General features: G+C 41.5%; 6 protein-coding genes across 18 annotated transcripts in view; 5 read left to right on the top strand and 1 right to left on the bottom strand.

Annotated features, from left to right (window-relative positions):
- The first annotated feature begins 20480 nt into the window (after positions 1-20480).
- Positions 20481-23635, top strand: selenow2a (selenoprotein W, 2a). The gene is made up of 4 exons (XM_064321986.1): positions 20481-20640; positions 21456-21553; positions 21887-21963; positions 22107-23635. Exons 1-4 carry the CDS (start codon positions 20612-20614, stop codon positions 22188-22190), a joined length of 288 nt encoding a protein of 95 aa, XP_064178056.1. The 5' UTR covers positions 20481-20611; the 3' UTR covers positions 22191-23635.
- Positions 23636-32076: 8441 nt separating this feature from the next.
- Positions 32077-44756, top strand: LOC135247957 (band 3 anion exchange protein-like). The gene is made up of 18 exons (XM_064321978.1): positions 32077-32138; positions 34512-34558; positions 35198-35378; positions 36577-36712; positions 37144-37216; positions 37370-37412; positions 37713-37897; positions 38094-38304; positions 38720-38920; positions 39395-39543; positions 39802-39996; positions 40496-40735; positions 41089-41178; positions 41655-41821; positions 43179-43420; positions 43669-43838; positions 44248-44421; positions 44634-44756. The coding sequence occupies exons 3-18, from the start codon at positions 35222-35224 to the stop codon at positions 44712-44714; spliced, it is 2514 nt and encodes an 837-aa protein (XP_064178048.1). The 5' UTR covers positions 32077-32138; positions 34512-34558; positions 35198-35221; the 3' UTR covers positions 44715-44756.
- Positions 44757-46203: 1447 nt separating this feature from the next.
- Positions 46204-59975, top strand: ubtf (upstream binding transcription factor). 6 transcript variants are annotated; one of them, XM_064321980.1, is made up of 23 exons: positions 46204-46772; positions 47255-47345; positions 47685-47772; positions 49868-49923; positions 50774-50949; positions 51238-51321; positions 51602-51757; positions 52213-52277; positions 54126-54255; positions 54445-54555; positions 54655-54788; positions 54976-55117; positions 55258-55299; positions 55404-55508; positions 56512-56667; positions 56817-56963; positions 57068-57178; positions 57268-57356; positions 57544-57733; positions 57936-57983; positions 58084-58152; positions 58237-58371; positions 58492-59975. In XM_064321980.1, exons 4-23 carry the CDS (start codon positions 49887-49889, stop codon positions 58588-58590), a joined length of 2226 nt encoding a protein of 741 aa, XP_064178050.1. In that variant the 5' UTR covers positions 46204-46772; positions 47255-47345; positions 47685-47772; positions 49868-49886; the 3' UTR covers positions 58591-59975. The 6 variants fall into 6 exon arrangements, with proteins under 6 accessions (XP_064178050.1, XP_064178052.1, XP_064178054.1 ...); XM_064321982.1 differs by lacking the exon at positions 47255-47345; XM_064321984.1 differs by lacking the exon at positions 46204-46772 and having other exon boundaries at positions 46813-47345; positions 50777-50949.
- Positions 59976-62894: 2919 nt separating this feature from the next.
- LOC135247955 (ataxin-7-like protein 3) lies at positions 62895-78774 on the top strand. Of its 4 annotated transcripts, XM_064321972.1 has the most exons (15): positions 62895-64092; positions 64197-64294; positions 64799-64871; positions 65150-65270; positions 65709-65841; positions 66025-66196; positions 66387-66484; positions 66913-66935; positions 67439-67484; positions 71871-71908; positions 72060-72128; positions 72987-73030; positions 73860-73931; positions 75550-75686; positions 76283-78774. In XM_064321972.1, the coding sequence occupies exons 4-15, from the start codon at positions 65220-65222 to the stop codon at positions 76480-76482; spliced, it is 1083 nt and encodes a 360-aa protein (XP_064178042.1). In that variant the 5' UTR covers positions 62895-64092; positions 64197-64294; positions 64799-64871; positions 65150-65219; the 3' UTR covers positions 76483-78774. The 4 variants fall into 4 exon arrangements, with proteins under 4 accessions (XP_064178042.1, XP_064178041.1, XP_064178044.1 ...); XM_064321971.1 differs by lacking the exon at positions 64197-64294; XM_064321974.1 differs by lacking the exons at positions 64197-64294; positions 64799-64871.
- Positions 78775-80352: 1578 nt separating this feature from the next.
- tmub2 (transmembrane and ubiquitin-like domain containing 2) lies at positions 80353-84818 on the bottom strand. Of its 5 annotated transcripts, none has more exons than XR_010328338.1 (4): positions 84624-84796; positions 82953-83546; positions 82170-82795; positions 80353-82101 (listed from the first exon to the last, which is right to left on the bottom strand). XR_010328338.1 is itself a non-coding variant. In XM_064321977.1 (3 exons), the coding sequence occupies exons 2-3, from the start codon at positions 83528-83530 to the stop codon at positions 82515-82517; spliced, it is 855 nt and encodes a 284-aa protein (XP_064178047.1). In that variant the 5' UTR covers positions 83531-83546; positions 84624-84818; the 3' UTR covers positions 80353-82514. The 5 variants fall into 5 exon arrangements, 2 of the variants coding, with proteins under 2 accessions (XP_064178047.1, XP_064178046.1); XR_010328340.1 differs by having other exon boundaries at positions 80353-81950; positions 82200-82795; XR_010328339.1 differs by having other exon boundaries at positions 80353-82108; positions 82268-82795.
- Positions 84819-100796: 15978 nt separating this feature from the next.
- Positions 100797-108421, top strand: part of LOC135247953 (acid-sensing ion channel 2-like) — a 363876-nt gene continuing 356251 nt past the window's right edge. Inside the window, exons 1-2 of the mRNA XM_064321970.1 lie at positions 100797-101089; positions 101556-102186. Coding sequence (XP_064178040.1) covers positions 101617-102186 — 570 coding nt within the window. The 5' untranslated portion in view covers positions 100797-101089; positions 101556-101616. The remainder of the gene's footprint in view (positions 101090-101555; positions 102187-108421) is intronic.

Raw genomic sequence — 108421 nt, 5'->3', positions numbered from 1 at the left:
CCTGCAGTGAGATACACACCACTGTGTAAACTAAAGAAATGAAATTATGAGTGTACATTGCTTTGGAAAATGTTATTCTATTTGGTGAACAATGTAGCTTTTCTGATAGTGTGATACACGCAGCACTGCTTAATTTGTGGCTAATTTCATGTAAACAAAAACGTAAACCTGTTCAGCAGATTTACACTAAATCAGGACAAAAGCATCCACTGAAACAATCATTCAGATTCATACCCAAGAATGCGTATTTCAGCATATTATAACCGACCAAAACATGTATAGTTTACAGATGTATATGATTTAATCACTGATCACTGTTTTACATGCCTGTCTAAACCAGGGATCTAAACTAGATTTAGATTTTGTGTTTCAGCACATAAGTGATTAATTTAAGTCATGGATTGGCAAAAGAGTGCACGTGCCTTGTTTCTAAGGCCAAAAGGAGCTGCTGATTAAGAGGAAACCGCAGGAAAATGCAGACACCGTGATCTCCCGTATGGGAGATTTTACCCGGACCAAATGAATGTTCCATGTGGGTGCACGCAGTCTCCTGGGTTCAGCATCAAACATAATGTAGTACATTTTTGTTGTCATGCTTTGGAATTGTACTTGGGATATGTCTCACCATTCTACGCAATGAATGAAAAGGACGGAAGCACTGAGAATGGACTCGAAGACAGACAGGTACCAGGTGAGGTTTGAAAAAGCAGAACATTGCAGTGAACACTATAATGTGTTTCAAAAAAGGAAAATGAGTTGGAGATGTTGATCTGTCAAACTGAACACCCTGGCTTACTGCATTACAAAATAAGGTACAGGGATAAGAGTCTGACTGAGCAGCCTTTTTTACATTGCTCTATTGTCAGGTGTAGCTTATTTTTTATCATTAATGATGCCGGTCCATCATTTTGTTCTGAATCCAGGTGTATGTCATCACCAAATTTGACAAGGAATCCCGGGCATCCTTTCGATTGTGTTGTTCAAGGTCATGTTGTAGTCAAGTTGTAGTTAAGTAGTAGTGGGGTTTACTTTTGAGCCTAAATTTTGATCTTATGCAAAAACAAACAAACAAATTGAGGTTTATAAGCCTCGTAAAACGTTTTACAAAATACAATACAATTATTATATTACTACTATAATGTGATAATATTAAATAGGCTGTTGATTTTAACTGCATTAACTAACCTATCTGAATGACCTAAAACCTTTCAATAGTATTTATTTTTATTTAGTTTTCAATCAGTTGTGTAACAATAAATATTCATACAGTAGGGCCTGCAAAGAACTGTGATGGGTGTGGTATGGTTGAACAAAGATATAGGCAAGTGTAACGCCTGGTACTGAATATGGGTTAAAAGCTGTGAGGCTGCATAACGAATAACTAATTACTACAATAACGGAAAAAAGTGAAGAAACTCCTCACGCAAGGTTTTGTCCAATCATTGCCATAATATGAGCTTGATTGACAGCAAGCTATTGAGCAATGATGTGAGTGATAACGCCCGATTAAACTGTTGCGGGGAGGAATGAGAGGAGAAGCGCGCAGACTGCTTTTGGGATGACAGAGGACACGCTGGCAATCGCTACACCAACAGAAGCTGCTAAAGCTAAATAAAACGATAAGTAGGTACTATTAGAGCCCGACCGATATATCGGTATGCCCGATATATCGGCCATTTTTTGACGACATCGGGATCGGCAGTTATGCCGCCGATGTGCCCCGGTTTTTTAATAAGTATAATAAACAACAAAACAATGATTATTTATCTGTACGTGTCTGTTCGAACGTTGTAATTGCTATTTACTTGAATTATCCAGTAGAGGGAGCTCTAATACAAGTGTGAACTGCAGCAGCTGACGTGCTACTTCTCTAATAAGACGTTTGTCACTCGTGCCTCATCCAATATTCTCCACTGCAAGACTTGTCTGCACAGATTCGATTGCCGCAATAAAGGTATGTATATTTAGTGAAAGTTTTTAATTAAATGCGTTTATACGACCACTATGTTTATCAATCCTCATTATCAAGCGAGCGAGCTAGCGAACATATTTGGTTCACTTTAGCAAGCTAGCTGGCTAGCAAGCCTTTATGAAGTGGCAGTGAGCACATAAGCAGCGTAGGATCTACATTTCCAGAGGACATCGCTGTATTCTCAAATAAATAACCAGCCAAAATAAAATGGTGATTGAATGTATCACACATTTGTTTTTTTATCTGAGATAATGATATTAGCTACTATATGATGCTGTGTAAATAGCCAACGCGTGATTGCAAGCGAGTGTGTCATCTAGTCACGCGTCATCGTAGCAAGCTAACCAGACAGTAAAAACGCAGATAAAACACTTCTAACATGGATCATTTTAAGCCATGTTATCTAGCTTTGTCGTGATAACATGAGAGAAGGATTGCTGTTGGAGAAGTGAATCAACCAACAGTTAGCGCGGGTAACCTGCATGAAAGCGCATTGTAGTTTTTTTCACGTAGCCTATTTCATCCAGTCAATTTAATTTCATCTAACGTTACACTTGATTCACTCTTTAGCTCCGCTAGATAATGTCTTACTCTTTGAGATCATGTAGTAGAAATAAAATAAGAAAATATAATTCATTTAACTTACTGAGAATATATAATAAGAAATAATGAGGCTGTGTCAATAGCTAATGCGTTATTGCGAGCGAGTGTGTCATCTAGTCACGCATCAGAGCGCATTGTAGTTATTTTCACCGCCTAATTCTTATGGACAGGGAAACTCGCTAGATAGTCTTATTCTTTGAGATCATGTAGTAGGAATAAAATAAGAAAATATAATTAATGTACTGAGAATAGATACTAAGAAATAATAATAACAAATTAATATCAGCAACAACAATAATAATATTCATAAAAATACATGTTTGAAACTGGAAAACCGATTTTTTTAAATTAATTTTTTATAGATGGCTGGAAAAGAAAGGAGTAAAAGCAAGGTGTGGAGTTATTTTGATTTCACACACTTAAAGATGGTGTTAATATATATATTTAATTTAATATCATCTTTTACTTTTTTATCTAGAAAGTTCTTTGTGTGTTTATTTTTATTTTTATTTGTTTGCTTAAGTTAAATGTTCTTAAATATAGAAACTTTGATAAAATATAAGTTTTTCAAATTGATTTGAAAATGTTTTGAAAATTTTTTGACAAAATATCGGTCAAAACATCGGTAATCGGTGGGCTAGGACTCTCCAAAATCGGGATCGGCATCGGACCCAAAAATCTGGCATCGGTCGGGCTCTAGTTACTATGAACTTAGAGAACGGATTTAGTTCGGCATCACCCGTAGCTGCCTTACGGGCGTTGGTTCGGTTTTAAAACTTCGGTGAGTTACAAACTCGTTGTTGCAAAAACAGAAAGTTCGCTACTAACTTTACCTTGTTATATGCTTAAAGCCCAGATTTGCTGGTAGCTTTTTAATAACTCAGTAAAGAGTCACTTTGCACTGAATAGTGAATGACCATTTGTATATTTTGTTCTTTTTGTGGTTAAACTAAAATATCCGTTTATGTTGCACTAAATGTAACGGGGAGAAATTGGTTAGCTAAGGGGCATTGCCGTGCATACCATAGCACATTCTTATGCTACGCTTTAATTGTAGCGCCTCGTGGTTCGTGCTGGGCGCCGCCATTTTAGAACCATACGGACACACCATCATCGGTGAGAATGGCAATTCGTATTTCGTTTGCTTTTATGTTTTATGTTGAAACATTATTGTAAAACCGAATTGCATTTACAATGTGAAAGATTGAATGTACTCATTACAAATGAGTACTTAATTACTTTAACATTGTTGATATTGTCAGATTATATTGTGTTAGATCTTAATGCACAACTACCTCTGACCTGATGTTATGCAGGTCAGGTTTTTTTTCTTTCTTGGTTTATTTGCTTGAATCAGCCCTGCTCTGGTTATCCAAGGATGGCGAGCCAACCGTTGTGAAACTTGGGACCCTGGATTTTGTTTTGATTTTCCTTGGATGGACTCTGAGCAGTAACCACTCTCTCCAGTGTGGTAGGACTGTGATGCACTTTGACTCTCTGACCTGCTACAAGCAGTGCAGTTCTGGACAATTGACACACACACTAAGACATTCTGTGTCTTTGGGACTGTTAATGTACAATTGTACGTGTTGAATTTTGTGTTTAATTGCACCAGTTTTATTGTGAATGCAAGCGATAATTTTGAACTCCTGGGTGAATAATTGATTGTTATTGATCTGTTGATAACTGAACTGGTTTACTACTGCAACTAGGGTTTTTCAGTCAGGAGATCGGGTGCACCCTCAGATCAGATAATTGATACCAGTCTTGTTGATATTCATGGGCCTATGCACATTTCTGGTGTAAATTAAATTGTAAAATAAAAATAATAAAATAAAAAGTGACAATACAAGGCGTTTAAATGGACTGCATTTATATAGCACTTTTATCCAAAGCGCTTTACAATTGATGCCTCTCATTTGCCAGAGCAGTTAGGGGTTCGGTGTCTTGCTCAAGGACATTTCGACACGCCCAGGGCGGGGTTTGAACCGGCAACCCTCCGACTGCCAGACAATCGGTCTTACCTCCTGAGCTATGTCGCCCCATGTCGTTTAAAAAGGTAATCTGTGTGGTGTCATCATTTATCCATCATCTGTTCCAGCAAGCGAACCTAACTGGTCCAAATCTAATTGTGGTTTTAATTAAGCTACTGTATTATACCACCATCACCACACAAGTGCTACACAAGCCAAGTACACCAGAGACTGGCTTGCGAGGCTAAGTACACCCTGACCCGCCCATCCATACATTGGTCCTTTTCAAAGTTCAGCTTTAAGAACAGGTTTGCTACTTTTCAGTTTTTTTTCTTTTTAAAAACTCACATTTTTAAAAATAAAATTTCTGTTTACAATGTTTTTTCAATTACAATTTTGTCTAAATAGAAACATGTTCGGGATATGTGCCCTTATGCATGTTTCCAAACGCACTTAGATTTTGATCATACCAAAGAATCAATTGAAATAAAAGATAATGAATGTTTGCAGAAATGTTCTTAAGCACAGTTAACGATCAAATCTGATAGTGTGCATGTTTCATGAATCAGGCCAATATGTCTTGGCGCCTGTTAGAACAAGTTATTGTACATGTATGCACTCTGTTGTCTCGCCTACCATTGAGCTGATTATTTTATTATAGTTCTTTTATGGGCAGGTTTCTATATGGATTACTTAATAGGGTTTCAACAGAAAGATGTTTATGTAAAATTATTTATTAAAATAGTTTATGTAAAATGTATTGATGTAAATATGCTGATAATGCAATACATTTAGGCTAAATGTATTACATTATCAGCATATTTTCATCAATACACACAGTTATTTTACATAAACATCTTTCTGTTGTAACCCTTTATATTCCCTTCCCCTTGTAAATAGTTGGTCCTTACCTGAGCTGATAACTATTTTCTATTACCAAGAGCTCAAACAAAAAGATACATCTCTTTTAGTTTAAATAAAAAAGCTTAAACACTTAAGTTTAAACGCATATCCATTGGTCAGAGGTAATGTGTGAGGGACATGTACAGTGAGCTCCATAATGTTTGGGACAAAGACATTCTTTTTTTTTTCTTGATTTGGCTCTGTGCTCCACAATTTTTGTAATCAATATTTGTAATCAACCATATTAAACCATATTAAATTCTTGAGTGGTTAAAGTGCAGCTTTTGTCGAAGGGTATTTTATACATTTTGGTTTCACTATATAGAAATTGCAGCCCTTTTTATTCATAGCTCCCCTATTTCAGGGCACCATAATGTTCTGGACAAATGGCTTTGCAGGTGTTTCTGACTAGTTCAAATGCTTTTTCCTCTTAGTGCAGGTCTAAGAGGGTTTCAGTATCTAGTCTTGTTTCTAAGATTTTGATTGTCTTTGGAGTCTCTCATCAGCATTTTTCAACATGACAACCAAAGTTGTGCCAATGAAAGTCAAGGAAGCCATTATGAGGCTGAAAAATAACAAAAGAACAGTCAGAGACATAGGCCAAACCTTAGGCTTACCGTAAAAATCTATTTGGAACATCATGCAAAAAGAAAGCTCTAGTGATCTTGGTAGTCTCAAAAGGCCTGGTAGGCTAAGAAAGACCACTACAGTTGATGACTAAAGAATTTTCACCATAATAAAGAAAGAAAAAAAGATGTCTAAATGATCAGAAACACTCTTCAGGAAGCAGGCGTGGACATGTCAGTGACTACTGTCTGCAGAAGACTTCATGAACGAAAGAGAAGCTACACCGCAAGATGCAATATTTAGTCACAAAAACAGGAAGGCCTAATTACAGTTTGTTAAGAAGAACCTAAAAGAGCCTGCAGGGTTCTGGAAAAAAGGTCTTGTGGGCATATGAGTCAAAGATTCACTTGTATCAGAGTGATGGCAAATCAAAGTGCGGTGGCAAAAAGCAAGTGCACAAGATCCAGAGTACCCCCTCATCTGTGCACCATGGTGGTGGGGGTGTCATGATTTTTGGCTGCCACAGGTACTGGCTCACTTTTCTTTACTGATGATGCAACTGCTGATAGCAGCAGCAGAATCAATTCTAATGTGTACAGACCAGATGGCCAAAACTGGTCTGTGTTTCTGAAGGTCACTTCCTTGTCTTGTTGAGAGACGTTGCTCACTAGTGCCAGTGCAGTAGGCTCCAGTATAGGTGTTTCAGCCACTTGTTTCAATGTAAGTAAATGATATGGTAAAAGTACAAAGTCAATCATTGTTTTCCACAAGAAAAGTAAACACAATTGTTGTTTTTATTTGTCTAATGTTTCCCCATATGCTGATTTGTTAAGTTATTGTGCTATTTGGACAAGACAGTAATATTTTGTATCTCAAATGCTTAGTGGATGACTGGACTTAATGTCCCTGCTGCACAGTCTCTGGCTCCTATTTGTAAAACATGGCAGCGCTCACAAACTACACTTCCGAGGCTTCAAATCGCTTTTCACCAAGCCTATGGAGGGTCAGTGGGTGACGTCACAGTGACTTTGTCCATATTTTTCCACAGGAGCATCTTATCTGCTCAAGTTCGGGCAAACGCCTCTAAGCTCATTGAATGGTGCTTCATCCTATAGCAAGACAATGGGCCTCATTAACAGCACATACATACAATCAAATTTGATCATTAACTGCTTTTTGACTTTCCCACAAGCATTTTGGCATTCATCATTTTTGTTCTTTCGTGAGATCAAAATGTGTTAGAAAGCACACGTACAGGCACACGTATAATGAATTTAAGACTGAATACTAGATAACTGCATCCTCTAGTGCCTGAAAAGCCACTCCAATATTTGCAGTTGGGTTGTGTTTCAGTCCATTTGAGGTAAATTCTGTCTGATCGGAATTGATTTTGTGACACCTATACAAGAAATATATTGCAACAATAACAGGTGCAAATGGAGCAAACCACAGAGGATTATGAAATGTACTGTAGCTGATAAAGTATTTATGGAGTTTTCCCCCTTCTCAGCAGTTATTGACTCTGTAATTAAGGAAAAGGAGTGAGACGATAGATCAGTGACAGCCTGGGAGTCAGGTGGAGAGCCAATCAGATCTTGCCATGCAGGACCACCCTCCAATTACATGATCATCTCCTACACATTTAGACTTCCATCCCCCTCCTATTCCCCACTCACAAAAAACATTTCTCAGAGAAAGGCCTATGAAGGAAGCTGGGCCCAGATCCTTTTTAACAGGGCGCTCAGGTTTCACCAAGCGTTGCTCATGTAAAATGTTCAGATGCTATCCAGTATTGATCGCTCGTGCAGTCAATGTGGCCACATCCTACATCCAGCAGCAGGACCCCCTCTAATTAATGAGCCCTTATTAGAGAACCAAATATTAATTTCAGATGTATTACCCAGTGCCACGCAATCCGGGAAACCTTATTACCTCTCTGTTATTTGTGTAGTAGCTGCACACTTTCAAGGCATCTGGTTTCCTCTCTGTCACAAGTTTAAACCCTTTTCTTGCAGCAGAGGGGAAACCAAACACCTTCTGTTCCAAACTTTCAATTCTCAGTTTCAATCCTGCAAACCTATATAGAATAAGCCAATCTGTGGAATGAAACAATTTGTTTTGGCATAGCGAGGCAGAACTTCATCAGGTACTAATACAACAGTAATACAGCTGTGGACAAGAATTATGATGGAGCTGGTTTGGTGCTGGCACAGACTATGGGTCTATGTGTACTTGAACCCGGCAGGCCTAGGGAATGATTTGGTTTGTCCTGAAAGCACCATATGTTTTTTATGCTTGCCGACTGGAGAATGGGACATTGGCTGTGAGTGGTTACCTTAAAGGCACATTTAGAGAAGAGATTTCCTAAAAAAAAGAAAAGGGCAAACTAGGTAATTGTCTTAGAAATCTCTTTGCTAAACGCTGTGGACAACTTTAAAGTACACAAAAGGCTCTCTGCCAAGGAAAGTGGCCAGAATTTGAAAGGAAAGTTTTTTTTCTCTAGGCAAATATTCTTTCCAGTATTTTGTGTTGAATCATCTGAATGACCATCTGAATCAAATGCAGTTCAAAGATGAATGTAAGATAAGTGCTGGATGCAGATCTGCTGAGAGAGTGCCCTTGTGTGTAGTCTTACAATGAAATGTGATGATTCCCAAGTCCTGCATGCCCTGTGCTCTGCCTTCAATTGCAACATGTCAACAGGACTGTAAAAACAGTGATTAGTTACACATTATATACACTATGTACATACTGCTTTAAAGACAGACCAGGAAATTCATCATATCTATGACCACTTCCTTATAATGAGGCCCAATACAGCTTCTCACGTTTCTCCGCATAGCACTTACTGTGCATCAGCAGCTGCTGTTTTATTTGCCAGAATGTTCTTTTTCATCCTTCTTTTCAGAGCACAGGAGTTTTCTGCCTGTAATGGTCTCTGATATGTAGGAAAGTGTGTTCAAGTATAGAACCTTTCTATAAATGCATACAAATTAAAATGATCATTGGCTAGGTTGTCATCTACTTAGTGAAAGCAGCATTGTGAGGTTGGACTCAATTTAAGTCAATGAAATGTCGAACCTAATCATTCTTGTGGAAAAATATCTTTTGATAATTTAGAAAATCTGATTATTTTGTAAAAATGCCTTTTATCAGTACATCTACAGTAAAGTATTGTTTTGTTCATATTATGTTTATGCAGCCATTATATTCACCAGTTATGGGAATGTTAAATAGCATCTTTGCAAATCCCATACTGCCCCCAAATGGTGCACCCTTTGAGTGCATTTGTTGTGCGTTAATTATCTCTCTCACTAATGGAATTAATGATTAATGCACTAGATTCTGTCTTTAGTGAGATTAGGAAGTGGCATGCCTAGAGTCTCCTCATCCATTCTTTGTTTTTCTCTGTCACGTCATGGGTTCAAGTTTCAGTTTACTAAAAAAAAGCAAAAATGGGAATAATTGCAGTTATATCAAAATATAATCCCCATTCTAGCAGCTCATTGCTGTCAGCTTTGATGATCTTTTTCCTGCCTGCTTATCCTGTAAATTATGTACACTTGTAACAGAAAGCTGTTGTTTTATCTGGATTTGGACAACATGGACAGTTTATTAGTGAAAAATAAATTCCCATTTTTCTCAAAACTATTACTTTTCTTTATATGCTCCCATCTATGTCAATGGATCTTGATGTCTGAAGATACTTGTTTTGTTGCCTCTCTTACTTACAGCCTTTAACCTGTGATCAAGTACTGCATGTACACCAGCCCAAACATAATGTTTCTCAAATAAATGGATTGAATTGAATTTGATCCTTCCAAATCAAACCCACCCAAACAGACTGAAACACGCAGGATGTGATGTTAAGAATCCCTTGTGCCCTTAGGTGAGCACTTACCTGAGATTGCCTAGGTGTTGAGGTTAGCAGTGAGTTGACATGATGAGGTTTTCAAGTGGGCAACCTCCTTCCTCAACATGTCATTCGTTAGCCCATTAGTCCATCTCTGGAGGGCTCAACAAGTCCAGAATCCCGGATCACCCCCCATCATGTCTTCCTGATTGCTTTATGTTAATTTGGAAGCCCAGGTGAGGTCTTTCCTTTTGAGCCAGAGAGCCATTTTCTGTGGCCTGTGAAGCAGCCTTAATGGATTGCCTGCAAAGTCATGGACCTTTTTTTTTTTACCAGCCTGATGCTTGTAACCACAAAACCCCTGCATCCCACTAACACCAGACAGACCTTGGTTTTCCAGCTGCGTTGTTGTGCTTCAACTGCCAGCTTCATAAATAGTGAAGTCTCTTTTGTTTGTATGCCTCATCCACTGCATCTTCCATCTTCCACTATGAGTTCCACAATATAGACAGTTGGCAAAGTGTTGGACCAGAGCACCGGGTTGCAATCTCTCGTGAGAATACTAGGCACCGTCTAATGCCTACTGGCATTTTCCAGTCATATGCTGCATTCAGCAGCCCTGGTTCTGGTTTTGAAGAGGGGTTCTTGTGTCTTTTTCTCCTTCAGGGATGAAGGATGTTGGCCTTAAGAGGTTTGCTGTTCTGGGAAGTAAGGCGTCAATGGTTATCATTGCTCTCAAGGCCTGAGTCCAGGCTATACAGGACCAGACTGGGCCTTCAGATGTACCTTCCTTGTGTGAGGCTTACAGTGCATGATGTGCCAGACAGTTGCATCTGTTGGGCATAGGGTGTATGTTCCTTGAGACCAAATTAATATTATTGTCTAAAGTGTGTTGTATAACAGGATGTAGTTTTGTGCCAACAAAATGCACAAGAAGCCATGATTCATACTGGTGTCCGCAGACTGTATTATCTACTGGAGGCGCACTCGCAGTTTTATTTCCAGCCCGGAGTGAATAGATCTGAAGAGACTGAAATACAGACTGGGGAATGATGAGCTGTTTTATGTTTGCCAGTCAGCCCTAGTCTTCGCATATCACCCCTTCTGGAGCATGCATGTAGTTAAACGCCTTGAACTGAGAAGTGATCAGATACTGTCCGTTTGGAAGAGGAACCACACGAACGCAAACAGCTCTGTGGTCAGGAGCCCGGCCAGGTACTTTCAGAACAGCTGCTGGAGCAATAAAGCAAATGGACAAGCGGTCAGTGTTTGTTTTTAATGCAAATGCAACATGCTATATATCCCCTTGTCCTGAGAGGTTTATTGATGGCAGGAGTGGTTTTAAGATGTGTTAAGGCGCCATTTAGTGATTACAATGAGAGGACCACAATGTTGGGATACTCTCAGGTGAGGCAATACCATTGCTTCATGCATACCTGAATTTCATCTAGAAGCATTCAGCTGTATAAATGGGTTTCTGAAGATGCATCTAATAGTTATCTCATTCTGATGAAAGGTTAGGGCATTAGACCGAAATCATTTAGTCACCGACTTCCTTACATAAAATGCACTTCAATAAATGCATTACAGAAATACAAAGTCCGCTTAATTGTTTTTGTGTTAGCTAACTTTGGTACATTACGGCTGTGGGTAGTCAGTCTTCACCACATCAATTAAGGATAACGATGCTGATGCAATGAGAGCTACAGTTTTCTTTTTGTTACATTACATTAAATTACATTTTTGTTCATATTTAACTCTGAGGAAGTAATTTGATCAATGCACAAATCAACACTGCTTTATCCTAATAATTTGATGGCACTTTTTTTGATTACTTTTTTACTTTCATTTATTTTACTGTCCTTTCAGTGTATTTTCCCTGGGTTTTTCCCCCTCAAAAAAAAAAAACAACATTTGGTACCACTTCCATCCGTCATTACTTTGATAGAGGGAACTTAATTTATGAATTTATGAAATTAATGAATCTGATGGATCAAGCCGTCATGGATTGACTGTTTACAGTATGGTAACAGTAATCCAGAGACATGCAGGTTAGGCTACTTGGGGGGAGGGGGGGGATTCACAGGGCATTGCTGCTAAAGAGCATATGTGCTCAGTCAACCGACCCTGTATAAAGACAGGTTAATGTTCAAAAAAAGACGTGGCTCTTCTGCAAAAGATGATGCTTATAATTCTGATGCATCCACCCTCTTGCTGGGGATGTATGAATGTAATGTAATGTGATGTAATGTAACGTAATGCATGCTTCCTGTGTGTCCTCTCGTTTAGGTGCCCCACAGAAATGGTGCTCTGGATCTAACAGTCCTGTTCTGTGCACTGTATGGAGGGTGTGCACCTGCCTCTTGAGTGGGAGTTAGGGCCCCAGGCCTGCAGGTTATCACCTCACTGACACGCCCGGATTAGTGGACAGAGGGGATTTGGGCTGTGATGGAGGGAGGGATAGGAGGGGAGATAAGGAGATGGGTATTGACAGAGACAGAGCGAGATAGGCAGAGAAAGAGGAGATAGGAGCAGATGTGACAGTATTGAGTAGCAGTCAGAAATAACCTGATCCTCTCATCCTGGAAATGACTCCTCCCACCTGTTGTACAGCGACAGTTTCACTGGGCCTGCTAAGTCCTCATCTTCCACCTCTTATTCTTAAATGGTAGGTTTGTCAAAAAATGTTCATTTTCAGATTTTAATTTTCATCAACTCATGATATATATGTGTGAAAATAGGGATTTGAATGAATGTTCTCATTTTATCTTCCCTGCAGCAAGTTCTTGTCCTGGATTTTTTTACAATGACAACAACATTGTCTTCAATTTGTACTGAGCAGAAACAGTTATATATTTTTTTCTTTTCCCTCACTGTCCTAAATGCATGAATTATGTTTTGCTGTGGGCAGCAGAGAAAGAAAATATAAAGGTTTTTATTTTGAGTTTTGTCCATTTTCACTTTAATAATTCTCATATAAGTGCAAAATATATCTGTCCATTACATTTTACATTACATTACAGGCATTCTGTCCACCATTGCTTTCTTACATAAAGGAACAAAACAAAATCCATTAAAAACTGATTAATCCTTTGTGAGGGGACTGATAAACAAACTAATGATAATGGTGATTAAGAGCTGATTAAGAGTGATTAAGAGCTATAGATCATGTGGACAACATGGTTTTTATGGGTATCAGAGTGGGCAAGTAGGTGTGTGTGAGTGTGTGTTTGTGTGTGTGCCTGTGTAGGTGTGTGTGTGTGTGTGTGTGTATGTGCGTGTGTTTCTGTGCATTTGTGTATCCCTGCACAGCTCTCAATGCGTCTCATTGCGTTTACCTTCTCGAGATGTACCATTATGAATTCCACTGTGCAGACACAGTACACTAGCCTTGAGTTCATAATCTCCATTTCAGCAAGCCTGGGCTCTTGATGCTGTTCACTTCAGAGCATATGCACGTACTGTACGCTCTGTGTGTGGTAAAAGGCTCTGCCGTCACAGTGCGCTTGATTACATAAAAGCAACTCCTGAATTGAAAACACAAACTCCATTTGTGAGGTAAGTGCTCTGATGTGGGCACTGAGCCACCAGGCTTTCAGAGCCCACCGGTGAGCAGGGCTGGCCCACAGAAACTAAGGACAGGCTTTAGTTCTCCCATCAAAGAATCAAGCAACTTTCCTTGAAGTGTGAAATTGTGGAGACGGCAATGGCCTTGAGGCGATAAGAAGGCTGCGGGTTCAAATTCAGAGAGGCGTGATGCTTTACCCTGAATGCAAGGGTCCAGTTATGGAAATGAGCTGCAGAAAACAAGCATTTGATCGTGACAAGACATAATTCTGCATGCTAACCAAAATAAATTCCCCTCTTTCAATACTCCACATTGCTTTATATCCTTATTATGTCATACGCTGTCCGTTTAATTGAGTTCTGCTAATAGCACAGACCGCCAAATAGCCATCATTTTCTGCGGTGAAGTGGTTTTTCTGTTTCTGAGAAACGGAGAGCCTACTGGTAATTGCCACGAAGAACTACATCGGTGCCAATTTCAGAATCAAAACCAAACCAAGTGAAAGCAGTTTCATAAAGTAAGCTTGGAGATGAAGCTAAGTTTTAAAATGATTGTCTGCTAGCACAATGTTGTGTCAGATGCTACCATAAGGGTTTGGAAAGCAAATTTCATGCAAATTACAGTGGATGTGGCAGAAGAATTGCACCGAAAAGGATCGACTCATATCTACTGAGGGAGAATAAATAATTATGGCAGTTTTCATTCAGGTATACATTATTAAAAGCAATCGACAGTGATATGAACATGCAGTGCACATGAGTACCGTGGGTCCACATGTGCGCCCAGATTACTTCTGCTCTGGCCCAATCAGATCTCATCTGAGTGGGTTGTCCTGAGTTTCTGGAGCTATGACAACCAGTGCAGGACAGATTGGACAATTGGTGTGGCGCTGATGCATTGATGATTTAACCTTGACCCCCATCCTCACTCTGAACAGTCAGCTTCGATCGGAGGAGCGGACAAGCAGGGCGGCCGTTGGACGTGTCAATAATGGGCAGATGCGTTGGGCTCATATCAGGGCTGTGCCATATGGCCAGTCTCGCAGCAAGAAAACAGCCCACCCCCCCTTCCCCTGCACACTCACTGCTCTCAGCCTCAAATTAACCACATGTACAGCCCCATCAGACACCACAAACAAGAAGTACACATTCACTTTTCTTTATCTCATCAGAAAGCTAGCACCCTAGCTAGCTAGTAATTGGATTTTGCCCTATTTTTGTACAAAAAAAAACAAAAAACAAACAGACACTAGGATGTCAAACTATCATTATGGCTAGGCTTGCAGTCACTCTAACTAATCAATTGCTGACTTGAACAAATAGCAATGCACACAGGGGGTCTTTGGGCTTTTATTGACTGGGGGGGCTGATACAACCACAGCTTTCTCACTAAAAGCTCTTGGAGTTAGAAATGTCCCTGGAGCCTGGGTAGACCACTCAAATTCTAAATTCCAACAATCTGTTCAACGGCTTCTGAGCTACGGAGAGTGATCTCCAGCTATTCCCATTAGGCTCTAGCATTAACTGAGGGAAATCTATACACTGGTATAAATAGAGCCACTTCCTGTGGGAGAGAAAGGAAGGTCAGGGGAGATGGGATCTGGAGATTCAAGCAAGATAGCAAGAACATGCTATTAGGTTATTGTTATCATATGAATGTGGAAGATCTTTATTCTCATTGGCCATTCTTTCAATCTCATTCATCATGAGACCATTGAATTGACTTTTATTAAAACAGTATTCTGATACATTCTGTTCCTTTACTTGTAGCTAACCCCCTTTGTGGAAGAGGGGCACAGGTAATTCAATTTCTCACTCTGGTTCACTGTGCATATATTTTCCTTGCTCCCTGATCCCCTCGACAGTGCTTAAGTTGTGTCATCTCAACTGACCCCAGACCAGCTTCCAGGATCAGGCAGACAGGATGTCAGCTGGAGGTGCCCCCATAATAAGTAATGGCCCGAAGACATCCTAGGTCCCAGATTGTCTGTCGGATGAGTGATCTTGCTAGTCTTTGCACCGGTCCTCTAGACATATAAATGCCCTTGCAATGTGATGTCATGCATGTAAGAGCACAGGTGTTCTGGGATAAGGCAGTTCTGCATTGGGCAGCTATTACACCTCATTTCTCAGTGGCAGCAGATTATAGCTGAAGCTAATTGCATGACAGCTGTAGTGATGCTTTCATCTTGCGAATCAAATCCAGAACCTAAGCCCGACCCCCCTATCGCTCGCCTACAAAGATAGTGTTTTGCATTTTATGAATAGCTCAAGTCATCGAGCTGCGTGTTGACAAGATTAGAAGACCACCAGCCTCGTAGAAAACAGTTCTGTTGGTTTTTGTCTCAAACAATATTTGGCACAAGTTTGTGCCTCTTTGTGAAAAAACAGGCACAGAAACATTTGTGTGCCAGCTTACACAGAATAAGCAGTGCCTAGAAAAAGAGGTTTCTCTATCACTTCCTCTCTAAGGGAAAGAAGGTGAAATGTTGATTCTGTTCTGATTGGAATGGCCAATCCCCCACCCTCCCCTTGTGAGCAGAACACCTGGAAAAACACTCGTGTGGGGAACACAAGCCCAATGCTGGGCAGCAGAGCAGCTTCCCCGCACCCCCCGTCCCCCCGTCCTGCCAGACGAGACAGATGTGGGGCTGTAATCGTTTCTTTAAAAGCCGTGATTAAAGATATCAATTTCTCGCTCCCCTCCCATGAATCCGCACATCAGTCAGGCACAAGGAGTCACACACACACACACACACACACACCGCAGCCCGGGGGCTGAGCTCATCACTCCGCATGCATGCAGTGCTGGCCAGCACCTCACTAATCAGCTATTCTGCACTCAGATACATTTCCTGTGCACTGGGAACATGGTATTCTGCCAAGCGTTGCAGGGGGAATTGTAATCAAATGCAAGTTAATATTTGAGCAAGGGTTTGCTTGATAGGATAGATACGATGCTGCGACCCTAGAGCTTTAAAATGTACATCTGTTGGGAAAATCATGTTCACAACAGCAAATGCCCAGACTTATGTAATGATGGGTGTCACAGAAACAATACGTTCATTTTCCTTGAGTCACCTCAATGCCAAATGCACAAAAAGGCACCTTGTACTTTTTAAGGTGTAGGAGACTGTTTTCCATCTGCCTATCCTCTTAGTCCATCCACCACAACATCCGACAGACTTTGCCCTTCAGATACCAGTCAATTAGAGACATTATAGAACACTGCAGCTGTCACTCCCAGTGCAGTTGCTCTGAAAGTACAGGGCTGGAAATAGACTGTTCAAGCACTGAAGTATCAGGTTCTAGAAAGCATCTTAATAAACTTATTTAGTAAAAGTTGAGAATGGCAAAGGATAGTCATAGTTTTTGTTCAGGGATTCCACATCTTCTGTAGTTAGACTTACATATTATGTTTATAAGTTCTTGAATACTAACAAAATTGGATGGGGAAAAGTGATGCAGACACAGAGAGGTTGGAAAAAGGGTGTTTTACTTGTACTTTTTTCCTTTTGATGTGAATCATCAGAAAATTTATTTGAAAACCACTAATGGTGTATTAATCACTCTTTTCTGCCTCATTATTTATAGTTTTCAAATTCTATATCATCTAACTTTTAGTGAAGCAGAAAAATTACAAGCCTGTTTAAGGATAGCTTTCTGCCCATTTTATTGGTGCTATGCCATCGATTAATCAAAGAGGACAGATCACTCTGTCTCTGCATTATACTGTTCATGCATGGCCAGCACAGATGTAGAAAACATTGTTCAGAAAGACAGAAATGAACAGGTTGTGGAAAAGGACTGCTCGAGAAGCTTTTGTATGACGGGTGGTCTGCATTGTTTTGACCACAAAGCTCTCATGACACATAGGCACGGTGCATAGGAGTCACTGCCCCCTGATGCTCGATTCATTTCATTCAGCTCCAATGGGGTGATTCACCAAAAAGGGAGAGCCCTCTGTCAGTTTTAACACCCACACAATGGTTGGGGGCTGCTCCCCGCAGTACTAGTGGATGTCCATTTATTACTTGTCATATTCCATTCTATCCGTCTTGCTTTTCTTTCTGTTTCTATCTCTCTGGCCACTGCGTGGGCTGTCCCAGGCAGACACACAAAAGACCAGAACCACTCCTTTCGAAATCATAATGACAGCATAGCCATGGCCTTCACTTCCTCCTCCTTTTGGAAAGGTCAGCTGCCACATTCATGCAGCAGTTGATACTGTAGGTCATTTCATTGAACAAGCCGAGTCACACGGATGCTGGGTAAAAGGGCAGCATCACCTACACGGACTATATTCTCCTCCTAGACTCGATTCTCCTCTTCCCCTAATGTCAGACCCTTGAACTGGGAATGTCTGGCTCTGTATGTGTTTTGTAATTCAAATCAACTGAGATTGTACAGTTGATGGCTCTTCCTCTTCCCATATGTACGTGTATGTGTGTGTGTGGGGGGGGGGGGGGAGGGGAGGAGGAGGGGTACGTGCGTTTGTGCGTGCATGGCAATCAACCTCTGACATGCAAGTAATGCCATTGCTTGAATCAGTAGAACTTATTTGAAGGAACTTTGCACAGTGCCTCATCAGACCTACTAATCAGAGGCTTTTTGTGTCATTTTCCTAATGTCACTATGTCCTGGAAATTTGTCCAGGCTGGCACAGCTATCAGGTTTTATTATTTTCTAGATCTTAACTTGAGACTCCACATCACTGATATTCCCAATTAACATGCACACGTTCCCTCTACTTACTCAGAGGCACATGGACAGATGATGATATGAGTCTTTATGTGTTCATTGTGTGTGGATGTGTGTGCAGAGATAGATATAGAAGAATGGCAGTAGCAGCAGAGTGATCACATACAGGGCAGGCCTCTCTTCCCTTCAGAATGAGCAGTCAGCATGTTAACCCCCCTGGTCTTTGATAAGAAACAATGCCCCTTTCATGCCCTTCTACCCAGACTGGGCTCAGGCTGGCAAAAGGGGACACTGGTCAGAGATTAGATCACAGATCCCATTGCTGAACCTTCAACTTTTTGTGGGTGACGTGGAGAAGTGTGCAGAAAGAAGCAGTGTTCAGAACAGCACATGCTTTTGTGTTAGTTTGTCAGAAGTAAGGCAAAAGAAGAGACCGGATTGCTGAGCCACATGCTTAAAAGTGTGCTGTTGTTACACGGTCCAATCAATTAAAATACTTTCAGTAAGACTGTTAATCATACATGTCATAAACTTCTGATGTTTACTTACTAATACGAGCCATGGTGGTGTGGCAGAAGTACTGTGGCATAAATCACAGATCTTACTGTGGCTATAAAATAATTATGGGAGGACCTACAAGTGAAACAATGCCCTATTGCAACTTTTGTTAAGTAAAATAAAATAATTCTGCACCATATCATTGTAGTGTTGATAACATGCATTTTCAAGTCAATGAGAGTGCATTATGTTAGAATTTCTAAGATATTGCGATGGAACTATCAGTAAACCATTGAAGAATTTAAGATATTACAAACAGAAACAAGTTAGTAAGGGATCTACAGATACAAGCTGCTGGCAGCTGCTGCCCCCCAGAGGCTACATTATATATATCTTTCTTTATTGTTCCTTTTATTGACCATGTGTTTGTTCAATAGGCATGGTCTAAAGTATATTTACTAAAGAAGGAATGTATTCAAACTAAGAATTAGAGCATATGCACACCAGAAATGGCACAATCTTAAAATGAACTAAAAATAATTAATTCAACATCTTGCCCAAAGAGCTATTGCTTTCAAAATAGGTAAATTAAATGTTTTCTTGGGGTACACCGATTTGCCACTTCTCTTGCAAGGAAATATAGGATGGGAGCCACTGGATATCAGGCAAAAGGGGGAGATGGTTTGGCTTTGGAATAGCCTTATTAATATGCCAGAGTAAGATAACAAAAATAAAAATATTTTCAACTGGGATTTAGCATACAAATGCCCCTGGACAAAAGAGCTGTGCTCTATTTTTGCAAAATTTTTGCAGAATTACTTCAAGCTGATGATGGTGAGAAATTACAATGGTTATTCAATAATTAAATATTTAAGATGACCAGCTTTATTGCAAAGGCCTGGAAAAAAGGCAAGCACAGTTCTGTGTATAAATAGTAAAGTAGATGCCTCTGCTTATGTCCCTGGTGGGTGTATGGCTCCCCAGGCTGAACAGAGTGTGTATGTGTGCGTATGTGTATGTGGGTGTGGGTGTGTGTGCGCTTGGGTGTCCATATGGTGACAGTACAGGATGAGTACGTGAATGAGGGAATGGGAGTAATTGCGCCTGTTGAATATGGAGCATTGAATTGTTGAGGCCTTTTAACAAGGTTGCTTAAATATGTGGAGGTTCGAGCTCTTCCGTTTACTCGTACTCAATCTGAAATGGGCGTGTGTCGATGTGTGGATGCACTGGGTGTGAAACTGGGCTTGCATGTGCATGCACAGATATGGCGTGGGCATGGATGCGTGCCCTGTTGGAGTGCTCGGTCATGCATGCACAGAGACACGCCCTAGAAGAACACTTTGTTATTTTCCTTCTGGTATTTTCTAATGAGAGAACTTTGTTTCCTGTATTACTGTTGTTATTAGTTATAATTTATGGCAGTGCTTCTTGGATTGTGTCTACATTTGATTTGCCTTTTTGACAATAATTGAATCTTTTAAGCCCATACGGTCTGGGTGTTTTTATGATGCATAACATCAAATTAAATATAAAAATCAATCCATCAATCAAAAATCTTTTTTTTTTTTCAAAGCAATGAAAGGGAAAAGTCTTTTATGTGTTACTCAGACTTTGATTACTTTCAAAAAAATTGATTTTTATCAGCAGGTTAATTGTTAATCATACAGGTACATGCACATCCACACTGTAAATTATAAAACATATCAGCACAAATAAGAAACGAACGCGGTTACAGGTAGAGTCCCCAATTAAATGTTATTCGAAATACAATAATGTTTTTTCGTCATTCGACACAAACACCAGTGACACAGCAGATTTGTGTAACCAAAATAGGTTAAATTCATCTGGGACCGGTAGGGGGCACACACAACGGAATTCGTTCTCTTAACAAAGCAACCTCAAGCAGTGTGACAGTCGGAAGGAAAATAATATAGCCATCGACAGCTAGCCAAGCGAGAACCTTTGAGAAAGATGGGTGTTAAAATCCAGGTCGAATACTGGTAAGTTTTGTTCAGTTTGTGGATAATTTAGTACAGGGCATATTCAGGAAGCAGTGATATTTTTAGTATAGCATTCATAAATGCACACTGACATGTCATTAGCTCGCTAACATTACCGTGTAGCTAACTAACCAACCGAGTTGGAACTGACTTAGCCCGCAGGTGTGGACTGTAATTATTAACGGCTAAGTTAATTGTATCATCCCAGTTGTATCACATGTGTATTTATTTGGCTGCAAATAATGCCAGGTCTGGTGTAACGTTAACTTCCTACAGTGAGTTGTTTGCTTACAAGAATATAGACTAACAATTAGCCAGCTGGTTTGCTAGCCGCTAGCATTCAGCCAAAGACGGTCACTACCAAACGTTGTCTTTGCTTCCTATCTTATTCATTCAGATGTTAGAATAGTTATTTCAACTTTCCTAGTTAGGGTTTAGGGATTTTCATGTAACTAATAGAAGTATCTCAATGTTTCGCGACGAGACAAGCCAGTAGACGGTAGCTAGTCCGGTGTGCATTTCAGTTTGAGCTGCCTTGTGCCTCAACCCTGACATTTCAGTATGGCGGCGAAGCATAGCTGCACCTGTTGGGATGTAATGCTGAATTCTTACCTGTGTAACCAGTTGGTTAAGTTTACGTTCCCTGTAATTTACAGTGTAAACTGATTTTTTAGTACTCTGTCGCTGTCTGCAGTTAACTCGTAAATATAATAGGAAAAAGTAAACCTGGCTTACAACATAAATTGTTCATTGGAGGTTTTTGCATAGTTTTTGATGGCTACCTGCACCACAAACTGTAACGTTTTCTGTTTCAGCGGAGGATGAGGCTACGAGCCCCGCTATCAGGAACTAGCGCACACCGTGAGCGCGGAGTTCACTGAAGCGGAGGTCTCTGGCTTTGTCGGGAGGCAAGGTAATGTAAAACATAAACTTCTGTTATGCAATATGGAAAACAGTCACGAATGATAGCTAAGTACGATCGGTAGCAATGGTTCCCATTAGCCGAAAGTGATCCTGTCGTGCTACTTTCATGCTGAGCTGCTAATTAATTTGTCTGGGTCATACCATTAGACGAAAAGTAGTAGGGGCCTAAAATATTGAAACCTAGAATTCATACCACGCAAAGTCAGATGTCCTGTTGTGGCCGTATAGCCTGCTAGTTCTTTGGTTAAAGGCAAAGCCAGGAACTTTGCACCGGGACAGTAACATTGTTATTGCTATATAACATTGCTATTCTTGATTACAGGCAGCTTTGAGATTGAAGTCAACGGACAGCTGATCTTCTCAAAGTTGGAAACCGGTGGCTTCCCTTACGAGGATGACGTAAGTATCTCAGGACTGATATTGAATCGTAACTGAAGAGAATGGTATAGCACATTGTTTTGTTTCCGTTTTACACTTACTATACATCTTTATCAGGACTGACAACCAAGGTTTTAACTGCACATTTTTGCATTTGTTCTCAGATCATGGATGCAGTTCAGAAAGCCCAGGATGGCAAGCCATTCGAAAAGATCACAAAGAGTCGTCCACCCTGCGTTATCCTATAACCTTGGGAGCTCAACTCACGGCACTCTCCACATCCCTGTGGAACTTTCCCAACTTTGCCCTCCCTTCTTTTGTCCTTCACTCCAAGAAAGTGCATGAATGTTCTCACAGCGTTCCCGTGACATTTTAGCAGTTGCTAGGTTACTGCAAGGGTAACTTGTAGCAACAGTGTCCCTGAAACACTGTGAAAATGTTCAGTGGTGTGATGCAGTCTTTCCTCCAGGCTGTACCATATGTTTCTGGCAGGGATGTCAAGTCAGGTGTTTCACCTCTGTAGGCTTAAAACTGTGTGCATTTTTATAAGTCTATTAACAAAAAGGCGCTGGTTCTGATGTATTTTCCATTGCTGAATATATTTTAGATGGCAGCCACAGTTTATAAGTCGCAGAACTACAGTTTTTTTATCATGGAACTGAAGTCTAAAGCTTGATATTTGGAGATGAAAAGTTTTCCAGGTCCTCTTCCACTCCTTTAGGGTGTCAGGTCGTCAATGATTATTTCAGCCAAAATTAAAAAAAGTTGAAATATGAAGCATAAAGCCCTGATGCCCTCACATCTTACCCCTTGCGGTACAGGTGTAAGGAGGGGGAGAAAACCTGGAAAGCACCTGGGAAATGATCTGACCTGCCATCGCTGCCCTGGTTTTTATTTTTTTCACACACTGATTCCATTTGTAACATTCTGAGAGAGAATAACTTTATTCATATCTGAGGTTCTGTATCTTGGTGCACAAAATCAAATTATGCCATTAATAGAGCACTAGAGGAGAAATGTGCGTTAGCAACATGGCAGTGCTGTACACAGCTGAGCAATGATACAGAATTTAATGTAGAATGAAGGACCACGCGGTGTAGATTTTGATCGAGTGAAATCCTCAAGGCAGTTTAAGTAAAAATCTGAGGTAATGCAGTAGAGTTTGGCCAGTACAGATAATTTGGAAACTGTTGCCTTGGTACAATATTAAATGTTTATTGTGCTTTCTTTGGAAAAAGGGACACAAGTTGGTTTGTTTATCTCTGGTGGTGAGACAGCATGCTTGTTTGGTTCTTCTTGTCGAAGTCAGTGCAAGTCAAACCAATAGATTTAATATTTTTATGTATTTGATTTTCATGTGTGTGCGTGCATAATGCTTGAATGAGATGAATTTGTTTGCATTTTTTAAGAAGAGGGGGGGGGGGGCGGGGCGGTGGGGCAATCCCAAAATGCAAGCAAATTGGATGATGTTCAGATGTTGGCTGCTGGTGACCACTGATCAATGGTTTATCTCCTGAACTCTCATTAATTCAGCTGGTGCAGCTTGCTGGAGACTGTATTGGTTTTTTCACAAGTTCTTCTGTGTTTTTCTCTTTTCCAAAGTGCTCAGTAATGAAACGAAAGTAGTGCTGCCTAATTTGTATGTGAAACCTCTTGAAAAATGCAAGGCTAATAAAGGATTAATACATTCAAAGTTGTCTCTGTGGAGTATAAATTCTTGATATTAATATTTGATTCATTTTTGTGTTTTGAAATGGCTGTTGACCAGAAAGTAGTTTGTAATGTGCAGGTAAAGTGATTTGTTCTTAATTAACTTGATTCAGTTTGGTTTTTAATAATAATACAAAAAAATGTTCTTAGGTTTTCATTTCTTGGATCAGGTTCAGATCTGGTGACTGTTATGGCATATGGTAAATACCATTGTCATATTCATCAAAGAAATTGGTGACCAAACATGCCTTGTGGATAGAGGAATTGCTATCCTGGAAGATGCAACTCCTGGCTAGAAAGAAATATTGCAACATGAGATGAAGGTAATGGTTAAATCATTAAAGTAGTGATTATTTCTGACCTTGCCTTGAGTACCCTCAAACCATGTCGGGGAAAAAATGCATTTCACAATTACGGAACCAACAGAACCTTGATCTGTGGCAACCAAGCACTCTATTATATGTCATGCATGTTGTCCACTTGCCACAAATGTGCTGAAGGATGGTTCATCTGCTCATATTACATTTCTCCTCTCCACGCTTGTATCACTAGTTCAGTGGTTTGTGGCTGCAACCTGACCAAAGTGTCCTACTCTGTAAAATTCTCAACAGTTTGTTCTTGATTGAACTGCCTTCTCACAGTTTACAGTGTTGGAAGGCAATTCAATCAAGAACAGACAGTTAATAGTTGCTTAGCTGTTTAGCCTTGCATCTTGAACTGATGCATGGTCATCACAATCCAGGAGTATACACTTCTGACTAGAGTTGGCCTTGTTGATGATGTCTTTCATTCAGAGTTCTATGCCGACATCACCTTATACATGGTTCCTGTAGTAACATAAGCAAATTGTGCTGTCTTCCAACACCAAGGTGTCATCTGTAAGCTTTGTAGTTTACTGTTTTACATACATTAATCCTGCACAGAAAATCTGATGAGAATCCAGTTTCAGAATGATTATTATGAGGCTAGCTATTAGCTAGCTACATAACCCACGTTTTGCAATTTAACTAATGTAGCCAACAATCAAGGTGACCAGCCAGTGCAAGCTTTTAATATATTTTTTACCATGCAAAATCTTTTCAGGCTATCAATACGTTGATTGTCTAATTATTTAATACCTTGCTTTTTTGCCCGATTAGGTTAAGATACTGACTAGAGCTTGCACTGTTGTGCATGTAAAAATGATTTATTGTCAATCTATGTTCTTCTTTATAATATATGTAAAATGGTCAAAGAAACCACTGCAGTAAATGTCTAATTAAAATTCTACTCATGTTCAATTTAAAAGATATTTCAAAATGTAATTTTGTAAACTTTGGCAGACTGCCTTTTTTATAGAGGCTAAAATGTTTAACTGGTGAAATTATAGACTTGACAAGTTAAATCATTGGGGTCCAAAGTGCAGACAAATCGCTGGCACTTCACCATTTGTGGAAAATAAAATAATTCAGTGACAGAGCAAGTGGCAGAGCCAAACCTGTTCTGTGGTAATGAAGTTAAGGGAAAGATTATGGAATAAATTAAACACCAGAATACTCAGGGGTCCCACAGTACCAAGTGCACTGTGTTGTCTACTTTAAAAAGAGGTATAAAAACAATGGATAATAGGGAGGAGAATGGATAGGATGACCTACAGTATCTGCCACATATTTAAATGGTTCTGTTTTATTAATCTCATTCATATTCCAAACTTGCTACAATGTATCATGAAGAAGAAAACCTTCTATTGAAATGTATAACAATTCACAGGAGAGAATATCAACTCCAAATTTAAACATGTTCATTCACCAGCATTATTTATTTCTGTACATTTGTTAGTATAAAAATATAATTGAAACAATTGCAGACAAAATGGATAAAAATCCCAAGGCAGTTGCAACATGCAAAAAATTAATTAATGTTAATATCTGTTAACATTGTAGAACAGACCAGTTATTCAAAATAACACTTCCCTTATCGATGTTTGTCATATATTAATATTCTATATCTAGAGCTGAATTATGAACAATATTAGAGCTGAGTCATGATTCTGTTGGCCTTTGGTGTGGTATCCTGGTGCAAGGTTAAAATTGCTGTCTACTGATTTACAGTGGCATCCTTTTTCAGTATAGTAGCCTTACCAAAAATTATGAGTGAATTAAACAGGTGAGTGATAGAAAGGATGTTACAGATAGTCCCCTTACACTGTGCACTTCTTGTGATAACACATGGCCTTGAGTGCATAAAAGGAGCACTTTCTTTCTCTCTTTGTATCTCTATTCCTACTTACCTCTTCATGTTTCTCACTCATTTTTTCTTTTTCTTCAAATACCGACAGGAGGATGCGGCACATAATTAGCATTTTATCCAGTGGGGAATTATCTGTATCTCTTAAGCTTTGTAATAAGCATATTAGCTTTGTTTGTAATATACAGTAATAAGGTGCCGACTGATCACACATGAACTGTAACAATGTTTGATAATGGCATTCAATCATCCACTGCTTCTGAGAGGGATGGAGTAAATGCACACATTTGTAGTGACAAGTAAACCAAAACCTGAAGCACATAGTATGTGCATCTGCGTCATCAGTCAAGTCGACAGCAATCCACTAATGTTGACAGATTTTCCAGTACTTTGACTTCCAGTCAGCTATCTTAAAATGACCAGCTGAAAAGGTAATTTAGAGATGTTTTTAAAAAAGGTAGAAAAAAATGGTTGAAAACAGCAGAACAGAGAAATAAGCAGATCAATACACAATACAGCCAATTGGATGACAGGCTACAAATTTGCCAACATGCTGCATAATTGCAGAGGCGGTGCCACTGATAAGGCAAAATAGTTCTGATATCACTGCTATTGCACATTGCTACAAGTAAGGCTAGTAATAATTCTGCAGAAAGAAATAATCTCTGTTTCTCTTACCACTGCCAGAGATTCATTTTGTTTTGTGATTGTTTAGTGTCTGCAGTAGCAGTGGCGTTTCTGTCAAAGAATGCTGGGATAGACAGTGAGTCATTTCTGCGACCTCTGGAACTCTGGCAGTGTCAGGCAATGTACTTGACCTCTGGTAGGATCCATCTGCATAAATGGCCAACACAGAAAATTTAACCTATGCAAGTTCACCAGGAAAAGTGCATCTGCTAAGCAAAATAGTATAAATGTTGTGCATTAATAGAAAAAGTTGTAATGTGATAAGAGGGGTAGTTACTTTTGATTTGTTATTATTATTATTAATTACATTTTTACATTTATATAGCACTTTTCCAGATGCTCAAAGTGCTTTACAGTGAAGGGGAACTCACCTCACCCACCACCAATGTGTAGCACCCACCTGGGTGATGCACGGCAGCCATTTTGCTCCAGAACACTCACCACACATTAGCGAAAGTGGAGAGGGAGAGAACATTTATTTAACCAATTAAATCTGGGGATGATTTTTAGTGGCAAGTTTTTGCGAGAGCCAGATCTGGGATTTGGCCAGGACACCGGGGAACCCCCTACTCTTAGCGATAAGTGTCATGGGATCTTTAATGACCACAGAGAGTCAGGACCTCGGTTTAACGTCTCATCCGAAAGACGGCATCTCCTACAGCACAGTGTCCCCATCACTGCACTGGGGCATTGGGGTTTATTTGTACCAGAGGGAAGATTGCCCCCTGCTGGCCCACCAACACCACTTCCAGCAGCAACTCAGGATTCCGTGGTGGTCTCCCATCCAAGTACTAACCAAGCCCACACCTGCTTAGCTTCAGCCATTTGGCAGGAGCAGAGTGCATGGAGGTATGGCTGCTGGCAAGATTGAGATTGTATTTGAAAGATTGAAAAGACACCAGCTGTAGGGAAGTCTGTGCCTGTCCTGGTCTTGCAATGTATTATTAATACATCTTGGTTGTCACTAATGGGGAGTGATCATCTATAATTTTAATTAACTGGAGCGCTTGACATATAATAACGTACACAGCTTTTTGCTTTGTTTTTATTTTTTATTTTTTCTTCTTTAGGCATTTGTGTTTTAAATATCCAATACGATCATCCAAGGATGCTGTTGGTGTCCTTGTATAATCCTTTGAGTGGCTGGAATCAGTTCCATGTTTCTGTGAGATGATTGGTTTTTCTCTGCCTTTCAGCGAGAGCTTACAGATGCCTTTTTGAAGTAAAAAATCCAGGAAAGCAGTACGTAAAATTAGAGGAGCCACCCCAAAGGGAATTCCCGGAAGGCTCAGAGCTGAAGACCCTGCCCTCCTGACAAGTCTTCCTCATCAATTGAAAAGTCACCTGACCCAGAAAAGGAAATGCGGGCATACATGGTGCATGCTTCTCCCTATCACTGTGTTAGCTTGCTTGTGCTCTGTTCCACTACTCACACACAGTACGGGTGGGGATGGTGGGGCTAGCGATCTCAAAGGGGATAGTCTTTGAGGCTGCAAGATGTCGAGAGCAGATAGTGTCTTTGCCTCCGGATTGGGGTTTATCTCTCCCTCACCCATGGGTGCAAGTTGTGATGGGAGAGGGGGACGTGGTTTGACAAGGGGAGCCTGGACAGTACCTGGACCCAGTGACTCCACCCCTCTCTCTCCCCACAGATCACTGTGTTCTTGGGTACCCACCTCTACATACAGGGTTGCCCAGAAGTCACGCCACTGCTTCACATTCGGGCTACCTTTACCAGGTAAGCGCCAAAACTCTGAGATGTGACAAAGTTCTGAACATTGTCTGTTTCCTTTGATAGGGGTGCAAGTCAGGAAACAACATTTAGTTGGAAAGATATAATGGTATGCTTGATGGAAATCCCTTATCACATTCAATTGAAATGTTCTTCTACATTATTTTATTTGGCTCTTGAGCACCCATACTAGCTAGGAACAGAAAGTATGATAAGCTATAAAGAATCTGGAGTCCATGCTTATGACAAACACTTTTATATTGCCCCATTTCAGTACTTTTGGCTGGAAATGTTCTGAGACCACTTACTTTTGGCAGTTGACAGTACACGTCTGACGGTATCTGGCTCCAGAGGTGTCTCTTTTCTTTCTCCTACAGTATTACTGATCTTACATTTCCTACTGAATGGATGTATTTCCTGCTTAAGTATATGCTTAATGAATGTGGTGTACTTATGTGACTTTGAGCGGTGACTGTGCTTTCATTTCTTTGTTCTTGCTTCTCTCACTTAAATACCATTCCACTCACCATATACTAAATAGCGCCCATCAGTAACATTTTTATTTTTTCATACTTCATACTTTCATAACGCTATGAGAGATACATTCCCACGTGTCTTCTAGTTGCAGTACTTTGATACATGTGTGCTTCTAGTTTCCCTTTTCTTTTTTTCAAAAATATTTTGGCAAGGGAGGATAGAGGAATTTGTTACTATGGTAGTACAGAGTATTAGAGAGAGCATTTCTTTGTCAAGAGAAACAAATAGACAAATATTCTGTTAGCATTCATTGCAACTTACATGTGAATTCATAATTCAATTCATGGTTATTTCTTTTTTTTTCTTGAAATGTAAACTTGGAATAAGGTATGGGGGGAACATGTTTAGAAGGAGTTGAGTGTCAAAAGTACCATATAAGTGAAAAAGAATGTATTTAGCATAAAATTGTGCCATGCTCCACATGTTCTCCTCATAGTACCGGACTCCTGGGAGCTGCTGATAGCAGTTATATGGAGGGGTGTCACAAACAGGTGTGGGTTGCCACGTTCCCCGATGAGCTCTATCTTTATGAGATAGCAGCATTCACAGAAATGCGCAGTGTGGATCGTTGATATGCAGTTGAGAATGGTTTTTTAAGTGAGTTACTGAAGTGAGTTTTGAGACATTATTTAAGAAAACAGTGAAATCATAAGGCTTCTATGCATATATTTTGCTTTGACTATCTTTTTACTCAGCATTTTATGCATTCTTTTGAAATAATTGTTAAACTATAATAGTTCAGTGGTATCAATATGGCTTATTACAATTCAGTTTGAGTCTGTTTTCTCTGTATTTATTACAAAAAAGACAAGAAGTAATCCTGAATGAAGATAGATAGATTAGTGACGAAATTTGCTGTCAACATAATTACCTTGCACATTTTTTATTTCTGGTTCATGTTTTCCTGAATGAGTAGAGAGGAATATTTTGTCCTGTGAGGGCAAATTGAGAGGGGTTGTGAGTAGAGGCAACTGCTGGCTCCAGGAGACAGAGCGCCTGGAACAAGGGCGTGACATAGAGATAGGACACTCGGTGTCTTTTCCACTATCCGTAAATCAGTCTCTGCTTCCTCCGCCATTGATTGCAAGACAATATTTCTGGACTACCAAATGATCACACTTTCAACTATGGAGAACACAGAAAAAAGAAAATAGCAACTTTGTGCAGGTGGGCCTCCAGGACACAAAATTTGAAAAAGGTTCAACTTTGTTGACAATTAACAAGCTAAATCAAATGAAAATCAAACTCAGATGCTGTATTATCACTTTTTTAATAATTTGATTTATCTGTATTAACATTTGTTTGTTTCATTTTAAAATGATACATATGTCTGTTCTCAGGTTGTGTGAAAACTCATGGAGTGACAGATTGCACAAGCATTGAAACACACAGTGATGGCGAGTAATCCTTCATTTAGTCCGGTAAGTCAAACAAACCACTTCAAATAAATGAGCCATTTCATGTTTGCATTGTTTGTAAAATTAATGCATGACAGCATATGTAGAAATTAAATTTTCCTTCTATAAAGTGTGTCTTGCGTTAGCACTGCTGACAGAGAAAGTTTGTCAAAGCTGTTGTGTACGACTGTCACACTGTAACATTTTAAACTATTTCTCCTTAGGACAGTGACGTATCCTATGAGGAAGGCGACTCCCCCTTCTCGCCCATCACACTGTGAGTACTTCTTGCTCTCTGGGCCTGATAACAAACATTCATCTCAATGAACTAGCTCCTGGCTCTCTAATCACCAGCCTCATTCCTTCTTTTGTGAAATGATTTTTTACGATTACTGAAATGTTACAAGGAAACCCTGAATGATCTTGGATAGAAATGCATCTTTCATGGCCTGTGGCAGAAATGCACCCCTTCTCAATTTGTAAGAGGAAGAATGTGCCCCCTCCTGGTCTGGGGTGGGAATACACCTTCTCATGGTTTATGACAGACGTTCAAGCCCCTTCTCTAGGAATGCCCCCCTCAGATCTGGGATATGACTGCACCCTCTCCTGCTTTGGGATAGAGAGTAATTTAACTCTAACAGAGTAATTTAACTCTAACAGACAAGTCCCATATCACCCCCACAGCACTCCTACCCATCTCACGTCCTTCTACTGGCTGCCCATAAATTAAATGTTGATGCTCAGCTCCTGAGCAGAAGATGGGCCCACTCAAGCAACCATCAGTACATATACACTGGAAAGATTGTCTCTATTTTCTGACACGCAGAAAACCCAGCTTCTCAGACTGCACATAGAGTCCCTGAAACACAGCCCTCTTTCGCAGAACTTCATGTAGAATATACTATGTGTTTTCAGGTTAGCTGATTGCTTTTACAGACTGGTTTAATCTTGTTTATCTTGGCTACACTATTAGTGACTACAAAATGGCTGTTAAAACTTTTGTTACTTGCATTACTTATTTTTAATTTTGAAGGCACTTTGTTTTGGAAGTTGCTCTGGATTAGGATGTATTCATGTAATGTAGTCTCTAAGAGTATGTCTTATTCCAGAATAGGCCCTCTCATGGTCTGGGTTAGAAGGTCACCCCACAGTTTTGGATCAGCCTAGAAATATGCCTGTAGGGCACTGGTATCCTTTACACTCTGTATAATCCAAAAACAAATCATAACAGTTAAACCAAATACTACAATAATGAAGCTGTCAGGAAACAAATGGCATTCTTCACCAATGAAAAAGACTGCAGTTACTTAAACAGTTAAAATTAACTGTTAATTTTTAAAATGCGGAGTGGCGGAATTATATTCATCAGAACGGATTTGGACGCAGACCAGCTTTTCCATGGCCCATAGCTTGTAAGGCCAGGCCAGTGTATGAGAAGGTAGCGATGTGGAACAGGAGCAGCTCTTTTGTGTCACTCTGTCCACTTTGACAGCTTTTCGTGCACTCATCTTGCAGGAGCTCACCAGGCTGTGACCTGGAGCTCTTTCAGCAAGAGGAGAGTGACCCTTACTTCCAGAGGATCACCACCTACCCAGATCCTGAAGGTGAGCATGGCTTTGTGATCCTAGCCTGTATTTATTACAAACAGCGCTATGGATAAGAACAGTAGGCATAATTCCACAGCCAGACCGGTGGCGCTGTTTACTATCAATATTTAGAGTGAAATCAGGAAGAATGCATGTGTGTGTGTGTGTGTGTGTGTGTGTGTGCACGTGCGTGTGTTTGTGTCTCTCATTGAGAGCCCCATGCAAGAATGGGAGGGCCGGGTATATAAAGCAGGGTCACCATTTTTTCACGGCAAGGGGTCAGCCTCTTCTCACTACTGGTCAGGAGGCACCTGGGCGAAGGTAAGTTCTGTGTTTTCACTGCCTCTCCAAAAGATTTTGCTCACACTTACCCAGGGCACTTGCAGTGTACAGTACTTTCAAGATATCCTAACAGAAAATGTACATTAATAAGGCCTTCATTAACTATAAAAAAATGCAGATTTTAAATGGGCCAACAAAATAAAGGAATGTTGAGTAAATTTATGGTTCAATGGAAGAGGAAACTCATAGGACTCTAAACAATAAGAAGCAGGGTAAAGACTTGAATCAGAGTGCAAGCCAGGGGTAAGTAATGTGACATTAATACATACAAGAATTCATTAACTTCTGGTCAGTCAGTTATTATCATCACAGTGCAGTATATAATACAAACAATTATGCAGTTTTTACCTAATGAACACTCCATAGTGCACAAAAAAAAACTTATTAAAAAATAAATGCTACACAGGAAGAACTGGATTATAAATGTACTTCTCAAGATATGCATCATTATAATAACCACTTATAACCAGTAGCAATAACTAGTATAAACAATATTAATATGCATTACTAACATTCATTCATTTTATTTTTTTCATTTTATGTATTTCATACTTTTACACCCTGAGAGATATTTTATTATTTTTGCACAATGAAAGGAATGTAGTATACAGCCTGCACCAGGGTGGTAGGCAAGCAGACGAATACATTTATGATTTCTGTACATTCGTTGTATTCCAGGTAGGCATTGCTTGTATGTAAATGAGAAACAACCGTCTGGATACAAACATAGAATCGAAAGAGCAAGGACTGGCAACTAAGTTTGGCCTTGGGACAATTTTTTTCAAGTTTCTAATTGGTTGCCTAGCAAATAGCTCATCAATTAATAAGCCTATCTTTAGGCCTTCACTACAAATTGCACATAAAATGTTGTTTGAATAGCTGAGCAGCAGGCCTACATAAGAAAATAAAATAAATAAAATCAGTTAAAATCTCCAACATCTGTTGAATTCCCATTGCATCTCTGTTCCTTGGTTGATGGGAATTTGGGGGAATATGCTGCAAACTGTATGCTAACAGTATGTCAAAATTAGGCTACTAGGCTAAGTAGCCAGTGTTTGGGAAAGCTACTCTGAAAATGAAAAGTTACAAATGACTCCACACTACAAATGGTTAAGCTATCCGACAGCTACTAATGAGGAAAAGTAGTCAACGAAATGAAAGTTATTTTCAAAGTAGTAACTACATTGAGCTATTTTATGACAGATTGTTTATTAAAATTCAAAGAAAAGGTGCATTGCATTACTATATAACTTAGCAGCCAAATGCCTTCACTTTCATCTCACTTTCACATCAAGTGGCCAGAGAGTGCTGACAATGTCCCACATTACAACTCGAGACAGACATTTTTTTAAATCTGATCTTGCTCCTGCTGTTTAACCCAGGAAATGTAGCTCCGTCTATGCAGCACCTTTATCTAATTTTTGCTAACTAAGATAAATAAATATGTTTATTGGGGGCAGGGCGGTCATGTTAGCAGGCCAAAAAATATTGCTAGGGCCAGATTATTCCTGTGGATTGCCAATTACTGACCCAGGGTATAGAACATGAGCTATTCTTATTTCCTTCATTAGCAAATACCTTTAGCAATTCTTATTTCCTTCATTAGCAAACACCTTTAGCAATTCCTAATTCTTTCATTGGCAGGGCGGTCATGTTAGCAGGCCAAAAAATATTGCTAGGGCCAGATTATTCCTGTGGATTGCCAATTACTGACCCAGGGTATAGAACATGAGCTATTCTTATTTCCTTCATTAGCAAACACCTTTAGCAATTCCTAATTCTTTCATTAGCAAACACATCATTCAACTAGTCTTTCCACATTCTTTGACCAGTGTTTTCTTGTGTTGCATGTGTGGAAGCCAAAGGACCCCATTCAGAAAACAAATAAACACACACACACACAAGCACACAGACACTCATACTGCATGTGCGTACACAATAGCAGGGTCAGTGTCTTAGACTACACTGTCTGTTTAATCTTGATGTGCACCAGATGATTACTTGTTTATGGCAATTAGAAGAGGTGAGGGATGTTTTGGAAATAGTCAAGACTGTTGTCAGCGACAACTTATGCACAAGTCTTTTCAGACATCTTGGTGAGGGACCAGCCATGCATGTTTGAATGTCTATAAGTGTACACGCATGCATATGTACACAACAGAATAATAGCAGAGTGTGTATGTATGAGTATTAGTATGTATGACAATATTTTCAATATATCTTATTGCAAGTATAATGAAGAAAAAGTATGCGCACAATAAAATAAATGTTATTGAAGCCCAAGGTCAGGGATGAGTGTCAGGGGAGAGGACATGTAAACAGTGGTCTCAGATCCTCTTCTTTGTGTTTCAGCTGCTCTGAACGTGAACACCAACTCCAACTCTAGAGCAGACTACCAGGTAAGCTGCAATTACTCTTATATTGACTAAATGCTGCAAATGAGACTGCACAGGTTCAAAAAGTTCACATTATTTCACACAATAACTTTCCAGGGAGGCAGTAGACTTTAAGAAGACAGAAGGCCATTTTGTATGTTTATCATCCTCGAAGGTGATTTGTGTTGATCTGAGCAGATGGAAACTCACACTGAATAAAATTCATTGTTATTCACTGTCAGCCCCTTTATAGAGATATCGGCCTTCCTGAAAGCATCCTTTTCCCCCACCTGCATAAAAAGCACAGCACTCCCAGGAAGCCTACTTCTGTCCACACACGTGCCACATGTTTACAGTCCAAACATGGCCCTTCACTTCCCTCAGACAGCCCAGCTGAGAACAGTGGAGCTAAGCTGACGGACAGGGGCGCGGCGCTTTGTGTTTATGCTTTAGACACGATTGACCTGTCACCCTCTGCTCCAGAGGTCAGCCAGGGCGATGGGCAGACCGTTAAGGAACCCCGGTCAGCCTCTGTGTGGATCTGCGTCCGTTTGAGTTTAGCTGAGCTGAATGGAGTGGGCAAAGTCAATGAACAACGACACTGGTGTTACCACCCAGCGGGCTTCGCAGGCACTCCGGCCTCACCTGCCCTGTGTTTTGTAGGCCTACGTGGAGCTGAACGTGCTGATGAAGGACCAGAACCAGCAGGGCTACTGGCAGGAGGCTGGGCGATGGGCGGGGTACGAGGAGAACTACGACCCAGAGGCAGGGGGCTGGGGCCCCTCGCATATCTCCTACCTGACCTTTAAGAGCCTGATCCAGTTGCACAAGACCATGAGCACAGGTGAGACAGTGAATACTGGTGAGACTGGCTCCACAGGTGAGACAGTGAATACTGGTGTCATTGGCTCCACAGGTGAGACAGTGAGCACAAGTGAGACTGGCTCCACAGGTGAGACAGTGAGCACAGGGTAGATTGGCTCCACAGGTGAGACTGTGAGCACACGTATGGCAGCTAAAGCAGGTGAAGTTATTAGCACAGGTAAAACGATGAGCACAGGCAAGACAGCAAGAGACGACAAGACCATAATATCAAATGAGACTGTGTGGTCACAATCAGCTAGTTGATCTCTGAACCACTAACAAAGTTTTTAAAATCAACTAGTAACAATATATTTTATCTATTTTATCACTGAAGCTGTAGACAACTTACCTAATTATCTATCTTGGTTAAATTTGCTAATACACAGAGCTTATATTGATCAGTGTTAGCTGGCTAATATTAGTAAGCTCACAAAAGATGATACTAAATTAAACAGAGTATTTCTGAATAACACGGTAAAAAGGAGCTTTTTTTTCATTACTGTGCATAAACCATTATATCAGGGATGCTATGATCCACAAACCACATATCAGGGATGCTTGTACAGTGGTCAGCCTGCTTGATTCCACCAAGCATCTCCTTATTAATCAGAGGAGATCCATGTTATCCATGTTATCACAAAATTAAACACAAGATGGTGCTAAGAGCCCAGCTTCCAGATTATGTGGCGTGACAGCATGACCACTTGAGCATGACCACTTGAGAACTGAAGCATGCTCCAAATCCCTTGGGCATCAGTGTCTTTCACATTGTTGTGGCTAACTGACTTGTATTCTCATTGGAGTAAATCTAGTCACATTTCCATAATCGTGGAATATGAATTCATACACAAAAGGAAGAGCACAGCCTTTCTGGAGTGCAGATAAGACAAGTAAACACAGTAAAGTGTATTTGTCTGTCTGTCCTCCACCCGATCCCCCGCCCCCCCACATACACACACACACATACACCCACGGGGTGCTGAACACTGACTCAGTGGACAATGAGACATTTTTGGGTACCTGTATTCCCCTTTTCATTACACCCTTCATGTACCTCTCTCCCTCTTTTTTCTCATTTCTCTGATTACTCCTCCATTCTTCTCTCTCATCCCTACATCCCTCTCACCTCTCGACCCCACTGGTGGTCCTGGCATGCCCCGTGGCACTGTGGTGCACAGGTGTGGTGATGCTGGACCGGGAGGAGCGCACACTGAACAGTATTGTTGAGAAGGTAGCGGACGAGCTGGTAAACAAGAATGAGATCCAGCCAGGTGACCGAGAGGGCCTGCTGAGGTCACTGCTGCAGAGCCGCAGGTATCACACATACTTTCTCTGTACTTTGACTGTATTGTCCACACACCTGGGCTATGTAGTACATACTTACAGGAAATACTAATTATTTCTCGTATTGTGAGTATATCTGGGATTCTTGCTACTTGCAAAGTTTCTTATTGGAATATATTACAGCAGAATATTTCACATACACATTGCAACAAAGCCATTGTTCAATACACTGCTACCACATTGATCACGCTCATTTGAAAGTCTCTCTACCTCTCTTCCTGGTGCCTGTTTATCTGTTTCTGCAGTCTCATACTTTGATCTCTGTCATTGGTCTCTACAACCACCCCTGAGAATCATACCCATTTTGAAATCTTTTGATAAAAAACCACTGGCTGAATGTAGCAATGTCCTTCAGTCTCACCTTTGATCTTACCTCATTAAGTGTGTGTCACCCTGCACAGCCAATCAGACCCAAAAGAGACCCAGGCACTGAGCTCTGGGTTGGAGATTGAGACCTTCTCTGTTACAGAGAGGGTAAGTGGCTGTCCCACCCTTTCACCTAATGCTTTCATTTGGATCTGCAACTTTTGTTCCATTCATCACACTGAGGCTAAGTGCTCAAACAAATATCATGATGGTTGGCCTAAATGATGATGCTGACCTGTGACATTTTCACCCTTCTTCCAGAGAGATGGATCTGACGTTGTGGAAGCCTCTATGGTTCTTGCAGGTAGGTATAAAGCTCAGTGAATTTCTATCTGAATATCCAGATGAACCATGGGATAAGTACCAATCAATTTAAGAAACAAACATGCTCTTTCTTCAAAGCATGGTAACTCACATCTCTGTGTTGACATTTAAGTATGTTTTGAAACAAATATTATTTGAAACAAGTTTTAAAGAAACCTTATATTACTAGCATAATTTCCTAAAATACTAGAGATTGATCGGTACCAGATGTATTGACTGTCCAGAACTCTGTGATATTCAGTTTGTCTCAGTCAGTAACAGATTTTTTTGTTGCCTTAAGGGGCTCTGGACTTCCTGCTGAAGCCCACTGTAGCTTTTGTGAGACTAAAAGAGGCAGTGGTGCTGGATTCTGCCCTGGAGGTGCCGGCGCCGGTCCGGTTTGTCTTTGTGCTGGTGGGGCCCGGTCAGAGCGGCATGGACTACCACGAGACAGGGCGTGCCATGGCAACATTAATGGCCGATAAGGTGAAGGAGCAAGTAGAGGAAGGAGGGAGGGCAAGATGGGAAGGCAGCGTAGGAGTACAGAGGGAAGGAGGAGGATAAAGATGGGCTGAGAGAATGAGGCAGGAGAGAAACGGGACATGATAACAGTCAGAAAAGGAGCCGGAAAGAGATGGTAGATCACTGGATGATATTTATGTTTGTTGGGCTGCATCCACAGGTGTTCAACTCGGCAGCAGTCCACGCCCAGGGGGAGCGCGAGCTGACGGATGCCATCGCAGGCTTCATGGACTGCAGCATAGTGATCCCGCCAACCGAGATTCAGAACGAGTCTATGCTGAAGCCTATCATAGGCTTCCAGAAGAAGCTGCTGCAGGACCGCCTCCACAACACAGAACCCCACCTGAGCCTCAACATCAAGCCTCGCAGGAGTGAGGTCACGTCCACTTAAACTCACACACAGTGTTACCTAAATACTCTGCACACGCTGGCTTCACTTATACATGGGACAGCCACTGCATCACTGGCAACCTCAGAATGTTTATTTTCAATTTACAATACAATATATTACATTACAGGCATTTAGCAGACGCTCTTATCCAGAGCGACTTACACAACTTTTACATAGCATTTTACAATGTATCCATTTATACAGCGGGATATATACTGAAGCAGTGCAGGTTAAGTACCTTGCTCAAGGGTACAACGGCAGTGTCCTTACCCGGGAATCGAACCTACGACCTTTCGGTTACAAGCCCAGTTCCTTACCCACTGTGCTACACTCCGTCCAATTTAGTGCAACTAGAGTACTGTAAGCAGGTTGAGTTTTTCCTTACGTTTCCCCAGTTTCCAAAGCTGACGGGCCACCGCCAGAGGACCCTCTGGCACGCACAGGAAGGCCGTTCGGTGGAATGTTCAGGGACATGAAGAGATACCGTTACTACCTCAGCGACATCACTGACGCAATGAACGCCCAGGTCCTGGCTGCTATCATCTTCATCTACTTTGCCGCTCTGTCCCCCGCCATCACCTTTGGAGGCCTGCTTGGTGAGTGGCTTCTCTGTGTGCTTCTGTGTAAGGTAAATTAAGCTTTACATTTATGTATGTGTCACCCCTCAATAAAACAAATTGAACACATGTACAACACATACAGACACTTCAACAGCAAAACAAGACCAGTACATTAAAAGTTATTAGTTCCATGGTAAACTGATTAGGTAGAGTTATGAGGCACAATACAAAATTTCACAACTAACATAATTTCACAGTTGGCAATGTGGCATGGAACATGTAGTGAACAAAGAACTTCTAATATCACCATAGAGTGTCGTAAATCTTGGGCTTCTGTCCCAATAGAACTGACAGTACATAAAAAACAAGTCCAAAAATGATCAATAGGTGTGTCTGGTGTCCTACATCTAATGAAATCCTGTCTCGACCATCAAAATCATTTAAAAAAACGTGTCAATGTCTGACTGGCTTACATCTTCCCTGCTCCCCCTCCACCCCTGCCTTCTGCAGCTGACAAGACAGAAAACATGATGGGTGTGTCTGAGCTGATGATCTCCACTGCTATCCAGGGCATCATCTTTTGCTTCATTGCTGCCCAACCGGTCCTGGTCATCGGCTTCTCAGGTCCCCTGCTGGTGTTTGAGGAGGCCTTCTTTGCAGTGAGTATCTTCCACAGAGCAGGGCCCCACCCAACTCTCAGTTTACCTCATTTTAGTCAATAAGCCCCTTTATTACACTCTATGGACTTGTAGTGGTCCAACCCTTTTCAAGGGAAATGTATTACTTTGCATATATCTTCATTTAATCCGTACACATACTATGTTTAAGTGTTTTATGCTGATTTCTTTTAAATGCCATACACCAATGGTGTGAGAAGTACAGAGGGTGTCATATTATTGTTCTTTGCCGGCGATCAGTTCTGTAAGTCACAGGGGATCGAGTACATCGTGGGCAGAGTGTGGGTGGGTATCTGGCTGGTGGCCATCGTAGTGGCTATCGTTGCCGTCGAAGGAAGCTTCCTCGTCAGGTTCATCTCACGCTTCACGCAAGAGATCTTCTCCATTCTCATCTCTCTCATCTTCATCTACGAGACCTTTGCCAAGCTCATAAAGGTACATCCCCTTCACACCTGTTCTTCTCTCCCTTTCATTTTCATTGTGCCTCCGTCCTCAACCTGTGTCCACTCTCTGTCTGTCTGTCCAGCGGTAGTGTAATATAATGGGTAAGGGACTGGTCTTAACCTAAAGGCCACTGGTTCGATTCCCGGGTGGGACACTGCCGTTGTACCCTTGAGCAAGGTACTTCACCTGCATTGCTTTTGTATATATCCAGTTGTATAAATGGATGCAATATGCAAGTTGCTCTGGATAAGAGCGTCTGCTAAATGCCTATAATGTAATGTCTGCTTCATCTCATTTTTTCTTTGTTCAATGCTGTATCTTTTCTTTTGGTTTGGGTGTGGTCATTTCTCTTCACATTGTCAGAAACAGAACAAATATACTCATCCCTCTTGCTTCCTGAAACTACTTAGCTTGTACTCTGTTCATTTCAGCTTTCCATCTGGAGTAATGCCTCACTGATCCTTGTTGTGTTTCTTCCTTGTGTGCGAAGATTTTCAAAGCCCACCCTCTGATTCTGAACTACGCGCATCTGAATGGCACCGTCGAGGATCCTTTCCACGCTGTTTTTGAACACCAGCACAATGCTACAGGAAACGTAACCACCCTTGTGCTCCCCGAGCACAGGGCTTACCCCAACACTGCTTTGCTCTCCATGTGCCTCATGTTCGGGTGCTTCTTCATTGCATTCTTCCTCAGGCAGTTCAAGAATGGACAGTTTCTGCCTGGCAAAGTAAGTCCTTTAGGAGTTCCTGGGCAACATTCACAGTAAAATGTCCAGCCTTGATTCAACACTGACAGAATATATATGAGTCCATAGGGACCACACGTACTCTGTAAAAGTTAATTAAACACTAAACCTTTTACTGTGTTTAAATATATACTTACATATTGAGTATTACTTGGGCAAGTACAGCATAAATATGTCTACCCATAAATGATATTGCTTAAAAGTACAGGGATAAAAGAAAAGCGGTGTTTAGACCATTTGACTGTTTTCTGTGTGCTTTCTGATAAATTGGATTGAAGCGGTAGATCTGCCATTGCATTTCAAATGGCTGAACCCATTCAATTCCACCTTACCAGGTCCGTCGCTTGCTCGGAGATTTTGGTGTACCGATTGCCATTTTCGTCATGGTTGCTGTGGACATTAACATTGATGATACCTATACTCAGGTAAGCATAGGCTTGCAGACACCACAGCCAGTGTCCCAGTGGATTAAGGGAATAAGTAAATGTGCATTTCCTTTCGACACTCTGAAAGGTATCATAATGTCATAAAAAGGCTCAGTGCTCACTGCCCCCACTGTTTATACAAAGTAAGATGTCCTTGGACGCTGGGAGGTTGATACTATGGCTACGAAGGCTCCTGCTCCTCAGAGGACTGTGATTCCTGTCTCAAGACACATCCTGTAATGATACAACCAGAGAGCACGGAACACTTCAGACATTGCAGTGTTGACTAAGCAGATGATTAACTGGATTTTATTGTTAGTAGCTTAATTTATTGTAACATATTTAAAAAGAAAGAAACAAACACATGGGTGTAGCCACTCCTGTTTATGAGCTAAGATGGCGCTGTATCCCACCAGACTGCACAATGAAATAATAACAAAATGTTTCTGGGCCTATCCTTTGTTTGTCCCATGTAGAAATTGGTGGTGCCAAAGGGTCTGCAGGTGTCCAACCCAGCTGAAAGGGGTTGGATCATCAACCCTCTGGGGATACATAAATCCTTTCCCGTCTGGATGATGTTCGCCTGTGTAGTCCCAGCCTTGCTTGTCTTTATCCTCATTTTCCTGGAGTCCCAGATCACCACGTGAGTTCAGTGGATACAATTTATTTTTGTTCGAGCATTTTTGGAATTTGTTCAGTTTATACAATATTTTTTGGTGAAATGCATGGATACTCTGTCTCTTAAGAGTACAGTTGCTGAAGGCTCAGAGGGTTGTGTTAATGATTTACTCCAGGTTTTACGTAACTAGGGAGTAAGTGCAGTTTATTGCAATCGGGACCATATTAATGACTGATTTAGAAAAATATGTAGACAAATCAAGTAACCAAACAATCAGCCCCAAATAGTTAGCAAGCACAGTTAACAAGTACAATAAAATGTTACATTTTTGTTTAGTTTATCATCCTTCATATGACGTTTTTGAGAAAGGGTTATGCAAAGTTTCATGCTCTCTGCTGCGTTAGTTTACATTTGAGAGTGTGCCTGGTCTCAGTTGTCTCAGCAGAATTTTTTTTTTTTCAAATTCAAAACAGGTCTTGGTGTCCAGTTATATCCAAATTCACAAATAAAGTAAAAGTCTGGCTTTGCTTGCACCTTCTTTAAAAAAAAAAAAATCAGTAATATTAATTAAAAACCACCATTTTACAAGGGATTATTTTGAATTTGAACTAATAATTGTGCTGGAATAATTACTAAAAAATAATTACTAAAAACCATTGATCCACGGATGAGATCAGTTGAAAGACAAGTTGATTTCAGTATTTCTTGGAACAACTTACAGCAATCCATTGAATTGTATCATCTTGAATTTTTCTTAAAGTAACACAGTTATTGAAGTCCATTTTTTGTCTTTTACACCAAAGCCTAGAGCAGAGAACAAATAACAGGGGGCAGGTTCAATGTCATCTTTGTTGTCAAGGAATTCTATAATTGCATGACTCGGCCTGTTATTGCCAAATAATTTCTGTCTCTGTTAACCCAAAGGGTTTATATTGAAGATCCACATTCCCAGCATGTTTCAAGTCATCTTATTGTAAGATGAGTGATATATTGTAATCACCTTTGTGAACCACACATGCCCTATATTATGGTCTGTTTACATAATATAGAGTCATATTGGTGGCATGGCATGGCACAGACATTGCACTGCATCGCTGCTTCCCTGGTACTGCAGTTGTATGCACTTTCCACCTACTGTGGGTGCTTTGTGATTCATAACTATTATTCTCTGGTGCTTGAAGGATTTAAAGTGCAAAAGCATAGCTGTGTGTCTCAAGTGCCAATATGAACATATGACAACCTAAGAAAACTTATATAATCATACCCATTGTGAACTTTTGCAAATTATCCATGATCACCGTTATCCAGGTGTAAAGGGACACACATACTGTACCTTCACTGAATTTAAGCCTTGCCTTGTCACTTTCATGTTCACTGTCAGGCTAATTGTGAGCAAGCCAGAAAGAAAGATGGCCAAAGGCTCTGGTTTCCATTTGGACCTGCTGATCCTGGTCAGTATGGGGGGCCTGAGTGCCATATTTGGTATGCCTTGGCTGAGTGCTGCCACAGTGCGTTCTGTCACCCACGCCAACGCCCTCACCGTCATGAGCAAGGGACCAAAGCCTGAAATTGAGAAAGTGTTGGAGCAGAGGATCAGTGGAATTCTGGTGGCCTTGCTAGTTGGTAAGTCGCTTCAGTCTTGTTATGTTTCACTGTCCCTTGCTTTTAGTGAACCCGATGACACGCAATTTTGTTCAAGGTACTGATTAGATTTGATTCAGTTTATTTCTGTATAATTCTCCTAGTTGCCAGTCATTCCTCTTTCCTGCTCTTAAATGAATTGAGGATGCTAACAAATGCAGTGGTACATTAGCATTTCCATTGTCATTCCTAGTGCCCTTAGTAACCAGCTGTGGTTCTCCTGCTTGCAGGCCTGTCCATTCTAATGGAGCCCATCCTTAAGATGATCCCCATGACTGCTCTGTTTGGGATCTTCCTCTACATGGGTATCACCTCGCTCAATGGGATCCAGCTATGGGACCGCATTCGGCTGCTATTCATCCCCAAGAAATATCACCCACAGGAGCCCTATGCTACCCGGGTAAATGGTCCCTTTTCTCATTTGCTGATTAGCTTCCCTTACCTAGGCCGTTTTTAAAATCTAGACTACATTTGACATCTTGCTTTAATTTTTACTGGTAGATTTTCCCCACCGAATCTACATACATTACACTTACATTTAGCATTCTGTCCTGTCATTATTTTGCGCACATAATAAATGTACTACATTTGTATAATAATAACAATAATAATAATAATAATAATAATAATAATAATAATAATAATGTTGATGATGATAATAATAATAATAATAACAACAACAAGAGAAAAGGTTCTCTTTGGGTTCCTGTTTTAATAATTATCCTCTCCATATCTCTCTTGATCACATGACATTAATTGACATGAAAAAGCACAAATGCATCTGACTGTCCATTGCTTTATTCACATAGGTGAAGACCAGCCGGATGCACATGTTCACTGTAATCCAAATAGCGTGCTTGGTGATGCTGTGGGTGGTGAAATCCAGCAAAGCCTCCCTCGCCCTGCCCTTTGTCCTCATCCTCACCATCCCCTTGCGAATGTTCATGACAAGCTACGTCTTCACTGACCTGGAGATGAAATGTGTATGTAGAACCAAAAATGAATGCAGGCGGAAATTCATCTTTGACAGTTTATCACACCTATTTTATACTTTGCCATTTTAAATAGGCATCATCTTTGATTTAAAAATGTGAAAGTATGTGTGTACATATGGATATGCATTTTAATGTGGTTCTTTTAGCATGAGATGTATTGTAGTTAGTGTGTCAGTTTTAACTCTGAATTGTTTTTTCAGTTGGATGCTGATGATGCCAAAGTGACATTTGAGGAGGAACCAGGCCAGGATGTGTACAACGAGTCCCAGATGCCATTGTAGTCCCCTTCTACTCTTCAAAAACATGAGAGCCCTATCCCAAACATTACCAATATATACATTTTCAAATTAGTTTTAAAATGTCTTGTTTTTGTGTGGTAAACAATACTTTACAATTCCACTGCCTTTTAAATTCCATTATATGAATTACACATTTAAATATTTAATATATTATTTTAATAATTAGAGAAAAACTTTGTTGTTGTAAAGGCACTTGCCTATATACACATCTACCTATTTCCACTTCCATTTGCAGTTATGCCCTCAAAGCTATACCAAGATCTTATCCTGTTTTTCCTAAATGTATTATACTCCAATTTGCTGTCAGAATAATGTGTTATACTGCTAAATTATTTGCTTTATATTTTGCAGGAAGTCATTTAAAAAAAAAAATGAAAGTGTAATTTTATTTTATAAAAAGTTTTTGTTCTACTGTGACAGAGCCATTCCTTTATAAACAAATTGTGCTTGAAAAATATTTGTGTATATTGCCAAATGAAGGACCCTTGATTTTCCAGGCTTATACTTTGTGGCCTCTTACTAGTGCCTTACTTCAGTGTGGAAATAATGTCATTGTTATCATGCATTTTTATGTGAGATTATTATGGATAACATATTTCATATTTTAAACCTGAAATCAAGAATACAATAGTACATCTAAACATGTTCAAGGGAAGGGATTAACAGAAGGGTTACATTGGGTAATGTCTGTGCCATTAGTGTGATCTTTAAGTATCCATTAAAGAACTTCAAACAAAGGCCAGTTATTTATTCTGAAGACACATTCTTTTTCTCTGTGTGATCACTACTAACATGGCACAATGCGCAAAAGATGGATCCATTCTTTTACACGTTTTATATAGATAATGAAACTGACTGTTCTGACTTGCCTAAAAATGAAAATAATAAAATACTGTCTATTCTAAGTTATCATATGCAGACAGGCTTTCCTAAACAAAGGAACAAGGGCACACCAACCTAGTGTTCTGTTCATGCACCCTCATGTTCCTTTTTTTACAATGGCAGGAAGATTTATTTCTGCAGATTAGTAATACAAGTCATAACTTTACTCTGAAGTTTTTTTGTAGTTATTTACTATTTACATTTTATTTCCAAGTCTTGTGATTTTAAAGGTAAAATCACATTGCCTTAGTAGATGTACAGTTCAGCAGTTAAATAGATAAAGTTAAAAGCATCTAAAAGTCTACACACACACACACACATATGTCTGTGTGCAAGTTGTGCACACGTTGTATTGTCACTGCACGTTCCAAAAATAGACATATCCATTTAAAAGGCCTCTCACTTGAGACTCAATGTCTAGGCAGGTTGCCACTCCTTTGAAGTTTCACGAGTCTGCGCGTTTATTGGAATGTCATTCATTTTCATGGGATTCTGCCTCCAGGATTGGCTGATTTAGGAGCCGCCCACAAACAGGCAAGGTGGAGTTGAGAGAAATTAAATGAAAAATGAAGCTGCCAAATAGCCTATGCAAAGGAGAAAAAATACAACGCTCAAGACTATCAATGAAAGTCGCTTTTGAGTGTGTTTCGCTTTCGGAAATGGTCAACAACACTGTGGAGCAAGATTATTATTGAGTCAGATACACACGGGAAATATTTCGACAACTTTATTTCACGTGCGCTATTTAACATCAGTTTCAATCCAGCATTAAAATAATACTCCAGACGTGTTCAAATGAAATACTCAATTTCCTGTCAAAATATAACGAGAAGTTATTTGTTAGTGACCGAACACGGCGAAATGCTATTAGCCACGAAAGAGGCTAAAGCAAAATGCAAAAACATAACGACAGATGAACAAGCTTGCAGAGGACAGAGAGAAGTTGTGGATGCCTCAACGCTCGGAAGAAGAATGGCTGGTGTGAGAGTGCCGGCCGCTGACTGGAAGAGACAGAGGGAGAGAGCAAGTGAGATGGAGGCGGGGGAAGTTCCCATCTCTGCGGGGACTGGAGTGTCTCTGCCCTGGACCAGCGGCGCAGTGCTGGCTAACATTCAACCCAACCCTACCACAACGAGCTCGACACGCGCACTGAAACAGGTAAGTCACCCAGCCGCTTTAAATGCAACACAGACAATTTAAATACTTGAAAGTTAAACAAAGCAATGGCAAATCGGTCCGATTAAAGCCCTCCGCCATTTGTTTACTTGTTTCGTTTATATAAGGTTTAGTTTGAAAAAATGCGTTATTTGAATATATATTTCCTGAAAGGGAAGGGTGCATTTCGAGGTCGCCATGCCGATTCTCCGATTTTAGGTCCTGGGTACAAGTGAAGTGATTTAAACGTTAGTATTGCGTTTTGAAATACTTTTCCAACTCGAATGTTCACTAGTCCTCGGACAATTCAAGTAAGATCACGCAGAGTGGACATTTTTAGATTTTTCTTATCAAGAAACACATTCTGCTTTCTCAACCATAGACCTCCACGCGGTGGATGTAGGGATAACCCGCCGCCTCTCTGGTTAGCCATCTGGGATCGTAGTTTAATTTCTCACCGTAAGGGCTTGTCTCTCTCGGCTCAGGCAGACCCGCCAAAGCCACGTTCGTGAAAAGACACGATTTCCTTTCCGTTGCCCCTCAATATTTCCCTGGACCGTCGGGATTGGTGGCAAGGTTAGTACATATCGTGGTTTTGCTTTAAGCGGATTTTATCTCGCCTTGCCTGGATATACAACCAACTTGCTAGTTGTACGGTATGTGTGGATCCGAGCATGGCGGTTCTTCGTCTAGCTAGCGGAGTCGCCATGCTAGTAGCTAGCCTCACTGCTTTCCCTTTCGGGTCTGATTTTCTTTAAAAGCAACCATTAATAATCAGAAAAGTCTCAATGAAACGGAAATAATGTGCACTGTTATATTATTTTGTAAACCAGTTTGATGGTGTAAAACATATTGAAAATCTTCAGTCATTAGGATATTGCGCTATATTTTGCCTTTTTTGTTATGCCCCTCCAGCCTTTGAAGACCGTACAGCCGCCATACCGCCACTGAACCCCTGCCCGACAGCTCACCGCGTCGGGTTCCACCCCTCGATTTTGAGACGGTAAGTGTTTTTATTTTTCTACAATACACATGATAAAAACGTTTTGCTTGCTCAGTAATGTATTACATTAGTCGTTTAGCGCTTCTTTTCTGCAGTCTGCTCAGTTTCCCCGATTTAGAATGGTAGAGGTCAACAACACTCCACCGCCAGTGTTGCTCGGCACCTCAGCTTTGCATGACCAGATCTGCCGCTCTTCATCTGTGGTTATACCATGTCATTAATAAATATTAAACTCTGGATAATTGTTTTTGCATGTGTAAATAAAGACATTAGCATATGGTTATAATTGCGCATATTACACGAGTACATGGTTGAGCAGCTTGGTGATAAATAGGCTACACGCGAAATATAAATATCCAGTCTGGTTTGAGGGACCCCAGGTCTCCCTGAACAAAAGCTCTCTCACGGGGTCTAGCGGTTGTAGCCATCTTAAACACGGAATGTATCGTGCACAAAATAATTTGTAGCAAGTTAACTAACCAGTGTGGCTATAAGCAGGTAATGATCGTTTATTTGGAAAAGCCTATGCAATTTTTATATTTTGTTTTAACGTTTTTGACCATTTCAACCTAAAGAACTTGGTAGGTGGGACAGCATGTTGAGCAAAATGCTTCGCAAAAGCAGCGAAAAAAATACTGGATACTGCATTAAATATTTCATTTGAAATGCCCAGCAACGACTAAGCAGGCTAAGTGTAACGAATAACAAATTTTATAACAGTTCGTTATTTTATCTGGCTTATTGGCTAGCGAGGTAGCGAGCAGTAAACCTTCCTGATCGGCAGAGTAGGCTACGGCTTAGCAAGGACGCTTTGGGTGTTTGTCACGGCCGCCATTTGTTTCTGAGTCGGTAACACATCGCTGGAGAGCCCACAGTCTTCCATTTTCTCCAAATTAAATCGCACAAGGAGGCTTTAAAATTAACGAAACCATCGTTTGAACGGTTTCTAGAGTTCCCAGTGACACGAGTAATTCGACTACATTTAATCTCGGTAAAACGGTCAGGTTCCTTTGTACTGAAGAGCACGATGCGGGGAGATTGCCGAGCACCATTGCGTAAGCTGGCTCCGCTCTGTGGGTGTGCGTTATGAGGCAGGTCGGGCATTTTGCAGTCGAGCCAGTGATCCCGGCACCATTTCCCCGTTAGCAGAAGCCGAAAGCAGATCCTCCGTGGTCAGCTGGTTGCTTGCTGCTGCCTGTCACACAGTTGCGTGTTCGCTTCCTCCTCCCGCACCGCACAGCCCCAAAATCCTCAATCAGAGATTAGATCGCGTGGATGTAGCACAGAGGAAGAAATACATTCGATAGAACGGTAAAAGAGGAGGAAAAACGAAGAACAATAACAGAGTTGTCGAAATGGCTTATCAGAGGCATTTTCCCCCTACCGTGCGATGCAGTGTACTGAGTGCTTTGAGGTCCGAATCCGTCACAAACCTAGCTATAAACATGTCTTATGTAGTGGAAAACGCTTAGATGGGCGGTGTAATGAGGAACTCTTAAACATCATGTTGGGTTGGATTATGTTAACCCTAAGATCCTAGGAATTTTATAGGTTGAAAATGTCCAAGGCTGTTTTAAAAGATGAAATAAAAAGTACATTTCATTTAATTACAGCTTTCTCTGCAGTTTGCTGTTTTAAGATTATCGTGATACTAAATGAATTTAATTAATGAAAAACGTACAGTATTTTTACGTGAAATGCAAGTTTGGTGCATATTTTAATAAAATAACAGCGGGACGGTGTATGAATTTAAAAAAATTACATATCTGGATTTTAAAATAAAATAAATGAACTGAGTTAATGAAACCATGTATCGCTATTGCTTTCATGAATTATATATTGTTAAGCATATACATTCATATCTTTCAGTAGCTATTGTCTAGTGTGATTGGTAAGAGAAAATTCATACTGTACACATGAACCAGAAATTGGATGATATGATCTGCAAATATGAAAATAGTTTTACAGTAATCTTTTGAAAAGGGAATGCCATTTAAGGTTGTTTCCAACCAAAAATATTCAGATGCATTTGTGTGTGTCCATGTTAATAATTGATTGCAACTGACATGCCATGACACCTATTATTATTCTACAGATAAAGGAGACTCGAGAGAATGAATGGAGAAATGGAAACCACTGCTAAAGATCAAGGTGAGGTTGTAACCAGAAATTGTATTAATGCCACAGCATTCATTCTTGAGTGCTGTCCAGGTAAGCTCTCTCAGCCCATAATATTCTTCTGTATATTAGCAGTGAACTATTATTTGTGTTATTGAGAAGCCTTAAATCGAAGTGCATGCGATTATTAGAATGCAGAATAACAACACAGCTCTTATTTGTAAAGCCACACAGATAATTTAAAGAGCTGTGTCTTCTAAAGATTTTGTCTTATTCTCTGAGCCCTTACCTGTCGCTACATATTGCTGTATACTGCTTTTGTAGTTATGTTCGCATGTCCTGAAGCATTTCCCTGACCTTTTGAAATGAACCTAATTTAATAAAAATGTTGTGGTAACAGCCAACATGCACATCTCCTGATTCCAAAAGGGTTAATCTAAAGAGCACTGAATTTAACGATGATCTTTGGCGAATGATGAATTTTTGCATTACACTCCTATGACCTATTTGTGATGGACTCCAGTACTGTTGTGAAACCATAAGAACCATTTGTTAATATACTTTTTAAAGTTTGGTAATGTTCTATTTAAAACTGGTCTAATTGGAAAATGATGTGGCTTACTATTTGATATTACATCAATTCAGTACAATTATGGACTTTTTTGAGAGCATTGCTTGGCAGTGGTAATGACATCTGAACTTACAGCGATTAGGTTTTTCACTGTTTAACAACTATTTGCACATGCCAGTATTCGCGTGCCACTTGTGTGGAGATGATCCGTAAGGTTCTAACAGAGATTTGCACGTGCACACAAACACTTCCGAAGCCATACAGCTGACTTCTCGGTGCACCTGGATCTTATTTATCTGCATTTTGGGGCAGAAGCCTGGGGCAAGGATGACCTGCTGAAGTTGTTGGAGGGCATGAAGGTGAACCTTCCACAGAATGACCTCAGCAAGTACAAGACGGCAGAGTCGCACTTGGACTGGGAGAAGGTGGCATTCAATCACTACTCTGCAGAAATGTGCAAGCAGAAGTGGCTAGAAGTGTCCCGAGAGGTAGGCATTCATGGGGTGGATGCAGGAGTGGATGCGGGCATTATGTTTCTGAATTCTCGATTAGTGACACAAGGGGCCAGTACAGTTCGGCCCTTTAAAGCAGACATTTAGAATTTAGAGTTTTAAGTGATAGACTTCTAATACTTTTTTTTACTGCTTCATTATTTAAATGTTTCATAATTCCTTATATTGATGCAATATTGAAACATTGATAAATGGCATTTGTTCATTGATACCTCTTATTGTTTCTGTATGTGATTTTAAATTAAAAAAAATTTTTTCCCCCAGGTACGCAAATTTCGCACGCTTTCGGAGCTCATTGTTGACGCACAGGACTACATCAAAAACCCCTACAAGGGCAAGAATTTGAAGGTAGGGAAGCATGCCCAACCTTTCGGGTATATTCAGTTCAGACATGTCAGTCCGTACGTTAACTTTGGAAAATCTTGATAGAAGCAAGCTCTTGCCGCTACTTCTGCCAGTGAATAAGTCATTAGCGCATTACTAAAATAATGACCTCACAGTAGCAATAAGACGATGGTACAGCTTGCAGTGAAATTATAAATTTGCACAATGCTATTTGGAATTTTTTTCTCCTGGATAATTTTCTGAATGTCTAACCTCTATTTTCCTGGTTTATGTTTTGAAACAGAAACACCCTGATTTCCCAAAGAAACCTCTTACCCCATACTTTCGATTCTTCATGGAGAAAAGGGCGAAATATGCCAAACTCCACCCTGAAATGAGCAACCTTGACCTCACAAAGATCCTGTCCAAGAAGTACCGAGAACTCCCAGATCGCAAGAAGGTGAGCAGCAGAGATGGCAGAGTTTTCTGTGTTATGTAACCTCCTTACATGTTTATAACGGGAACAGTTTGATTAAATAACATGATTTTTATATATGTTATATATGATTCTAATAATTCCGCATTGTCTCCACTTGGTCTGTCAGGCCAAAGTACAGTGTACAGTTTTTATTGCTTGGTGCTCTCTGACAGATTTGGGTAGGGGTTGAATGCTGCTTGTCGCTGGAACAAAATTCAGTTCAGTTTTGTGGATTGCAGTGGAACAGCAGGACGAGTCTCTGCATGTGTTTTTTTCACAAAATGCTGCATCACGGCTGTTCTCTGCTGCCCTCAGCAGGCCCACATCGGCTCAAGCACTCTTATGCCTTTCGCGGCTACGAGCACATGCAGATTATCAGTCCATATTCTCACAGATTTATATCCCTGTTTCATGGATTGTCTTTCTTTAAATAATAGGCAAAGTACATGCAAGACTTTCAGAGGGAAAAGGAAGTATTTGAGCACAACATGGGGAGATTCAGGTAAGAATTTGAATAATTTTGGCAAATTCTTTTTGAATTTGCATAACAGTTTTTATTGTTTTGTGTTATGCAAGTGGAGATGAAAAACAAAATGTCAGCTTGATATTTTAGGAGCATAGCCTAACAATGCTGCTGTTAAGCTCAAAAAATGTTCAACCACAAAAGGAAGTGGTTGGTGTTAATGACATGAAGCCATGTGTCCATCATTGAAGTAAATCCAAAGTAATGAGGAGAGCGTTACATAGACTGTGGGCTTGTGTCACGAAGCAGGAGTTAGCAGGCTAACTGCACTGAGTAAAACCCAGAACAGCTCTTTATACTTCAGTCCACGTTCCAGACTTGGGAGGGTTCTGGGTTTTGCTCAGTGCAGGTATCTAGCTATCTCTGTAGTCCTGCTTCATGGTACAGGCCCCAGGTGCAAACCTATTGTAGCACAGCTATATGCAGTACACATTTGTTCTATGTTTTCTGATTGCTTAACAGCCCAGGAAAACACACACACATCCATCTAATATATGTATAAATCCTGGGTTCATACGAACTTGCATTGATATATTGCTACTGGTGTATCACTTGTTTCCTTCAGAACAACAAATATATTACTAAGCAGCTGAAATGCAAAGTGAATACAATTAAGTCCCCAGGGGAAAAAAGGCCGGGATGTCTATCAGAATTATTGGAGGGGCAGGGTAATTTGGAAATTCAGAAATGCAGAAAATATGACGTAGCCGAGAAGTGAAGGGGGAAGAGTCGACTTCCTGCATTTCAAGTTTATAAATAGAGTCCATTTATAAACTTGAAATGCAGGAAGTCAAATCAAAGCTTAAAACTTTTGCTTCCAGCTTGTACGATTTATCAGATGTATTCATTCTTAGTGTTTGCAACAAGGGCATTTGCCATTCAAAGATTGGGGTGTTCCTGGGCTGATTTATTCTTTGAAGATAAAAATGTTTGAAGTTTTTGATTGAAGTAGTTTTACTAAATCGCACTCTTATACTTTCAATTCATTGATAAGTATAAAAATGAGGCAACTGTGAGAGACAAAAGGAATCTCCAATGGATGTTTGTTCCAATGTGTTTCTACTTCAACATTTTTGAAGTTCACAAGCACTAGGTGTTGAACTCTTAATAGTTCCCAAATCATGAATAACAGTCTTTCCATATTTCCATTGTTTGTTCTATGTATTCTACTGAAACTATGTATTATATGAAACATTGATTTTATGTCCATATTTAAAGGCAATCATGTCTAATCCAGTGTGATTATAACATTGTGGTGAGGGACATTTTATTAAATGAATACACAATGTGAACACCTGAAATGTACTATGATGGGGATTGATAACACTCAAAGATCATGAGGGCTAACATTGGCCTACCTGGGATTGGCCCAGTTACCACCGTGCAGGATAACTGATTGTGAGAAAAATGGAGAAGGGGAAAAGATGTGAGGAGCTGGAACATCCACAAAGCTCTGTCAGGAATTTTTTAAATGCTAGTCTTCCATCTTGAAAATCATATTGTGATGAAATACTAATGTAATGAGGATTATCAATGACTAAATCTCCTCATAATTTAAGTGCACAAATTGTGCCTTACTGACTGAAACATAATACAACAGCATAACAAATGTAACCTATTGGACAACCCATTGGAGAAAGAATGGAAGAGACACAAAGTTATCAGAACCAGTGCAGACACACACATGCTGTGGGCACTACATGTGCAATGTAGATATGGTTTTTTCACAGAACACGTAATTATCTACAGGTGATTATCTAGCAAACCACAATAATTTCTTTTTTGGGCTAAAAGAGTCGTAAGTGCCCCGTGGGTGTGATTTCACAGGGAGGAGCACCCAGACCTGATGGAGAACATGAAGAACATGAAGCGCTCTGATGTTCCCGAGAAGCCCAAGACCCCCCAGCAGTTGTGGTACAACCACGAAAAGAAAGGCGTACTCAAGACACACCCGGGCGTGAGTACAAGCTGACGGCTGCTCCCAAACACACAAGGGGCGTGTAGTCTTGCGTCAACTTCCATGCTTTAACATACACTATGTTGCATTGCACCTGTCTGTCTTAAACTGACACTTAAACTGCAGTGTGAAAAGTCAAATGCAGTTGTACATAGTTCTCAGTTATGGTGTTTTGACAAATGTTTCCAGGCAACCACAAAAGATATCAAGGATAGTCTGGGGAAACAGTGGACACAGCTTTCTGACAAAAAGAGGCTCAAGTGGATCAATAAGTCATTGGAGCAGCAGAAGCTGTACGAGGTATGCGCTTGGTCTGCGTGTTTGTGGGAATCATCTGTTCACACACACATCCCTCACTTGGTGACATATTTGCAATCCTGCCCTGTTTCCGCTCGACAGGAAGCGATGCGCGAGTTCATCCAGCAGCACCCGGAACTCAACATGTCCCGGGATGACATCAACAAGTCCACTCTCACCAAGGCCGAGAGGCAGCTGAAAGACAAGTTTGACGGCCGGCCTACCAAACCCCCGCCGTGAGTACTGCTGTGTACTCCAGAGCACTGACTTAAGCATGCCTTAGCTTGCTTACCCATTTTGCAAAGTCAGAAAGTGGCTGATGAGAGGGTGTAAATGTATATTTCTTGCATAGGTAGTCCTGAGTGAAGAGTTTGCATGGTGGACTTTGTGGACTGAAGTGACTGTTCACTGTGTGTTGTGTAGGAATGGCTACTCCATGTTCTGTGCAGAGCTAATGTCCACCATGAAAGATGTGCCCAGCACCGAGCGGATGGTCATTTGCAGCCAGCAGTGGAAACTTCTCAAACAGAACGAGAAGGACAGTTTCCAGAAACGCTGTGAGCAGGTTTGTGCGCAGAACACCTTCCCGTATGGCTTTCCCTCTCTTGCCTTCTCTCGGTCACTTGGTTTCTCCCACACGCAATCTGAAAGATTATTTTGTGCTTTTATTTAACTCTGGATTAATAAGGAACTCTTATTTTTCAGAAAAAGAAAGAGTATGAAATTGAGATGAACCGGTTTCTATGTGTAAGTACCATCTGCTATGCTCGTTTTGTTTCTGCTGAGATCGTTATGTTGCAGAACTTTTTCTCATGAAGACGCATGTGTTAAATGTGCTTGTCTCCTACCAGAGTATTTCTGAGGAAGACCAGCAACGAGTTCTGGGTGAGGACAAAATGCTTGGCTTCAACAAAAAGGGCACCACCAGCAACTCCAAGAAGAACTCCAAAACGAAGGTGAGACGAGTCCATCATGAACTTGCAATCAATTTGCAAATACTTTATGGAAGAGTTCAAGCATTGAAATGTGTATAATTCAAACATAAAATAAGTTTACAAATTATTTTTAAGAGGTGTGTCTTCAATAACAACAGTACGCTATGCTACAGTATAATGCAGATAGGTGACTTATTCAGCCAGTGAGGATCTGGAGTAAGATTGACAACTTGAAGTGCAGAGATAGAACAGGCGATTGTCATTGAGAAGTTTGCCATGCTAAAAGTAAACATAGGACAAAATGGGAGCAAACAGAATACATACTGTATATACTGTAACTGCATGTAGCAGGGTAACATAACCAATTGGAGTAGATGAAAGCCACAGAGCTCACACTACATACATATTTCTTTAGTTCGGACGTATGTTATACAGGTAGGCCACTGGTGTTGAAGAGGATTTTTAGGGGTGGTCTATCAGCCAGCCATGTATATGAGGAAAAACAAAAACCAAGGAGAGAAATTATCAATGAATTATTTGCAGTTTCAGAGATTACACAAGCAATATTTCAGAAAAAAAGATAGAGTAAATGAGGAAGGAATCCAGATTTGACAGATAATGCTACAGATAGATAATGTAGTGGTTAGATTGCAATCAAGAAGAAGTGTCTGCCAAAACTGACTATACACGAAAAGAAAACTGAAAGCATTGTGAAGCGATAAGAGGACATGGCACAGGGAGGGAAAAGTGGACCTAAAATATTACCTTGGGGCAAACCATTTAGAGAGAACGAGAAGCACAAGGATGAACTCCGAGAGACCAGTTAAATATGATCAGCAAGAGCACCCAATGCAATAGATTTTCAGATTAGCAATTATTTAATCATGGGGATCTACGCTAATGACCTGAGGAACAAAGTCAATGTAAAAAGATGTGGAAGTGTAGTTTTGTGGGTCTATGGGGTTAAGATGCGGCCTGTTCGGTTGTTCATTGATTCACGCGTCTGGCTGTGTTCCCCGTGCAGGCTGGCTCAGAGAAGCCGAAGCGCCCCATTTCCGCCATGTTCATCTTCGCCGAGGAGAAGCGGCCCAAGCTGCACCAGGAGAAGCCGGAATTGTCCGAGAGCGAGCTGACGCGCACTTTGGCACGCATGTGGAACGAGCTGTCCGCCAAGAAGAAGGTCAGAATTTGCCGCGCCGAAACGTATCGCTAATGCTAGCGCTTTGCGCAACGGTGCGCTGGGGAATGACTGTGCCCAGCGTGTGCGGCGGTGACGCGGGCGTTTATATGACCGCGCTGATGGTCTTTCTGTGCGCTCCTGCCTCGCAGGAGAAGTACAAGCGCCTGGAGGCGTCTCTGAAGGCCGACTCGGAGAAGAAGGTGCAGGAGGAGCGCAGCCGGCTACCCGAGTCACCCAAGAACGCGCAGGAGATCTGGCAGCTCAGCGTCATCGGGGACTACCTGGCCAGGTTCAGGGTGCGTGCGTGCTTGGCACTCTTGGTACCAGAAATGGCCCTTTCCTCTTTGGCTTATTTCGGCCGTGTCCTTTGTGTGGCATCTCAATGGTCTTGTTTCTACAGAATGACCGGACGAAGGCCCAGAAGGCTATGGAGGCAGCCTGGAACACCATGGAAAAGAAGGAGAAGATCATGTGGATTAAAAAGGCTGCCGAAGACCAAAAGAGATATGAGGTAGGAGAATTTGCTGTATATCCCTTTCCGGGCGGTGTTGTGGCAAAGTAAATGCTCAGTATCCATCGTTACCGTTCTTGTCTTCTCAGAGGGAGTTGAGCGAGATGCGCTCCCCAGCCACCGTCATCACCTCAGGGAAGAAGATGAAGTTTGAAGGCGAGCCAAAGAAACCTCCATCGTGAGTATCCAAAGAGCCGTGTTGTCTATGTGTCTCAAACCACTCTGTCACTCTTTCTGTCCGTCTGTGTTTTTTTAGGCTGCTGCAGTGATTTTTGGCCCTTTCATTGACGTGATGTGGGCGTATCAGAATGCACCAGAAAGCAGTTCTTGCTGTGCCTTATCGTCTGATCCCCTCTGTCCTTCAGGAATGGGTACCAGAAATTCTCCCAGGAGCTCCTTTCGGGTGGGGAGCTGAACCACCTGCCCATGAAGGAGCGCATGGGGGAGATTGGGGGTCGCTGGCAGCGGCTACCCCAGAGAGAGAAGGACCGCTATAAGAAAATGGCCGAAGAGAAACAGAAACAGTACAAGGTGCAACTGGAGCACTGGCTTAAGGTATGGCAGCCCTGCTCTTTTGAAAAATGTTTAGTGTGGGTTGACGTGTTTTTATTGGGAAACATTTTATCATCTAACATAATTGATGTTGCAACTTTGTTGTTGGTGCTTATCGAAATTTCTGCAACTGAGTAAAACTGGCTGCAATGGTTGTTGCGCTCTTAAATGTTTTATTCACTGTGATCTTCTTGTCACACTGCAGAGTTTGTCATCACAGGAAAGAGCCGCATATACCGAGTACAACTCAAACGTAAGTGAACGATGCGACAGATGCAGGGAAGAGACTGGTCTTTGTAAGAAATAGTCTCACTTCATGTCTCTTCGTAATGACTTTGCTTTTTTCTCTTCAGAAACGTAAAAGTACTGCTAAACCTGGTGGAACGAATGCCAAAGTAAAGGCTGCAGCTGCCAAAAAATCGGTGAGTTTATCTGGCTCCGTACCCTCAGCAATATGCAGCTGTGAAGAGACGCTGATGCTCATCCCAATCTCTGCCTTCTCTTAGGACTCGGAGGAAGACGATGATGACGATGACGACGATGATGATGAGGAAGAAGAAAAGGCTTCGTCAGATGACTCGTCAAGCGAGGAAGACAGTGAGGAGGATGAGGATGATGACGAGGATGATGACGAAGAGGAGGTGAGAGGCTGAGTAATACTACAAGTGATATTTAGTTAAGAATTTAACCATGTAAGTGAACACTGGTACAACAAAGTCTCCTTGCAGATGAAGAACATGGCTTTGAATTTTACTCTACAGAACGAGGAAGATGAGGAGGCAGAGGACAAGGAGAATAAATCCGGGAGCAGTAGCAGTGGCTCCAGCTCTGAGGAATCCTCTGACTCGGACTCGGACTGAACCACAACACCCTGAATGACTGAGCCAAGATACCGAGCAGTCCTGCACCACCCCGCACTCACCTGCCCGGCCAACAGGGGGTGCCCATCTACTCACATCTTTCACTGTTCATCCAATTCTTTGTAGAACGTCATCTCACTTTATTTCCCTTCTGCTTCTCGATCTTTCTGTGAGCTGGGGGAAAAAGAAACCGCAAATAGAGAACATGGCACACAAAGGCCACTGGAACACCTCCCTTTTCCCCTTGACACACAGTTCTGAGCTCCATCATCACAGCAGTGATGTCACAGAAGTGATGTCACAGTGATGCAGCCAGCCACCGGAGCTTCTTCAGCATTCACAGTTGCTGGATCCTTTTTTTTCCCCCCAGAGCATTAGGGAAGTTGGTTTTCCTTTCATTCCTGATTATTGTACCTCAGTGTTAAGCGACTGAGGGGGAAAATGGAACTGGAATCCACTTTCTTCATTATATATATTATTTACAAGTTTATGCTGTAATACAAAGGCCCTCATGTTGTAGGGGGTCAAGAATGTACCTCCCAGCTCCTGTTGGGTTTCAGTGCTGAATCATTTTCCAGCTCAACTACTTTTCGGAGCATTTCTCCCCCTCCTGGCCCCCACACCCCCAAGGCCTGAACCACAGAACGCTTATTTGGAGAAGAATTTGGGAGGGTATCAGGGACCAATTAACTGCACTCTGAGAATGTTGTGTAAACTTTAATTTTCATTTATTTGTTCAGACGTTTTATTTCCTTGTTTAATTTAGGTCATTTTAAACAATGTGGTATTTTCAGGAAGAATGAAGCCATTTTGAGCGCACTTTGCTGGTAGGTGGAATGCCAGACAAATGGTGCCTTTTGTCACACTCAAACAAACCGTTTGGAGTAATCATTTCTGTTTACATCTATGTCGTGTCCACTTCTACATAGTTGTTGGGAATTAAGATGCCGAGTAATGAATCTTAGAACCTCTAAGGCAGTGAGCATTGATTTTTATTTTTTTTTTAAATGAAGTTTTTTTCAGTTTAATATTCATGTTGCTTTTATAGTTCAGATCACTGTCGGTTTGCACTGTCTAATAGATAAGACATTTTCATTGGCGTGTACAACCCTTGACATTAAATGGTGCTACATCCAATTCGTCCGTTCAGAAATGAATGCAGTGTGCATCACCTGAGGACGGTAATTAAAAAGTTGGATTTTTGAATTATACCAGCACCAGACTGAACCTAAATTTGACCTAAATTTGTTAAATGTTTTTGAGGTGCAGCAATTTCTTTGTTGGGCACTATCCCTGATACAATCAAATTGGTGTCTAATCCCTCTGTTAACCACTATTTTTACAATCATTTTTTTTTATTAAAATGAAAGCCACAGTTATATTTATTTCTATTTTAACTGACTTTTTAATTCCTAGATTATCCCAAACAAGACATGCACTTAAACCAATTTCCTCCTACCCCAGTTTCGTCCTTTCCAAAACTTGTTTCCCAAGCCTTTGTTGGGGAGCAGTTCTTAAGGCTGTGCAAGTGCTTTCTTGTAAAAATTCAATACTGTATACATTGACACAGGGACATGCTTCTAAACACCTTTGTTTAAGCAAGGAAATGCCAGCATTCAGCAGTTCTCCACAGCTTGAACCAGCATAGACACTGAAGATAATGAGCCTGAGTAATCCTGACTTCCCCCTGTCTTGAACCACCGTTCACCTCCCACCATACTGTTGAAGGATCGCCAAGAGTGAAACATGTCCTTGAGCGTAGTGAAGATGTACAGGCTAGAATGTACAGGTGAAGTGACAGGTACTGATATTGGCAGGCAGACTCATTTCCTAAGGCGTGCTGAACAGTGTTGCACAGCATTTCAGTGTCAGTAGGTGCGGCTGCTTAACTGCCCAGGATCATCAGTACGAGGTCCTGAATCGGCCAGCACGGCTGCTTTTAGCTGTGCATTTTTTTTTCAGAGCCATGCGTTCATTTGGAGTTCTTAAACGGTTAAAGGCACAGATGTGGCTATGTTCCCCTAAAACTCTGAATAATTGATTTGGATGAACCACACATTTTAGCAGCTGCAGATGGGGGTATTTATCATTTTGGAAAGAGATCCTGAGCTAGGAAAGGGGTAAATCTGTGTATGAGATGGGAGGGGTGGGGGGTGGGAGAACCTGAAAGTGAGGGTGGGGTAGGGGAATGGGGGAGGTAGGGCTGTGAGCTGCTTTTTTTGTTTTGCTTTTGGTTCTGTATTGTTGTAAGGTATTTGTACATAATGCTATTTGTAACAGGTGGATATTGTTTTATTTGTATCTTTAGTCATTGACTCTCGCTGGCACTTTGAGAAGCCAGTGAGACTAGGGAAGGTGATTTGATCTGTACAGTTCGGCACATCAGCTGCCCTTAGAGGGGATGGACATGTTTTATTTTTATGTTTTGTTTAGTTTCTATTCCCCTCCATATTTTTTGTAGAAATTATAAAATGTTGAAAAAAAAAAAAGCTTTGCAGATTTGTACGGCTTATAAATATGAAACATTTCTGATGTTTTCTATAGCTGAAGGTGTTCTGTATTCCCTGCCATTTACTATTTGGGCAAGTAAACTTTGTTTTTAACAAACTTGGCATTCTCTTCTCATTTTAGTCACCACTGACCGTGTGCCAGATGAGGTAGCTCTGCGTCTCCCTGTCCTGGTCCCCAGTATGTGTTCTCACATTTTGTTCCAATTGAGCTCTTAAACGAGAATGTTAAATGGCCTTGGGTTTGGCACCTCTTAATAGTTGTTTTTTTTTTTTTTTTTTTTGTGAAATGTGTTTTGACGGAGGTGTATTAATAAAAAAGATAATTTGATAAAGCAATTATGTTTTTTAGTAAACAGAGCTTGAATTAATAACTGACTAAACGAATAACCCACGCTAAGTATAAATAATGTAATATACATTACAGAACAGTAAATTATTAAAAGATACCTAATGTACAATTATAAAAAGAGAGTGAAAAACCTAAAACAATACACATCAGGCAACAGAGCAGCCAATAGTGTTATTACAGCACATCAAGTCCTGAAGTCTAAGCAATATCTTGCAAATGAACATGTAGCTGAACCATGCTTGGTTCAGGGATGCTCAAAATAGTCATTGGCCTTAGTATTTAATTTTCTTATACCAATCCCACACCCATTCTGTAAGTTTCAGAACTCCTCCTTTCCACCCCATGTGCCAGCTATGAATAAAAATAAAACAAAGCAAAGCTTGTATACTATTTATGGTAGTTCATGTGGACCTTGGACTCAAGGCTTGAAAGCAAAGGACATATGAAAATGGAAGGAGCCACAATGGAATATGCCCCTGTTTGACAGACATTTTGCATATGCATCTGATGGTTGTTAATTTATTATACCACACACAAAAATGAGTTCTATCTAGTGAGGTGTATGACACTGAAATCGCATGAGTAGCATTTCAGGGTAGTAGCGCAGTACATAAAAATGTTTAAAATGTGCTTTACACTCATCTAAGGAGCTCAAGGGTTTTGTAAGTAATTATAATATACCCGAATGATGTATCCTGACCACATTCTACTACACTGTCCAAATCTTCTCCATCCCCACAGACACCCCACTTATGCAAAAAGATAGTTAAGCAATTTCTGAATTCAAACATGATCAGGGTTGTGTCATCCATAGCATTCCCTTTGGAATCTATTAATGCAGTAATATAACTAAACAAAAAAATCTTTCTTAATTTTTTGTTGATGGGTAGAGTGCACTTTGCACTTCCCAGTTTTATGTGGGTGGAACCCCAATACCAGGAAGTAATTTCAAATAAACTAACTAGCCAGTCCCTATGTCTACAGCAAAGATTCCCATATTTTAAATATCAAGTTGGTCTATCACTTAAATTATCATTCAATGACCAATTACCCGCACATATCCTCAGGTCAGAGTAGTATTATTTCTACAAAAGAGCTAGTCTAAAACCTAACGCTATGTATACCAGATATGAATTTACTACAAGAAATGATCATTATATGACCAAAGATATTCAAACTACACTTTTTTGTGAATAAAGTTCATCTGCAAATCTACGTACCCAGTTTATGAAATATGAACAAAACCTTCCTTAAAGAGAATGTTTTTTCCCCCAAACACCCGAGACCAGCTGCAGTAACTGATGTTTGGGAACCCCCTGGTCTATAGTCCTAATCGCATCATTCTAGCCAATGAAGGACCATATCCCAAGACAACCTGCCGTTTCTAAAAGCCACATGGTAGCTGCAACGTGACACAGGCTTTGAGCTTTATGAAGGCTTTTGTTTCTGTTTCTGCAATGAGTGGGATATCGTAGATTCCATGCGATTTGATTTGACCAGCGTTTGGCTTTTTCTGAACCCCTTGGATCAAATCAGACGCAGCTACTTAATTTGTATTCCGTTTGAATGATATTATAATTGATTTAACCATCTCCGTATATGTCTTATTCCAATATCCGTAGGTTTTTCGGTATCTTTATGAATTGTGGTAGGACTACCTGGGTTACTTCGCCTAATTTTCTCGCTAGCTCGTTGCTAACTAGCCTAATTATCCGTGATACATAATACCCATACACCGCTAGGTGTCCATCCGAGTAACGAAATATGGTTTTTGAATTAACAAGAAAACGTACAATTTAGTTCGCTAGTTAACTGCCTTATTTGATTGTGACGATAAAAAATGTTTTTGGGTACATGTGCCTGGATATTGGGGTTTTGAATGTGTATGTGTCGTTTTACTAAAGTCATTAGCAAGAAACATCTAATTTACGTTTACATGGTAGCTACAAATGTACAACGTTCCACTATCCCGTCTTCACTAGCCTATTTCTTTTCTAACACGAAGTGTAGCCTATCCGCATTTGAACAACTGACGTCATACAACAGGAAAACGGTACGAAAACTACAATCGGTCTTTAGCGCCATGTAACCAAACAGTCACACAACTGAGAGAAACTCGCCAAACCCCTTCGTAGATAATTGGCGAATAGCTTACTACTTGCATTGCAATTGGTTAGATCGCACGTCAATTCAATTATTATCCACTCTATCTACTCGAGAGACTATTGCCTCGTTGCTATAGAATAGTTGTATTTCATTAAGTCTTATTTTCCCTAGTTTCCATTTCGCGAACCGTTTATTTATTATGTGATTAATAAATAATACGCAATGAGCGATAATTTCTAGAAGTTGTCTCGCTAGCCGAGGAAAGTAGCATGGGCCAGTGTTTGACGATTGATTAGTGCTGCCTGTGCCTGCAGGAGAGAAAAATGGCAGCTGATTCTTGAATTGTATTTCTTATTACCCTTTGACAGCCTATTGATAATTTCAAGAAGTGTTGTCTAACAGTACAACACAGTGAATTTATCTACCCACGGTTTTCGATGTTTGGGATGGGGTAACGGGGCGTTGATGAGTTGGGCAGCCGCGTACGGAGCAGTGGGTATGCCCTGTGGACGCCTGCCCCGGCCCTTTCAGCACAGGGTAAGTCGGGCGTCTGTAGGTAACAAAAAAGCATTTCTGTTACAAATGTGTCCGACCGTCGCTCGTCCCCGCGTCTTTTTAATCAACTGTGTCCCCCGATACAGTGGCTTTATCCTGTCCTCAACTATTTAAATTGATAATCCGGAGAAATCACAATGGAATCCAACAGTTCCTGTTTTGCACCCGTTCCCAATGATTAAGGGTATTTTTTATTTGTTTTCTTGAATTAACGAGTAGTAACTAAACGATTACACAAAGTGCTAATTAATTAACGATATTAAATTGTAGCAAGTTAAAATTATGGCAGTACCCTTCTTGAATAACTGTTGCTGTTGGTCACACAATGTTTGCGGCAAAACGTCAATGCTAAAGAAAATGCATTGTTCAACCAACGTCCATGGTGTCGTAGCAAGACCCTTTTATCGTCTAGTAGCTAATGAGCTAGCTCGTTGCTTCTTGATAATAAATCGGCGTTTTACGTGGTTTGCTAACCAACTAGATGATAACAGAATGTTTTCATCAGCTATGCAGACACACACTCTGCACAAGACTGTCGTCGTTTTGATTGATTGATTGATGCTATAGCTTATATGGGCGGTTAGTTCGCTAAATTTATGACTGCATATTGTCAGTTTTTCGAGAGGGATTTGGAATGATTACTACTGCCCACAATATACCTGATAACGCCCTACATTTGTATGTACAGAACACGACAGTGGGGCGAGTGACGGCAGTATCCACCTAACCACTGAAATACGTGTACACTAGTGTACACTGTTGTAAGTAGCCAATTATTCTCGCTTCTTGATATTATGACAGCCGCTATATAGCCACTAAATTCTGGTTGTCAATAAAGGGAAACATTTTGTTGTAAGGTTATCATATCAAGCCCGTTTAGTTGTTGATTAGTACATACATTTTGAATAACTAATATTCAAGTTATTTTTGATACCTTTTCCAAGAAGTAGACTAATGTTAGGTGGCATTCTTATTCAGAGGCCATTGTTATTTTTGAAGCACGTTAACAATGATCTCCCATTTGTCACTCTTCTTCTAGTGCTGTTTCACAAGACGCTGGCTGTACTACAGTATGTAGACGGCAGTGTTTCCCCTTTTAGTTTTTGCAAATGAAAATGGAGGAAATGTCTCTGTCAGGCCTGGACAACACCAAGCTGGAGGTGAGTGTTGCTTGGCCTCACATCCAAACATTCGGGGGGGGGGGGGGTTCAGTAGCTTTAACAACATGAACTGAGTGAAGGAATTCTAAGAACATAAGAATACATAATGACCATAATGGGCCATTCAGCCATCTCACTACTACCCTGTCCTGCTTTTGATCGTCACGTCTGTTTTGGCTTTTTACACATGCAATTATTTTGTGTTTGAGCCTGCTGCAGTGATGGTTGGGAATACAAATATCGTAATTACACAGTGGTGCTTCTCTTTTTTAATTTAATAAGACAGACATTACATGTAATGCACTGTTGAAGATGTGACCTTTGCACTGAACTATGCAAGTATCATCACAGTGTGCATTAACATGGCCTAAGGGTTGCTTGCTTGGAGTGTTTAGTCTTTATTCAAAGTTTGTGCTGAATGTGTTCTGTACTTTTAAGGCCATAGCTCATGACATCTACTCAGACCTGGTGGAGGATGCATGCCTGGGCCTGTGTTTTGAGGTGCACCGGGCAGTCAAGCAAGGGTACTTCTTACTTGATGAGACTGACCAAGAGAGCATGAAGGACTTTGGTGAGAATCTTTTGGTGGCTGGGATTTGAGCATAGTAGTGCTGCCCTCTGTTCCAAAGCTCGTGCTGCAGCATCAGCCTGAAAGCCTAATACAGCTATAATATATCATTTATGTTACATCGACACATAACATTAGTGAGGTTATACCCTTGATGAGGAGGTGTCTATTTTGCACTTTCTGCAGAAATTGTGGACCAGCCAGGGGTGGACATATTTGGGCAGGTGTACAATCAGTGGAAGAACAAGGAATGTGTGTGTCCCAACTGCAGCCGCAGCATTGCGGCCTCACGCTTTGCCCCACACCTGGAGAAGTGCCTGGGAATGGGCCGGAACAGCAGCCGCATCGCCAACCGCAGGTCAGTCGGGGGTTACTGGTGCTCTGTGCGACTTCACCGTGTTCCTGCAGTCCGGGGCATCATAGCTGTGTGAAAATTACGGGCTTCAAATGTACCAGCGCTTGAAGCTGCATCTTGTGTGCATTTTTCTGTGAGGGCACTCCGCAGTATTCCTCCTTCAGTTTATCCATATTCCCCATTCTGCCCACAGAATAGCCAGCAGCAACAATATGAATAAATCAGAGAGTGACCAGGAGGACAACGATGACATCAATGACAATGACTGGTCATACGGGTCAGAAAAGAAAGGTGAGATGAACCTTGTGCATTTCCCACTGAAGTGAGGCAGTTTCCTCTGCTGTTGGCTCTTTTCCCTTAGAGGCAAGGCTGTTTTTTTTAATACATTCTTTCCTGGGTTTTCAGTCAGTTAATTGTACTGATGACATCAAGTAAAAAAACTGACCTGAAACTACATTTAAAAAAACATTTTTCATGTTGCTTTCATGATGTCCTGAAACATTGCTCAATACGGCTTTGTAGCCCGATTTGAAACAACTGAATGTGAAAGCGGTTCTCTGTGATTTGTGTGGACAGTCATCTCCTGGTGGATGCATTTGCACTGTAGGTTTGGTTCCTTCCCAAGCATTCCGTTAACCATCTTTATGTATCCTTTTATTGTTGTAAGTACTTTGAATCCTTGCACATTGCCTGACAGGCTTTCTTCTTCTTTCTTTCAGCCAAGAAGAGAAAGTCAGATAAGGTATTTTTACATTCTTTGAAACATCCTAGAATTTTGAAGTTTTATTGCTGCAGTGTGTCATCTCATGAGCTTGGCAGTTTTCTGTGAGGATACTTATGCTCTCTGATTTATCCTGACAGTGCTGTTCCCTTTTTGACTTGGGGGTTACACAATGGTCCAGGTGTTGTTAAACATCCAATATTCATTTGTCTTCCTTGCGTAAAGAACAATGTATACTGGTGACCCCTAAAGTTTGAGATTTCTGGACCTTTTAGTTGAATTTCTGCCAGTCATTGGTGAGTAATACCAATGATTACATAGTACATAGTTACAAAAGAAAATGTGTGTGGTTTGTGCTGTTATCCTAATATAAGTTAGCCTTTGCACCTTTATGGTTATTTGGAAGTATGTGCAAATATTTTAGTTATGCTATCTGTAGAAGTGTGCAGAGGTGTGAATTAAGTCCTCCTCCAAATGGTGAAATGGGTACTGTGACAAGTTTCTCTTTCTCGTTTTCACCCCAGAATCCAAATTCTCCCAGAAGATCAAAATCCTTAAAACATAAAAATGGTGAGTTGAATTTTATATCACAAATAAAGGGAAATTATTTCAGCAGGTCATAAACAGCCTCAGCACCAAACAATGACTTTGCTGTTTGTTCACTAAGTGGATAAATATGGCCAGCTTGCTTAAGAACTTATTATATCAAGCTGAACAATGGGAATTCTACTCACTGCCAGCTTGTTGAAACAACAAAATAGTGGAATTTTTGTATTATTCAGGAAGTATAATTACAATTTGTCAACTCAGACTTTATGAGTCTTCCCCTCGAGTTTGAATAAAATAAACACTTGAGTTTGGAATAGTACACAAAGAGAAATACAATTGGGATACATTTTAAGACATGCCAAGTTCTGGACTTCTTTTAGACTTGAACTATTATGCTCAAATAACTGTTTTTGTTCTGTTGTTTAACCAAAGATTTTCCTGTTTCAGGCCTGTCAGGTTTCCTAATCTCTTTTTATCATCTGTTCAAGTGTCTCTCTTTCCTCAAAGCAAACATCAGTCGGATTATGGTCTCACTGAAGCAAATGCTTTGCTACAGTACTCTTGTGTGTTCTACTGGCATGGCACTCCACATTCTGTGTCCTGGCATCTCCAGGTGGTATTAGGATGCTTACTGGGTTTAGAGGATTTTGTATCTAGAGTCTTGGCAAAATTGGTCCTGTTTTTGATCGCTTCCCACTACCCTATTATAGTATATTAACTGGTAAGATCTGAATAGGTGCACTGTGGGAATTTATGTGACTTTGTGTAATGGAGCCCTCTCAAGCTGGTGGTACTCTATAGAGCCCTTCACTTGACTGATGAGATTAATTAAGAAATATCCTGACTAAAATGAGGACTGGAGTTTTCTCTTTTCATAGTTTAAAATGGTATATCATTAAATCACTTTTAAAGAAATGATTTGCAAAAAGCTAACTTAATGGACAGATACCACAACCCTTTTTTGGCTGTGAGATTTGCACCATTAAATGTCTGACCACAAAATAAAATGAGGAACTTTACCCTGAAGTCCTAAGCTAGCATCTGAGTGTTAATCATAAAATTGCTATTGGTAAGGAACTACAATCGTATAACATGTATCAGTAACCAGATTTTAGTTGCGATAGCATTTGCTGCTGATTACATCACATTTGACTTGAGAAATCAGAAATGTTTTTGCTGTGGATTTTTCCCCTTCACAATTTTAGCATAGTGCAGTAATACTTCTCAGAGCGTTGTTGAATGAACATTGTCTTGTGATCTGTGGAGCACAGGGCCTTGTAGCTCTGGTCAGCAGTGACAGGGCTTGTGTATATTTTAAAGGTAGGTCAGTAGTGTACGTTTTTAGGTGTAGTTTATTGAAGTTCACCTCTTCCACTTGTGCAATTGTCCTCCCCTGAAGAGTGTGGCCCTTGGTTTCTCGTGTAAGTGTGTGTTTGTGTGCACATCTGAGTCAGATTTCCTCCAGGAACGCGTGTTTGTACGCATACGTTCGCTGTGCGTTTGTTTGGTTCCACGAGTGCCTAGACCGTGTTGACTTGTGGCTTTTGGCTGTGTTTGGCTCAGTGAAATCACAGCCATTTTTAGTTATTTAGCAGTGTGAGATTTCCATTTTGATGCTGATTGTCTTCTGAATGACTGCATGATATGGCAGCCTCTGTGTTTCAAATGTAAGACTGTGAAACTACATGTGGGTGGGAGGTCAAGTGTTGATATGGCAAAGTCTGCATGAGTTGCAGAGAATGGGGTTACAACATTTCAAGATAGTCAGAAAAATCTAGGCTAATTAATCACAATTTTTGCATTTATAATCCCATACAATGTTCAATTTTGTATGTCTTTTAGTATCAAAAGTAAAACCAAACACTGCTGGCTCACCATTTTATTTATTTATTTATTTATTTTCTTTATTGATGGAAATAGTAAACCCCGAATTGTAAGTTGTTTATATCAAACACCCCTGAAAATTGAATATATTCATCATTTGCTACAACTTGTGCATCATGAGTAGTGTTTGGTGCAAGGTCTGTTATATATTGCCGTCAAATTCTAATTCCATTAATAAAAAGTCAGAAAAACAGATCAGAAAACAAGGTGTTGATGTTTTAATGATTGTTGCACTAATAACTTGTTGAAAGCACATTGGCTCCAATTGGTGTGTTATTACTATAGCCATTGTAGTTTAACACACATAAAATAAAATGTAAATATAGAAGGAAATTGTTTTTGAGGAAAGGTCTGCGTCCGGACTGCAATGTCAATGGCTTGCTGCTGTTGTGTCAGGATGGATGTTTTCGTTGATCGTGTGTGTTGTTTTGGCTGTATATGTATAAACTGAGTCTGTGTGGGTGTTGTGAATGTTGACTGTCTTGGTCGTTTCAGCGATACTGGGCCACAAGCGGCGAGTGGAGGATCAGGAGAGCCCGTCTGTGCTGTTGAGAGATGAGGCGTTTCCTCAGTGACAGGGGAGACAGGAAGCCCTCAGGAAATACCCATAATCCTCTGTCTCCCTCAAAAAACCTACGCCACTGACAGATTTCTCTCGAATCTTAAGGATGTTTAGAACAACATTGCAGTAGTGCGATTTGCATTCTACATTCTGGCGAAAGTTCAGTTTACATAATCATTTTTATTATTTTTTTAATGTTGTGAATGTCAGATTTTTACTGACATGTTAGGTGCAGGCTGGCCTCCTTAAATAATCATAATTCACAAAATCAGGGATTGAGAGAGCAGAAATAGTTTGTGGACTCAAGTAGGAAATGGAGGGGAGAACCCTGACTGGCTCTGGAAGGCAGAAGCAATCGAGCGCTGAGCCCTACACTGTTGACCAGCTGAAATTCAGGATTTTCTCAAGACTCAGATATGAAGTGAGCATCCTCCTGCTCTCTTCACGTAATGAACATTGTAGTCCTTCACAGAATCTGTGTTTGACAGGTGCTTTATTGGATGAAAGCAGTGTTGTGGGGAAAAAAAGCAACAATCCTGCTGTGATACCTGGACATTCATGTGCAATAGTTTGTCTGCCTAATTTTACTTGACATCGCGTGGGTCGCACCCGTGGATATTCCATGAAAAGCAAATACCAGACTTTTTTTCCTCATCTCACTGAGGCAAATAAGGTGATAAAGTGACCTTTGGTACTATCCATAAAACACTCTTGTCCTGTGGAAATGATGACATCGACTATAGGTTACAGTTCCTTTACTAGACGGACTATGATGTTAGTAACTGCAGTTTGATCTGTTGAATTCAGCTCAATGGCTGCTCTAGATGTAATCCATTAGTGTCTTTGTGTCTGTAGTTTTAGTCCATGAGTACTTTTTCTTTTGCCTTTTTTGTTGCTCTGTGTCATATATATCTGCATTTTATGGAGCTGAATGTATCCCATCACTGTGTCCCACCTGTGCCAGAGTTGTGTTATGGACAAAAAAGGTGTAAATTGTGAGCGCTGCTATCCTTTCTGGGAGTCCTCAAGCGATGCCTGTTGACGTGCCCTCCTCCCCCATGTAATAAACGATCTGAACCGAATTCGTCTGAGTCACCTTTCATTTTGGGCTTTGAGACTTTTTGAAATCCATTGTTCAATATTTAGAAATCATACATCCATTAAAAAAAGTTGAATGCAAGTGTTTAAAATGACCTTTTTCATGAGACCATGAGTCTCCATTTTTGGCTTGGTTCTCCTTAGTGAGTCTGCTCAAACGCTAAAACCTTGCAACCATATGTTCTCTCGCCTGGTACTTCAGCCCCAATGATAAAAATAAAAAAATCATGCTTGAATAAGATTGCTCCTGACCAAAGCGTCATATCAAGAGCTGTTCTGTATTTATTTAAGCAACATGAGTAAAGGTTAAGAGAGGACATGAATAAATAAAGGGGTATAATGTGTGAACTCCCCTCAGTGATCTTGTAAGAGGAAAGTGCCTAAAATGCTGTCATATCTGTATATGTGGGCTGCATATTTAATTCTGCACTGAATTTGATGGGCTGAAATGTATGTTTTGGAAACAGTCCCTTGTCCATTTGCATGAAATCATGAAATATGTCAGTTTGGTTGTACAGTATTTATGTCTTTAGTTTTGATTCAGGAATATGTACTAATTTAGATGGGCTATTAATCTGATGACGGATGTATTTGTCTGCTTTGTTGAGGGGGGAGAAAACATTTTTTTGTGTCAAGAAAAAAAATAGCGGTGTCATGTTTTGAGACATCCTCACTGTTGAACCCTTGAATACATGCTAGTTCACATTTGAAGAACATGAGCTGAAAAATAACTGAACAGCTTAGTGCGTCTGGGTTTTAAGGATGTGTGTGTGCGCACACAGGATTAGCATCGTGTGCTGGAGTGGCACTGAGCATGCCCAGCGTGATGGCATGACTTACGGCCTGCTCTCTTGTATTTGCAGGGGAAATCAGTAGCAGCGTCAACGCTGACCCCTACAAGGTAATGCCTGGGATGTTACATTTGTACTTCAGTTGGTAAACAAACATTAACACTTGCATCCTAATTGGTGAGTGTGCTTGTAATTAAGCTTTTGCAGGTTGCATATGTGTATGCAGTATGGAGCTGAGAGTCTGTCTTGTCCCCCTTGCAGTACAACTATAACTCGGGCATCAATTACGAAACCTTGGGGCCGGAGGAACTGAGGTCTTTGCTAACGACGGTAAGAGCACCATACTGGTACTGTTCCATGCCATCGCCTTGTTCATTGTATTTATACAAAGATGAAAGGAACATGCATTAAATCATTTGAATTTGTTGCTTGGAATTATGCTGGGTATGCAGGAGCACAGCACTTGACACAACCCTACCTCTGTTGTTATGGCTTTTTTCTGTCCTTTTCTCCAAATTTGGAATGGCCAGTTATGTTTATCAGCCCTCATTGCTGCAACCTCTGCTATCAGTTTGGGAGAATCTTCTCCAAAACACGTGATGTCAGCTCTCCATGACACTTCATGAGGTGCTCAACTGAAGAAACGCCCGATTTACGGTTGCTGGTGCATGATGAGTTACTGTCATCCACAAATTGTTCATAGCCCTGTGCATAGAGCTGCTGGCCACATTGGCAGGGTCTCGATTCGATACACCGTAGGGTTCTTCTACACACTAGAACAGCTCCTCATGCATGGGAGTTTTTGTCTAATGCAATTTTTTGGAAAGCTGAAAGAAACTGAAGCCACCTGAAAGCTACTACTCTCCCTGTACTGATATTTTGCTTGAGTGATTGTCTGCAGTCTGGACTGGGAAATGCTGCTGTTTATTAAAAATACCCATCTCCAAGGAGCCACCCCCATCCCAATCAGGGATGGTTTGCCCAAGGCCGAATTACTATATTTTTGTGCTTTTTGTGGTAGGTCTGCTTGGATGGATCTGATAGCATGTCCGTATATGGCTGGCGTTAGAACAGCAAATCACTTTCTGTAACTTTTTTTTTCTCTGCCCCTCCATCATTTTTCTCTTAATGGAGTTTCTGTTCCTGCCTTTGACTTTGTAACTGTTACATTCCTTCTTGTTTTTCCAGCAATGTGGTGTGATATCAGAGCATACCAAGAAGATGTGCACACGGTAAGGATCTGAGTGCTATGTCAACCCCCCCCCCCCCCATCATCTCCCAATGCGCACTGCAGTGCTGAGCTATGAAGAAACAACCAATTATCAACACTACTAATATACACATTTTATTTCTGCCTGTTAAATGTACACGCACCCACACACTTAAGAGGTCCTGGTTTCCCAGGTACTCACATCTGGGGAAAAACCAAAATGCTTATCTAGGTTCAGGAAAGCGGAGGTCCAGGGATTCACTCTTAACCTTAGAGAACATTGAGGTTGCTGGTTCTGTTTCATGCTGTGCCACAGGTGGTCTGGGAGTTAAGTCTGTAAGTGCTGTGTCCCCCCTCCTTCAAAAAAAACACTTTGAAAATGGATTTTAGCCTACTCTTCCAGGTGAAAAGAATGATGTGCACTTCAGTAGCTTCAGTGTGGGTAAGCTGTGGTCATTATACAGTGGAAGGTTGAATGGAAAGAACATACTGCTCTAAATGAATAGTGGTGAAAGCTGAAAGTTCAAATGAAATTTTCTAGGCATGTGATCACTTTCCTTGCCAAAGATGCACAGACTGAGCTGGGACATTAATTGGGTACACAATGGTGGCAAGTCTGTTAAATTTGCATGTATTTTATGGCTAATGTATATTAAAAAGTTAACTGGATTCTTATGGCAGTTTTTACAATTTAATTGATTGTAGCAAGTCGGCACACATATTATGTAACTTTTTTAATAACATGGGCCGCACGTGAAGATGCTGCCTGCCGTATTTTACTCCAGGTGGAGGCAGTGCTACGGTATAGGTAACGTTGCGGTTAGTTTTAATGCCACATTGTATCCCACCAGGTCACTGCGGTGTCCCCAGCACACGGACGAGCAGAGGAGGACCGTGCGGGTGTTCCTCCTGGGGCCAGCCGCGTGAGTGCCCCACCCACACCCACACACGCAGACCTGCTGATGACCACTCAGCAGGCCCAAAAGTCAGGGATGGGCAACACCAACAGTGTGCCAGTGTGCTCGTATTGAATTCATTTTGATAAACTGAAGAAGCGATTCTGAAATGTGTAAGACACAGAATCGGTAACTTACCTAAATTTTATTGTCTGTCAGTCCCCCTCCCCATTGTGGTGGGACTTTTTAATATACCCCTCTACACCCATAATTCTCAGTCAGTGGTGCTGAAAATGCATTGAACATGAGAACCCTGTTAGCATTTGGCATGGGTGCTCCGACCAACATGCTTCTGGGAGACTACTGGACACAGCTCTTATCGATTTTACCCCAGACTGTCCCCCCCAGGCAGCTGCTGAGTTAGCAGCTGGATCATGGTGTGCCTCGCTCCTGTGCCGATTTAGCTACAGGTTGTTGTCTGTCTGCATTAGTGCTGGAGTTTTCATTAGATATGCTCATTTTTCCCCAGAAAGGCTGGTGGAATTAATTTCATTATACTTGACATGAGCACCTGAAACATTACTTTAACTGTGTCAGTATGTGTGTGTGTGTGTGTGGGTGTCTGTGCGTGTCTTTGTGAACAACCAAAAGCTCTCAGCCGTTGACAAGTTTACTTACCTTGGAAGTACTCTGTCTCGTGCTGTGCAGATGATGATGAAGTTAACATCAGGATTGTCAAGGCCAGTGCAGCCTTTGGACATCTACGTGACTTGGTGTGGGAAAGGACTGGTGTCAAGCAGGAGACAAAACTGAAGGTCTACCAGGCTGTATTACCAACTCTTTTGTATGGGTACAAAGCCTGGACAGTCTACCAGCGCCATGCCAGGAAATTGAACCACCTCCACCTGAGCTGTCTGAGGAAACTGCTGAGGAACAAGTGGCAGGACAAAATCCCTGACACTGAAGTCCTCAGCAAGGCCAGTATTCCCAGCATCCCCACCCTGCTTGCGAAGGCACAGCTCAGATGGACTGGCCATGTGACCACAATGCCTGTACAAGACTGCCAAAACAAGTCTTTGGCAAGCTGAAAAATGGCAAGCGAGCGCTATGTGACCCCAAAAAGCATACAAGGATACTCTGAAAGCCTCCTTGAGGAGCTTTGGACTTGACCTGGAAAGCTGGGAACCCTTAGCTCAGGACCGACCTGCCTGGAGAAGAAAAGGCCAGGAAGGTGCAGTCCTCTGTGAGAGCAGGAGTAGCTCCTGTGTTATGTTGAAGAGGCAGCAGCGCAAATCGGCCAAAGAAAGACTTGTGGCTGCACCTCAGAGCTGTACATCCTCCCTGACCTGTCCAGTGTGCCACAGAGAATTCCGGGCTCAGATTGGTCTGTTCAGCCATCTGCGCACTCACCCAAACCCAACACAATGAGACGTGCCATGGTCATCATCAACTATGATGGATGAACAAAGGAAGGAAGGTGTGTCTGTCTGTTCGTCCGTCTGTGTGTGTGTGCTCCTGCTGTGCTTGTCCATCCCCTTCTGTTGCAGGTGGATCGTGCCTTTGTTCCATGGGCGAGATTTACAGGCACTCCAGTAAGCCTGGCTGTGGGTGATGAGTCTCCTGTGTGTCTTGCTTCTGTTGGAAGGTCGGCGCTGCCCGATATGGATGGGGTTGAGGAGAGTGATGGGTACGATGCCCCCGATGGACAGGCACTGATGAGCCGTCTACACTGGGATGGGTCTTCAGACATCTCCCCCTCTGATTCGGCCTCCTCGAAAGCAAGTGAGTATTTATGCATGCCCATGTATAAAATGGGTGCATGCAAACCCTTATATCCTATTCAGAAATGTACAGATTACTTACAGAAGTTGCAAGGAATCCTACAAAAAATGTCTATTTGTGTATCAGTTTTACATGCTTTTACAGCCTATATATTGAGTATTTTCTTGATTTGAGGAATGCAGGTTTTCTGAAGGCTTTAGAAGCTGGTGTGTGACTGCTGTTCTGATGGTGGTTGGTATATCACCACAGGGAGGCCAGAAAGGAGAACAAGCAGCTTTTGCCTTCCTCAGAGGGGAGGAACTTACTGTATAATTGGCCAGTGAACTGATAGATACGAGAGGCCAGACAGCTCTGGCAGGGAAGCTAGCTGCCCAGCTAGGTCAGAATAACCAGACCTGTAGCAGCAGTTTTTCAGTTGGATACCATGAGCATGCACTAGGGTGAAGGTGAATGAACAGGTTCTTGGCAGTTTTGGACTTGGGGTCTGCAGGTTGGGAGATTCTGGACTGGTGATTACTTCCTTCCCCAGAATGTTTCCTCTTTCTTATTGTCTGTCATGCTTTTGTTTTTTGTTTGTTTTTGTTTGCTGCTCTCAGGCACCAACAATTCTGACTCCAAAAAGCCTAAGAAGAAGAAGCCGTCTCTGGGTCTGAACAGTGCTGGAGGAGGCGGAGGCGGGGGCGTTGGTGGGGGCGGAAGCAGCTGCTCGCAAGGAGGCCTGGGCCCCTCAAACCGAAAGAAAAAACCCAAACTGGCCACGGCCCCCAGCACCAGCATCTACGATGACATGAACTAGCATGCGCACCACCCTCCTTACCCCTCCCCACCCCAGCACAGCACTTGCTCGAGACCCGAGGTGGGCGTGGACGAGTGTGGCAGCGACGGCCAAGCAAGGTTTTTATCTACATCCTGACCTCCGACCCCTTAAGGCACATGAAAACCCACCTCTTCCATTCTGCAACATTGTTCACTGTCACCACCTGTTTACCTAACAGTAGCCAGACACCCCCACAAGGAAGCCACACTTCTTACTTCATGTCCTGTGGAATTCCATCCTGACAGAAACACAGGCGGAAGGGGGAGGTGGGGGTTGTTGTAGATGTGTTTCCACCTTGGGTCACACTAGATCAAATCACTGGGGGTAATGAGTGTACTGTCCAGACCTGGATTCACAGGAGGTTCCTCAAGTTGTAGATCTGAATTAGGTCTTGTCTGGCATCTCGCTGAAACAGTGAGAATGTGTATCTGCACAGGGGGAAACTACAGTTCGAAACGAGAACCATTCAAACACGCTGGTTCTGAATCCGCCTCCTTGCACGGGTTATTATCCATAATGTACCAATGGCGTTTTCTCTGTGTTTTTATTTCTACTTTTTTTTGTAAGACATGGAAGTAATTCTGGAAAAGGTGAATGGATGTGAACAGTTCACAAAGGGACAGTTTTAATCTCATGACCATTGGATCATTCCTTAAGATACAATCATTGTGCTTTTCATTTCGATTGCACTGTTTCAAAGTGTAGGACCAATCCAAAATACTGATGGCATTGAAACTCATTAAGCTGATGTTTTGTTATACCTTTATTTTTTTTTGTTGATGTTTTGAAATGAGAAAGAAACCCTAAGACTCAACTCAGCGTGGTGCTGTTAGTATCCCTGGGGCCGCTGGACGAGGCGGTCCAAGAAAGCGCGGCACAAAAGCTTTCGTACTTTGCCATTGGCCGTACATAAGCGTCCTCCAACGGGAATGCTGATGCGTGGTAGGTGAGTGTGGCCATTTGGGACAACGTGTTGCACATAGGTGTTTGAGGACTCGGTGTGCGAGTGTACCATTGAGTGTCTGTGAAGCTGCTTTTGGTTTGCATGTCGGTGTGTGCGCGCGTGCAGGTTTACATGCATGTCTCTGAGCATGCCGTTGTACGTGTGCGTGTATTTGGGTCATCCATACGCATCTGTAAGGGTGCCGCTGTGTATGTGTACGTGTGAGAGTATTTGGAGGTTTACGTGTACCAGTGTAATCTGATTATGCCACTGTTTGGATGTCTGTGAGAAGGTGTGGTGGTATTCGTGTACCTGTGGGTGAGCGTATTGGTGTGTCTGCACTTATAGGTGTGTATGGGTATTGTGGTTTTTGTGCCTACCCGTGTGTGCGCGTGTAAAAGAATCATGAATCACTATTTTGACACACGCAGTCTCACCACTGCTTATTGCAAAATAATGTTACACAGTAGTCTGCATCAACTTGCTTTGTGCATAATGCGTCTCAAAAATGATCAGCGTTAAAACACTTGTGCTTGTGCACATTGCTGGAAGTTTAATGCTGTGTCTCTATACCTCAAGTTTGAGAACGTTGACATGATCACTGTAGCATGAAACTGCGTTTTTTTCTGAGTAATCTTCCCCAGGGTTCTGTGGTACCAAAAGGAAATGCCTTTCTCCCTTTGTAATTCAGTTCATAGTCTCTCATTGCTGCAAACAAGAGACTAGCCTTTTTGTTTTACAAATGCATTACACTCACTATTTCTTTCAGCCACCCAGGCTGCAGAAGTGCAGCCTATTATGGGCTTTTGGTTTTGGCTTTAGGGCAAAAGGATATTTTTCTCAAAAATAATTGTGTGCGATTATAGCAGGCTGGTCAGGTTTTCATGTAATGAGTTTGTCTGTAGTTGCCCCTTTCAAAGACGTTTATTGAAATGACATTTTTTGACTTTAAACACAGCTAAATCAAAGCTGAGAACTTGTTTTTTTTAAGGCACTATGCCTTGAAGGGACTATTTGGCCAGAAGAATGGGGAAGGCCTCTGTGTTAGCGATGCTTACTGTGTGTTGCTTGGCGACGTGACGTGACGAGTTCCGTCACCTCACCCTGGTCTCAAGTCTATATGATGGTATTGGAAGCGAGACCAAAAAACAGCCGATGTGAAACAAGGCTTCCCCCCCCTCCCCCGCACACACATGAGTATGTGCATGTGTTTGTGTGTATACGGACTCCATGATGTACAGCCAGCTTATTTGTTCAAAGAAATTTTTGATTTGTCTCATAGTGTACTGTGGATGCCTTTTCATGTAAATAAAATCAAGTGTCCGTCAGCTTTGTCACTGTATTCTTTCCACACTCCAGTGCACACATTAGTCAGTCATTTTCCTAAATCAACAGCTGAGGTCATACCAGCTGGATCCACTCAAGGACAGTGTTTCAGGCATATTAGGAAATGAATATACCGTATTATCACATGCAATTCAATCGTTTAAGAAAAACAAACTGAAAATAATGGCAAGGCCAACAGGTGCGTAATACTGAAGAGGATAATTGTGCTTGTAACTGGAAAATCTACTCCGACAACAATGTCTGTGGTGTCAATCTACTTTTTCCCACCGCGTGCAGGCAGGACTGCCGCCGTGGGCTATGCATGGCAAATTGTGGTCACTCACTCATGGACGAACTTTGAGGGACATTTTGTGGGACGCATGCGCAGGTGGTGCTCTGTTTAGTAGGACGCATGCGCAGGTGGTACGGCACAAGATTTTTAAGCACAGCTTTATCGCCTAACGTTACTTTAGCTAACCCTAACATGTTAGTGTTTCGCCTACTTTAGTTAACCTAGTTAGCGCGTACAACCGATACAGATTACAGATGTATGGACACACGGAGGACAACAAATAAAGTTACAGAGGTGAGGACATGCCATAGCTAGCTAGCTATATAGTTAGCAAATTTTTACTCATGACACTTTGTACAGGTGCGCCGTGGGTCTGGGTGGTTTCATGCTTGTTAACCTTCCGATAGGAAACTGACTGCAGCCAATGGTAAAAGGTCACGTGACACACAATCAGGCTTGACACATACCGTTTGCCTTGGCTGTTTTTATCTGACAGTTTGGACCCTTCGTCTGAACCACATGGAGGTGCACTTGCCCCCCTGTGCCACACACTCCCTTATGCAGGTGCCCGAATCCCTACGACGACAAGTAAACACACTTATGCATTTCATTTTATGTCTGTAGACAATCCAATTTCCTCAAGCACTGCCTCAGAAGATTGGCCGGGTAGCCTTAGAAGATTGGCTGGATAATCATCTGGTGAGGAGGGCGTGTAGCACAGTGGGTAAGGAACTGGGTTTGTAACCGAAAGGTTGTAGGTTCGATCCCCGGGTAAGGACACTGCCGTTGTACCCTTGAGCAAGGTACTTAACCTGCACTGCTTCAGTATATATCCAGCTGTATAAATGGATACAATGTAAAATGCTATGTAAAAGTTGTGTAAGTCGCTCTGGATAAGAGCGTCTGCTAAATGCCTGCAATGTAATGAGTGAAACACTCCCCTCTCCATCTGATTAGTCCAAGCCAAGTTTCCTGCTCTGTGCACGATGTTAAATGGTGACAGCGGTGAACTCTAGACAAGGATCACTATGAAGAGTTTTAAATGTTAATAACATCTTGAGCAAACGCCATTCAGTCAGCACAGCAGGTCTGGTCGTCTGAAGATATGGCTGAGCGTTGGTTACAGATCTACCCGTCTTCACCTTCTTCCTGTAGCGTCAGTCTAGGACTCAAAAACCATATTTTTATATAGCTCTCGGGTAGCTACAGTTAAGGAGTGGCGTGCTTGCATGCACTTTCTTTGGTGCGCTCTGTTGACTGTTGCATGCACAGACACGGATAGAGCTAATTGGCTTGAGAACCTTTAATCCAAACGACACTAAACGGCAAAGTGCAAAACATCCATTTCACAACAGCACTGGAGTCGGAGAGGAAAAGGATCTCCTTAAAAATGAAGCAGAGCCTAAAGACATGTACATGATGAACTCTCACACCCACATTCTTCTTACCACACACAACCCCCAAGTGCCAAATGCAATTTCATCCGGTCCATACGCTCAACTATGTACAGTAAATTTCATCTTGTTTATTTACATACAGGCTTGTCTTTAAAACAAGCTTTTTTTTTTATTATTATACAGTACACATTCATTTCAAATGATTTTTTAATTATGCTGGCATATTTAGGCATAGAAACAAGAGTGCTTGGAGCAGAAATCACACTTTAAACATTAATTTAAGAACAAAGTTATGACCGTAGTACCTCTACAGAAGCAATGTTCCGACCTGGACACCTCATGGCCTATTCTTAAACCTAACCGTAAAAATAGCCGTAGAGCTATGAACCTCCAAGCAAGCCAGCTTAGACTACCGAACAGCAGTGCTGCGCTTAATGCAGGGCGCTAATCTCTGATCAGACCACGGGTGCATCGTCAGTCACCTGAATGAATAGGTGCACTTTCAGTTTCTCCAGGCAACCATTTCAACGCTCTGGGACGGGGGACGTGAAACAGCCAAAAAAGGGAGGGGGGTTTGGCTTCAGAGATGCTATTTTTGTGTTATGTACACCCCCCCCCCCCCTTCTTAGATATCAGTAAACGTCATTTAGTATAGTATATAGGAATTAGTGATACCGTGATAAGTGCAACATGTGATACACTTCATCCTAAGACGCTGTTCTTCCAGTTGTATTCATGTGGATTTCGGAACAGTCTGTCCTTGCCGTGCCCGGTGATAGGAACCAGATTGGAGAAGCACGCGAGAGAGCAGTTGCGCTCCGTAAAAATGACAAAATGACACGGGATGAGAACCGAGGACACGATATGAAATGATAAGACACTGCATACTAGTGCCGTTCCATGCACCACACCCTCGTTCAAAAGTGGGGAATAATATAAAACATGTGGGGCAAGGAGCGGTTCTTAGCTCACTAGAGCGGCCTGGAAACGCTGCAAGGCTAGCCTAAACTTGAAACACATGGTTCACATTTCCACACTATTGTTTGGAAATGCTGTTCTCGGAAAAGCTTCGTGTACAGAGGGGAGGTGGGTGGGGGGGCGGGGGGTTGACAGACAGAGAAAATACACTTATTTCCTTCAATTTGATCAAGTCCTTCTTTTTTGCAATAATAGTACAAGGAAGATCTATGCTTTTTAGAGTGAGATGACTTTGCAGGAAGGGATCAAAGGCAACACTTCACTCTGCGTGATTATCACACTGGCGTGAAATGATGACGACTCGTGCAATTGTATAAAATCAGCCCAAAACAGACCTCTGCATCATAACCCTGTTGAATTCGTTCAGCGTAAAAGTTTGACACTTATATACTTGTTTTTTCCTTTCCTAACAGGCAAAACATTAGCCCTGATCCTAGCTTTGTATATACCCTCTTCCATTAACGCCCATGCATTGCTACATATCATATTGATATCAACTCTCCTTCACTCACTCTCCTTCACCCTTTCATGGACTCACTCAGCCATCCTCCTTCACCCAAGCACTCACTCACCACTCTCCTTCATCCATTCACTGACTCACGCACCCGCTCTCCTTCACCCATTCATTGACTCACTCAGCCACCCTCCTTCACCCATTCACTCTCACCACTCTCCTTCATCCATTCACTGACTCACTCACCCACTCTCCTTCACCCATTCATTGACTCACTCAGCCACCCTCCTTCACCCATTCACTGACTCACTCACCCACTCTCCTTCACCCATTCACTGACTCACTCACTCTCCTTCACCCATTCACAGACTCACTCACGCGAGCCTGATACGAGCACCACATGCTCTCCTTGCTAGCACCGGCTGCAGTAAAAGCCAAAAGGACAGCTACTTCATTATACGCTCTCGCTGCTCTACCTCAGCCCCCTTTCCTTGTCTCACCGGCTGTACATCCCAAAGATCAGGAAGCTGAAGAAGATGGTGACGCCCACCAGCGAGATGGTGGCCGGAGCGGTGAAAAACTGCCGGTAGTTGATGCGGAAGTACCAGACCACGGCCAGCATCACCACGAAGACGGGCACCACCAGGCTGCCCGTGTTGAGCGCCAGGCCCACCCCCCCAGCGCTGCCGCCCACACCCACCCCCCCGGGCTCTGCCTGGGCCGCCCCCGGGACCGGGCGGGGCACCCCCTCCGCCCCGCCCTCCCGGAGTGACTGGGAGACGTGGCAGTGGATGACGCTGTTGTGGGTGATGTTGAGCGAGACCAGCGTTCGCCCGGGGTCCTGGAGGAGCTGCCCCTGGAAGATGAGCTTGATCTGCCGCTCCTGACCAGAGAAATACTTGCTGGGAATAAAGAGAGAGAGAGGGAAAGACACAAAGGCCATCAAGGGGTGGTAGAAAAGGTCAGCGTATCTTATAAGGCAAAATCCAGGCCTGGTTTAGTTTCAGGCTCTTCTGTTAGACTTTTTTTCAGTGTTGCTGATATGGATGCCACCCTCACCTCTTCAGGAGGCCCACGGTGTCCTGGGGCCTGAGCACAGCCAGCTCCTCCGTGTCATTGATGAACTTGAGACGGACAGTGATGGCGGTCACCTGCTTAGGGCTTCGGTCCGCCTCTCCTTCCTCCTTCTCCTCCTCCTCCTCCTCCTCCTCTTCCTCGGGCTTGTCGGCCGGCGAGGGGCGTGGCTTGCTGCCGGTCCCTGCGGCCCTTTTCCGGAGGCCCTGGATGTTCAGCAGCTGGTCGACGTTGGCCCCGGACGCACCCTCCCCTTCCCCCGCGGCCTCACCCGCATCTGGGTCCTCGTCGTCGGGCTTGTCTTCCTGGGGACGGGAGGCCGGCGGCGGCTCGGACGCGTCAGGGCCAGAGGGCCCCCCGATGTACGCGTCTCCGCCCCCCAGCCCGATGAGCGACACGTGGGCCCCCGCTGTCAAAATGGTGCCCAGGATGTGGTCCCCACGCTCAGCCACGTGGGTGGAGAGCCAGGCTAGGATCAGTGCCAGGGCCAGCAGGACGGCCCCACCTGCCACTGTGACTTCATCGCCCACTCCGTCCAGCATGGTCAGCGCACACACCGCCATCCCTGCCTCTCTTCACCTACGGTCGGTACACACATTGACAAAAATGACAATGTCAGTACCAATACCCAAGACATATTTTATGTCTGACCTGTAAAGCCTTCAGCTAAATAACAATAACGTCTGAATACATTCGCTAATGGACACAGCTGTGCTATGCGGTTATTCAGGCAACGTTTCTCTATCATCGTACAACAAACAAATAGTGGAAACATGGATACTGAATACTGAATACACGAATACTGGCATGTGAACCAGTGACTGTTACAAAGCGACGGTTTTTCATACTGCAGTAACGTTAACGTACTAGAAACGCTAGATAGATCGCACTGGTCGAACTTGCTATCTTGTAAACGTTATACCGCAATGATTTCACATTTCTACACACAAGTGAGAGTAACAGGAAACATAATCATTTTGCGTACGTATACATTTTAATATATAGTCAGTTATGACATATTTAGCAGACCACCAGTTCTGCACTTCCAGAACATTGCACAGCAAAGTCTATTACATTGCCTTAGGTTACTTAGCAAGCTATAACAAAGCTTGGCAGCTACGTAGGACGTTACGTAACTTAGCTGTTAAAAGGTAGCTAGAAAAAAACACTGGTCTGACACCACGCGATAACCTAGTTGACTGGCTAACTAACGTGAGCTACACAACGTACATAACCAAGTAAGGACGTTACCAAGTGACATTGTTAGCCTGTTAGCAAACGTGAGTTCATCCGACCGAGTATGAGGAAAACAGCCCACCAAGGAAGCTAGCGCGCTAGGTAATGTTAGCTAAATTCTATTTAACTGGTCAATTACTGGATGTATCACTGACCCACGGCAAGTCATTTTCGTTGGAAATGTTCATACAATGGCAACTCTCAATTTCAAGACAGTAAGTTACTGTTTGTGATCAACAGTCAAACTGATTTATGAAAAAATACCACAGAAACACGAACGACCTTCTCGCTGAGCTAGGACGTCTATTTTTTATTCTTTCCACATACAAAACGCAACTATCCCCTGAACAACAAACGATTGTTAATACAAGTCGTTTGTTTTATGTGCTCAAATGTAGAAGGACAGATTTAGCTGACTACCTTTCCAATTTTCAGACCATGGTAACTTATCTTCTCGGTTCCGACTCCCGATACCCCCACTCCCTGGCCACATACAAACACAAATTACGTCTACGTCAGCACACAGGACGGACGACTACGTCACGTACGGCGCACACAGTGACGGAATTCCACCAGTGACTTTTCAAGGCGCAAACGGGCACAGTCTAGAAGAGTGTTTCTCAACCCTGGTCCTGGGGACCCACTGCCCTGCTTGTTTTAGATGTCTCCCTGCTCCAGCACACCTGATTCAAACGAACGGGTCGTTCTCAGGCTTCTGCAGAGCTTGATGACGACCCATTTATTTGAATCATTTTGGACCAGGGAAACATCTAAAACATGCAGGGCAGTGGGTCCCCAGGACCAGGGTTGAGAAACACTGGTCTAACATTGCAACATGTATAGCCCCCGGAGAAAAAAAAAAGATGTCTAAGATGGAGAAAGATATGGTTGATTGCTATTAAAATCAAACAGAATTGAAAGCGTTTCTTCCAGGAGGAATCAGCCTACAAAATTATACAATAGTACCTGCGCCTGTATCATACAGTTAATGAGAGAGTTTAATGTTTAATGAGTTCCTCCATTTCTACCACTGAACTTTAGCCTATGTCTTAGGTCTTCATAGGCTATCACTTTAAAATATCGGTAATATGATATTAATATAGCAAATACGACTTTAAAAAACTCATATTTCCTAGTTTAAAATCTTGGATTGTGGGCAAAGAATGTTTTGGCCCTATCCATATTCCATAGTCTTCTGTAAATATCTGTCACACCATCATATGTACCTAATTTTGTTTAATTTGGTAATTTGGTTTCTGAAAATTAGAATTTGTAGCAACCCTTATTGGTCAATGTCAAAATCTCTTTATTTGTAGTGCATCAACCTTTAACATGTACATTTGGTTTGATGATGATAGCACAAACTGTCACAGAGCTAGGTCCAATATTGTCGTAGGCCACACCCTTTTTCAAGTTGGTTGGTCATTGGTGGCCATATTGTTTATTGCTGAAAATCCATCGAGATAGACATTAGTGGTTTAATTTGCAAATTTGTTGAGCTCATGCAGGGGATTGGGTGTACATAGTTTTGTGGATTTATGGTGTGGGAGTTCCGTTATTTAAAGTTATAAAATTTTGATCTTTGATTGCAATGGCACCTAGTGACCAATTGGAATTATATGGGTACCTAATTGTCAACTTTCTTGGTCATTTTGCCAAAGTTCATTCACCATCTCACAGAAATTGTGATCCAAAATTTTTACTATTCATTCTCTTGGTAACTAATAAGAGTTTATGAGAATTTTAAACAAACATACCAATCAGGACCATGCTGGACAGCTGAGAGATGGTTTGGTGCATCTAGCTTGAAAACTATCTGAGGAAGTAGTGGACAAAAGTTAGGAATAATATAATAACACAATATATTATTTACCCGTCAGATAACAATAGTGTGTTGCTTGGCAATTGCACTAATTATAAAAAGAAATAGAATTCAGTAAATTACCTGATGACAGATCCTGTTTTACTGTTTAGTAGTCTGGTCTATGAGAGTTTTTGGTTACAGTAGAAAAACTTTGGACTGGTGAAAAACATGAGTAGTTTTCCAAAGACTTAGAGTGTATATTAAGCAATTTGCACGGTGGATATGTGGATTTTACACTCTCATGCCTTGATTGACAATGTCAGATAAACAGATGGGTGACAAATTAAAAGATAAACCTGATTGAATGAGTGGAGAAACATAATGAATGCAGATGCTTCCATACAGGTGCACTGCATGATACAATTAAGCAATGAATGTCCTATCAAGCTCTATGGCACGTATAAAAATGCTGAGCAGGCCCAGCTGACCTCAATTTTGGATCAAGATGGCAAGAGGAAAAGATGTAAGTGACTTTAAAAGAGGGTTCATTATTGGGGATGGCTGGAAAACTAGCTAGTGTTTCAATAGGAACGGTAACTGAAGTCACATCTGCATTTAGATCTATCGGAAAGACATCAGTAAATAAGGTTGGAAATTATGGTCTAAAGCACACATTCCATGGCCGCGATGCTTGTGCATTAGTGTGATATGTAAGGAAAAACAGAGTGACTGAGATTGTCAATGCAGGACGTCATCAGACTGTGTCAGCAAGAACTGTCCGTCAACAACAATATAGAGAGGGATATTATAGTAAGGTTGCAGTGCATAAATCCCTCATTACAAAGACAAATGCACATTTGAGAGTTCATTGGTGCAATTCCACAAGCACTGGTCTACAGCGATGTGGGAGAAAGTGATATCGTCAGATGACTCATCCTTCACCATATTCTCGACAAGTGGGAAAGTGCATGTGTGGTGTATGTGGGTTTCATTGTTTTTGTTTTACTAAGTTTTCATTGCTTATCAATGTATCCATACATTTTAATTGAAGCCTCATTGTCTTGGCCTGGGATGCATGGTTGTATCATTGCAGTGTTAGATTTGACTTTCAATATAATTTCTTTCGGTTATTTTAGCTTGAATAATTCTTGAATAATCTGAATTTTAAAAAAATATATACTGTGCATTCTTACTACATTAAGGAAAACAATGAAAAACTGAGTACGAGTAAAATTACCCATTAAAAGTAAATTCTACAAGTTTAGTATTTTTGCAATGGCCCTCAGATGCTTATTAGGCAGTCTTTGTAGTGCCTAGTAAATACTGCAGAGGGCGCCAATAACCTAGTTATAGAATTAACATCTAACAATGGACACTCACTGGTAGTGCAAGGGGGATATCTGTCCAAATATGCCTGAATTTGAGTGATTTAGCTATAGTAAATGTTGTTTGGTTTTTACATTTGTGAACAAAATAATTTACACATCTGTGTGGCTGGAACCAACATCTCCTTTCTGGCATCTCTGTAAACGGCTTGCTGTCATGACAGCACATTTGTGATCTGCAATTTTGTTTCTTTAGTGCATATAATTTTGGCAGTTAGGTGTCCCTGTGGCACTGTGGGGAAAAATCCTTTCATGGTAGATTTTTAACTGCAGAGGATTCAAATTGTGATATATCAAAAAAAATCATAGCATGATAATGCCCGTTTCATGAGTAAATATGTCAAAAATGAGTTTTTGGAGAATTTATATTCTGTGTGTCAAGGTGCCTGGTTCTTAGGGAACAGACAATTTCACTATGTGTTGAGTGAAACTACTTTTTTTTTTTTTTTTTTTGTCATTGTGTCGTTATTATACCTGTGGTGGTTTGAGAAGGAGCCTTTTTCTAGACTACATAACTTTTCTACTTTAATGTTTTTTTTAACTACTTTAATGTTTCTTTTACCTTTAAAGGTCTTATCTCAAATATAGATGGTTGTATCACTGTTAGACTTATCAATCGTATTTTATGCAATTATTATAATAATGTAAATGGTTTTTAAGTCTCAATGTACCATTGCTAATGGTAGGTTTACATGAATCACTCATTATTAATTCCAGTGATGAATGTTGAGTGTTCATTGATGAATTTCCTCATTCCTTTTAGCAATAAATTGATTCATTTGCTATCAGGCTAAGCTGAAGCAGCTGAACAAGAACAAGGCTTTGATCATCACAGTAAAGCTGACCTTACTGCTCAATAAATTGATGACAAATATTATGAAAAACACATACGCACACATGCACGCATGGACGCACACACACACACTTGCATATTATGCACACACTCCAAGGCTGTGCTCCAAGATGCACTACATGCATAAGTATGCGTATCATTAGCAGTCCTTCGAATTTTAAATGGGGGTGGTGGGGGAAAAAAATTTCAGTATGGAAATTATTTTAATGCATCATAACCCTGCTAATGGGCAATGCAGGATTTGGAGTGGTCTGCAGCACTGGAACTGTTGCTAATACCTGGTAGGAGAAACAGGGAAGAGACTATTTACCATGGTCACATCTCTCAGAAAATGTCAGCCAGTCTTCAGTGATGGTCTTTGAGTTGACATTCAAAAGATCAAAAGCAGAAAGAACTCTGATCTGCAAACACATTCGAATGGGTGATTTCATAGAGTGAGATATTAGCTCAAACATGAATTTCTCTCTCCTTTAAATGTCACATGCAACATAATTATACTGGTTCCATGCCACAGCGAGCAGTCACTGTCATTGCATCACTCATAAATGAAGTTCAGGCACTATGATTCATGAATGTAAATGTAACACCAAATAAATGTAACGTCATGACTTCTCTATTCCTGTTTACAATCTGTTCAATGTAGCAAGCACACAAATCAAAGAGAACATGTATTTGTATTAATTGTTAAATTTGCATTTACATTATGTATTAGGCCCTGACCTCATGTGTGGGCTGGATGCATTTTCTTTAGAAATTGGTTTGTAAGATTCAACTGTCAAAATCTGATAACTATGCATTTAAAAATTGACAATAATTCTAAGCGCATTTAAGAAGCTATTTGTGTTTGAGTTGTGACAGCAGAATAAAGGGACTCAGGTGAAAATTTGTTAAAGGTACATTTTGCCTTTACCTTTTACAGAATCCAGACTGTTCTCTTTCATAATTTGGGGATATTGAGTTCCAGCCAGTTTCGATTACTGATCAGCCGTGTGATTGCTGTTATAACTCATTTACTTTGAGCTTGTTTCAGATTGTCCCATTTCACTGTGGAACTACTAGCGCATTACTTCATATATATGCAGTACAAAGTCATTGTAAATATATACACACAAATTTCAAATGAAATTCCATTACATTCATTCACTGTATTGTGTAATCAGGTTAGGTAAAATAATTAAAACAAATTTAAAAAAACAACAAAAAAAGTGTACTCTGATCACAGAAATTAGTGTAGGCTACTAAGGGAATACATGTTCACACACTTGACTACATAAAAACAAAACCTCTTTAAATGTGCGTAAATCTCCTAAATTCAACAATGAAGAGCACAATACTTGCAAAATGATAAACATACACATTTTATGAGGCAACTGACTGATAATGCACAATCAAGAATTTCCTCAAATGAATTTGGTATCATGCACGTCATGTAATATAATATTTATTTGTAGTAATCTGTATTTCATAACCAATTCAATATTTGAAAAGGAATCAGGCAAGCATCACAATGAGGGGACAGTGGGATTGTTGTAACCCTGAAGTTGTAACAGATTTTTATTTTTATTTTTTTCAAATTGTGAGTGGCAAAGTTTTGTGAAACGTGGCCTGGTAATGAATTGCAATCTGAGTGAAAGTAGTCGCTTATTACTTTGGTGAAACAAGTGCCAGGTTCCCTGATCCTGAATCCCAAATAAAAGATATGTAGCTTGTCATATACCCTGAATTCTTTCTTAGTACCAGTGGAGGCTAAGAACCCTGTTGCAGCATCCCATTATCTTGATGGGCCTTCCCTGTAGTTCCCTATAGTCATAGGACTCTTCAATGAACAATGGGTAGGTAGAGCCTGAATCCTGGCCCTCTATTCCCTCAGCATTCTTTGGTGACTATCGCTTGAAAGAACAGCTTTGTCACATGCGTGCTCTGTTCACGTGTGCAGGTCATTATCATCCGAGCCACAGGGGCTAACTGCGTGTGTCTGCTAATACGGCTTGGGCTTGCCAGGGTGACAGCTGATGGCTCGCTACCCCGGAACTTTGTCATGCAGACACCGACCAACTGCCCTCTTTTCATGCCGCAATGGCAGTCTACCATATTCAATCCACAGCCAGTGGGGATTTGCCACCTGCCACATCAAAAGCATGGCTCCCCTTTTTCCAGGCTATTTGCTAGCAAGCCCTCCCCTCCCCTCCAGCTGATTTACCACAATCTGATGCATCACTGTTTCCAGGGAAACAGGGCAGAGCTCTCAGGTTGGAGCAACCAAGCATTTGATAGCAGTCATAGCAGCCAGGGCTATTTCAGTTACATTAAAGTAAGGCGCAGTTCAGCCAGTAGTTCCACTGTAGATTAATTGACATCACAACCGATAATATGGTCATGACATGAATCCCCAACCAAATAATGCAGACATTTTGCTCAGCCCAACGCAGCCTGAAATATTCTGCCAATTCTAACACGTGTAAGTGTAAGAAAGTACTATAAGTACTATTTAGTAATGGGTGAGGCTGAAATTGAATTTCCTGTTATTTTTTGCCATTACAGCTACCAACCACAGTTCAAGCATACAAAAAATAGTTTGCTGAAACTTCTGCATCCATGCCATTATGTAAAGATGAATATTTTAGTCTCTCATTGTATCTTTCCATTTTTGGAATGTGGATAATTGGGGGGATTTAATTGAGGTTTTTGAACTAATTAAAGTAACTGAGAAAATGAACACATTTTTCAGATTGAGTGCAGTAAGCAGAACAATGGAACATTGATGAAAATAGATTTAAAAAAAAAAAAAAAAAAAACAACTTTGTACTGATATCAATTTTTTTTACAGAGTTGTCGATGTTCGGAAGAGTTTGTCAGGTAATGCAGTTGAGGCAGAGACCCCTGCCATATCTCCCTTGTAGGATTTTTCGGGAGGGGGAATTAATGAGCCCAAGATTAGTTTACAATAGCTGTGCCTCATCTCGGCTAACTGTACTCAGGAGTGCACAATCCTTAGTTACGCAGGCCACACATGCATGACTATATGCCAGTGGATCACACGTGTCAGAGCTTGTGAGCAAGGGAGAATATATGTCTTGGACAATTGACTGTTTTAGCCATATGCAGTCAGATCTTTGATACATTGAAACAATAAGCATCTGTCCAGACCATTCCACTGCAATAGTGAAAGGTCAGGGTTATTGGTATATAATATAATATCTTATATAATATAAGACAAAATCCTTGAAAAACTACACTGGAATTAGTGTACATTGGAATTAGTGTTCATAGCTTGAATTCTAATGTAATGCTGGTATAGGTTTGTTTCTCTCTCCTCTTTCCCTTTCTCTCATTCATTTCTCTCTCCCTCCCTTTCTCCACAATTTCTGATACAGCTTGTTTGACATAAAGGCCTGTTGTTGAAAGTTACCAGAGATTGGAGTAAGAGATTGTCTGACTACAGAGTGATATATAACGCAAGTTTAGTGGTGAATTATACCTGGCTGCCAAAATCTATTTTTTCTACCTTGATACACCAGACAGAGTGACTCCTACAATTAGTTTAAAAAATGGAAGTCAGCGACTGCAGGCATGCGACTATGGAGCAGTGCTCTCAGAGTCCAGCTCTTCCAACCTTGACTATGACAGCCCACACAGAGCATTCAAATGAGCCTGTCTCTCCTGCCTCCCACCCTTAATTGCCTTCACAGAGACGGTCTTGTAATCCAGTGCTGGCCACTGCTCCCTTACAGCCTGCAATGACAGCCATACGACAGCAGGGGGCAGAGTCACACCTTTTGATTGAAGATACGAATATACGTCTGATTTGCAGGTATAGTGTTTTATTTCTGCGCATTGTATGGGCTGAACGCTATAGGGGCTTCCTTTGACAGTTTACAGCTAACCCTAAAGTTTCCTTTTTTTTCTAAAGTTTGTTTTGATCCACAACAGGCCGATCAATCATTGCCTGGCAATCAGACCCACTGATTGGTTCATTATCATGGCCACGATTTGTATCACAGGTATTTTCAGCTTTGTCATGCCAGTAATTATCAAGCACTACTTCTGTCCCAAGTTTTTCATGTACTAATTATTTCCACCAAGTGTTTTTACAGTTTCAACCATTATGAAGTTAGGGAAGTTTAATTACTTATGTAAACTTCCCAAGCATATCTGCTGGTTTCATTAATTATTTGATAAAATGTCAAGGGCCATTTAATTTCTTTGTTCTACTTTCTACCAATCATCATACATTTACGTTCTGTCAAAAAGCTAAATGTCTGGATTGACAATGTGACCTCCCATTCTGGTACTCCTAAAATCAGAATTTGGTGTTCATAATTTTGTATTACACATGCACAGAAATAGCTCCTGATGGAACTAGCTCTTGTGCATTTTAGTTTGCAGCCAATTCTAGCAGGTTGTGAGCAAAAACTGAACCACTATGATGAAGTCCCTGAACAGTGTTGGGCTTGTTTGAACACTTGCAGTGAGCAAATCTGCCGGTGCTCACTGGTTTCGCCTTATTTTATAATCATGGACATCGAAAGCATGAAACATGTGCTTCTGCCTACTGTTGCCCTTTACGGAGTCTTTCCCTTGGAGTTCCAGGTTGATGCTGCCTTAGACAATGTTGCTCGTGTAACTGAACCAAAATGTGACCCAACGGTCATGTGTGACTGGAAAATGTGGGGGGGGGGGGGAGCCAGACAAAAAAGTGGAGAGGGGAGAGAGAGAGAGAGGGTGGGGAGAGAAGGCCTGCCTTGAGGGACTTGTGGATGTTAACGACTTTCTTCTCAAAGTAGATGGTGAAGTCCTCCACCGAGAGCATAGATGGAGGTGGAGTGGGCGTGGTTTGGTGGGAAAAGAAGGTGGAGAAGGCAAGCATTAGAAGACAAGCTTTGAATTTTTGTTTGATAAAAGTTAACCTTAGCAGAGGTGACAGCTTGTGAAAATGGAGGGACATGTGGGTGGACAGGTACGCAAGGGCACTGGAATTATACCTTTTCCTCTCTGCTGTCTATAGTTTGGTCTTGTTGGACCCTGTTGGATCCTAGGTATGCTGGGATGATATTTGCTTAATTAACAGAAGAGATGCATATGTAGTTTGGTATCATCTACTCAGGGGTTTTAAAATGTAAATGTTCCCATTTGTATTCAATGCCAGAATAGTTCTAGTTTGCTTACTGAACCATTTTTAATTGTTTGATCTCTTTTCCTCAAGTTCCTTTCCCAGCATCTTTGGTAAGCAAGGGCACTATTGAAAGTAGGCTTATAGTTCTTCCAAATGCTCAAGAGGGAAGATCACAGTGGCAAGCTGCATTGTAACTGAGTAACTGAGTATCAATCATTTTTTATTGTAATGTAGTAAGTTCAACTAAGAACTCGTTCACATTTAGAGGTGTTCTTTGAACAGAAGATGGACGGAGGAATCTTAAGATGCCATACCAGTAGTAGTTTCCATGGAAAACGTTTTTGATTTAGAGATCACATGCAATACAAATGGCATGCACTGTACCTTTTCTGCATTTGTTGTTTAATATAGTCTGTACTTGCTTCATATATGCATATATGCTTGTGATTGCTTATATACACTCACCAACTACTTCATTAGGTACTGCAAACTGCACCCGTTAACACAAATATCTAATCAGCCAATCACGTGGCAGAAACTGACAGTGGCAGTAGACAAGACGGTCAAGACGATCTGCTGAAGTTCAAACCAAACATCAGAATGGGGAAGAAAGGTGATTTAAGTGACTTTGAACGTGGCATGGTTGTTGGTCCAGACAGATTTCAGACTGCTGATCTACTGGGATTTTCATGCAGCAACCCTCTAGGGTTTACAGAGAATGGTCTGAAAAAGAGAAAATATCCAGTGAGTGGCAGTTCTCTGGGTGAAAATGCCTTGTTGATGGCAGAGGTCAGAGGAGAATGGCAAGACTGGTTCGAGCTGATAGAAAGGCAACACTATCTCAAATAACCACTTGTTACAACCGAGGTATGCAGAAGAGCATCTCTGACACACCATGTCAAACTTTGAAGTAGATGGGCTACAGCAGCAGAAGACCACACCGGGTGCCACTCCTGTCACCTAATGAAGTGGTCGGTGAGTGTATATCCCATATATGGTATACAGAGAGCTCCATAATGTTTTTTTCTTGATTTGTACTCCCAATTTTAGATTTGTTATCAAACAATGTACATGTGTTTAAAGTGCAAAGTCTCAGCTTTTTCTAAAAGGTATTTTTAGACATTTTGGTTTCACCCTGTAGAAATGACAACACTTTGTAAACATGGTCCCTCAATTTAGGGAGCCATAATGTTTGGGAAAATGGCTTCATAGGTGTTTCTGATTAGTCAGGTGTGTTCAGTAGCTTATTTAGTAGAGGTATAAGACAGCTTTCAGTACCTAGTCTTGATTCTAGGCTTTTGATTGCTTTTGGAGTTTTTTATTGGCATTTGTCAACATAGAGTTGTGCCAGTGAAAGTCAAGGAAGCCATTATGAGGCTGAGAAATATACAGTTAGAGACATAGGCCAAACCTTAGGTTTACCAGAATCAACTGTTTGGAACATCATTAAGAAAAAAATAGGGTCTGGTTGGCTAAGGAAGACCTCTATAGTTGATGACCGCAAAATTCTCACCATAATTAAGAAAAATCCCCACACACCTGTCTGACAGATAAACTGTTCAGGAAGCAGGCGAGGATGTGTCACTGACTACTGTCCGCAGAAGACTTAATGAACAGAACTAGAGGCTACAATGCATGATGCAAACCAATTGTCAACTGCAAAAACAGGATGGCCTGGTTACACATAGCTAATACCTAAAAGAACCTGCAGAGATCTGGAAAAAGGTTTTGTGGACAGCTGAGACCTAAATTCACTTGTATCAGAGTGATGACAAGAGCAAAATGTGGAGGCCAATAGGAAATGCCCAAGAATCAAAGCATGGTGGGGGTGGTATGGTTTAGGCATGTATGGCTACTACAGATACTGGCTCACTTGTCTTCATTGATGATGTAACTGATTACAGCAGCAGCAAAATGAATTATGATGTGTACAGCATAAGCATCTTATTTGCTCAAGTACATGCCTCCAAACTCATTAGATGGTGCTTCATCCTGAAGTAAGACATTGATTCCAAACATACTGCTAATGCAACAAAGGAGTTTCTCAAAGCCAAAAACATCATCCTCAAAGCCAGAAACAGTATCAGAGCATCACCAGAGAAGATAGTCAGCACCTGGTGATGTCTATGGGTCACAGAGTTCAAGCAGTCATTGTATCCAAAGTATATGCGACAAAGTACTAAAGATGACTACTACTACTAAATGGGGGGCAGGAGGGAGACTATGTATAACAATTGATGAAACTGAAGTGCATAAAAATAGTCTTGAATAAAACCTGAGAATGTTCACTCTAACCACAAGTGAACTGTTTGAAAAATCTAAAATTGGGGAGTACAGAGCCGATTAAGAAAAAACTTTGCCCCAACATTATGGACCTCACTGTATATGCAAATCAAATACATTTTAATGTAATTCATGAGGTTATTGAATAGTTCCTCTTTCAAAAGAAAAGGAATAGAACATAAAGGGACAGCACCCACAATGCAACAATGTTTGCCAGGTGGTAAATGAACGGGGCCACTCAGTAGACAGATCCATCGCAATCATGGATAATATCACTTTGACTTCTGACTCAAACATCATCAATAATATCGATTTGACTTCAAAACATATTATTGGTACAACTTGCACAGGCAGGGATGGGAGAGGGGGGTATCCCATTGAAAAGAGGCTAGTACTTCCAGTGCTGCCAAATTAGTGAAACGCCATGAGTTTGTGTGGAACCCTGCTTAGCTAGATGACTGTCATTATCGGCCATGGACTTATAAATCCAGCCTGGGTAAGTGTTCAAAATCTGCACTGTGGTTGTCAAGTCAAAGTCAAGTCAAAGTTTATTTGTATAGCACATTTACAACAACCACAGTTGACCAAAGTGCTGAACAGACTTAAAACAGATTCCAAAAAACAAATATAAAAGTAAATAAAAATAAGAATAAAAGGAAACAATACACATAGTAATAAAAGAATTACGACACAATAGAAGATAAAATCACAGTGACAAGCTGAACTCGAATTGAGTGCCAACGAGAAGAGGTGGGTCTTCAGCAGTGACTTAAAAGATTCTAGGGTCTGAGCAGTTTCCATTGACAAACACAAATTCAGGAATTTCAATTTAATTAATTTAATCTTGTGAAATGCAATGTATTTACCTGCATAGCTATATCCCAGTGCAGTAAGATGACAGCTACATGGATAATGTATAGCTTATGAAGTCTAGGCCTAACTAGCTAACTTTACATTTCCCTGGATCTCAACTCTGTTTGCATTGTTACTGTGGGGGTATTCTGTCGTGTGTGAAGGCAACACAGCAGGCTAGAAATAAAGGTACAGCTGACAGGAGTTTTACTGAATTCCTTAGCTAGGCAGAGAAAGTTGGACCTCCATGTGGCAGTACTGTAAGAAACAGTTTACAGGAACTAATGCTCTTGACACGTCTTATAGTCTCTTTTTTGTAATAATTTATAATTCACCAAACTTCCGTGATTCAAGGGACTTGTTAAAACCTTGAATCACTGAAGTGGTCCCCTGCCTCAAGTAAAAAACTATCCGTTTCATCAGACATTTCATTACATACAAAGCTCTGGTTATTTGTTACATGGTACAGTAGCATCATAGAATTTTGTTTAGATTTTTTGATGTGTGGTTGCCCACTGGGTCTTGAATATATGAAAATATTATTAATATCATTATTATTATTAGTGCCAAAATTTGGGATAGTAACTTAAAACTAGTCAATGTCATGTTTTAAAAAATGATTTTGTGTTTTGAAGACATTTTAGAGCCATTTGAACTCCCAAATTGCATTCACGGCCAATCCCCAATCCAACAGGTCATTTCAGCTGATGTGAGCTCTGACTTTTTAATATTGATTCTCAAACTCAAAGGACTTGAAAGGTTTAAACCCCCTGATGCATCAGATTGATTTGACCTGGTTTGCCGTGCATCTTAATTACATCTTCACACAATTTTCCCATGACAGACCTGTTTCCCTTAGGTTTTATGCATAGCAGCCCCTAATGTCCCTGATGGATTAATGTATCTGTATTATATTAACATATAATTTAGTTTCAGGGGGAAAGTTCTGTGGAATGTGGGGGCTGTGGTCTTCCCGGGCCCCAGTGGGCTGCATATTGGGTCACTCTAGTCTCTGTCAGCATAGAGCCTTTGCCAGTTGCGGAAGACAGAGCTTTATTTAATGAAGTAATTAATAGAACCGATTTTGAGTCCTTGCAGCTGTCAAGGCCCACGGCTCACTTAATTGGAAAAAATGGCAGGGTGAAGTGATCGTGATTGGCGTATGCATCTTGCTTAAACCCGGAGCGAGCGAAAAGCAGCTCTCTGCCCACACTTCTCGAAGGAGTCGGTGGGAACTTCCTTAACCTTGTGTAAACACTTAATTGGGGGTTCACCCTCTTGCTGCTCCCCCATACAGCTCCCTTCAGCCAAATTCGGTCTTAAACACGTGAGAAGACATCATTATAGTTTTTATTGTTGCCCAAGTGGCTCATGCTTTCCTTCTCGAGCATACAGACACCCAAATTCTTGCCTCAGCCTTGGGTAGGATAAGACCATGGACCGTGTGGAAACAGGTTTGTCAGTCACAATGACAGAAGCAGGGATGTATGTATTACACAATGTGTCACATCAGCCCCTGCATTGTCAAATGCTGACAACTCCTTCCAATGTGAAATGTTTCGCCTGCAGTTACTGTTAGAATCCAGCGGTAAAGGAATCATAGTCATACCATCATGGCTGCCATCATTACTCTCCTCCTTCTTCTATTTAGTCAATGCGTTCTTTTACTAGCAGCACATAATTACACATTTCTGCAATTACCAACCTCAAGTGTTTACAGCTTCCCCTTCTCTGCACCCCCAACTGCTTCCACGCAGCAGCCAAATATTTCTCTCTGCCTTGCAAAAAGGTTGCAACAGAGTCCCTGTTGATAAATACATATTTTTATGTGAGAAGGCTTGCATCAGACACGTTTTAATGTGTCTGCACATAGAGGCTGCAGCAGGTGGTGTGTAATATCCAAGCACTGGGTGCAAATTCAGAGGGAACAGTACTGGTGGCGTGTTTCTGTGTTTATTAACACAGCTTAATATAGCACACTGACGCTGCCGGTTCGCAAATGTTTTTCCAGAAATAAGATGGAGAGAATCTGTCGATTCACCCTCAAACTTCTCTGCAAATACATTTACGTATCGTATTGTTTCATTTCAGATGAAAAGAAAATGCATCACTGAATTGATAGTGGATATACTATTGCAAAACATGTCTCCAGTTAAAGAAATATGTTGTCAGTGTCAGGGACACAGTACAGTTTGTAAATAGTCCTCACAATGGAACTTTCTCAAGTTCCTTCTCTATCTGTTACCCACTCTGCTTTCTACCAGTCGTTGTATCTCTCCTTTCATCTTTTTTCAATTAAATGTCTAAAATCTTAATTTGGTGGTAGGAGTTGCCTTCCTGAAGGTTTGTTCTATTATATTGTAGCACAGTGTGAACACCAGTTAGGTCAGGTTAAAATTATTAAGTAATGAAGTGGACAGCCTTTACCAGACTGTGTCTGTGTACATGTACTTGTCCATGTGTGTGTGCATGTGTGTATGTGTAGAGGGGATGGGGAGGGAAGGGGTGTCAGCCCTTACGAAAAAATCACGTGTCTGAAAACCACATGTGAACACCCAACGTGAAGTGCACACATGTACTATAAAAATAATCCCACTCATAAAATAAGAGCGGGAAAAGGTAACCTATGCTATTTCAAGTTATGTGTTGTTTTCACAAGTGAAAATTGTAGTTAATATTTGGAAAAAGTCAAATGTGAAAATGTGGAATTTCACATGATTTCATGTCACGTGGGAATTTTTTCATTCATGTATGAAAAAAGACAATCAACATAAAATGTTAAATTCACATTGTGATTTTCACATGTGAAAAGGCTAATTTCATTTGTGATTTTTTCACTAGGGATGACATTAGATAAGCACAGATAAACTATAAAATCATTGCAGCCTGGTGGGAGGGGTTGGAAAATTTGCTTTAGTTCTGGAGCAAGGCTCTGAGCTGAATGCATAAAGGTCAGTTTTCTCTTTTCTCTCCTCTCCCTGGTCTTTTCATGCTCAGTCTGCCTCAGAGTCTTCCTTCCAAACTTTTTCTTATACTGTTTCATCTTGCATTCACACACATCCCCCTGGTCCATAATCATAACCCCCACCTCCCTACCCCGGTTCTAAAATCTTACTCCAGCCAGCTGACCAAGTTGGCAGTCCTGATGTTCATATATCTTTTTTTACCACTGGCTAACAGACAACTTGGAATGTCCATTATATTGAAATGGTTGAAGTTTGGGATCATGTACATCCTGGCAACTCATGAAGCAAAATTATCTTGAACTTTCCGACTGTATTATCCTACTTCGGATGGTGTTCATGTGAGATTTCTGCGTTGAAAAATCAAATCATATTTCAAATATATCCAATGTGAATGCAGCATAAGTTAGGCTCATGACGTGCGTTAAGCAAGACTGTAATCGTTTGGCTCGCCGAGCGTGCCGAACTGAAAGTCCTGTGCCGAGTGGTTCAGTACATTTACGTGTAGGCTACGGTCACACGTCACACAATCATGCGCAGATACACGCACACATACATGCACAAACAGGCAATACGCCCGTGTCCAAGCAAATTAAGTTATGCACTCAGACAGCTCGCTGAAAGACATCAGATAATCTATCTACACTTCCCCCGCCATTCGGCTCCTTCATCATCAGGTGCCGAGGAGGTTGGCGATAGCATCTACTCCCGCCAGTTCTCTGCATGTCAATCAAGAGGGAGATGCTCTGCCTGCTTCCCGCACGGTCTCTTCACTCTGCCTGTATTACATCTGTGTGCACGCTGGAGCCTTGTGACATCAGCATGCAATCAGTGCCCGCAGGCCACCCGACACGCCGCTCGTCATCAGCTCCAACGTGGTGACTCTCCTCTGCACTCCCTTCTCTCCTTTTCTCTCTCCCTTCTTTTTCCTCTCCTCTCCTGTCTCTTATTCGTTCTCCCTCCACCTCTCCCTGTGCCCCCCCCCCCCCACCCCCACTCCAGCCACAGACCCTGCTGTCTGTCTCTGGCTGAATTTCCTTCTGCTTTCTGCATCAGTCCTTCTCTGTGTTTGCTAGGAAGGGAGGAATATTAACTCAAACGGCCAGCAGAACAAAAGGGTAAAATAGTGTAAAGGAAAAACGACAGAATCATATTCTATAAGAGTGGACTCCTGAGCAGGCAACAGTGTGTATGTGTGTGTGCATATGTAGCATGCATGTGTGTGTGTGCGCACGCTCCCGCGCTCCGTCTCTCGCTCTCCCTCTCTCTACTCTCCCCCCTCCCCGTCAGCACGAGAGAGTGTGTGCCTGCTCTCTCTCCCAGTTCTGCTTTCGTTCACTGTTTCCGTGGATGTGCCGGGAAGGAGAGGGAGAGAGAGACGGCGGCTGGCCGAGAAGGAACGGGAGGAGCTGGGATCGGCATGCGCAACTAACCGGCAGCACTGATCACCGACCCCCCCCCCCACAACCCCATCCCACCCCAGAGCCCCCCCTTCCCTTCCTCACATGCGCTAACACTCTCTTGCACACATTCCCACTCGCAAACGTCCACGCGGGCTGGATGTCAACTTCCTAGGCTGAAGGAGAGGTGCTCAGACTTGACATTGGGGACACAGAGACAACAAGAGAGCAGTGTGAGTTTGTGTTTGTGTGTGTGCTCACGACTGTGTTTGTGTGTGTGTGTGTTGCGTTGAAGGGCTCAGGGGCAAGTGGGTTAGAAACAGAAGAATCTTTGATTGCTGTTCCTCTCTGTGTCTCTTTCTCTCTCTCTTTTTTCATATGCTGGACTCACCTTGGCATTTTCATCCCTCTTTACTCAACTTGTGCCCACTGTCTTCCTTTTAATTTGTCCTGAAGAGCTTGGGAGAAAGAGAGGGAGAGGAGTGGGTGACCAAGAGACTGGGTGAGAAGACAGGAGGGCCCTCGGGTGGTGATGATGGGTGGGGTTTCTTTTTGCCTTAACCTTCTGAACCTCTGTCTTTGGAACTTTGAGCGTGATGTCAGCACAGAATGAGGATGTCAGAGGGTGGGGGCGGAGGGTGGGGTCAGACCTACAAACATTTGTTCCCTTGCCGACTCTCCGTCTTGTGTCTCCCGCAGGACGGCGGTTCGCGGCGCAAGGCTCTGCGAGGCTCGAGTCGGGGGTGGGGGGTGGGCGACCATGAAGGACCTGAAGGAGAGCTGCGGGAGCGAGGTCAGCGAGGGCAGCCTCCAGCCCTCTTCCTGGTACGTCTTCGCCCACCACACCACGCTGCACGGCCTGCGCTTCATCTTCGTCTACGGCCCGCTCACCCTGCGCCGCCTGCTGTGGGCCGCCACCTTCCTGGTGTCGCTGGGCGTCCTGGCCCTGGAGAGCGCCGAGCGCCTGGCCTACTTCTTCTCATACCCGCACGTCACCCGCGTGGACGCTGTGGTCTCCAACAGTCTGGTCTTCCCCGTGGTCACCGTTTGCAACCTCAACCCCTACCGCTTCACCAAGCTCACCCGCAATGACCTCTACCACGCCGGCGAGCTGCTGGCCCTGCTGGACGTGCACCTGCGCATCCAGGACCCCCACCTGGCCGAGCCCGAGGTGCTGGAGTTCCTGGAGGAGCGGGCCAACTTCACCGGCTACAAGCCCAAGCCCTTCAGCATGAAGGAGTTCACGGAGCGCGTAGGCCACGACCTCAAGGAGATGATGCTCTACTGCCGTTACCGTGGACAGGAGTGCAGCCATCGTGACTTCAAACCCGTGAGTCCCTCCATCTCTTCCGTTTTATGTCTGGCTGGTTTCCTTAGCCCTCACTGGGAATATAGAAAGAGACAGCAACAGAGCTGTTGGCAGGTGTAGTTATTGCCCAGTTGAAAAATGTCATGTGAGACAGGAAAATTTGGCATGATTGAGGCAATTTGCCTCGAGATTGAGTTTCTCTGCATTTCAGTCATCCTGCAAGGCGCATTCGCAGGTCTCTCTCTGTAATTTATTTTCTGAAAGTCTCACCTTCTGCAGTGTGATTTGCTGAATTTAAGATGGCAATTACCTTCTCATTTCTGTGCGCCGCACGTGGGTCACCTTTGTGTACCCGCACTCTTTCATAGTGTGTGGGAGGCTGTTGATAGTCAAAGTGCATCCACAGGTAGCATCGGTTCTTTATTAGGTACGCAAAGGGGATTCTGTAAAACACAATCTCTCTACATGTACTGCGCTGCTTTGAGCAAGTCCCGTCTTGAGCTGTGAACAAGGGAAATGTAACAAAGGCAACAAAAACATCCAAACATTGCCTGAGACGTGAGGTCAAGCTGTCATCTCCACTCCATTATAGGGACATATTCGATAGACAGATCTCCCCCTTGCTGAAGGTTTCTGAGAAGCAGTGGTTATGATGTCCGGTTTGATGGCAGCCTCTTCCTGCCTGTGGTAGCCGCTGATGTCGAGGTGACTGAGAGTAGTGCAGGACAATTGAGGGAGCCTCGGTCGGATGGGTGCCGAGCCCTGGAGAGGAAGTGAGAGAACTTGTTTCGGCACAGTGTTTTTTCCTGCTTTCCTTCTCTCCCTCTTTGACAGAACGGATAAAAATAAACGTGTTCTCCTCGGTTGCAGGAAACAGAAAAGAACTGCCTCACCAAGTGTGACAGGAGATCAGCACACCGTCTCGCACACAAATAAACATTTGCACATACAGCAATCACATGCATGCCCCACTCACACCGTCATTCAGGAGCAAACAGACACACACAGATCAGTGGATGCACATTCACTTACAGCCACACAAACTCCAGAGCACGTGCACATGCACACACACACACACACACACACAGGACACAAATGAAGATCACATCATGAAGATCTTCACAAATGTGAAGAATTCACAGGCAGCAACTGGTTAACCAACAGTGAGGCATGTCTGTGGAAACTGTCTGTTTGGTGTTGAGGATAGTGCACACATTGAGGATAGTGCACACTAAATATATAGGAGCAGGGGCTTCCCGTTTTGTATGTCGATAGAGGCGTAAGGTGGGAGATCAGAGCAGTGACCGAATGGGGGGGGGGGGCTCAAATCTGCCCAGATGCACCCCAATGGGCAGCCAGGCACAACCAAAAAGTGTGAGCTGAAAGAAGAAACATACTGCCTTAAGCTAATGCCTTATTGACAAATTATATCATGAAAAATCAAATATTGACTGGTTTGATTCAGTGAATGACAGCGATAAATATGGCATTTTCTGTTGACATTTTCACTTTAAACATTTTGCACATTTTAATTACAGAGGCTGAAATGAATTAATAAATGAATTGTGTGTGAGAGAGAGAAAGGGAAGGAGAGAGAGAAAGATAGAGAGGGCGGGGGACGGCTGGAAGGTGGTATTATTTGAATCACCTCACAGGTGTTGAGTACTTGTTTTGGAAATGGAGGTGTGAGGGGTGCAGGTGTCTCTCAGGCTAAATGCAGTTTCTCCTTTTTCCCTGCCAATAGAGTTACATGTCCATGAAAGAGAACGTGCATACTAGTTTTCTACCAGTTCACTACCCATTTCCTTCAAAACTAAATCCATGAGCTTGCAATACTCTTACAGTCTTGGTAATGGAGGTAAGACTTCCATATTGACTAGGCTGACCCTCTTCTGGGACAAATAAGCCATCAGCAGGGGCCAGCACTATATAAGTCTATTTGCAGACTTTGAGTTATCGGTTTCCTTTCTGGTGTTTTAATAGTAGTTTCTCTGTCAGTCTGCTGCTCTGTAATATTAAATTGAGGTGAGTAGTGGTGGGTGTATTTTTCTGTCAGAAAATCTTTGGCATTTACATTTTCTTTCTGGCACTTTGACACATCATTGTTTCTGTTCGTCTGCCACTATGCTCCTATATGTCTCACTCGTGTTCTCTGTGCCCGCGAGTAGCTGTGCTAAGCAGGCTGCTGTTGACTGCGCTTGAATAATTACCTGCGCCCCGCCCCCCACCTGTTATCGCAGTGTCAGAGACCTGCCAGGTGATCGTTATCCTGTCAGCTCCCCGCAGGACTGTCAGAGAGCAGCGCTGGCCAGAAGGCCCCCTCTGCGGGTCCCTCTCCCTCTTTATCTCAAGCTTCCCCATCCTTCCTGTTACTCTCCACAAGAAGACTCGAAATCTGAGGGCAGGCGCAGCAGCACGGCCAACTCCAGTTCATCCTAGAGGCCGCGATCTGGGTAACTCTCCGACCGGCCTGCACCTCCACGGCTCTCTCCGTAGAGGAAATACCATGGTCTTCCAGTCCTTATCTGTTCTCCAACCTGTTTGGGTCCGGCCTTTCCCATCACTGGAAGCTTTGGGAAGGGTTTAACAGACTTAGATGTGGTCAAACAGCTTAGCGCGTCGATGGCACGGCTGCTCAATCTGTTTAAAAGGGCTCTGGGCTTCCGAAGGGGTGTGTGCACCGGGGACGGAAGATGAACTGCAGTTGGAGGCAGCCATTGGATGATGCAGCTGGTTAAAAACTTATCTGGGACTGAGAGCCTCTCATTTGCAGCTGCCTGGGCACAGGAGTGTGACATTATTCATCGCGGTGGGAAAAAAGGTTGCGCGCATCCTCAGGTTCAGGGGAGAGATTTGAGAATCGGGCCTGTTTATTTACACTGCAAGCAGAGAAACACGAGAGCCATTGGAGAACAGGCGCCATGAGCTTCATCTATGTGCAGTGTGCTGCCCTTGTCCACAGATAACCCATAAGGCCCTTTGTGACCTCAAAGGACCTCCCCTGTTGCTGACGGCCTTTCTGCACCAAGTCTTATCGGTTAGTCACCCCCTGGCAGATTCAAGGTAAACAATGCCTGTCCTTTGTTGGGGGTTTTGAAGGAGCCTCTAAACAGCAGAGGAAGAGTACTTGTCAACAGAAAATTAATTTTGGGTTAATGCCTTGCACACAATTCACATATGCTAGCTCCATTGGCTTTGGTGGAACTCATTCAAGTCAATGATGGACAGCGTGGAAGCACAATGATTTCTTGTGGACAGCAGCTCCATTGACAACAAAATGGCGGTTATGTTGAAAAAATCCAAAAACTGCCAATCCAAAACTTTGTATTGTAAGTAATAAGTATCAAAATTATGCCAAATTACATGAAACAATATTGCTACCTTTGCTTGCACAAATTAAACAAGCTGTATTCCAAAGCAATGCTACCCAATGTTTCCGAAATTATTTCATGTACCTTAGCCCTTTGTTTTTTCATCTTACCATCTGAAGAGAGGTCATTTTAGGAGTTACTTGAAAGTGTCAACTAAGAATTGCATCATGGAAGAAGACATTTAAATGAATGTTCTGAACAGCTGATGGAAACTTACACTTACTGGATATGTTTATACTTGTCAAGTTAATTTTACAAAATATACAAATTCTTGTATGTTTGCAACAAAATAAGTACCCATTGTAAAATAGGTATGGCATCGGTACCCATACGACTAAATCGCAATGCAGATTTCAGTGCTTCATTTCGGTACCGTCTTCTCTAATATTAGTTACATTCACTCTGTTGACTAAGTCAATGACAGCTCGTACAGTTAGCAAGCTCGCTAACGTTAAACTCAGTCAAAATGGCAAACGTGAAACAATCTAAAGTGTGACTGTATTTTACCTAAAAAGATTCAAACAATGGGACATGCCTTTGCAATATAAAAGACGTTCTCTAAAGTCATTGTTTGCTCATCAGTTGATTTGTTTTTCAGATTTTCTCAAGCTGCTGAGTGTCTGGAAGACATAAATATTATAATTATCTGTTGCACTTTAGCCTGATTAGTTAGTAAATTGCAATCTTGAAATTTACTTGAAATTTCCAATGAAAGGCTTCTTTCAGTAATTAAGCATAAAGTGTGGTTTCTTTTGCCCTAACCACAGGAAGACCTTCACATAAATTTTTGGGGCAATTTCCATTCAGCTTTTTATTTATATGGCAATGTAAAACACAAGCAACACTTTCTTTTAGACACTCAAATTGCAGTCTCTGCTGTATATATTAGTAATCAAGTATGCTGAAACTTGTACTAAACTTAAGCTATACTTTAGTATACTTATTACTGTAAGTGTACTATTTTGATTGTATCTCCACATTTTCTTAAGTTCATTTTCACAGTGTATTTTACATGGTATTATCATGTATTTTGGAAAACGTATACTAAAGAATACTCAAAGCTGGACTTAAGTTGCTGTATGCTGTACTTTAGTTCTATAATCTTATCAAAAGTGTACTGTTTTGAGGTTATATATTCCAGGATGACATTTTCCATCCACAGGGCACGATGGGTCACTGAATGGTTTGATGAGTATAAAAATGATGCGAATCGTAATGGCCTTTGCGTCACCGGATCTCAACCCAATTGAACACCTATCGGAGATTTTGGCCTGATGTGTTAGACAGCGTTGTCCACCACCATCATCAAAACACCAAATGACGGAATATCTTTTGGAAGAATGGCATTCAATCCAGTTGAGTTCCAGAGACTTGCAGAATCTATGCCAAGGTGCACCGAAGGTGAAGATTGATGAGTTTCTAGAGAAAGCTCGTTCTTTTTGGCCATTTTAAAAATCAAAATTCACTGCCAATGTACTAGATACTGTAGCAACTGAAAGAAAGATATTTTTTAGCTTAATTAAACAGCACGATTATTTTCTACTGCACTTAATATAATGGGAGTGCTTTCTCTAGTACCAACACATTAGCATGAATACTTAAGGATGAGGTAACACAATGTGCTGTCAGTACACTGGAGTAATGGCTGCTGAAAATGGGGCTTTGCAATGATATGTAAAGAATTAAAAAATAGTTATTTAAGTTATTTAACAGTAATAGTAATTTGTAACATTATCAATGTCTTGGCTGGGCTGTTTTTAAAAATAAAATGATCAATTTCTTTTAAAAGTATAAACATTTATCAGAGATTCCTAAATTTTTAATGCTAGTGTATAGCCGGTGTTATTTTATGACAGGAGCAGTTACACAAATATACATGTGCAGTTTGGTAACCTGCTTCACAATGCACAAAATATGCTTTGGGGACCTGGTCACTTGCTCTGCTGTAATACTTATTGTAATATAAATCTGGTAAATCCTTGGCTCGGCAACATATAAAAATACAAACTCATACGAAATATAAAGCATATGAAATACACACTTCAAGGCACAGCAGAATGTGATTCTTTCTTCTTTTTGCATCCTATATTGTTATAATATTATGTCATTATGTAGGCTTACAACAGTAAGACCCTACTTCATTTAGCTAATTTGTTCTATCTCACTAGGTAAATCGGCATAACAATCAAAAATCAAGGTAGGAATGTCATTTCCTGTTAACAGACTTAATTATCTTTAGGCTGAGTAGCTCTCTGTGAAACCAAAATAATGTTACATGCAGTGTGCTTTTGGTTTGCTTCATTATCTTTATGTTTTAGGTAGCCCTAAATACATGAATCTAGCTTTCCTCAGGGTTTAAACAGTATGCTGTGTTTGAAAAAGTAATAACACAAAACTAAATGATGCTTACTTGATTTGCAAAGCTTCACATATCTCTTGTACAGATATTTTGCATGTCAACACTTCTGAAAATGAAATATTTCCTTCAAAATAACACACATCGTCATATAAAAAAAGTCTATCGTGCACAAATTCCATTCCGGTGCAATAAAAAGAAAATGCTACCATCAAAATGCTATATGTTTTCTGCCCGATCATAAGGCAAACTTTACAGATGACTTTTTATACACTCAAATACAAAATGGATACACAGATACAACTGTAATGTACAGACACAGCAAATGAAAAGCAATAGTATCAGTGAGAAATCTTGAAAAGTACATAGAGAAAGCCCCTCCCCCCTAAAAAAAGAAAAAAATATACAGCAATCACAGTAAATTACTGTAACAACTGCGCTATAAACATCCGACAAATAATATCAGTCTTTGCCTTGCCATAGGTTATCATTACCAAATATGTTATTTGAATATGAGTAAGGAGAATGA

Source organism: Anguilla rostrata, chromosome 2 (assembly GCF_018555375.3).
Source record: "Anguilla rostrata isolate EN2019 chromosome 2, ASM1855537v3, whole genome shotgun sequence".
Taxonomy (NCBI): Eukaryota; Metazoa; Chordata; class Actinopteri; order Anguilliformes; family Anguillidae; genus Anguilla; species Anguilla rostrata.
Note: the sequence above shows the minus strand (reverse complement) of the source record. Positions and strands in the feature narration are given on the sequence as shown.

What these genes read in the sequence shown, in the direction of transcription:
- tmub2 (XM_064321976.1), bottom strand. Translation starts at nt 83,530, where the DNA reads ATGGCGGTGTGTGCGCTGACCATGCTGGACGGAGTGGGCGATGAAGTC. An exon ending in ACCGTGGGCCTCCTGAAGAG is followed by an intron (nt 82,796 to 82,952) that starts GTGAGGGTGGCA and finishes CTTTATTCCCAG; the next exon opens with CAAGTATTTCTCTGGTCAGG.
- LOC135247957 (XM_064321978.1), top strand. Translation starts at nt 35,222, where the DNA reads ATGAAGGACCAGAACCAGCAGGGCTACTGGCAGGAGGCTGGGCGATGG. An exon ending in GCACAAGACCATGAGCACAG is followed by an intron (nt 35,379 to 36,576) that starts GTGAGACAGTGA and finishes TGTGGTGCACAG; the next exon opens with GTGTGGTGATGCTGGACCGG. An exon ending in TCACTGCTGCAGAGCCGCAG is followed by an intron (nt 36,713 to 37,143) that starts GTATCACACATA and finishes CACCCTGCACAG; the next exon opens with CCAATCAGACCCAAAAGAGA.
- LOC135247955 (XM_064321974.1), top strand. Translation starts at nt 65,220, where the DNA reads ATGAAAATGGAGGAAATGTCTCTGTCAGGCCTGGACAACACCAAGCTG. An exon ending in ATACGGGTCAGAAAAGAAAG is followed by an intron (nt 66,485 to 66,912) that starts GTGAGATGAACC and finishes TCTTTCTTTCAG; the next exon opens with CCAAGAAGAGAAAGTCAGAT. An exon ending in TTCCTCCTGGGGCCAGCCGC is followed by an intron (nt 73,932 to 75,549) that starts GTGAGTGCCCCA and finishes TTCTGTTGGAAG; the next exon opens with GTCGGCGCTGCCCGATATGG.
- ubtf (XM_064321982.1), top strand. Translation starts at nt 49,887, where the DNA reads ATGAATGGAGAAATGGAAACCACTGCTAAAGATCAAG. An exon ending in TCCAGAAACGCTGTGAGCAG is followed by an intron (nt 55,118 to 55,257) that starts GTTTGTGCGCAG and finishes CTTATTTTTCAG; the next exon opens with AAAAAGAAAGAGTATGAAAT. An exon ending in AGGATGATGACGAAGAGGAG is followed by an intron (nt 58,372 to 58,491) that starts GTGAGAGGCTGA and finishes TTTACTCTACAG; the next exon opens with AACGAGGAAGATGAGGAGGC.